At 42.9% G+C, this 121,212-nt stretch overlaps 4 protein-coding genes across 6 annotated transcripts; 2 read left to right on the forward strand and 2 right to left on the reverse strand.

Annotated features, from left to right (window-relative positions):
• Nucleotides 1–5,488: 5,488 nt before the first annotated feature.
• Nucleotides 5,489–17,717, forward strand: POGLUT2 (protein O-glucosyltransferase 2). Its single transcript, XM_084263497.1, has 10 exons — nucleotides 5,489–5,832; nucleotides 8,368–8,573; nucleotides 8,979–9,184; nucleotides 9,953–10,030; nucleotides 13,789–13,961; nucleotides 14,916–15,153; nucleotides 15,750–15,959; nucleotides 16,326–16,415; nucleotides 17,149–17,253; nucleotides 17,466–17,717. The coding sequence occupies exons 1-10, from the start codon at nucleotides 5,654–5,656 to the stop codon at nucleotides 17,481–17,483; spliced, it is 1,503 nt and encodes a 500-aa protein (XP_084119623.1). The 5' UTR covers nucleotides 5,489–5,653; the 3' UTR covers nucleotides 17,484–17,717.
• Nucleotides 17,718–19,354: 1,637 nt separating this feature from the next.
• TEX30 (testis expressed 30) lies at nucleotides 19,355–26,025 on the reverse strand. Its single transcript, XM_084277399.1, has 5 exons — nucleotides 25,955–26,025; nucleotides 24,066–24,296; nucleotides 22,596–22,647; nucleotides 21,042–21,250; nucleotides 19,355–19,722 (listed from the first exon to the last, which is right to left on the reverse strand). The coding sequence occupies exons 1-5, from the start codon at nucleotides 25,970–25,972 to the stop codon at nucleotides 19,549–19,551; spliced, it is 684 nt and encodes a 227-aa protein (XP_084133525.1). The 5' UTR covers nucleotides 25,973–26,025; the 3' UTR covers nucleotides 19,355–19,548.
• A 26,816-nt stretch (nucleotides 26,026–52,841) lies between these two features.
• Nucleotides 52,842–60,768, forward strand: METTL21C (methyltransferase 21C, AARS1 lysine). 2 transcript variants are annotated; one of them, XM_084262260.1, is made up of 6 exons: nucleotides 52,868–52,957; nucleotides 53,432–53,470; nucleotides 56,796–56,956; nucleotides 58,065–58,207; nucleotides 59,674–59,791; nucleotides 60,054–60,768. In XM_084262260.1, exons 3-6 carry the CDS (start codon nucleotides 56,806–56,808, stop codon nucleotides 60,446–60,448), a joined length of 807 nt encoding a protein of 268 aa, XP_084118386.1. In that variant the 5' UTR covers nucleotides 52,868–52,957; nucleotides 53,432–53,470; nucleotides 56,796–56,805; the 3' UTR covers nucleotides 60,449–60,768. The 2 variants fall into 2 exon arrangements, with proteins under 2 accessions (XP_084118385.1, XP_084118386.1); XM_084262259.1 differs by lacking the exon at nucleotides 53,432–53,470 and having other exon boundaries at nucleotides 52,842–52,957.
• Nucleotides 60,769–60,884: 116 nt separating this feature from the next.
• Nucleotides 60,885–113,271, reverse strand: TPP2 (tripeptidyl peptidase 2; the record flags this gene model as incomplete). Of its 2 annotated transcripts, XM_084262307.1 has the most annotated exons (30): nucleotides 60,885–61,744; nucleotides 62,447–62,566; nucleotides 70,747–70,954; nucleotides 72,309–72,439; nucleotides 73,353–73,449; nucleotides 73,540–73,691; nucleotides 80,413–80,451; nucleotides 82,319–82,397; nucleotides 82,621–82,865; nucleotides 84,546–84,683; nucleotides 84,823–84,919; nucleotides 86,882–86,982; nucleotides 88,722–88,838; nucleotides 89,942–90,096; nucleotides 90,869–90,975; nucleotides 91,848–91,924; nucleotides 93,180–93,337; nucleotides 95,170–95,338; nucleotides 96,836–96,951; nucleotides 97,086–97,234; nucleotides 98,520–98,619; nucleotides 100,572–100,699; nucleotides 101,165–101,241; nucleotides 102,089–102,243; nucleotides 103,731–103,894; nucleotides 104,578–104,702; nucleotides 105,373–105,477; nucleotides 105,879–105,974; nucleotides 107,069–107,197; nucleotides 113,110–113,271. In XM_084262307.1, 30 exons carry the CDS (start codon nucleotides 113,269–113,271, stop codon nucleotides 61,655–61,657), a joined length of 3,786 nt encoding a protein of 1,261 aa, XP_084118433.1. In that variant the 3' UTR covers nucleotides 60,885–61,654. The 2 variants fall into 2 exon arrangements, with proteins under 2 accessions (XP_084118433.1, XP_084118434.1); XM_084262308.1 differs by lacking the exon at nucleotides 80,413–80,451.
• Nucleotides 113,272–121,212: the final 7,941 nt, after the last annotated feature.

The raw sequence follows: 121,212 nt of genomic DNA on the forward strand, positions 1-121,212 counted from the left end.
GAGATGCTGCCCCGGCAGAGGGGAGCGGGCACACGCCCGGCTGTACCTGCCGGGTCCGCGCCGGCTCGGGGCGGCGGGCGCCCAGCGCGTTCGGAAAGGCGAGGCTGCGCTGACTGATGGACGCGCGGTTGCAGAAGGCCGGGAGCGAGAACTGCCCGCGGCACCGACGGCCCGCCAGGGCCGAGGGGTGCTGCCCAGCGCCGGAACAGCCGAACCTCGTACCTCGGCGGGCCCAGGATCTGGGGTCTCACCGCACCCCCTTCCTGTGCGGGCATTCCGGCGTGCCTGGGCCCTGTCTGCTTGCCTTCCCCGGACGGGCCTGTTCGGGCCCGGCAGCTCCCTGCCATTGGGCTGCGGGCCGTAGCGCACGGGAACGGGGCTGCGCGGCCCGGCACAGACGCTGCTGGCTGGTGGCAAGGCCAGAGGCTGCTCAGCCTGATGCTCCGAAGGCAGCAGGGTGTCCTGGTCACCCAGCCAGCACAGCACCTGTGAGGTTGAAATCATATAAGCATAGAGTGCATTAGCTTGGAAAAGGCCTTTAAAGCGTGTCTAGTCCAACGTCCCTGCAGTAAGCAGGGACACTTTTAACTAGATCGTGTCGCTCACAGCTTCATGAAGCCTCCAGGGATGGGGCCTTCACCACCTCTCTGGGAAGCCTGTGCCAATGTCTCACCACCCTCATAGTGAATAACTTATTCCTAATGTCTAATCTAAACCTGCCCTCCTCTAGTTCACAACCGTGGTCATCCATCTTAATTGCTACATGCCCTTACAAACAGCCCCTGTCCAGCATTCCTGTAGTCCCTTTAAGGTACTCCCTGCAGCCTTCTCTTCTCCAGGCTGAACAAGCCCAACTTCCTAAGGCTGTCTTAGCAGGAGAAGTGCTTCAGCCCTCTGATCACCTTTGTGGCGCTCCTTTGGACCCGCTCCAACAGGTCTGTGTCCTTGTGCTAAGAGCTCCAGATTTGGACACAGTACTCCAGCCAAGATATCACCAGAGCAGAGTAGAGGGGCAGAATCACCTCTTTCAATCTGCTGGCCACACTTATTTTGATGCAACCCAGGATGCAATTGGCCTTCTGGGCTGCAGATGCATGTTGTTGGTTCGTGTCCAACTTTTCATCCATCAGTACCCCAAGTCTTTTTCCACAGGGATGCTCTCTCCCCTGCCTGTATTCATAGTAAGGATTGTCCCAACCCACGTGCAGGACCTTGAACTTGGCCTTCCTTGCTTGATTTCTTACACCATTTCTTACACTTAGAGAGCTCTTGTGCTCTATGGAAAGCATCCTTAAAGGTCTGCCAGCTCTGCTCTGCTCCCTTGTCCCTGTGGACAGTTTCCCAGGGGGTCCTATTTACCAACTCCTTGAAGAGCTGGAAGTTTGCTTTCCTAATATTCAGGGACTATGCTTCTGGAGTGTTGTGTCCAGTTCTGGGCTCCCTGGTATAAAAAAGACAGGGATCTCCTAGAGAGAGTCCAGCAGAGGGCTACAAAGATGATTAAGGACCTAGAGCATCTCCCCTATGAGGAAAGGCCGAGTGAGCTGGGACTGTTCAGCCTGAGAAAAGAAGACTGAGGGGGGACCTTATTAATGTTTATAAATATCTTAAGCAGGGGATGCAGGGGGAATCAGCCATCCCCTTTTCAGTGGTCTGTGGGGATAGGACAAGGGGCAATGGCTGCAAGTTGGAGCACAGAAGTTCCACACCAACATGCGGAAGAACTTTTACACTGTGAGGGTGACAGAGCCCTGGCACAGGCTGCCCAGGGGGGTGGCGGAGTCTCCTTCTCTGGAGAGATTCAAGACCCGTCTGGACACCTATCTGAGTGATATGTCCTAGGGAGCTGCTTTGGCAGAGGGGTTGGACCCGATGATCTCTCAAGGTCCTTTCCAACCCCTATGATTCTATGATTCCTTGCCTGACCAGCAGGATAGGCTGGGCTAGGCTCACAGCCAGGCTTGCCTCAGGTTTGGTGTCACACATCTACCATGGCTACACCCTGGGGGAAGGTGTTGTAGGAGCATAAAAGCCAGTGTTGGGTTCCTCCTGTAATGAGGGACAAGTGTCAGGACTTTTTGTTTCCCTCTGCCCATGGTAAGAACGCTTGTAACAAAAATGCTTCTGGGAAACTGCAGAAAGGAACAGGAGATTATTTCAGGTAGCAGCGTCTGAACTGCTGACAAGATTTCCTGTCTCGTCTTCACTGCAGTCGGCGCATTTTTAACATGAGCAAACACAGTGACACTGAAGACGTGAGTGGAGCACTTCTGGTACTGCCACAATTATTAAATATTAAACACTAAATGATTGCTTTCATAACAAAGTAGTTAGAAAACCAAAACAGAGGCAGATCAAAAAGTTACGTGCCAGCAGAAGATTCAATGCCGGTGATTACAGCATGGTGCCCTCAGCAGTAGTTTCTGTGAGAGGTGCTGCACATACTGGAAAGAAGAGCCAAATCTCTCCTTCCAATGCTTTTGGTGGTTGTTGGGCAGAGCAAAGTTGCAATAAGCCCTCTAGCATTTCTGGGCAAGGCTAAGTTTGCATCAGGTTCAGAATTAGATGCGGCTTCATCCCGAGGCAACCTGCCTCTTGTAATGGAGAGCGTCCCTGATGTCTTTGCCAGCTGGAAGCCAGTTGAGCCTTTGTTGGCCAACAGCCTTTGAAATAATTAAACAATTCTGCCTCCAAAGTGTTTTTCTCTGAGCCAAATCATAGGCATTAGGATAGCAGCAATGTTGGCTTTGCCAGCCAGGACTAAAATTAGGTTGCATCATGTATTTTACAACTTGTTTGGGTGCTGACAAATAGTGCCAGATCTGTACTCAGATTCCCTGAGCTGTGCTCATGTGGGGGAAGCAAAAGCTGGAGGAGAGAATGGCAGGAGGTTAGAAGTGTGTCACCTTCACTTCATCACTGCTGTGCTTTTTTTTAACAAGCCAATGCCATCTCCCTAAGAAAAGGAAGGACTTTCTGTGAGTTCTGTAGTTACAAAGTGTCTTTGTAAATATAAAATAGGGCCTGCATGAATTTTTAGACTGTAAATCGCAAGTCTTCTAACTGCTGAGTGTCCTGAAAAATCATGTGAATGGGAACAGGGGTGGGTGAAAACTATGTCTTTGAAAGTTGGAGCTTGCTAAGTTTTTAAGGCATTTTATGATTAAGTTGCTTGTTGGAAAAGACTATGTCCATTTGACCCAAGCAGTCCTTTCCCAAGTGATTTTTTATGTGTGCTTTTCTATACACCTGTTTGTGGTATTTCAGAACAAAAAAAAAAAAAAAATTCAAGCTCTCTTTCAAATTCATGACTTCTCAATCATGAGGTTCAATTTTCCTGATCATCTGGCTGAACAAGAAGAAAGCAACAAAGAGTAAAGTTGGAAGTACCTTTTGGGATTGAAGTTCTCCCACGAAGAAGCCTTTATTGGTGAGGTTTCCGTAGCTGAGTGACAAGGAAAAGCATTTAGCTGTGTGTCACTGTTGAGGTGGACAAACGACACGTACAAGAAGTCTCCTTGTGCACAAGGAAAAAGAATGAACCCTATTTATTTCTGCATCCTCGTTTTTATACACTTCTACTACACGTGTGTCCTTTTGCTATTGGTTTCTCAGGTATACGCTAACATAAAATTGGTTGACATTTTTACCTTTGCTAACAAGGCTTATCTCTTGCCAGGTTCCTTTATCTGCAGTCAGCAAATTCCTTAAAATTGTTTTACTTTTCCAGATGTAAACACTACACTTTCTCTTTCTCATGGGTACGCTTTAATATCTTCAAGGCCTAGTTCTGTATTCTCAATCAAGGAGTCTACGGGCCTGCTGTAGTCCTCCACAGGTATGTATGTGTGTGTACATGTGTACTTAGGAACATCACAGAATCACAAGGTTGGAAAAGACCTTTAAGATCATCGAATCCAACTGCTCCCATCCTATGCTAAACCGTATCCCTAAGTACCTCATCTACCTGTCTTTTAAACACATACCATGGGCATTTCACACTTGCTTTCTATGCCTGCTCTTCCATGCCATGGAAGCTGCCCTGCTTTTCAGAGGCCAGTGCGACCGCTGATTAAGCGTGACCGCTTTCAAGTTTTCAGGGGTTTATGTACATACATAAAATTACTCAGAAAAGCAGAATATGTTAGTCACACTCTTTAAACCTTTTAGAAAAGCCCTGTTTAGGAAGGCACACGTGCATCGTAGCTGTTTGTCCCACTTCAACCCAACCACCCTTGGCCTGCCTGCTTCTTGATAACCTACACATTTTGGAGTTTGGGGCGGGAATGCTGAAATACAGAGATGCTGAATCTCAGTATTAACATAATTCAAAATGGTTCAAATGCTTCAATAAATGATTCAAAAATGCTTCAGTAATATATTGTGGCTTTTTTTGAAAGCTTTTTATCTGCTCATTAAACCTGAGGTTGGCCTGTAGCAAGACCAGTGTAGGGAGTAGGACTAAGGCAGTGATCATCCCCCTGTACTCAGCAGTGCTGATGAGGCCCCACCTTGAGTACTGCATTCAGTTTTGGGCTCCTCACTACAGAAAAGACATTGAGGTGCTGGAGTGTGTCCAGAGAAGGGCAATGAGGCTGGTGAGGGGGCTGGAAGACAGGTGTTATGAGGAGCAGCTGAAGGGAACTGTAGCTGTTTCGTCTGGAGAAGAGGAGGCTGAAGGGGCACCTAATTGCTCTCTACAACTGCCTGAAGAGAGATTGAGTTGGGGGCTGATGTCTTCTCGCTAGCAACAAGTGGTAAGACAAGAGGAAGTGGCCTCAAGTTGTGCCAGAATGGGATTGGGTTGGATGTCAGGAAAAATTTTTGTTGTTAGGCATTGGAATGGGCTGCCCAGGGAAGTGGTGGAGTCTCCATCCCTGGAGGTATTTAAATGATGGGTAGATGCGGTGCTGAGGGACATGGGTTAGTGGTGGTTTTGGCAGGTTAGGCTGATGGTTGGACTTGATCTGAAAGGTCCTTTCCAACCCAGCCAGTTCCATGATGCTGATTTGAAGGACAAAGGGCTGGTGAGGTGCCAGCAATCTAGAACAGTGAGCCCAGCATCCAGATGCCGCATTCCCGCTTCTGCTGCTCCTTTGGAAACCCTACTTTCCCGACGCTAACTCTTTTCCCACCCTGATGTTATGGAAACGGTGCAGGGCGCGGGGAGCGGACGCGACATGACACGACACGACACTGAGACGCCCAAACGCGTAAGTCAGAGACACGGGCAGGGCCGGCTTTCCTCAGTCCCGTCCTCTGAGGTAACCCCGGCGGTCGGTCCCAGCCAGGCCCCTGGAACTGCGGCGGCCGCTCCCGTGCTGAGGCTGCTCCCGGCTCACCCGCTGCTGACCGGAAAGCGCGGCCCCGCCGCTCCTGACTACACCAGCGCCGCGCAGCCCCCGCGGAAGCAGGCGGGTGTGGCGAGCGATCGTCCCGCCCCTCTCCCCGCAGCGCCGCGGGCACGGTGGACTGAGGAGAGGAGGCAGCGGCCCCACGGTCTCCTCCTCCCCCCTGACCCGGCAAGCCCTCGCTCCATGCCGCCGCGCCAAGGGCGGGACTCCCCGGTGCCGCGGTGAGGGAAAGAGGAAAGTCTCCGCTGCGCTCCCTCCCGCGCCCCGGCGGTGTTTCTCCGTCACGGGAAGCGCTGTAAATGCCCGGCCTGTGGCCGCTCTGCGTCGCCCTAGGAGCCGTAGCGGCCGGCGCCTCCGCGGGCGGGGGCGGCCGGCTGAGCGCCGAGCGGAGCGCGGTATGGGGGCCCGGGCTGCGGGCGGAGGCAGCCCTCCCCGCTCGCTATTTTTACGTGCAGGCCGTGGACGCCGAGGGGCAGAGGTAAGCGCGGCGGCGGCTGCTTTTCACGGGGACTTGGCTTGCGGACACACACACAGAACACTCCCCCCCCCCCCCCCCCAGGGAGATCGGGGGTCGTTCCTGGCCCACCCGTCCCCTTCTGGTCGGGAGGGGTGAAGCGAGCGAGGCGGGGAGCGGCAGAGCTTCCTACGCGCCCTTCCGCAGGCACCGCCGCGGGTGCGTGGCTGTCCCGCCGCGGGACCGACCCGGCCAAGCCGCGTCGCGACACAGCCGAGCTGTACGCGGGGCTGAGGGAAGCTGGTGGGGCTGCGGGCGCCCTGCCTCGCTTCTTGCCGTGCAGCCCTTGGAAAGACCCCGTTAGGCGGTGAATAGGGGGGCGAGATGGGGAAGGGGAAGAGGGTGAAAACGTTGGGCAGTGAGGCATGCCTGTTGCTCCTGTCACTGTTTTGTGAGTTCTTCTGCTTTGTCAAGCCCTTAACAGTAACTAATATATTTAATTCATGCCATACCCTGCTCGGGTGCTGGGCTTGTTTCCGCAGTTAGCAATGTCAGTGTTTCTCCTAAAGGCCTGGGCACAGGATCGGTACCATCACAGAATCAAAGGATGGTCTGGGTTGGAAGGGACCCCAAGGATCATAGAGCTCCAACCCCCTTGCCTTAGGCAGGGATACCAACCTACAGGCCTGGATCTACGCAAGGTTGCCCAGGGCCCCATCCAACCTGGCCTTGAACATCTCCAGGGATGGGGCATCCACCACCTCTCTGGGCAGCCCATTCCTGCACCTCACCACTCTCTGTAAAGAACTTCCCCCTAATATCTAATTTAAACCTTCCCTCCTTTAGCTTCTATCCATTCCCCTTGTCCTGCCATTATCTACCCTTTTAAAAAGTTGATTCCTGTTTGTATGCTCCCTTTGGATACTGGAAGGCTGCAATGAGGTCCCCCCTTGTTCAGCTTCTCCAGGCTGAACAAGCCCAGCTCCCTCAGTCTCTCTTTGTAGGGGAGGTGATCCAGCCCTCTAGTCATCTTCGTGGCTCCTCTGAACCCTCTCCAACAGTTCCACATCTTTCTTGTATTGGGGGCCCCAGACCTGGACACAGGACTCCAGATGGGGCCTCACAAGGGCAGAGTAGAGAGGGACAATCACCTCCCTGTCCCTGCTGGCCACCCCTCTTCTGATGGAGCCCAGGATACCATTGGCCTTCCGAGCTGCAAGAGCACACTGCTGGCTCATGTGAAGTTTCTCATCCCCCATGACACCCAGGTCCTTCTCAGCAGGGCGACATCAAGCATCATTTAGGGATGACTCTGTAGGCCATTAGGTAAACTTCAAACGGACAAAACACACAAACTGAGTTTTCGGAAAGCACTCAATGTCTTTCCGTTTCTACAGGAAAGAAACCCTGGCCTTCCAACCTAGGTAGGGGCTCAGAACACTCCACCCAGGTTGTCCGGATTAGATGCACAATGGCATGTGCAAGTCTGGAAGCAGCCAGTTCAGCACATCTTGGACAGATTTTATTAATTATTGAATTTAGTGGAACTGACAGATCTCTAGTATGCTTGGACAAGCTTCAGGAAAGGTGACTGGGATGCAGTACTTTGTTAATGCCTCTGTGCTACGTGACAACTTCATGTGTTCTGTTTGGTTTTGTAGAGATTTTTCTGTAATTGGTGTACGGTGAATTTTACCAAAATGTCCTAAGTACACATTGAGTTACATGATGATTTTTCTCTACCCAGATACTGGCATTCCAAGTTTATTCTTCACTTTCTTAAATAATATCTGGAAACTGAAGTAAGCTGGAAACATTTCGCTTCTGTATATAGAATAACAAACATTAAGCTGCTAAAGTGAAGCTTGTTCTAGCGTTATTTTTTTATATAGAATCACAGACTGGTTTGGGTTGGAAGGGATCTCAAAGCCTATCTAGTTCCAACCCTCTGCCATGGACAGGGACACCCTCCCCTAGACCAGGTTGCCAAAAGCCCCATCCAACCTGGCCTTGAACACTGCCAGAGAAGGAGCAGCCACAGCTTCTCTGTGCAACCTGTGCCAGGGCCTCACCTCCCTCACAGAGAAGAATCTAAACTTTCCCTCTTTCAGTATAAAAGCATTGTCCCTTCCCTACAGGATGGGACACCAAGATGTATCATCCAAGATCCATTTATCTGCATGTTCTGTACCTTTCCCATCATTTTACGCTTGAGATACCATGAATTAAGAGCTACACTAGGTTTTTTAAGGTGCTATCTTTCCAATGACTCTATTTCCAGCACTTCAACTTGTAGAGCACAAAGTAATTCTGGAGGTCTGTTCGTGACTATCTGAGTGGAACCTTCCTGATACCTAGTGCTTCTAACAGCACAAGACTTTCCAGGTAGCCTAACAAAATTCTCTTTGGAAAAACCATGCCTTGCTTGTGAATGTTAGGATGTGCTCATAAAGGCCTGGCGTGGCTCGGGGACGTCATTGGAAACTTGTGAGCTTGACAAGGAATGGATTGCACCAAGAAAGCTGTTGTGTGTTAAGCTCCCTCTTACTCCCTGGGTAGGTTCACTTCGTCACCAGGTGAAAAGGCATTCCAGGTGAAGATCACTGCTCCTGATGAACAGTTCACTCGTGTTGGTGTGCAAGTATTGGACAGGAAAGATGGTTCCTTCCTTGTGAGATACAGGATGTATGCAAGCTACAAAAGCCTGAAGATAGAAGTCAAAACTGGAGATAAACACGTCGCAGAGTCTCCGTATATTTTACAAGGTAAGAAGCAGCACTACACCCCATTTTCCTATCATGGCTTTTTCTCACAGACCGTGTCTGAGAATGTCTTCTGGGATTATCTTAGGATTCTGTGGGACCTCAGACTACCAAATGCTCTTGGAATTATGAATCCATTATAACTGTCCTGCATCCACTATTCCAAATAGTGAAAAGAATTAAATGCCATGAATCTGTTGCCTAGTGAATACCAATCGGGGCCTCACAGAAGCTGATGTAATGAGGCAGGATTCCACTGGACTCAAAAAATGTTTGGACATGTCCATTTAGAGTTGCTGAAGGTTTGGCCCCAAGGAATGAATGCTCAGTGCCTGACCCTCTTTTCTGGTCTCAACAGCTCAACAGTGTGACTTGCTGGAAATAAAATAATAATTGTGTCCCTGATAGGACCTGTTTACCATGAAAACTGTGACTGCCCTCAGGAGGAGAGCAGTACCTGGCTGGAGGAGATGAACTGCCCTCAAATCATTCCACAGATTCAAAGAGACCTAGCACATTTCCCCGTGGTTGACCCGGATAAGATTGCAAAAGAAATTCCACAGAGGTTCGGACAAAGACAGAGCCTGTGTCATTACACCATCAAAGACAACGAGGTGCGGACTGGGTTGCTGCGAGGTCTGTGTGGGGATGTGGTGGGAAGTCACACAGCTAGTTGCTTGGTGGTTCCCAGCTGAAAGGTTTCTCCTTGCCTGTTCTTTAACAAACTTCCTTTGCTTGCTCCTCTGTCCTTGAAGGCTTTGCAGCTTGTCCAGGAGCTCGGTGATACCTGTCCTACCTTGTGAATCACTTCTTGTCCATGTTGCAACCAAAGCACGCTGAAGTCTGATCACTTTCCAAGCAATCAGTATGAGTACTGGGCATGGACCCAATTACCCTAAATGCTAATCCAGTTTCCTCATCTCTGACCAGTGCCTCTGTGGAGCATCACGATCATCTAATTTGACATACACCAATAATTTAAGGTTGTGTGTAATTCTGAGGTAAAGAAATACCCCTTGCAGCTCCACTGAGGATCAGAGTTACATTTCTGTGTAACAAAACTCTTCTGACCACAATGGAGTTTCATGTGGAGATGAGAACAATGTAACACAACCACAACAGGCAAAGGGTTTCTGTTTCCATGAGACAGACCTAAAACTTCAGCAAGAGCAAGCAAAGCTTGTCCTTTTTTTTTTGTCATTTTCCTGTGATGAGTTAGAGAGAGATGAGATTTCTAAAGCTTCTCAGCTGGTTAATAAATCAATGCAGCCATACAAGCGGTCTGACCACTTAGTAAGTAAGTGATTAAAAGAGCTCTATATTGTGCCAGCCATTCTCTGAGATGAAAACACTGAACCAGTAAAATCTGTGTTTCTTTTCAGGTTTATATAAAGACGTATGGGGAACATGTTGGCTTTAGGATCTTCATGGATGCCATACTGCTTTCCTTGACAAGGAAGGTGAGTAGATCTGCACAGTCATTTATTCTAGATCTTCTACTTTATAGCAGCCTGGGCTTAACAAATACCCTCAATTGTATAATACACATGTTTCTTGCTATTTCTGTTTAAGAGCTTTTCTTGCTCCTAGATTAAAAATGGAGAGGTTAGATGGATTCTCCTTGTTTGAAGTTGACATGTTCCAGAATGTGATCTGATTAGTGCGTGGAGCATTGCAAAGGCTAATCAAATAGCAGGTTTTTATAGGAGACTTTGGGTAGATTTGGACAGGTAGTGGGGTTGGTTTGGTTTTGGTTTTTTACAGACAAAATAAATCATCCAGTAGCATCTAATAGAAAATCTGCTATTACGTTTTACAGGATGACTGAGGGGGTGAAAAAAAGAGAATATATCTGTCATTCTCCACTAAATACCATGAGTTCAAAACAGAATAGAAAGAGCTGAGAAAGAGCAGCAAAAGCTCAACAGATGGCATGTGGGAAAACTCCCTTGATGAACAACCAAAAAGCACCACACAGACTCTCTTCCCTAGGGAAACTTTGGGAAAAAAAACTGGCATTATGTACATAGTGGCAGAATAGAGTAGGGCTGCAGTTTCAGCACACACAAATCTGTGATTATCATGTAAGGAGAGTAGAAAGAGAAATGGAAAAATATCTGAGTTAATGTCTATTTTTGACTGTATAAAAGCAAAGCACTTTGGTTTTAAAAAGGAGAGAAGCAACAGAGGATCTACTAAACTATGGAGCTCTTAACTTTAAAAAGACTAATTACAAATCCAATAAAAAAAATAAACATGCTTTACAAGCAGCTGAAAGATTGGGTAATTGGTATGAGGCAACATGGATTTCTCACCAAAAAAAATCAAGGCATACCTATATCATTTCTTTCTAGGACAAAGTAATAATGGGATTCTGTGGGGATGTCAAGTATCTTAATTTTAGTTGAGCTTTTGAAGGTAGGTCTCACAAGTTTTTCATAAACCAGACAAAAAAACTTTGGAAGAAATGCTTGTAATCTGCTTGGAAAGCCTTACTTAAATAACAGTTGCCAATGTTTCCAGAGAGGTGAAAGGCATCACGTGTATTCTTCAAAGACTTGGCCTAGGTTCAGTCCCTGTTTAGTAACATAGTCATATTTTGACTTAATGATGGACTGGAGAACATGCTTACTGAATTCTCAGATAACAAAGAGGAAAGAACCTGCAAGCATCTTGTGGTACAGCATCAAAATTTTTAAAAAAATTCTTACAAGTAAGAGAAATTGTGTGGAAAAATGGGTAACAGGAAATTACATAAAGGCTGTATAAGTTATATAGTTGTGTCGCCTCTGTAAAATAGGGAGTGACTGTCTTCTGCAGAAAAGTGAAGGTTGCAGTAGCACAAATTTAGTGTGAGCCAGTGCAGGGGCATGCTGTGGTGAAAAGCTAAATGCATACATTGCTGCAATAAACATGTGAAAGTAATGTAAAGTAACCATTCCAGGATTAGCAATGGATTGGTTATGCTCCAGTGTCTGCTTCAAGAAGTGCCCCAGTGTAGGCTTCAAGAAAGTTTATTCAGTTACTGACAGCGCTCTGGAAAGTGATAAGAAAGGCCAGACATACAAATGGAGGTTTGTTTAGGTGGGAACTGCTTCATCTGACAGCGTCTAAGGGAAGGTGTGGGTGTAGCCCACGTGTGGGACTAAGCTGTTCCCGGTGTCAGTACTGTTGGACAATGAGTAATGGAATTAAGGTATTTAGGCTACATGTTGGAAAAGATTTGCTAACTCCCAACACAGGAACTGTGTCCAGACCCAGAAAATGTAATTTGTCTCATCCACATTAAGTACTGTAGGAATTTCTATTCAGACAGTGGCACTGACAGACAATAGATCTGTTGGGTTGGAGAAGATTCTCCTGCCATAGAACAGGAAGATAAATAGCTTTTTAATGTCCATTTTTCAATGTGTAGCTTTTTAATGTCCGTTATAACCATTAGATGGCACTACACTAATGAAGTTTAGTGCAGAAGATTAGAGCAGGTAGCCAAAACCCCCTTTGAAACAAAAGTACACATTCAAACCTTCAGTTGGTACACTGAAGACAGAAGGTCCTGCTTTGGGTGTCTGCCAGAGGTCTCCCTGTGTCATCAAATTATAGGAACATCATCTTCAGCCACTTAGGAGGGTGCTTAGTATTTGGCAAGTTATTAATTTCTATCTCTGTCTGTAAAGCCAAATTAAATTAGAAGCTTACTGAAACCTATTTGGACCACAGAAAGAGTCTCAAACGTTAGTCTGCAACCAGCTGTTCTGATCTGAAGAATGACGGGGTTTGAGAGGAGAAATGCTCCGATGCGTGTATGTAATGAGTCAGCAAACTGTTTCAGCTCTATTTTTACAGGTCTGTGTATATTTTGAGAATTTATTAATAGTCAGAATTATTTTTCTTCAGAGAAGGTCTTTTCTTCTGTAGGTATTAACATAGTTGATGGTAACATTTCAACAAAATGTTCTTAGTAACATGTATGCATACGGTCCTGATCTCTAAATTACCTGTCAGCAGTCAGGACAAAGATCATGGAGCTATTTTATTCTCTTAACAGTTTTCAAAAAATTCCAGTATAATGATCAGATGTTTGTAATAGTCAGATACCCAGTTAAGACTGAGGAGATAGGCAAAAAACAAAGAAAAGATTATGTCACACTATAAAACCTGTGACATGCCTCTTCCCGTGAAAACTGCAGCTCTTATTTTACATTCTCAAAAAGAATGGCACAGCAAGGCATGCAGCGACACATTATTTGGGGAGGAGTCTTTTGCTTTGAAAGAGGCAACTAAAGGGGATGCAGTAGAGATTTAATTTTTAAAAAAATCATGAAGAGATTAAGAACAGATACGGTATCAGTTCTGCACTGACATTATCCATGCCCTCAGGGTTGTGTAAAATTCAGCTCTATGTCACCTTCAGCCTTCTGCTCTCCCAGTTGACGTGTCCCACCGCTTTTAGTTTCTCCTCACAAGTCAGCTGGTGGTAGCAGCTGCCTTTCATTGTACCTCCCCTTGCTTCACTTGCAAGTACCACAACCACCCACAGCGCTCAAGATGAAGGTCCATCAAAGTTTCACATGGCAGAAAAACTCTGCCCCCTGTGCTGCTGCTGCAATGATTCTTGGCCACTAACAGTATTTCACTTGTTTTTTGGCTGCAATGGTGGTTTCAGATACAGTTCCATACTACCAACTGTTTTAAATAACTGACAGTGCTACCCTTAATAATTAATCCTGGCCCTGACTAAACATGGTCTTTCCATCATGGCTGTTCATGTCTGTTACTTCTGTTGGATCGAGCCATCGTGCAGACACAGGGCCAACCAGTTCATTCATGTGACAGAAAATTAATGTGCAACAGCAATTCTCCATAACCTTGGAACTTACACAATTGCTCACTGGCTTTCAGTGCTAGCCTGCTACAAAAATTGTGCAGCCAATCGTCTGTATATAACAAGAAACCACCCTCTAAACTGGGGTGTTCCTATTCCTTAAAAAAAAAAAAAAAGAGCACATTCATGTAATTTTGCATCTTTAAAAAAAAAATAAATCTTGCAGGCTTTACTCTGTGGCCTGAGTACTTCTAACGTGTTTCAGTTCCATGGAGTACATTAGAGACCTGGCTGGTTTTCCCCTTAGTGAGGCTGTTCTCAAAGTGCAGGATGCCAGCAGCAGAACATTGCTTTGTATTACAATGCATTTATACCCACTTTGCTTCTCTTCAGGTGAAAATGCCAGATGTCGAGTTTTTTGTTAACTTGGGGGACTGGCCTCTGGAGAAGAAGAAATCCACAGAGAACCTGCACCCCATCTTCTCGTGGTGTGGGTCCAGTGAGTCAAAAGACATTGTCATGCCAACGTATGACTTAACAGACTCAGTTTTGGAGACTATGGGACGGTAAGAACTTGCTTAAAATATTCACGAAATAAACAATGAATGGTCTTCCAAAAGACACTTGCATTAACTGCTTTGCTCTTCATTTATACACTGAGGCATTGGCACCCTCTAGGAAGGCAATAGCTCTGTAATCGGTATCTTAGCATTAACCAAGCTGTGCATTATATAATATAAATAACATTTATTGAAATACTTTGCTGCTTTATGTCAAAAATCAAAAGTAATGTAAACACAGTCAAGTCACTGAAAACAGCCCACAGAGGGAGTGTTCCCAGGGTAGGTATTTTGCTTGTTCGTTTCTGCCCCCATGTGCTTGCAGGCAACTGGTTTTGCCAACAACCTTGTTTCCTGATCTTCCTAGAACCTTTTGTTCTGTACCTGTTAAAGCCCAGTGTAGCCAACGCTCTCAACCTAGAGCCTACCAGCTCCCACTTTGGTTACTGATGATAGCTGTCGCTGTCTTGAAACACTGCAAAGCCAGCTTCTGTGACATAGATCTTTGTTACCCACTTTGAACCTGTTTTTCATTTCACGGCATTCAGTTCAGGTTCCTCGTCTTTATTGTCAAGGGTTTTCCTGAATTTGCTCTCCCCTGCCCCGTCCCCTCAATTTACATGTTTTAATTTAGCAAAGGAAGGGAAATACGTTGACTTAACTAGTTACATAAACACCTTGCTCTGGACTGGCAGGACTGCCACATCACCATTACCTGCTATTGCATGACCCCATATCACATCATCTGGCAACTACATCCCCTTCTGGGAACTTCTGGCACTCCTCACCTGTTCTTTTTTATGGCTGCAAAAATACAGATGCAATACACATACAGGTGCGCTCATGACTTACCTTCATCCTCGGTATTTGCCTATTGGTGCTGCAAACTCTTTCCAGTAATTGTACTTTAAGAAGTGTTTCTAGCAGGCTTCACTGTTAAACCACTTCTTTCTCCTCCAGAGTCAGCCTGGACATGATGTCAGTTCAAGCCAACACCGGCCCGTCATGGGAAGACAAGAACACCACAGCGTTCTGGAGAGGACGCGACAGCCGCAGGGAGCGGCTGGAACTTGTGAAACTGAGCAGGAAACACCCGGAGATCATCGATGCTGCTTTCACAAACTTTTTTTTCTTCAAACATGATGAAAGCCTCTACGGCCCCATCGTTAAGCACATCTCCTTTTTTGACTTTTTCAAGGTAAGCCACTAACCACTCTTCACAGAGCGAGGTTCTCGGAGCTTCCCATTACCAAATAGCTTTGGGTGTATGATCAGTAACAGCGTGATTCTCATTTTTCAGCGCAACACCCATAACAAGTACAAATAGACACCCCCCCTCCGGAGGGGTTAACTGCTATGTAGCTCTTACTCTGAGGCTAACAATGTTTGATTTGCATCTAAAGGTTCTGTGGAACCTCGTGTAATCTCTGTGTAACTCCACGTTCCTTTTTATCTCTTCTCCTCCCTGATTCAGCGATCGGGACTACTAACATAACTAACATAGCGGGGCAGTCAGTGGACGAAGCGGCACATCTACCCTCACAGCCCAGGATGAGCGTCCTAAGAATTCCCGGAGAGCTTAATAGGTGAAGAGGGGCATCATTCTGTACCCTGCACTCTGATGAATTCCAAACTAAATACTAAAAGCTACTTAAAGCATTGGTGCTTGCCTAGCCAATCCTGCATTTCTCAGTAGCAGCAAGTCGGTCACACCGGTGCCCTCAGAATAGCGCGACCTTGCCAAGCTACTCGGACCTCCTGTTTGTTAATAACTCACGGTCATTTTCTTTCCAGTATAAATATCAAATTAATATTGATGGCACAGTGGCAGCCTACAGATTGCCTTATCTACTAGCAGGAAACAGCGTGGTGCTAAAGCAAGACTCCATCTACTATGAGCATTTCTATAACGAGCTGCAGCCATGGAAACACTACATTCCATTTAAAAGCGACCTGAGTGATCTACTAGAAAAACTCCAGTGGGCCAAAGAGCATGATGAAGAGGTAAATACATGTTTAAAAGGATTCAGCAGTGTTTCTAGATAAAATAGAGGGAAAAGTGCCTTTCTTTAAAACAAAAACAAGTATGTTAGAAGGACTTAAAAACTAAGGTCATCGACTCTACAAATAACAAAAAACACTTTTTGAAAAAAAAAAATACATAATACTGCCCTTAATATGACATTAAATAGAACTTTGGAAAGGATCAAGAGTTTTGTCATAAGAATGCCTTACTTTTAAAATTAATAATGCTTAAATAACAATAAATCAGCTATCTTAAACTGTCAACACTGTACTTAACTCCAGAACCTACTACTATCTTTTGAGAATTAAAAAAAAACCCACCACCTTTTTTATTTCCCTTGGCAGGCAAAAAATATTGCAAAATCTGGACAAGAATTTGCAAGAAACAACCTCATGGGAGACCACATTTTTTGCTACTATTTCAAACTTTTCCAGGTGAGTATATTTATTTTTAACCACCACTATGGCAAAAATAGAAATCCCACAGGAAGAATTCAAGCCAACAGAGCTGCTGGCAATTAGCCAGCCCGGTACTTGAAGCCACAAAGGCAGCAGCAACAGTTGAGAACTTCAGTTCTGCAAGAATACGTTGCCCACCGTGATCAAAGAGTTCCACATCAGCCACACACCCTGTGAACCACAGCTGAAAATGTCTGTGCATTAGCACCGAGGTATCAAAACTCCAGCGAGGCACCCGGCAGGGCTCCTGTCTGCAGCTGGGTGTCTGCTTACCCAGCCTGACACAGCGTGGAGTCACAGATGAAACCAGGCTCTTCTCCATGATGGCCAGCAATAGGACAAGGGGCAACTGGTGCAGACTGGAGCATAGGAAGTTCCATGTGAATGTAAGGAGAAACTTTTTCACAGTGAGGGTGATGGAGCACTGGCACAGGCTGCCCAGAGAGGTTGTGGAGTCTCCTCTGGAGACATTCAAACCCTGCCTGGATGCGTTCCTGTGTGACCTAATCTAAGTGATCCTGCTCTGACAGTGGGTTGCACTAGGTGATCTTTTGCGGTCCCTTCCAACCTCTACCCTTCTGTGACTCTGTGATCGTGCAGCCCCAGAGTTTCCACAGAATTACTCAGCTGACCTGGTGCAGTATTCACAACCAGATGTATGATCTAACAAGTTTGTGAATGTTCCTTTTTTTACTTTCTTTCAAACTAGGAGTATGCCAGCTTGCAAGTGAGTGAGCCAAAAATCAGAGACGGGATGGAGAAGGTGCCGCAGCCCGATGATGACCTGTTTCCATGTACTTGCCACAGAAAAAAGGTACAATACACACAGCATTAAGCTGTAAAATGCTGGAGGTTTTCAGTTCTTGCTGGGCCAAATTGGAGCAGCCCCTGCTCCCTAGCCTATGGTACCAGCTACTGTTAATGCCTGTGGAGCTTAGAAACCTTCCTTAATGTAATTGCAGCACGAGACAGTTAAAAATTGAGGTTTTAACTAACTGAAAAATGTTTCTTCTTTCTTGACTACAGGCCAAAGATGAACTCTGACAGAAAGAAATTAAATAATGGTTTTCAATATTTACCTACATTCAGACTGTCGTCTTAAGGAAAGAAGAAAAACTTGGATTAAAATGCCAATGGATAATGTCAGTGGATATTATGAAGTTTACTGTATCATGCTCTACCCAAGCAACCCCTTTTTATCACGCTGTGGTTGCAGAGCTTTGTTCAAAAACATTTTTACATTTTTTTTTCTTTTTTAAATAAAAACCATGTTTGTATCAGTCATGTGGTAGAGTCCTGAGACACCTTGGAAATGCAGGTACTTTTTACTTGTTCTGCTGAGTCTTCATGAGTGTGCTCTGCAAAAAAGGGCAGATAAGAATTGTAAAGCTACCCAACAGTCCATGTAGCTGCCTAAAGCAATCTTTTCAGACCATAACTTTGTTCCTGGTGGGAGAAGCAGTATTCTCAAAGACAGTGACACAGGGTTTATGACGTGAAGGAAAAAACACAGTGCTGCTGGATGCCTTAGTAACACTAGATAAACTTTTTCAAGTTCCAGATTTTCTCAGACGCTTTGTTATGAAACTTACTCTCTGGGGCAATATGGAAAGAATGCAGTGGCACTGAGCAGTGATTGTTTTGACTGTTCCAACAGTCTAGTCTGGTTTTTAAATACACACTTTACCTGCATATTGAGTAACACAACTGTCACCTTTGATCTTAAAATGATCCACAGATATTTAAAGTCAATGCTGAATTCATCAATTTATAGCTTATTCTCACTGTAACAGAGCCAGTCTTTAAGTCCCTGTAGCTGTTGCCTTCACAGACGTTTAGGGGTGCTATGCTCACTGAACAATGTCACTGCTAGGAGAGCAACAGCCGTGAGGCACCTTGTGAGAAACAATGGCAGAGTGTTGTACCTAATTAACATTTTTAATTAGTATTTTTCCTACAGTAGAGCTTAAGGACTGGCTTGTTTGATCATGCAGTAAACGAGGCATGTTACAATGTAATTGTACTAACCTACAGCCCTGAATGCATTTTTTAATACAACACAGCACCCAAATGAAGGCAGCTGGCCAAAACACGATGGCAATCCTCTCAGCTCACCGGGCACACGTTTAAGCAGCTCTGCAGCATCACAGCAGCTGCTCTTACAAAGGACCTCCAGCTCAAGCTCCTTGTTCACCCTCAGCAGGTTTCACTGCAGCACCAAGCTGCAGAACAACCAGAGGAGGTTTTGGGAAGCTCTTGGCCATGGAGTTGAGGCCACCATTGCAGGAGATGATGCCAAGATGTTTTTCTCAGGACCAGCAGCCACTTCATGGTGGGGTCATCAGTCAGCGGCCACTTGCTGATGACTTGGCTGCAGGCAATTAATCCACCACTGTAACCTGTGGTGGCACCAGCAGCCTGCTCCTGGCCCACACCGGGGGAGGCTGCAGCTGCAACCACATCCACAGCTTTTCATCTGCTCTGAACACCCCAGTTCCGTCTGCTAAGGGTTAACAGCCCCTCAGCTACCTCTTCAGAGCCCTCCTGACAGCAGCCTTGTAAATGTAATTCTTTTGTCAGTTTTTAGTAGCCTTCTCTGCCCCTCTCTCCAAGGGGCCTCTGTGACCAGGCCTTACATGAGGGAACTTGCTGGAAGGTGACTTCAAAAGCCATGTTCTTTGTCTGCATTGTCTCCTCCTCCTCCTCCAGACCCAGAACTTGGCTCATTAAGGTAGCAAGATCATAAATTTCAAACACTTACAGCATAAGTAATCCACTGAGAAATTAAAACATCTAAAAGATTCGCCACCAAAACAGATTCTTTCCAGCATATTAGTTCAAGCATTTACTTGTTAATGCAGTGTAGGGTTATTTGCAGAGAAACACAGAAAACCATGCTGCCACAGCATTAAATATTCGGGAAGTTTTCTGTCCCTCCTTTACAAAATTCTTTATTGTTTTGCATATCTTTTTCTATTCAAAGAAACAAAAATGTTTTATTTGCATTTACACTTGAACCTCTGAAAACATCTGTTAAAAAAAATCCCACATCTCTCAGTTTGCTGCATTTAGGAAGAGCTAAATGACAATGTTGCTTAAACACTGCAGATCATTTGTGCTCCAGTTCAACATTCTTTCTAAGCCAAGAAAAAACTTGTGTGTTTATTTCTTCCATGACATCATCTGTTGTTCGTCCTTTGACAGCCATCCCATGGTTCGCTTTATCAATCCAATGGATTTTTTTAGGGGCTTTCATTTTGCTCACCACACCTTCCAGCAGTTGCTATGGAGAAAATAGGAATGGAAAAGTTAGGATAATCAGCTGTTACAACTGCAGAGCTCCTATAGGTCTCTCACTTGGCTTGTGCAACACAGAACGGGCAGCTCTTGGTGACAAGGTGGATCTGCCTGCTCACTAAAAACACGTGGATAGAAGAGATGCGATGATGCTGTGTTCAGCAGTGGAGTTTGCTCAGAGGCCAGCAGAAAGTAAAAATAACTGCAAAGGTTGTAATCCTGTGCATCTCCTTCCCCATGAAATGGTGAAGGAATCCTCTTTGACTGCCAGCCGGAAGGGCAGAGCTTCTTACATCAGGCTTATCTCAAGCGGCAGAGTAAAACTCCCTAGAGACTGGCTTAGGCTCTGTTCAATTTTCTCAGCAAAGAGATGTGAGAACCAGTTCAGAAAAATCTTCCAAGATTGCCCCATTAAGAGGGCACTACAAGGACCTGCATGTTGCTAGCCTGACTTATTTTGGTGACAATTCCTCCTCACAAAAGCATTATGAATCCTCAGGAACTGTACAAGCATGGAAAATGGAAACTGCACAGTGTCCCAGACTCAGGCTGAGCTGTTCAGGAGCAAGAGATACTGGAACAGGCTGCCCAGGGAGGTGGTTGAGTTACCATCCCTGGAGATGTTTAGAAGAAGAGTAGATGTTGTACTTGGTGATGTGGTCTAGTGTTGCACCTAGTAGGGCTGGGTGGATGGTTGGACTCAATCATCTTCAAGGTCTTTTGCAACCAAAACCATTCTATGATAAGAGATACCTATTCACAAGAAAGCAAGGCAAAACCCACTGCATCCTGGGCTCTCCCATCTCTACGAAAACAGCACTTTCTACCCCAGAAGTCTGACTTGGGGGTGGAGCTGCTTTCGTGGGAATTTGGCATGAGAACATCATGAGTGTGGACCAGCAGCACAGCACAGTGTGTGTGGTTTGCAACCTGAAGTGGCTAGAACAGAACAGCAAACAACACGCCCCTTCCAGAGGCTGCTCTTAATTTGTATGAGCTTATCCTAACAAAAATGACAGATTTTAAGTTAGCAAACTCCTCTTTGGGCCACTAAAATATTGCTGAAGTGGATCTCCAAATACAGGTGAAGTTTTAAGCAGCAAAATCAAGCACCCCCAGGTTGCCTTGTATCCAGTGATGCTTCCTGCCCAAGGCTTCCTTCAGAAGACACACATATATATAGAAAGAGAGAAGGCTGCAAATGGAAGTCACAGCTGCCCACACGGGTACAGATGTCACTCATGCTCGTTCCTGTCCCTCCACACTGCCCCCTCCCCCTGTAGCAGGATTTATAAGGATACTCACTTTTTCACACATCTCATCTGCTGATCCCGAGATAAACAGCACCGGACACCTGATAAATAATAAATCTTCATCCCGGAGCTTGGACTGAAGTTTTGGTCGATGCAGTGGGTAAGATAAACATACTAGACCTTGAATGAAGTCACCATCATCATCCTCCTGGCTAAGATGACGTATCACAGAGGCAGCAGCTCGTGAGCCCATGGAACGGCCTTTCTCCCATGGTAAAATAAAGGGGGGAAAAAAAGGGTATCTGCCATCACCTCACTACACTGTTTGAGTACACAGCTCCTAAAACCAATCTGACTGAGTGTATTTCAGCATACCAGTAGTACAAAATCCTAGGGATGGTTTTATTCATCTACTCCACGAAAAATATTAATCCCAAATTTCAACTAAAATTATCTGACTAGTTGCATTTCTATATCCCCATTTAAGAAAGAAGGGGGAAAACATAAACGAGAGAGATCCCCTGCAATATTGGAAGGAACAACAGCCCATCCTGGGGGCAGGAGCAAGAGAGGGACAAGACAGGCCCTTTGCTTCAGATCCTTCCAATTCCACAGAGCAATGCTATTATTCCATACCATGGGTTTTTTTTGATCATATCTTTAATTCTTCTCATGTAATCTTAATTTGCTCAAATTAGAAACACAGTTTTATGTGCCTTAGTCACAAAACAAATCCAGCAAGTGTTTATGCAACACCTCAAACTTCTGCCTAAAAAGCTGGGGGGAAGAGGGTTTAAATAAAGTGTCAACTTCCAGCATAAGGTCCATCAGTGTGACAGCACAAGGGTATCAAAATACCTCCTCGAAGAGGAGCTGACAATGCTCTGTAATTGAGTGTTAGAAGTGGCTGGTTCCAGTGGGATTATGTTACATCAACACAGATCTGGTTTCGCTTAGTCAGGAACCAGTCAGGGTTTCCCATACCAAGTTATTCCTAATCACACCACCCATCTACTTCCCTTTTTCACATAACAAAACTGATTTTCTAGCTGCCATGAAGTTTTATCTACCAAAACCTGCTTTGACAAAGTAGTTTTCCATTTACCAGGAACCAAAATCCTTCAAGACACAGAGTTAAAAAGCACACATGGATTATCAAGGAACTCGTGCCCTCATTAGAAGCAACAAGGTGGTTTTCTCCCAAAGTACCTGGAAAACATTGTCTATTGCTCTGTCCTCTGGAGCAGGACGTGTGGGATGGTGAGGAGGGTGACTAGATCTAGACAGCCACGCTCTCAGGAGAGCATAATGAAAGGATGGATGTTCCCATTTGGGACAGGAGCAGCAGTGCTGTGAGACAGGCAGCTGCACACCCATCCCACACAGCCACCAGCTACAGGGCTGGGAGCTTTCAGCACCAGGCTGAGAGTTCTGAATGCCAATCTGTGACCGGGCTCGGCACCTGCATTCTGGTCGCAGTCAGTGGGCTTCTCATCAATTAATGAAGAGCACTCAGCAATTTGTAAAGGAGGTCAGGGAGGACTTAAAAAGTGGCATAATTACAGATTGCAATCGTGAAAGAAGATTATAGACACTAAAACAATACCTGCAAGGAAGACACCTGAAAGTTTATATTCATCAGAAAGCTTTAAGTATTCCTAAAGAAATAAGATAAAGGGAAACATTACTAGTCAGAATTAAGACAGCGGAGAGGCCAGGGATTTTAGCTACTAAACACAAAATGAGCAGCTCTTTCAGCACTGCAAATTAAACAAAGAAGAGATGCACATAAGTTGCACTCTTGCTTTTTCACACAAGTAACTTCATGACATTTTGCAGCAACAATAAACATAAGCAACTTCACATCAGCTCTCAACAGGTCTAAAATATCAGATGCCTTACAAAGCTACCAAAATACAAATGATTATTGTGTATCAACTTAGTTACAGTGGTAGACCTCATGCACCTTCAGCCCATCCAAGGGCAAAATAAATTAGCAAAAAACGCCCTGTGCTGAGGTCATGCATTTCTAACTACAAGCTTAAGGGACAATCAGTTGTGTCTGACAGAAAAGATAAACTTCAGCAAAAAATTTTTTTCAGTTTTTAGACAATGAACTAATCAGATGCTACCTTGGCAGAGGCCTATAAAGTACCTTCACACACCAGCATGTTAATATAAACTCACTAACAACATTAGACTTCTTCATAACACAGATTTACAATAAAGCTAGGAATGTTTAACTTCAAATTACTATACATATAATCACAATACCTTCATACAAATTAATTCCTTAAGAACTGAACTTGATTCCCCTATAAAAATGTCTGATGCTCAATGCAGATCACTCAAACCATCCTCCCACACCCAGCTGAAGTAGTTAATCAGGAGAATATTTCTCAGAGTGGAAAGATACTCCAGGATGATCCTGGAGGTTGCTCATTTTAACAAAACCTAGGTACATAAAAACACCTTAAATAACGTAGTAGCAGGAGAAAGAGATACACAGGCATATGTCAGTTTAAACTCATTTTGAAATCAATACTATTTAGGTTCTAGGGCACTCATATGCTACTCCCAATCTCTTGCTTCAACCCTTCCTGTGACTCCGAGTCCCTTACTCTTTCCCCAAAGTTTTTTCTTCCCAGCTGCCAACTCAGAAAGACCCAGCACAATTCCGAGGTCACCTTCTTTCCTTTCAAAACTGCTCCCAAAGCTGTATCCCTTAATCCCACTTCTCCCACCAAGCCCTCCCAGAACACCCACCTCTCGTTTCCATCTTAAACGCTTTCATTTCTTTCAAGCTCGAAGTTTTGTGGGAGAAGGAACACCCTTCCCTTCTTTACATCCTCTCCTCAAGCTTTTCTTTCTCTCCCTGAACTCAAACCCATGTACTTGCTGCAGCTGTTCCAGCTGTTGTCCATGTAAAACCTGCTCCTGCTGTCTCAGTTTACAGACAGCGCTCCATTTAGCTAACTATCACTTCTCATTTCACTGATCTCTGGTCACACTTTTAAGAACCCCAGAGAGTGACACCCACTGACCTAAGCTTTGGCAGAATTTGGTAACTCCTTACCACAACTGTTTTGAAGGCCTTGGCCCTATAAACAATGTTGAGGCCTTTGCAAGTAAACCGCAGGCACAGAACTCCCTGGGATGCCAAATAGGATGCCAAGGACACCAAGTGAGGGAAATTCATATCTCCTCCAGCTCCATGGGTAAGAATCACCCCATAGGTTGATTTCTTCTCCGGGACAGAAAAGATAGCATCAATGTGTTTGTTTCCAAAAGGTATCTTCACTTTAACCTAGAAATGAAAGAAAACCCAATATATTTTTTTTTTTAAAAAAGCATATTTCCAATCTACACATTATTATGGAGAAAAATAAAGAAGGAAACCAAAATTGCAAGTCCAGTTTTACTCATTCTGTCTAGGAGTACTACATTAGTAACTCTACCTCTGTGCAATAATGGGCAAGTTACCTTATCACTCAACACCTTATTTTCTTCATTAGAAAGAATGTTTCAAAGGATGTTTTGAGGCATAAACTGAAATACCTTCTCTATATACTGGTATCTAGCTATTCAAGAGCTAACTGCCATGATTAACTTGAATATTAAGTCTTCCACAATAAGAAAAAAACCCAGTTCTTCCATAAGACTCAGAAATAAAGTGGAAACATGAGCTGTTCTATAATTACAGTTCACAGAATCATTGAGGTTGGAAAAGACCTCTAATATCATCTAGTCCAACCATTGCTCTAACACCTAAAATACTAACTAAACCATGTCTCTAAGTACCTCATCCAGCTTTTCCTTCAACAATCTGAGGGGCGGTGATTCCACCTCCCCTGGGCAACCCGTTCCAATAGTGGAAAAAGTATTTTTCTCTCCCTTCTCTCACAGACATTATTAAATAAAAGAATTACAGAAGCCCCTAAACATTTATTACAACCACATTACTTTAGATCTGTAGAGCCATACGGAGTACATAGGATTAAAAGAACTCCATGCTGGCAGCAACTATCTAACCCTGTAGCATTTACATACAAGCTTCATCACACAGGGAAAACACCAAAGTAGAGGATTATGAAAAATGGATTTCAATACACTAGCTTCAGGCATTACACCCAGCTACAAGAAAAAACCCACAGCAATTACTTTTTTTCATTAATTTTCATTTTTCAATAGTAACAGGTGGCAGGCGTCACGAGACAATACACATTCCAGGTACTTGCATACATCATATCCTCGGGCAGGCACGGCACTTACTCTCTGGCACCCTAAACTCCAAAAACCTGACACAAGGCACAGCCCGGCACAGGTTTCTAGGTAAGCCAGCAGCAGGCACCGGGAGGAGCGGCTGCCTGAACGCTGCCCAGGACCCAGCTTTCCTTTCCCCTAAGCCAGGAGTCAGGCAGCACAGGTTCAGACGAAGCCAGCCCAGGCTGGCAGCGTGCCCCCAGCCCTGGCTGACGCCAGGAAGAGCCCGGCTGGTGCTGAGCTGAATGAAAGGGGGCTGGGACGGCACTGGTGCCCCTGGGCGCCCCGCAGCTTCTGCAAGCCGGGTTTAAGCGGCCAGCAGCCGCGCTTACACCCGTTCCCGGGGCGGCAGCGCAGCCACCCCCCTTCCCCCAGGCCCGCAGGCGCCTCGGAGGGGAACGGCGGCGGCCGCAGGACCCCACGTACGCGAAGGTGAACCCAGCGCACGGAGCCCCGCAAGCGGCTGCTCCGCCGCCAGCCGCGGCCCACACAAGGGGCTGGCCGCGGGTACCGGTAACCCCGCGGAGCTCCCCGAAGGGCTCGGGGCCTCGCCAGGCTGCGGCCCAGGAGGGCAGCGCTCCTCTCGACCCGGGAGGCACCCTTAACCGCCGGCCTTTCCCCGGGTGAAGGGGCAGCCGATTCTGGCTCCCCCCAGGGCGGCCGCCGCGCCAAGGAGAACGAGGGCGACGGCGGCGGCCATACCTCCACCGGCCCGCTCATACCGCTCCCGGCCTCACGCCCGTGACGTCACGCGAACGGCAGCACGCCCCTCCCCGCCGCCTGAGAAAGGTTCCCCAGGGCCGCAGGGGAGGCGCGGGGGGGGGGGGGGGCGTGTAGTTTGTGTATGTGCCTGACGCGGCGCTTGATTGGCTGGCCGCTGTGCCAGGCCCCGCCCAAAAGGGCTAGAGGCGGGGCCAGGCAGCCAGACGCGGCGGGGCGAGGGGGTGTGGGGTGAGCGGGGTGCGCTGGTGCCGCCACAGGTACGGGCTGCGAGTGGGCCCTGCGCTGCAGGCCACGGGGATGGTGTTGAGGCGCCCGGCCAGGGCTCCCCTGGACTAGGCCCCCAGGGAAATGGAGTTCTTGGGGTGCGGCTGGCAGGGCTTGGTGCCGCCAGGGGTGGGTTGGTGGGGACTGAGGCGCCTGGTGATGTGGTCGAGCCCAGGTCAGGGAGAATCATAGAATCGTAGGGTTTGGAAGGGACCTCGAGAGGTCATCGGGTCCAACCCCCCTGCCAAAGCAGCTCCCTAGGACATATCACTCAGACAGGCGTCCAGACGGGTCTTGAATATCTCCAGAGAAGGAGACTCCACCACCTCCCTGGGCAGCCTGTCCCAGGGCTCTGTCACCCTCACTGGGAAAAAGTTCTTCCACATGTTGGTGCGGAACTTCCTGTGCTCCAACTTGAGGCCATTGCCCCTTGTCCTGTCCCCACAGACCACTGAAAAGGGGCTGGCTGATTCCCCCTGCATCCCCTGCTTCAGATAATTATAAACTTTAATTAGGTCCCCCCTTAGTCTTCTCTTCTCAAGGCTGAACAGTCCCAACTCACTCAGCCTTTCCTCACAGGGGAGATGTTCCAGGCCCTTAATCATCTTCATAGCCCTTCTCTGGACTCTCTCCAGGAGATCCCTGTCCTTTTTATACCGAGGAGCCCAGAACTGGGCACAATACTCCAGAAGGGGCCTGACCAAGGCAGAGGGGGAGGATCACCTCCTTTGACCTGCTGGCTACACTCCTCCGGATGCACCCCAGGATCCCACTGGCTCTCTTGGCCACCAGTGCACACTGCTGGCTCATGGCCAACCTGTCATCTACCAGGACCCCCAAGTCCTTCTCCACAGAGCTCTTCTTCAGCAGGTCATCCCCCAGCCTGTACTGATACAAACGGTTATTCCTTCCCAGGTACAAGACTCTACACTTGCTTTTGTTGAACTTCAAAAGAGTGGTGGGTGTTGCCTGCCTTGCCTTCAGCAAGGCTTTTGACACTGTTTTCCATGGCATCCTTGCAGGTGTGCTTGGGAAAGGTGAGTTGGGTGGCCGTGCTGTGCAGTGGGTTGAGAACTGGCTGAACAGCAGAGCTCAGGGGGTTGATGGATGCAGCATGAAGTCTAGTTGGAGGCCTGAGGCCAGTGGTGTGCCCCAAGGGTCACTGCTGGGTCTGGTCTCGTTCAACACATTTATAATCACTTCGATGGGGGGTCGTAGCGTACCCTTGGCAAATCTGCTGATGGTGCAAAATGGGGAGGAGTGGCTGGGACATCTTGAGGCTGTGCTGCTGTTCAGCCAGATCTGGACAGGCTGGAGAGTTGGGCAGAGAGGAACCAAATGAGATTCAATAAGGGCAAGTATAGGGTCCTGCACCTCGGGAGGAACAATCCCTGGCACCAGTACAGGTGAAGTGGCTCTGCAGAAAAGGACTTGGGAGTCCTGGTGGACAGCAAGCTCTCCATGAAGCAGCAGCGTGCCCTCATGGCCAAGAAGGCCATGGGCATCCTGGGGTGCATTAAGAGGGGCACGGACAGTGGATCAAGGGAGTTTATTCACCCCCTCTGCTCTGCCCTGGGGAGGACATATGTGGGGCACTGTGTCCAGTTCTCGACTACCCAGTTCAAGAAGGAGATCTACTGGAGAGTCCAGTAGAAGGCTACAGGGATGATACGGGGACTGGAGCATCTCTAATGTGGGAAAAGGCTGAGAGAGCTGTGTCTGTTTAGTCTGCAGAGGAGACTGAGAGGGAATCTCATCAATGCTTATAAATATCTAAATTGCAGGTATCTAGAGGATGGGGACAGGCTCTTCTCAGTAGTGCCCAGTGACAGGACAAGGAAGAACAGGTACAAACTTGAACAGGGGAAGTTCCATGTCAGTATGAGGAAAAACTTTACTGTGAGGGTGGCAGAGCCCTGGCACAGGCTGCCCAGAGAGGCTGGGGAGTCTCCTCCAGAGACATTCAAAACCCACCTGGATTCATTTCTGTGCAGACTGCTGTGGGGGATCCTGTTCTGACAGGAGGGTTGGACTAGATTATCTCCAGAAGTCCCTTCCAATCCCTATATTCTCTGATTCTGTGATTCTGTGGGTGTCAGGCACTAGTAGCTGTATTTTTAAAAAATTGTTGGTCTATAAAGAAGAAACGTTTTAATAATTCCAGTAACTAGAGAGGAAAATTTAAAAATGGTGGTTATTTAAATGCTGGATTAATTAGGTCAGAGTTACAATGTTTGGAGAGTCCACGCTGCTCCCCATAAATAGTTTTAATTCATCCACAAGTGGAAACATAAAGACTGCTAGTGATAATTTAGAAGAATTCAAGACAATTGCTTAGAAATGGCTTGGAAAATAAGATTCACGCTGACTTCAAGGAGTATGGATATCATCTTTGCTGTGAGTTGGGTGTCCGGCGTGACATCAGGAGATTTTTCTGGCAGCTGCACACTGGATCTACACAGTGCTCACAAACAGGAGAGGCAGACTACATGGCCAGCATTTTAGGTACCAGCATGCAGCTTCCCCCTGGGCTGGGCTTTATTGAGCAACAAGAATACTGGTGTGTTCGACGCTGTGCTTGACGTGCAGCTTAAAACTGCCAGAAGACAGCATCAGTATTCTACAGCAATGCTTGCAGTATTTATCTACTGGGTATGTCTCAGATATGTGAAGGCAAGGCATGTGGTCAGAGAACATGTCATAAACTCATATAAGTTAGGATTTTATATTACTTAGCTGGCTGAAGATTCCATCACCGAGTGGAACTTTCCTTTTCATGTGTTCACCTGCTGGAAAATAAGCGTGCTCTGGCTTGTGCTCCAAATTTCTTGCTGTCACTCAGCTGGCTGGATGTTGACAAATGCTGGGATCCAAATATTCTCTGAGAAGAGAATGCAGCAGAGCAGCTCAGAGGTAACCACTGTCAGTGACCACCCCTGACGTCCGATGACTGCCAAGCCAACCTCACAAGCAATTTCCTGGCCCCGGCATTATTATAATAAAATGTCAGTGTTAAGGGCAAAAGTGGAGAAGTTCAGCTGTCATCAAGCTGAAAAGGCAGCTTTATTTGCCTAAATTTCTACCTTGCTTAAAGCATGTCAGTTTCATGCGAGGTGCAGAAGCTGAATGAGAGGCACCAGCACTCCCAGTGTGGGTTGCACACCTTTCACTGGGAGCTGAGCTGCAGATGCTGTTGAGGTAGCAGCTCCTTGCGCCACAGGTCACGTGTGGGGACTCCAGCAGACCAGGGGGGAAGAAAAATGCTTTGGAGCAATGCCACATTAATTTATCTTGGATGGAGATAACCCTATTCCAGTTATCACTTGACACCAATTAAGCCTTCAGTAAAAGGGGACTGGGAAGATTTGTTAATCCCAAAGCAGTTATGGTTTCAAACTCAGCTTCATCCTTAATTCAGAACAAAAGAATGCAAGAAGGAAGAGAGAGAGTTAAGAAAATCTTCATTTTCTGTGGGTTTTTTTTTCTTCATTACTTTTTTTTTCATACTTAGTGGATGCTTATGTGCTCTGGTACAGCTCATATTTATGGTGTCATTTTGCTTCTTTCTTGGTCTGATTTTTGCATTCTCCCTATCTTTTCCTTCCTTTTCAGTCCACCTGCTTTTGGTTATTCATGTGCTGTTTCCAGTGCAGGCCTTGTGGAAGATGTATCCTATTAAATCTATGAGGGTGTAGCCCCTTTCCCCTGGAAAACTTTTCTGTTAATGCTTTCTGCATACCACAAGCTGCTACTGGTTTACTTACTGTTTTCTCTGTTTGTTTTCTTAGCCCCAATCTCCTTTCAGTACTTAAAACCCTTCTCTGCACAAGCACAGCATTTGAGGTAGGTTAGCTAATACCTAGTAGAGTCCTGAGCAGTGCAAATCAACATGAGTGCACAGAGGAAGGGGAGACTGTCCTTATTTAATCCTCTGATCCATAGGAATAGGGTCAGACTGGTCTTTTTTTGCTGCACTGTTTCTGCAGTAGCTTTCCTTCAGAAAGATCAGGGTCCTTTATAGTGGCCCAAATATTGCTGGTAAGTTGAAGGCTGTGAAATTTAGTTATATAGATTAGATTTCAACTAATGAGTATATATTTTATGGTGGATAAATTCTGGGTTTTATGAATTTCTGCACATGTAATCAAATCTGTTCATTTAAATGGGAAGGAATTGCTTTTTAATTCTGAAACATAAGGCAACTCTTTAGCTACTTGGAATTAGGTTTCTGTGCTTTAAGGGGGACATATAAGTAGATTCTGGTTGATTTTCAAATGTGATGAAAAACTTCTGAAATCCAGAAGTATTTGCTGCCAGCAGTCATTGAAAATCAAAACACTTTACTTGCTTAAACATGAATTGAGAGTGTAAATTTAATCTCCCACCTTTGAAAATACCAATTATAAGCCCTTTCTGAGCTTCTGAATTAATGGTTTTAATTAAACATCTATGAAAGCATCGTTTCTTAGATGAATGACATCATTTCGTAACTTTAATCTGACATCACTCCTGGAAATAGAAGTTTATTTTAAAAACAATAAACAGTGCATAATGATCTAAATTTGTCACCAGATGTGACAGCTATGAAAGGTATGTGATTTGACATGTCTCAATGTGAATATATGCTGTGTGTTATAATAACCTATACACCACTGAGAGCACTTCTGACAGATTTGATATGCCAAAGGCAGCTGGGTTTGAAGAAACCATGGCTGTTTATCAAAGAATGACATTATCCCCAATCTAAACTTGGGACCTGTTAACTTTCAGTAGCACATCAGACAATCCCTGTTCTTTTCCTTGGATTATAAATATGCCTTTACATGCCAGACACTTAGATTTATACGTAATAGGAACAACAGAGCTGACCTTTCCCACTAATCTTGTGTCAGAATAGTTTTGCTTGGAAAAAAAAATGTATTAAAATCATTGCAGAAGTATAAAATAATATGGATTTTATATATTTTTAGTTCAGTGCAAAACTACTAAAGGCTGAAAGACATGTGGGGATCAGAAACAGATTTTTTTTAGTGTATATTCTCAAACTTCTTAGTAAAGGACCACCAACATTTTTTGTTTTGTTTTAGGCTAGAGAGGTGCACCTTTATTTTGTTTTTATTTAAAAAGTCCAGCTCACTCTCAATGAGAAACTTGACTGCTGTCCAGCATCCTTCAAATTTTGTTTTCCTGTAGGTGTGGTTACACATGCTGTGCACACAGGTTTCAAAAGCACCTTTGCTGATTTTCTCAAAGCAATCAGCCAACTGTTGTTTAATAAACCAGTAGAGTTCCCTGAGTTAAAAAGGAGCGATACCCATAATGCTGACTGATTTCAGCTACTGTATCGTAATTCTTGAGGCTCTGAAAAGACTTGGAGGTCCCCTGCGAAGGAGGAAATGATGAACAACAAGCAGAATCACTATGATTCTGTGATTCTGTGATTCTGTGATATGTGGAAAAATACTGGATGTAAGTGTGACATACTTAAGTCCCTGTGTCTTTACAATGAACTGGAGAACTCACAGAATCACAGAATTATAGGGGTTGGAAGGGACCTTGAGAGATCACTGGGTCCAAGCCCCCTGCCAAAGCTGGCTCCCTAGCTCATATTGCACAGACAGGCATCCAGATGAGTCTTGAATATCTCCAGAGAAGGAGACTCCACAACCCCCTGGGCAGCCTGTCCCAGGGCTCTGTCACCCTCACTGTGCAAAAGTTCTTCCGCATGTTGGTGCAGAACTTCCTGTGCTCCAACTTGCAGCCATTGTCCCTTGTCCTATCCTCACAGACCACTGAAAAGGGGCTGGCCATTTCCCCCTGCATCCCATACTTCAGATATTTATAAACATTAATAAGGTCCCCCCTTACTCTTCTTTTCTCAAGGCTGAACAGCCCCAGCTCACTCAGCCTTTCCTCATAGGGGAGATGCTCCAGGCCCTTAATCATCTTCGTAGCCCTTCTCTGGACTCTCTCCAGGAGATCCCTGTCTTTTTCATACCAGGGAGCCCAGAACTGGACACAATACTCCAGATGGGGCCTGACCAGGGCAGAGTAGAGTGGGAGGATCACCTCCTTCGTCCTGTTGGCCACACGCCTCTTGATGCACCCCAGGATCCTATTGGCCCTCTTAGCCACCAGGGCACACTGCTGGCTCATGGCCAACCTGTCATCTACCAGGACCCCCAGGTCCTTCTCGGCAGAGCTCCTCTCCAGCAGGTCATCCCCCAGCCTGTACTGATTCAAGCGATTATTCCTTCCCAGGTGCAAGACTCTCTACACTTGCTTTTGTGGAACCATATTTAGTTTCTTAAATGAACCACATTTGGTGCAAACTCGGCTGTTTGCACTCGGCAGCTTTCTCTGGGAGGGGTGGAAGTGCAACGTCTTCTGCAGACATGGACGTTGCCCACCAGTGAGGTTGGAAACTGTCTTGGCTGTAGATTCCCTTGGGGCCTTACGCTAGTCAGACAGTCAATTACCCAAACCAAACAGAAACCGTTTATATAGTGGTTATTCAGTACATCAATGTAATTATTAGGCAATTGGTTCATTTGACATTGGTAACAATATAATGGTTTTATTATTCTAGGTTTTTTCTGTGATCTTAGCTTTCTTGTAGAGTCCATCCACACTTACTGTAACATTTCTATGTCAGATACTGATTTTATGAAACTACGACATGGGTCATTGTGACTGACATAATGCTGCAAAACTCTGGGAGCATGGATAATGTCAGGTAACAAATATGCATTGCATAAAAACTTTCCCTTTTGAACTGCACGAGGCTCTTTGGGAACATTTCTTTCTTCAACTGGGGTGCTAAATGGAAGGTCCTTACTTTAATTAGAGGAAGGTGTCATCATAACGCGTGCTTCTGGATGGCAACATTCGGATGCTATACATTTCTCAGGGTCTTTGTTAGGGATTCTGTATCCCTTCATCGTTCTTGATAAATGCAGACCCTTTGTTTTGCAGTGGCAGCTGTTACAATTCCTTCGTGTGCTGGGACTGCGCTGGGGACTGCTGGCAGGAGGTCGCCCTGGCTATTGTCTCCCCTTGGCTAACAGTGAACTGACCTGGCCAGGAGCCAGTGGAACAAACCTTTCTGCTCCCACTGCCACAAGGGAAGGATTAATAGCTTTGGCATGTTCATACAGTCTTTGAATGCTGAACTCAATTCCTTGTATGTTTGCACTCTGAAGTTCCACTCTGTTTCTGTCTGCTGCTTCTTTAGAAGATGAGTGTGGTTAGGGATGGCAGAGAACATTATTGTCACTGTTAGCTTTACCTTTGTTGTGAACACTGTGTTAAGGTCTCAGACTCCTTAGCATTCGATTCTCAGTCCAAAAACTCTGTGGTCATGCCATCAGTCATCCATGTGAGTTACTTATCTGGATAATATTGCTATTTATAATTATAAACACCTTGTTATGGCCCCATAATACAGGAACTTGGTATATTTTGCATCTTGTTGCAAGCTCCTAGGCCATTTCCACTTCCATTAGTAAACTGATTCATTCTAAGATGCAGCAAATGACACTGCACCTCTCTACCTTTAACATACATATTCATATGAATTAGGAAGTGAAGCCCTTTGTTCACACACGAATTGTCAGAGCATGGGCAACTGCAGAGTAACCCTGAGGCTTTGCAGATGTCTGTTGTACCTTCCTCAGTATCATTGCTGCAGGTTGTTTCTTCCATTTATGAAGATATTTTCCTCCTAGTCCCCTTCCTCCGAAGCATTCCAACAGTCCCCCTCAGCCTCACGTTACCTGTACGTTTAAGAAGTACGTCATCTACTCTGTAATCCCAAATATTTCTAAACACAGTGAGCTTCAGAGAGGAGTGCAAGGAAGCCTCCTTGATTTGTTCTGTTTCAGTGGACTATGGCTGGCACTGGTGAGAAGTGCATTCTGGCTTTACACAGGTGCTGTTGGAAGTTGAATGCCACGGCTCCCTGATAGAAAGAGGCAGTGGAGAGACGTTCACTAAAGTCAACATCTGCTGCTCACAAAATCTGCTACACTGAGGAAGGATAGTTTGGTTTGACACAGATTAGCAAATCCACTCTGGATACTGTTTGTCTTTAAGAAGATTTAAGTGTACACAGGTTGTATCTGTTTTAATAGTGCCCAGGAGCTGGAGCTGGAGCTGAACTGAAAGGTCTATGATTACTGGCTTCTCCTGATTTTCTTCTTTTAACTTGCACGTTGTCATACATTGCCACATGTAACAGGATCTGGTTTCCTTCCAACTGTATGCTTTGGAATATAAACACCCATACCCATACACACACACCCATACACACACACACAAAGTGTTAGCAATCAAGGAAACACATAAATACCTGAAAACTGATTGATGGATGTAGCTGTGGATGGCCCATACCAAAGTCCTGGTACTGGTCAAAGATGTCTTCTAGCTCACAGTGTGCCCAGAGGCATCACCTAACTGTGCTCAAGGAGTCTGAGGTGGGGGAACACTTACATGGCTCGTGGCTATTGCTGCCTACTTTGAGTCCTTCTGGTGTCATGCAAAGTGACAGTTGAGGCTCAGCAACCTGCCAATACCATCTCAGTGCGGGTGGCCCGTGCATCAGTGCTGTCAGGAGTTAGCATCTTGCTGCACTTGGTAATTCAAATAGGTGTGTATTCTTGAATTCTTGCGTTTAGTGCCATATCTAAAACCAACCTGAGCATATCTGGAGAGATGGTATTTGTCAGGGAATCAAGTATTTCTGGCACGAATCTCTTTCTTTACAAGACCTGCTCTTCTGAGCACGGGAAAAATTAATTGTAGAGAGATAATATCCTTCCTTATAGCCTTCCTGAGTTCCCAGCCAAATCACTAGCTGAAAAGTCTTCCCCATGCCCTTTCCTTGGGTCCATGTATCCATACTCTCTCAACTGAGCAGAAGCTCCCCACTTTGTTTCTGTATACGATACTTTTTTCACCTCAGCTGTCTGTCCTGGATCTGGCCAGGCCAGAGTTACTCTCCCCAAGCAGCCAGCCCAGATGAGCTGAGTTAGCCCAGGCTGTTTCCATACCACCTGACATCACCCCCCTATAAAAGGGGCTGGTTGGAGAGGGGTGGTTTGGCACAGCTCTGGGACAACAGCAGTTCTCCTTTTTGTGCTAAACTCACAGTTTAAACCCACAACCCTAGGATTAAGAGTTCCATGCTCTACTGCTACCTAAACACTTCAAGCCCTCCCCCCCCCCCAAACTTCAAGACCACCTGTCTCTGACAAGATAGGCGTGTTTTTGTTACTTCTGAGTGGTGCTTACACAGAGCCAAGGCTTTTTCTGCTCCTCACAACACTCCAACAAGAAGTAGGCTGGAGGTGAGGGGGCACAAGACATTGGGAGGGGACATAGGTGGGACATCTGACACCAACTGGCCAAAGGGATTGTCCATACCATATGGCATCATGCTTGGCATGTAAATCTGGGGGAAGAAGAAGGAAGGAGCGGGGACATATTTGGAGTGATGATGTTTGTCTTCCCAAGTGTCCATTAGGCGTGATGGAGCCCTGCTTTCCTGGAGATGGCCAAACTCCTGCCTGCCCATGGGCAGTGGGGAATGGATTCCTTGTCTTGCTTTGCTCATGTGTGTGACCTATTTCTTTTCTGAGCTTCTTGCTATGTGAAGTTAACCATGTCAGGTATCCTGACCTCCAATTGAAGTTATGGGTTCCACGTCACAAAGTCTGCCTCCCTTTTACGACCGAGTCCTTGGTTAGTGCCAAGTGGAAAATATTCCACAAGTTGCTACAGGAGCAACAGATTACTGGAGCCCACATGGCAGCTTTTAGCCCCAGATGTGTTTGGCACTACTTCTTCTCAACACTCATAAATCAATAGATTATATGACACGAATAAGTTCAAAAGAAAGATGAAGCACAGGATTTCATCCACAGTGAGTGCTTAAAGGATCCTGTAACATCACACGACCTTTATTTACGTGGGACTGGTCATCCCAGATTTAACCTTTGAATTCTGGGACTTGCCTTGATCACCTGGTTATTTCAACAAGCAAAGCCCAATCGTTGCAGCTCTCTCACATGTCTGTTCTGCAATTAATCCCATTAGCTGAAAAACAACAAGAAAAAAAAAGCTCATTGCACTTTAGCTTTCTGGGAAAACTCTAAGGATAGTAACATTATACTCAGAAGTTGGAGGACTTGTTTCCATGGGGAATTTGTAGGTCTTTGCCAATGGCAGCAAACCAGGCCTAGGATGTCTGAGCAGTGACATCAGGCACAGCGTCCCTGGAGTCAAGAGGTGAGTTGGTGATAAAGTCAGAAGGAGGCAGGCTTGGCAAACTGCGTTGTGCCTATGCCAGCTCGCCCTGCAGCACACGGCCAGGTTTTGGCCTTGAGCTTTATAGCGTGATGGACAGGGGCAGACCTAATGAAAGGGGTGGTGAAAAGGGGACCTAAGGAAAGATCATCTGCAGGATGGATTTTATGGTGCTATTTGGTTTGTGTTTTAATTGCTGCTTTCAGTCCTCCAATCTTAGACACTCCAAAGGGAATATTTGCTCCCTCTGGGATTTATTTTGTTGTTGTTGTTGGCTTGGTTTTGTATGTTGGCTGGTTGGTGGGTTTTTTGTTTGATTTTGTTGTTATTGTGGGTTTGGGGGTTTGTTTGTTTGTTTGGGTTTTTCCCCCCAGACAGAATATCTGAAGGGTTTCTGGGCAGTGAGTTTACAAAATTAATCACTTCCAGATTAATGGAGATCTATGAGCCCTCAGACTGTCAAGATCAGATTTAGCATAGTGTTGTACAGTGGCCAAATCAGTCTTAGGTAGCCAAATGTGTTTATCTTGTCATCCTCTTGGATGCTCAGTTTGCTTTGAGCCTTGTCTAAATGCTGGGCTGAGGTTATAGGCCCTCCTGTGGTCTGTACCCTCTTTAAATCAGAAGTCAGTCATGAATTAGTATTAGCAAAGAAGGAGGTCAGTTCAGTTGATTGGTGTGATGGTCAGTTGACTTGTCAAATAAGACTTGGAAGAAAATAATGGGTTTGCATCAATTTTGCATGAATGCATCAATCTATTAAAATTGTTAAAATCTTTATTTTAATAAATATTAGAGGGATCCCATGGAAGGAAGCATAGAATCATAGAATTGTTTTGATTGGAATAAACCTCTGAGATCATCAAGTCCAACTGTAAACCTAACACTGCCAAGTCCAACCACTGTCCCTAGATACCACATATTTTAAATACCTCCAGGGATGGTGACTCAGATGCTTCCCTGGGCAGCCTGTTCCACTGCTTGACAGCCCTGTTGGTGAAGAAATTTTTCCTGATATCCAATCTAAACCTCCCCTGGCACAACCTGAGGCCACTTCTTCTTGTGAAGGGCTCCATTGCCCTTCTTTGACTTGCTCCAGCATGTTAACATCGTTCTTGCAGTGAAGGCCCAAAACTAAATGCAGCCCTTGAAGTGTGTCCTCACCAGCACTGAGTACAGGGGGATGATCACCAGCCTCCTCCTGCTGGCCACACTATTCCTGATACAAGCCAGAATGCTGTTGGCCTTCTTGGCCACGTAGGCACACTGCTATATCATGTTCTGCCGGTTGTTGACCAACACCCCCAGGTCCTTTTGTGCTGGACAGCTTTCCAGCCACTCTTCCCCATGGCCTGTAGAACTGCTGTTGTGGCCAAAGTGCAGGACCTGATACTTGGCCTTGTTGAAACTCCTACAATTGGCTTTGGCCCACTGATCATGCCTGTCTAGGTCCCTCTGCAGAGCCTCCCTACCCTCAAGCAGATCTACACCTCTACCCACCTTAGTGTCATCTGCAGACTTACTAAGGGTACACTCTATTCCCTCATCCAGATCATCAATAAAGAGTGTAAAAAAGAGCAGATTTCAGCACCAAGTGCTGGGGGACTCCACTTGTGACTGCCTGCCAGCTGGATTCAGCTCCATTTAACACAACTCTTTGGACTGGGCCATCCAACCAGGGGTCCCTGATAACACTTTTTGTCCAGTGTACTGTAGGTACAGATGGAGACTCTGTACATTCTCAGTCCTAGAGCTTCCCGTTCTTCTTCAGTGCAAATATTGTGCTTACTGCAGATAGTAAAATATAGCAGACCCACCCCACACTGCCCCAGCTCTTATATGTTTATATTTATACCAATTAATCTTTGGCCAGAAACGTCATGGGGCACATTTTTCAAATACCAGCCCATGGGAATACCCACAAAAATATGCAGACATTCCTAAGTCCATTTAACACAGCACTTCTGCTTTTTTACACGTATACCAGAGTTGCTTCCAAGTTTATAGAATATTAGGCCTTCCCTTTGGAAGGTCTAGCATGGAGTCAGCATTTAAGCCTCGTTAAAGCCCTATTTTGAGAGCCTAAATAGTATTAAATGTTGCAGGAGCCTCGTGCCACGTCTCTGCCAGGGGAGTGGGTAGAGTTCGTTTACTGTGAAGTAATGCTTGTGGTAATAGTTACAGGTAGGGAGACTGGGAATCCATGCCTGGAAAACCTGTGATCTTGCTGATTTCGGTGCCCTCTCTGGCATCCTGTGAAAAATCTCACATGACAGCCTTGAGGGCGGCTGGATCCCTTGCCGGTCAGCTGCTCCCTTGAGAGAATTCTTCCCCAGATATTCCCTGGATGGCAGAAATCCCCATCAAAACACACATCAGAAGGGAAAGAGCAGCAGTGCTGTGAGAACATCCTGAGCTATGTCTGGAGTGCCCTCATTTCAGATAAGCCCATCAAAACCACTCGTAGTTGAGTAGCATCACTGAACTGATATGAGGCCGTGTCTGAGGCCATATTTGAGACAGGAGTGTCTGGGTGTAGCACAGAGCTCTTCTCAGGGCTCTCTCCCCTAACTGCTTGCAATGTCTAGCTCTAGAGGAGCCTCCCACCCTACTGTCACTGTAACCCAAAGAGTAATTTCAGGCTGCCTGACCTAGCAGAACAGCAGGCTTTGAAATGATGTTAGGATGTGATCAGTAAATTGCCAGCTGTCTGCAGGAAGGGCACAGAAATCAGCACTGCAAGTGGTTGTGGAGGAGATTGCCAAAAGCATGAGGTGACCTACATGATGGCTGTGCCTGACCGTGTCCCCTGGGCAGCAGAGAGGAACCTGCAAAAGCCCAAGTGGATCATGCCCCATAGCTCCTGTTCCCTGGATGGACTCTCCTTTTCTGGGCAAGTGAGCACCACCCTCTTGTCCTCATCAGGCCAAAGTGCCATTACCAGTCAGTCAGGAGAGGCGACAAATTTCTTGGTGGCAGGAGACAGCCCTGCTGTGTCTAGAGGCTTCCAGGATGGGCTGTGGGTGAAGAGGTGATGGGTGGTTGTGTCTTTGTTTCTGTCACTGGAGAGGGAGGATGCTCTGCCTGTATCATCCTGGGGATGGGGCAGCAAGTTCACAAGGGGCTCTGAGCGGGGCTGGAGTCCCACTGGTGATGCAAGTCTTCAAAGGTTCTTCTTTCTGGTTTCTTCTGACTGCCAGAAGTCACAAGCATGTGTTTCAGCCCCTGCTATGAGACAAGATGTCCATGTCCCATCAGAGGGGGGACATGCTAGGTTATAGTCCCTTCAACTTCGCTCCTTCTGTCAGCATCTGTCTGGCCCTCCTCCTGCTCTCTCCCATATTCGCCTTCACTTTCCTGTCCTCCTGTAGGAAGTCTGGCTGCATTCAAGGAACTTTAGGCTCTCAAAAACTTAAGGAAAATTATTCCCAGATTTGGCCCTAACTAAACGGAGTTGTTTGCCTGTGGGGCGACAGGAGCAGGATGGAGTGGTGGCAGCAGGCTGGCCCTGCAGCTGGCACTTCTCTGTAGTTGCAAAAGGACAGCACAGCCTCCATCACCTTTGGGTGGCACAGGGGAGCACCTCTCGAGACAGAGCATCTCCCCCTTCCTCCTGGGGCGAGAGAAGGAGCTGCAGCTCATCAAGGCAGAGACACCCCAAACCTGTGTGAGAGGGTGAAGAGAGCGGCTCTGCCTGTGGGCATGCATGGCAGACATCCTTTCATCGCTGCTTATTATGGGCAGTTGGGAAGTGGACTGTCCCCAGGGTATTTTAGACCACGAAGGCCTTGTCGCTGCCAGTAACCTAATCCCTGCAGAGGCAGGGAGATCCCGAATGCTGATGTGCAGAGGGTCATGTCTGGTGCTGGTCTTTGCATCAGCCTTTTTAGCTCACACAACAGCTCGCCACAGACACTGAAAACCCCAGGTGTAAAAAAAAAACCCATGCCAATGGACACAGAAAGCGAGTGGGGGAAAAATGGAGGAAAGCAAATCGTGTTTCTGAAACCCGGTGAGGTCTCAGGTGTTGGACAAGATAACTTTAGGGTTTGCTAGTGCTAGACGGTTTAATTTCCCCATTCTCATGTGTTAGCAAAATCTGTCTGTGTACAATGTCCCCTGTACTTTGGAAAAATGTCTACACTTTGAAAGAGCCCCTTTTTTTTTCCAATTTAATGGAAGCACATCCCACGGTAATATGTCATACCTGACAAAAAAAACACTTAACCCCTCCCAAACAGCAACAACAAACATCTCCCAGACAATGGAAAGGCAGAGCCAGTTTTTCCCTCAGTTTCAGAGCTCATTTTTCCCTGCAGTTGTGTGTTAACACCTCTGTGACAGATACCAGAGGCGACGCTCTCGCACCATCCCGTCGGGTCAGTACTTGAAGCAACGGCAGGGCTGCAACGTGCACTTCTGACTTCAGGTTTCACTTTCCCAGGGAAGGACCATGCCAGGGTATTTCCTCTTTCCTTGGAGGTGTGGGGAACAGCATCAGGGGAGCGCTGGCCTGATGGTGCCTGGCCATGCCAGCTGTCCCGCTTCAGCATCTTCCCCTGAGCCACGTGGATCCAGATGCAGAGTTAAAGATCCAGATGTGTTGGGAGCGGGGGCATGTTTGCTTGAAGTGAGACGTGTGCACCTGGGTTGAGAAAGCCCACCCTGTGTTTTTAAATAGGTGGATGTCAAAGGCTTTGTCTGATCTTCTTTAAAAAGAAATGTATGTGTGCATGTATGTGTGTGAAGTCCCTGTAGACACATATGGATGCACACAGCTTTCAACCTAAATTTAGTTTCTCTTAGGTATATCTATAGTCAGGAGCACTGAATGTGATAGCAGGGCTATTCCAGGAGGGCTATACATCTGATATGCACTGAGATGAGGGAACAGATTATTCCAAGCACTTTCAGGATCTTTCTATGGAGTAATGTCAAGGGATTTTAGGAAAAGTTGCTGAGAGAGGCTGGGAAGCTCAAAGAATAGTTACTTGTGAAGAGTTGCACCCTCTGATAGAAATAAACACTCACAGGCTCTTTTAAAATAAGTAATATGAAAATAAGAAGAATAAATATGAATAATAAAAATAAATATGATCACCTCTTAATGTAACTTAAGAAACAGCTGCTTTCCAGACCATATTTCACCAAAGCTGGGATTACTTAGAACTACATCACACCCACATCAGATCCAGCAGACTTTGCTGCTGGGGCCAAGGCCAAGCATAAGCTCCTAAGCGCATCCGTAACTTGAGTGTGCCATACATTACTTGATGCTTGGAGCCACCCATGCCCAAGTGACAGGCCACATCTGTGCCACTCTGAACTTGGCTGAATTTGAATTTGGGGTGCTGGCTTAGCAAAATGAAATCGTTGAATTAGGAGCCCTGGTTCCTGTAATGAGCTTTACTCTAATGGGACTGGGCTTCCATTCCAGCACAAACACACCCCATTGTGCTAGGTGGCTTTGAACCAGAGATATTACAGAGCATGATTATTAAAGCCTGTAATTCAGAGATTCATGGCCTCCCTCTTCTCCTTCCCTGTGTCTGAAGGTGGAGGTGAAATCCCTGTCCAGATAGCACATCCACAACTGCAAGGGACAAAAAAGAAAAGCCCAGCCGGGGCAAGATCATAAGGCTGAGCGCTTTACAGACAAACAGACACAGAACCCACGCTGGAAAATGCTACTTGAGTCAGTAAGAGAAAGCAACTGACAGTAGAAAGGTGAAAATTAGTACTGCAATTGTTTAGGTACCTGGCTTGGAAGGACCCGGGTCCCTGGTCTGCTGAGGCCATGCTGCATTGGTGATGCAGTAAGCAGTGCAAGTGTGTTTAAGCTGTGTTTTGACTAGTATTTGGTCATGGCTTTCAATCAGGGAAGCACAGTTCCCTTTCCATAAGGAATCCATTGGCCTAGTGCCTGAGAGAGGTGATATGCAAAAACAGCCCGAGTTATTCACTGTCCTCTTGAACTAGAAATGCTGCAATAGCCACAACTGGTGACACACCTGGTCAGAGGCCTAAATGTGTTTTAAATGTCTTTAAAGCAGGGAGAGGACAAGATTAGAAAAGCTCCTATTTCTGTGACAGGAGTCTCTGCTTATGTGAAACTGTGCCAGTGGACTTCTCCAGCCAAGAGGTGAGGAGAGTTTCCTGGAAACACAGCAGGGAGGGAGGAGGAGGAGGGGGGGAAACAGGCAAGAGGGGTGGCTTCTCAGTATCTGCATTGCTGTCCATGTACTATGTGAATGCATTGGATCCAGGTACTCCTGAATCTGCCTGGGGAAGGGGCAGCTGCAGCATGCCTGCGGAGGAAGAGCACTAAAATCCCACAGGCTTCCCTCCCAGGGCACGAGCGCCCTATTGAATTGATTTAAACGAGTCAGCTGCGGGACTCCTGGCAGGGTGGGAGCCCCCGAGCTTGCAATGGTGGGTATCTGCCATCCGTCTGCATCGGGGTAACTGGTTCTTGATGTGGGGGTGGGTGAGCAGGTGGGTGCTGTGCTGCCAAGCTCCCTGTAAGTCCTGCCTTGCTGGTGGCCCCCCTTCCTGGAGAGCCCATCGATCTGCTGGGAACCGGCTCAGGTGCCCATGAAGGCTGTTCCCTTAGAGTGTTGAGTTGGTCAGACCTAGGATTGGCATCATGATGCTTCACTCAGGAGGGTCTCATGGCTTATTTGAAATTAAGCCTGAGCTAATAAGACCTTGAAGACAGCAAGTCAGAAATATCCTGTCTGGCTCTGGGTGGCATGGCGGGTGACCAGGGCCAGGAAAGCTGACCTCTCCCCGTTATGTGCTTGTACAGCTCCTCACCTGGCACACCTCACCATATTTGTGTTAGCTGGCTCAAACCCCATCCAGGTGTCCCCCTGCCCAACCCAATCTTCTCTGCCAAGGTGTGATGGAAGAGAGTTTTTCTAAATGCTTTTTTCCTGATCGATTTTGTCTCTGCCAAAAGGCCTCTTGCTTTGCATTTGGTTCCCATCACTGTTCTTTTAATTAATAACCAGAGCAGGTTCTACCTGCATGTGCTGGCCACTGTTTGGGTTAATCCCATGTACTCTGCCAAGGTCAGCTCTGGCAGCAGGGTCATAGCCTTGTCTTTCATATGGCTAACAGGGATGCAAGGTGAGACAGGTCACAGATTCACAGAATCGTAGGGGTTGGAAGAGTCCTCCAGAGATCATCGGGTCCAACCCCCCTGCCAAAACAGGTTCCCTAGGACAGGTCGCACAGGGAGGTGTCCAGATGGGTCTTGAATATCTCCAGAGAAGGAGACTCCACAACCCCCTGGGCAGCCTGTGCCAGGGCTCTGTCACCCTCACTGTGAAAAAGTTCTTCTGCATGTTGGTGCGGAACTTCCTGTGCTCCAACTTGAGGCCATTGCCCCTTGTCCTGTCCCCACAGACCATTGAAAAGAGGCTGGCCATTTCCCCCTGTGTCTCACACCAGATGTTTATAAACATTGATCAGATCCTCTCTCAGTCTTCTTTTCTCAAGGCTGAACAGTCCCAGCTCATTCAGCCTTTCTTAGGCTGTCCTTTGCTTCTCTTCCATCCCACCTTTCAGGAGTGCTGTAGAGCCCAAGATATATAAAGGGACCTTTCTGGAGGCAGGGGATGCCAGTCATTTAAAAGTTTCTGACTGATGGGTAAGAACGTGCACATGCGATGGAAAAAAATGAATGTCACACGTATTCAGAGACTGGAGCAATCGAACAAGCACAGGAGCTCTCAGTCATCAGCCCAGTGTTATAATTAGTATTATATACGTTATATAAAGCATTATATGTGTAGAATACATATATATTACATATATACAAATATAATATACAACATTATTTCCCTCTTAACAGCTAGTTTCTGATTTTTCATCCTCTGGATGAGGCAGGCTGTTGCTATCATGCTGTCTCTGTGATTTCTAACTTGGCTTCTGCAATGAAACAAAAAACCAGCCCTCACTTTGCAAACATGTGGTCATGCTTCTTAAATGAAACGGTGCAATGCTCCGAGTCCCGAGGCTGTAATTCAAGTTGCTGACCACAAACTGCCAAAGTCATTTTTCTTTCAGGATATTGCCTTGCACTGAACCTGAAGATTGCCTTACAATTTGCTGGACCATGTGGGGTATCTGTTACTGTTAGGAAGAGTGGTTAGTAGACACTGTGAAGGCATTCCCCTCAGTGGTAGGTCACTGTTACTCGCTGGTGACTTTGCATGAAAAAGGTAAGTGTTCCACACAACAAACTTAGCTGTGTACATGGTTTTTTCCTCTGTTGCTTATTACATATGTTTGATATTACATTTATTACATATGTTTTGTGAGCTGCTATTTAAAATCAGCAAAGCAAAGATCCTTATTGAAAGCTTCAGAGGACAGAAGCAGGTCTTGCCCCATTCAGAGCAGCATCTCCAGGTCTCGAATTAGAAGTGCTGAAGTAAACCTATAAAACATTGTAAACTAAGTAGTACATTGGACAGGCTGCCCAGGGGAGTTGTGGAGTCTCCTTCTCTGGAGATATTCAAGACCCATCTGGACACCTACCTGTGCCACCTGTCCTAGGGAACCTGCTTTGGCAGGGGGGTTGGACTTGATGGTCTCTGAAGGTCCCTTCCAACCCCTACGGTCCTGTGATACGTGATTTGCAGACATTGTCTCCTTCAACTGAGGCCATATTTGCTTTATCAATCATTTAAAAATAAACAAAAACTAAAACAAAGGGCTATTTTTTAAGGGATTTTTATGTTGCTTTGGCTACTTCCAGTTGAGTCTGGTGGCTTTGGCTACTGCTGTCCCAGTTACGGATAGCAGCTGACTGAAAAGAGCTTTGCTGCAACACTTGGGAATAGCCACACCAGCATTGCTTTTAGAGGGCTTACTTTATCAGCAAGAACTAAGGCAGTGACTAACTGGTCCCAAATTCTCCTATCAGCTGAGCAGCAGAGAAATGTTTCTCAGCAGACAACACACAAACCAGAGATAATGCTTTTTCTACAGAAGACGAGTGGCAGATGCCACAGAAAATGCTCTTAGACGATGAGTCTTCTTGCATTTGCACTTGCACACACGAGCCCCATTGGATGGCAGCCTTCAGAACAGAGCTCTTAGCAGTTCAGTGTTGAAGGGGAGGGCTTGGCCTGAGGGAAGGGGTTGAGCGTGCAAGAGGGAGCTGACAAGGGGGAGTGGAGGCAACCTTACCCTCATTAGCAACATCTTAAACCGCAGAGAGAGAATGTCCTTTCTCATGTTTCCTGCACAGATGCTGGAGATAATTCTGAGTCTATAAAACTTTGCTGGATATAGCTCCATTTGCAGGATCTCATTCCAGGTTTGAGGAGTGAGGACATTCTTGTCCGGTCTTCAGACTGGTGCAGCTTGGAAAAAAAAAAACCCTAAAACAAAACAACCCCCCCCCAAACAAACATGCCAAAGAAAGTTTCCATCCATGAGGTCCTCTGTCAGCAAAGATGTCTGCACCAGTGGGTGAAATACGTGCTTTTTGGTTGAGAAATAGTCTTGAAATGTAGCGGGGGGCAAGGCTGGATCTGTCTACCCCATGCTATTTGTCCTGTTTAAATGAGAGTTTTCCCTGTAATCTCGCCAAGAAGCACAGTTTAACTCGGGACACTCAGGACTTACTGTTCCCTGTGAAACATTTTGGCTTACAAGGGGTTGGAGCAACTTCTTGCTGTGTAAGGCTCAGTCTAGCAAGGCTCCAAGCGACATGGTAAAGGTGGCAAGGAATCCCAGCTCACGCTCAAACACATTTGCAGCTGTCATTTAGCAAAGTGCTTACATAGATTTTTCAGTTGAATCTTATTAGAGTTAATGGGTTTTGGAATGTCCTTAATAACTGCACTACAGCTGAGTGATCTTCTGACTTGGAGCTTCAACCAGAGGCTGTATGAAAACAAACTGTGCAAGCCTGCTCTTCCCCCTTGCACCTGCCAATCTGCAGCTCATCACAGACTTCAGTATATATAAATATATATAAATAAAGACTGGTGGTCTTGAAGAGCAAACAAACATCTGACAGGAATGATTTAGGTACAGTCACTCCTGTCTTGGGCTGGAAGAATGGCTTTCTACAAGCAATTGCAACTCAATTTCCTGAGCCACCTTCGGGAGTTACACTACATGGAGGGCAAGTACAGCTACTAGTTAGTAGTCAAAATTAAAACCCATGATATTCATTATGCAGATTTTCCTGTAGCTCTTAAACCTCTTTATCTAGATATCTTCCCCAAGAAGAGGAGACTGACTGGAGAAAAGAGAATGTTTTCCTGTGGGGAAGAGAATCCTTTGCAACTCACTGGTTGAGAGAACACATATTCCATCCCATTTTACCTGTTGCTTCTCCCAAAGGTTGACATGACCCAAAAAAGTCTAAATCCAAATCAGCAGTCATGAGCCCTACTCAGGCAGCTAAAATCAACACGTGTATCCTGTGAATTCCATCCTGTTGCTTGGCTCTGGTAAAATCTACCCTGTAGCTCTGTTTCTGTGCTAAAATCTGTCTTGTTGGCTCCTGGCTACGGTTTCGATCAAACCCAAATGCTGTTGTTCAAACATGAGACCGGGTGGACTTCCCAAAGGGATGCTTTGCTTTCCCTTCTATTTCACCTTGCAGGTGGAAAATCTAAGTTCAAGTCCCGCCCAGCACCTAACATCATACTTTGCTGCCAGCTGTGGGGTTGAAGGTGGGCAATGGTACCCTTCTGTGGGTAAGAGGGGCTGCTTAACCCCCTTCACACCGCAGGGAGGTACAGTTACAACAGGAGGTACTGTGAACAACTGACTTAAAAGCTACCGTCAACCTGTAAGCTGGACCCCTGTTCTGGGAGGTAAGACACAGGTGTACCCATAAATCATGCAGCTGCAGATAAAAAGGGGCTTTCAGTGTCTCAACTCTTGTGATTTTTATCAGTAAGACAGCTTTATTTTAGGGAGCTCAGCTTTTAACTTCTCCTAAAATTTAGTGTCTCAGCAACAACTACAACCATCAGAGGTCTGGTTGATGCAGTCAAGGGAGCCTGGAGGATGATTCAGATGCGCTGCCACAAAGGGTGGTCTTCAGCTCCCTTGACATTGGCTCCTTGAGCCATGAGATACTCCATGGCAGATGAGACACCAGCATGGGGCTGGCAGACAGGACGGCAGGCAGGGGAAGCCCATGTTCTTTCAGTCTTTCCCAACCTAGTCGTTCTGTGGTATGACTGACCGGAGTCTCTGAAGTGTTAAGACCACATCTGTGGGCTAAAGCAAACCTGTTATTGTAAACAAGTCTGATACCACAAAGCTCGTTTCTTAAATTTGCTTTTGAGGGTCTTCATAGCTGGCAGTTGTTGCAGGGTTTGGCTTACATTACTGCTGCCTTTAACCACACTCTTTAAAGAGCTGCATTGCAGAACAGGTGATAATTGAAACTAAAATAGGATTATTATTCTTCATGGATAACTGCATAGGAAAGCATTTACTATACAGCACCCACGATAAGTCTTTCCACAGGGAACAGCTGCAGAGAGTTCGTGTGGGGATGTGTGAACAGTAATTAATTCCCCTGCAGAGAGGGGTCACTCAGAGCAGGTCACCGCCATTCACACCCGCACGGGCATCACTCCCCGCCACCCAAGCACGTGTGGGTGGAAAGGCAGGGTGCCTGCCAGCGACAAGGAGCTCGTGGACAGGCAGGAGGGAGCAGAGGAGGGGGATGAGTAAGTGACACAAACCCGGGTCTGTCACACCCGATGTAATTGCCCGGGATTGCTGCTGCGGTAGCGCTGGATTAGCCCGGGCGCTGTGGCTGGATACTGATACTCCTGACACACATTTCACTTGGTGATCATTTCCTGAGGAGCTCCACCGCCTCTGCGCTTTGGTCTGTGCTGAAATGCTGCAACCACGGCCCATAAGCAGCTGATAAAAAACCTATTATATATTTTTTCTTTCTCCTGTGTAGGCTCCAACGCTGAGACACCCCCAGCTCTCAGCCTGGGACCGCGTCCTCGGAGGGAAGCAGCCAAGAGATGATTCACGGCGCACATCGCTGGCTCAAGACGCACCAAGCAGCCCCTTGCCTTTTCAGGGGTGCTGGCAGGAAAGAGTTTTAACCGTGCTGTAATGGGCATCCCAAAATATCTTTTCTGAGCAGCCTTGCAAAAGCTGCCAGGCAAATCTTTTGTGGCTGAAAGCATTACCGGTACTTTCCAGATAACGTAATTCTGCTTTCTCTGGGCCGTTCCTGACATATTACACACACGCTGCGTGACGGCCAGGGCAGCAGGGCAACAGAAGGCTTGACAAGCCCCACTAACCCCCCTGGAGCTGAGCTCCTGGGGCTTCTCGTCTCTCACCTCTGCAGAACATGCTGAGGCACTAAGGGAAGCTGAGGAGATGTGCCAGGATCCAAGCATCCCCCTGATGAAAAATAAATAAATAAATGATTGCAGAATCCTCTCACCTCCAAACAGTCAGACTTCGTCTACACACGCCCACACCCACACACCTCCACACCCACACATTCCCCTCCTCCCCAAAAAAAGGCAGCGAAGTCCAGTTTGTGCTTCTGCAGACCAAAACCCAGTAACCAGCTTCGATGTTCTACAGAAATCACCACAGACCTCAACGATGACTTCCAATTGTTGCAGGAGGAAGGCTGCTTCTTAATTACCACAAGCCCTCTGGGTGTTCACAGGGCAAAGCCAGCAGCTTTATTCCTGTGTGAAAGAGTGAGGAGAGAGCCGGCACAGGTCTGCCTGGGAAGCAGGGATGGAGCAGCTGGACATTTGGGACAGAATTCCCAGCCATTGCAGAGACAGAACAAGAGATGTCAGAGCTGAATTTTTAAATAAGTATTAGTAGTGACTCGGGATGGAATTCTGCAGTTCTGGACGAGCTTTCAAACATGTTGCTCAGGGGAGGGGAGAAGGAGGTGGGGGAAAGGAGGAGGGAAAGATACAATGCAAAATGCACAAGAGCCCTCTTGCAGCTGTGCCGGTTTCCCCGTGCTGCTCTCAGACCAAGGAAAAACCCCACCGACTTCGATGACAGCAAAGTGTACCCTGCTGAAACCATAGTTAGACTGGCAGGTTGTGACTACAACGTCATGAAGTCTGGGGAGCGATTCAGGTACAGAGCTGCCTGGACTTGCGTTAGGCTGTTGACCCACACACACACGAGTTAGGGAGACAGGCGTTCCCCAGCCCTCTGCATCCCCACAGCTACTCCCACAGGCAGCCAGGTTGGCTACATAAAGTTGTGTTAAGGTCACCGGCGAGTCCACAAGTATCTTTTGTACAATGCTTTTTAATAAGGTCAAATTACTTCTAATAATAGATGGCAAAGGCTAATTTCTAAATAATTCCCGTTGTAAAATGTGGGAAGTGGAAGAGCGGCCCTGGAAAGGAGACACAGTTGTGCTTCTTGGAGGGGAGCCGTGGAAGCACAAGAAAAAGCAGGTGGAGGGTCTTGTAGAGATGTAAATTTGTGTGTTGTTCAGCAGGGAGGTGGCATGATGTGCTTTGTAATGTTAAGGGAGGTGCAGACAAACAGACAGATGCCTCCACTGTCCTGCATTGCCTCCATTGTCCTGCAGATGCCTGCACTGCGGGAGGTAAGGCAACACCCGTGGCAGGGCAGCGGGCCCCTTGGTGGAGAGGTGAAATCTTTCTTCCCAAGCTTTGAGAGAGTTCAGATGGAAGTTCAGCCGCCTTAACAGAGCCTTTCCCCAGGGAGCAGTGGATCTCCAGAGAGGTGGGACAAGAAAGAAGATAGCACCAAGGGAAAATGATGTTACTGTTACAAACAGCACTGTTCAAATACAGAAGAGAACTGAAATTAATGAGGAAATTCAAACCAGAACAATCCCTCTAAGGCAAACAGTTTCAGAGTTAGAAAAATGAACTATGGAAGGCTTGAAGACATCCCCAAAGCTCATTGCTGAAGTGTGCAGCTTTGTAACAAAACCAGGAGTCAAATCAGCTATGAAAATACCTACGTGTGTGTTGTATCACCTCTGCTGCTAATATGTGAATATGAGGGCAAAGGACCAGTTTCACCCATGACTTGGAAGACTGTGATGTTTTACCTTCCACAAACGGTCTAGATGGCAAAATTCCCATGAGCCTCTACAGAAAATCCAACCAAGGAATTCAGAGCATCATGGTTTAACCCCAACAGGCAGATTCTGCCCCACGCAGCCGCTTGCTCGCTTCCCCCCCCACCCCCCCCCCCTCGGTGGGATGGGGGAGAGAATCAGGAGAGTAAAAGTGAGAAAACTCACAGGCTGAGGTAAAGGCAGTTTAATGGGTAAAGCAAAAGTCAGCAAAACAAGACAAGTTATTCATTCCCCACTGCCCATGGGCAGGCAGGAGTTTGGTCATCCCCAGGAAAGCGGGGCTCCCTCATGCCTATCCGTGACCTGGGAAGGCAAACACCATCACTCCAAATGTTTCCCCCCCCTTCCTTCTTCCCCCAGCATTACGTGCTGAGCATGATGTCATACGGTATGGAATATCCCTTTGGCCAGTTGGTGTCAGGTGTCCCTGCTCTTTCCCCTCCCAACTCCTTGTGCACACCCCAGCCATCCTGCTGGTGGGGTGGGGTGCGAAGCAGCAAAGACCTTGGCTCTGTGCAAGGGCTGCTCAGCACTAACAAAAACATCCCTGTTATCAGCACTGCTTGCATCACAAATCCAAACCAGGGCCCCATACTAGCTACTGTGAAGACCACTGACCCCATCCCAGATAGAAGCAGCAGACACAGCTTATGAAATCAGATGTTAATAACTGCAAATCGCCCTTTTACCCGTAGAGCTGGGGTGCTGCCCTCCCCTCAGCTCGCCTACTCACAGACAGCTAGAGAAATTTTCATTCCAAGGGGCTGCACCTCCAGACTCATTTTGCATTCATTCTGCATGTTAAACAAGGAGTGCTGGGAGACAGGCTGTAGCACAGGAAGCATTTCTAGAAATTGTATAGTAAATATGTCAGCAACAGCTACATTTCAGGGTACTGGTTTGGATTTCTGTATTGATTATAAAGAAGCAGCTGTATACCTACGGGACTTGTAACGCTGTCCCTCCAGCTGCCATCCTTTTTAGCTGCTTACTCAGTACAGAGCAAACCATCTCCTCTGATTTGATCTAAACCTCAAACCAATTTATTCTCAGCATCAGTCCTGCTGCCAAAACTCAAGACAGAGCTTCAGGAGCACGACCAGTCCGAGCTACGCTCACCCCCGGTGACAGCTGCAGTTAAGCACGACAGCAGGAACGTGCCTGCTAAAAAGACCACGTCTTAAAAAAAGTTGTGGTGCCCATTCCAAGAGCAGAGCATCTGCCTTTGTGGTGCCCATTCCAAGAGCAGAGCATCTGCCTTTTCCTTTCTAGTAACAGCACCCGACCGAGCTCGGCACTGCTCGCTTGTGGGACTCAGCCCGGCAGGCAATGCTCCTGGATAGCAACCGAATTGGTCCCCCCAAAATTACGACAGCAATAATGGTAATTAATAAAAAAAAGTGTCTCTGAAACGACTGGACTTCTCAGAACTGAGCAGCCAAGCGTGTCCCAGCCCTGGTGCGACTCCCGGAGCCACGCAGCGGCAGGCACCCGAAGCGCACAGCTGCCAGGGCAGGGGAAACAAACCGCTCCTTTTCTTCAGCAAAGCTTTACTTGAATCCAAACGCTGACCCTCTTAAAGATGCAAATGCCATCACCCCTCTCTCCCCCCCCATTACTGCCATCCTTCAGTTGATCTTAAATTAGCTGGGGGTTGTCTTCTAGCTTTAGGAATTTCAAAGTTCTTTTAACTTTTTTTCTGCCCTCAAAGCCGAGTTTCTTTCCACAGCATCTCTCCCGAGGAGGACGGCAGAAGGGCAAAGTGGTAAACGCATGTAAACTCAAGTTCTTGAAGCCTTACATACTTGGTTTATCCACAGCATCTATATGATCACTTTCCAAACAAGCAACTGAAGGGTTTGCTGGTTGCAGGTGTCATTCTCAGGCTTGCCCTCTCCCTTTCCACAGCAGGTATTGTATTTCCTGGGGTTACTCCCTGCGCTAAAGACGTCGGGAAAGCTGTCATTTCCTCAGGGCTATCAGTTCCCCTGAGCTCTGGGTGACTCAGAGCGGGGGCGGGGGGGGGGGCTGAGGGGGGGGGGGGGGGGGAGGGTGGTACCCAGAGCTCACCAGCCAGATGCTCAGCGGTGCAAGGCGGACCTGACCTTTTCCGAACTTCTCCCTGTGCTTGGGCTGCTGCCAAACGGCCCCACACGTTATTTACGCGCTGGTTTTGCCCACGGGTACGCTGCTCGTTTGGGCAAGCACCGCAGCTCTTCTCGGGAACGCAGGGAACACCCGGGCTGCAGGAACAGAGCAAGAGCTTGGAGGAAGCCGGGATTTTATTTCTGAAGGTTGGTAACGCTTGGGAATTAAAAAGTCTAAGTTTGTACTAAGGAAACGTGGAAGAGTTTAGTGTAACATAGTAAGTTCTTTGAGCGCTGGGCGGTAATGCTACTCTAACTACCCGGCAACGCGACTGGTCAGAGCAGAGAGCTACTCCTTCCAGCTGTATGCCTGCATAAAGACCTCTGGAGCACGCATCTGCCCGCAGGAAACCTCCAGCAGCCCTGTCCCGGCAGGTACCTGTGCAGCGGCCCAGCTAACCCCCTTCTTCTCTGCCTAACAATACATTTGCCTGGGTAGTTGAGGTCAGCCACCTAACTCCAGCTTACCTAACCCTGCCTGCTTCCCGAGGAGGGACCAGCTGTGCTGGCTTTCTGTCTTTGGATGCACCTGCCGCAGGGTTTTTAATTCAGTGATGCTCCCAACGCCGGCATTTGCACCGTTTCCTAGCGCTTATACCCACCTTTTTATAGTACTTCTAGTGCATGAGAGCGTGAGAAAAAACTGCAGGAAACATGGATGTGAGTGTATGGGGCGAGCGTACGGCGTGAGCCTGGTCTCACAAAGAGCACGGGGCAGCCGCACCTCCCACGTGAGCAAAGGGAACCAGCTTTTGCCCAAACCACTCAGGCTAAACCAGACTCTGCTGTGCAACTCTGTGCAGGGGTGGGGGAAGCCCAGTTCAGCAGAGCAGTTCAGCAGCTGAAGACCCAGTAGCGCAGCACTGCTTGCTAAACCCTTTTTCTTTCCTTTCCTTTTTGGTGGGGGGCACACCACCTAGCTAGATTTGGAAAGCTCTTTCCAAGCAATAGGTTTGGGATGTGAGGAGGCACAAAGTTTATCCTTACAGGGGGCAAACTGTTAAACCTTAAGGTTTATCATAGTGATCATGTAATTCATTCTTCAGGGTTTAATTACCGTGCTAATTTGATGTGGCATTGTCAAATAGATAAAACTTAGCGAGTTACTCTTTCTTCCTTAGGTTTTGAAGAAATCAATGAGATTTTCAAAGTTGTTTTGTTCTCAAAAGTTTAAGACTACTGATGAAGTCAAACTTCAGTTTAGTTTAAGACTATTGATGGAGTCAACCATAAAATCCTGTGCTTTCCAAGGCTTATTTCCCTTCAGGATCATTTTGCAAAGAAATCAAACTCTAACACTCAGGAGGAGACAACATTTTATAAGGGAACAAGTTGTGATATTATTGCATTAAATCAAAATGCTTTTATAGATATATATATATATATATGCCATTTTCATTGAAACAGGGATCAGAAAAAGGTCAAAATACTAAGAAATAGCAGGATGGACAATTCCAGAAGCCACCTGACCATTCTGTACCTGGGGTATGTAATAATGCAAACATCCCCTATTTGCAAATAGCTGACTGGATACTCACTCGTGTCTGTGGGCTTCAGGTACAGACTGTCATTTAAAATGATAAAATAAAGCTGTGTGCCATTGAGGTGTAGCTGCTAGTGTACTTAAATTATTGAAACTGTAAGACTACATCTGTCCTGTAGTTTGCAGCTAAAGGAAAGTCTTGCTTTTTACTCCAGTTTATGAAATGTGTCATTAATAGTTAGGGCAGCAGGATACATATATAAAAAAACACCCCCAAAAACAACACCCCCTTTCCGTTTTGCAAAAGCTCTGCCTATGCAAAGATGCATCCCTACAGCACCTAGGAGAGTCCCCGTGTGCTAAACTAGAGCCCAGCGCGTTAGGCAAGAGGCAAACGCAGAGCACATGACGTTTACCCGCCTCAGTTTACCGCCCAAGAACCGAGGCAGCTGATGGACTTGGGGACCACAGCAGTCTCACCGCAGTACCGGTGCAGCCGCTAGGTGTCCTCTAGGTATCCCCATCATTTTAAGGAGGAATTTAATGAAAGCAGCAAAGCATCTCCAAACGCTTAGGCAGACTCCTCTACAGGGGGAGCTCAAAGAACAAAGCACGAGAAAGCACTGAGATTTTTATTTTGAAAATTTAATGTACCATATCTAATTTAACTTACAATTCAGTCTGCACCGAATGAGGGATAACAGGGCACATGTGCATACCGTGATCAGACACACAGTTGTAGTTACAAGTACTTAACAGTGCAGCTGGGGGGTTGGACTCGATCTCTTGAGGTCCCTTCCAACCCCTACAAATCTGTGATTCTGTGATCAACAAATACATATTTACTAAGATTGTTTCCCAGCTACTTTGAGGTATGCACTGCTATGCAGAGCCAACTGAAATGCTGACCCACTGCAGAAAGAACTTAGATAAGCATAGGAAAAAGACCAAACAAACAAAACAATGGACAAGTTAAACCGTTTGCTTGTTAAATGAGGTTTTCTGGATTTACATATAAGGGTACTAGACAACGCAGTTTCTCTGCTTTGCAATTTCAGGATTGGTCTCTCACTTAAATAGTATGGATTTCATGCTACAAGAGCCTTACCAACTGAACACCCCCTCCCTGCCCCAATCCACAGCTAAAGATGACCCAAACCCAACCCTGACTCACAGGTCAGGGAATGCTGCAACTGCAGCATCACCTTCAGTCTCTTACCTACCATATCTTAAACTATATGCAAGAGGCACATAGCCAGAACTTGCTACTAACTAGATGGAGGAAAATAAATTAAAAATAAAAAACTGCAGAAATCAGTTTACTTTAAAGCACTCTCTTTTCTGACAGAGTACAAAATCACTGCCAGGACTGAAGCAGCACAGTGCAAGAGGAGTTACAACGCAAATGCCGTCCTGGTGAATAAACAGAGTAGCAGCAAGGAATAGATCAGGTTTCAGTAAAACTGCAACGGTGTCAATCTCATGTGTGCAAATAAACCTCCCACACAAGTCAGCAGTCACTCTGCTCCTTAAAAAACTACCTGCAGGCGTTGCTGACCCACCCCGGCTGCTGCCAAACCTCTCCCCCTTCTGGATGAGGAACAGCTGCCTGCAGTATGCCGAGACCCAAATTGCTGGGCACTGCCTGCAGCACTGGCGGCTGGAGGGAGCCAAACCGTGTGTGCACACACACACACACACACACCACACACACACACACAGAGGTATACACTGGTGCTATTGCTGAAGAAGACTCCAGTGAAACCTTGTTTTACAGGTATGTTTCTCCACGGGCACATTTAGATCCAGTCCTACTCCTGCTCTTACAGCTCGTTAGGTGGCCTCAAGCAGCTCCAGTACACCGCAGATGCAGCCATTCATACAGAGGTCTCCAGGAAAGCTTACCGACCCAAACTTGCCACTGCAATTGTTTCCTGACTGCAATCTGCTTACTCTGCCATTCATTAGATTTCAGGCTAATTCAGTGAGCTGTTCTGCAGGAAAAGGCAAGAGAAGAGAAGGCAACTGCGCTCCAGGAGACAAAAATCAAGAGCGCTGGCTGCAGCAAATTAAGCAGTTTTACTGCAGGAATGCCAAGTCCCAGATTCTTTGGGAAATGGTAACTTACACAGATTAAAAAGTCATAGCTCATCTTTCTCTGACATTGCTTTAACTGACCAGAGTACCACGCAAGCAGCTTCCCTTTCATGCTGATTAGTAGGGACATAATGCTAAGATTTTGCATGCATGATAAATATCATGAAATGACAAACAGTAAAATAAGAACTCTGACAGTATTGCTGCATCACCAGGAGGTGCCTGCTGCAGTTTCCAGTGTAGTGGGGATGTCACCTCACACCGTGGCTTCCCATCCCTTCAACGTGTCATTGAAAAATCCCAAACCCAAAGCCCACCCCAGCTGCTCACTGCCTTCCTCCAATCCTACCTTGCACAAAGTGTGTGCCCCCAAGCTTCGTCACTGTTTTCCCTCTTCCATTTCAGCTCTTTTGCCATGATCTCTGCACAGCAGCCTCCCTTCCCCAGCAAAATTCAAAGTGCAATGAACTGCCAGACCGAGGAAGAAACCTGTGAAGACCAGTACGACCCTGAAAACTGCACGTGCAGCTCTAAGCGCACGTCATCAACGGCAGAACCCAACTCAGGTTTAATCCAATCGGAATACTGCAATTGCCATGGCATGCTACCATTTCATGCTCTTCTCAGGCTTCACGTAGTAGATGTCACTGTGTCACTTCTCCTTTTGATCCCTTATTTCCCCCATCCCCACCACTTCCCCTTACATTTCTATTTATTATTAGATGAAAGGTACAAGAAGGACCAGCTCCATCATTGGGATGTATGTTCAAACATCCCTTGGGGTTTTACTTAGCCAGCTAACAATTACTTCTCAATTCCATTCATCGATACAACATACATTAATTGGGCTGGCACTGTTGAAGCTGTTGTATGACGAATTTCACCAGTCCAAAACTGTTGCAACACCAGCCAAGGACTTCAGACAGGCATCAATTAAAATCCATACAGGCCAGAGAAATCCTTTTTTTCTTTGCAGTCAAAAATAATTTTGTATTGTCTACACACCTCCTGCTAACAGGCTTCCAACAACAGCACAGTCATTCAGAACAGTGTCCTTATTTTCAGTGATATCAGATGGAGCAGTTCAGCAGAGCTCTCCTGGAAGATCTAACCTACAAGCCTACTCGCACAACCGTAGTGCTGGCACTTGCCAAACAGCACTGTACTATGCCAACACAAAGAGTATTTTGCACCCTTCCTTTTGTGGAAGAATGGTTTAAAAATAACCATTGAAAGAGCTAGGTTTTCTTCAGTGTAAAAAGGTAAATCCCAAATCCTTCCTTCCTTCCTATAAAGCAGCTTAATGTTCTAGATCTGTTGGCCCCACAAGAGAAAACAGCACAAACACCTACAAGGCATAACCTGTGCCATACCTCAAAACGTAAGCTGGAGGTCTTCTAGCTGTCATCAGCAGAGTTGCACATCCAAATGAGTAGATTTTCCTAAGAGGCTCATTGCTACCTGTAAATTGCCCTGCAAACACTGCAAAGGGCAGGACATGGCCACTGCTCCTTCCTCTCCCTGCCCAGCAGCCAGTCTCAAGGCCAATGGCCTCTGACAGCTTCTCCAGTCCACGCGCCTACACGCTCTTTTCACAAAATACTTTTTACCCTCCAATAAGTTGCTTATCAACAGCTGCACATAAGAATACAAACCCTGTCTTTTACCTCACAGATCCGCCAGAAATCCTTAAAATCCTGCAGAACTGGGTTCCTAGAGTTTCCCCCTATTTCGATAAAGAGCACTACACGTACGTGGGCCGCCAGATCGTCATCCAGGAGTCCATAGAACACTTCGGCGCCGTGGTATGGCCAGGGGTAAGTACGTGACACAGCACCCAGAGAGCTGATGTGACAAGAGGAGTGCACCATGACAGCAGCACAGAAACACCAGGGAAGCTCTCTGGCACGATGCTTCTGAGAGGGGAGGTTTCCCTGTGAGGAATGAAGCTGTGAAGTAGCTTGGCAGAATCTGCCAGTTCACACCAGAAGAACTGTGGCACTGAAGCATTTGTAGACTGCATGCAGAAATTGAAAAAAATAACTTAAGAAAGGGAACTTGGGAAGAAGTGTTCAGCTTCTTCCATGTTTCCAGTCGCTGTTGGGAAGCAGTTAAAAAACGAGACCAAAAAAGTGATTAAATAAATGACTTTAAAACAATTAAATATACGACTTCTAAAGAACAGGCTGGAACAGTTTCACGGCAGTAAGGAAAGCTGTACTTGCAACAGTCCTTCAATCTTTGCTTCTCCTGCTCTTAGGAACAGAATTTGATGTGGACTGTGGAAACTGCCTTTAAGGGAAGAGAAGGTCAACTGATAAAGACATAAAAAAATAGGATTTCCAAATTTTTCAGATCCACATTTATTGAAAAAGCTCACAGAAAACGGCAGACAATTTCAAAACAATAGAGAGAAAGAAAACGTCTAGGTGGGTGAAGCAGGATCTTGTTTTGAGGTGTCAGATCATCAGTTCTCACATTAATCACGTGTCAGAAAGCCGATGGTAAGATTTTCCAAGAAAATCAAGAGGTTGCACAAATTGGACTGGTGACTTATTAGCTGTTGGCTTTCCCACAGCAGGTAGCCAGTATTACATTATGAAGAGCACAAGAGTTAAAACAGTAACACAACTCTAAAGAAGAGAAGCAGAAGGGGAAGTTAATTTCTTTGGCATTGGTTTATGTTGTTTATGAACAGCTCATTCATGTTCTATTGAGAAGATCTTTACAAAGGTCTGATAAGCAATACTTAAATACAGTGCAGGGTTTTTTTTGTTTTAAAGTTTATATTATCATCAATAGACAAGTGATGACTTGGTAGAAAACAATCTTTTAATATTTCATTTGTAAAAAAAAAATCATTAAAACAAATCAGTTAAAAAAAAAACCCCTCTGCTGAAGCCTGAAGCTACTTTATGATCGTGATACTAAACTGTAACATTTATGATAATAAACCAGAACATTATGTTTCACATACTGTTACACCTTGTTTGCTGTTCTGACTGTATGGGTCACATCTAAACACTGCCTATCAGAGGACTCGCAGTTCCTAGGAGCAGGTAGCAAATCCATATGCCATAAGCCTAAAATTAAAATAAGCTGAGTTTTTTTAAATATATATATAAAAAGAACATGTGATAATTCTTTCCACATTACATTTTTATGTTACAGCCTTGAGTATTTTTCCTTGTATAAACACCCCTCCCCCCTGTATAAAAACATCTAATGAATTCTTGTGCAACTTACCTGTTACCCTCTTATGGATATGTGTTAACTGTTTTAGGCACTGGCTTTATCTCAATATCTGGAATCAAATCAAGAACAATTCAACCTCAAAGACAAAAAAGTTTTGGAAATTGGTGCTGGAACAGGCTTGGTTTCCATTGTGGCCTGTATCTTAGGTTAGTAAGTTCGTATTTCCTTTTGGATTTCTTGTGAAAGGCGATTTAGATCTGCCACTGTCACTTTAAGGCAATGAAGCAACAGTTGAAGTAAAGTTTGTTTGTCACTGCTTTTTAAAACGTGAAAATTACTGTTAAATATTGTTTTGTTACTGAAGTCACTACCCTAGCAATTGGCAAGGGGGGGGGGAAGCTGGGGGAGTTACATAGATTATGTTCAACTACATATTTATGAACTGAAGCAAATGAATGTTTTCTTTAGGCGCTTACGTCACCGCTACCGATTTGCCTGAAGTTCTTGAAAATCTCTCATACAATATCTCAAGAAATACACAGAAAATGAATGTGCACAAACCTGAAGTGAGAAAACTGGTATGGGGAGAAGGCCTCAGTGAAGACTTCCCTGTGTCATCTTACCACTATGATTTCATACTGGCAACTGATGTTGTGTACCATCACACAGCTCTGGAGCCCCTGCTAGCAACGATGGTGTATTTCTGTAAGCCAGGAACAGTGTTGCTATGGGCAAACAAGTTCAGATTCAGCACAGACTATGAGTTTTTGGAAAAAGTTTGCAGTATATTTAACACAACCATTCTAGCAGAATTTCCAGAATCAAATGTCAAGCTGCTTAAAGCCACAGTCAGAGAGAATTAAGGAGAAGACAATTACCAATTGTGATTTAATGGCAGCACCTTACAGTCTGGAATGTTTTGCAGCATTACGGTGCACCTCCTGTGCATTTGTGGTTGCAGATTTGCAGTTGCATCTGAGTTTTGCATAACAAGTTCCAAAACAGCTGGCAAGACAAACGAGACAGCAATTTGTTTCTGGTTGCTACATGCGACCTGTTCAAAACAGACCAATTTCTCTCCACTGAAGGAACAATCTTGGTAGCAATAATGAACAAAAAGGCTTTAGCAGAAAGCATTGATCTCCTGGGCTGCACGGAGCTGCTCTTGTTTGTAAGGTGTGTTCTTTCAGCAGGTTTCGCTTACATACCCTTTCAGAAACCAATACGATTTTCAGCTTCATTACTGGTTTTTATTAGTTATAAAATAGTCTTTTTAAAGTATCAGAGTGCACATGGTGGTTTTTTGATCTTCAACTTTGCACATTTATTCTGTTGTGGTTTACATTTTTAACACTATTAAACATGTATGTATGTATGTATGTATAGCTTTACAATACCTGATCAAGATTGAACTGTCTGGCACTTTTTATACATGTATCAGTCTGTCCTGATACTCTGCTCCAACGTGGATTTTTGAGTTTGCCTGAAATTACCCCAAAACAAAGATTTACAAGAGCACCTATGCATCAGCAATTTTGAGTTACACGTTGTAACAGTTTGAGAGGTTGAATTTTTCTTAAAAAAATTAAATGTAAACTCTTGCAAACAATACAGGTAATGATGTTCTGTTACTTCAATCAAATAAATAAGATTTTTAGCTACTCTTGAAGTAGCTTTTAAGGCCTTCATACAATTGAAATTAAGATCAAACATGTTAAAATTCAGTTTACTGTAAAAAATACAGAGATTTTACAGGTTTGCAGTTAAAAATAACAGTTAAGAACCTAACATGCATGCAGTAAGCCTTTCCAGCCTAATTCCAAATCCTCGGTGTTGGCAGTTCTGGCACATCCATTGCCAGCAATGGGATGCACAATAAGGACACTCCCCGATGACAGGAGCCCAGTTAACAGGTATTAAGCTGTACCCAGGTGCCTTTACTGATAAATACACACAATTGAATAATCAGCATTCAGTAATGAAAACATGCGTTCCAATAAAAAGTCAAACTTATCTTCCCCGTATCCTGCCTCGTATAAAATCACTGTAAGTTTACAGCTGTTGGCTTCCTAGAACACACAATAGTCAGGTGGATACATGACAGGAAGCCAATTCTCAGTGAAAGTTGCACAATGAGTCCATCCAAGCAACTTCATTAGCTGAAGAAAAAAAAAACACAAAGCAAGCATTAAGAACACAGCTCTAGGGTCTTGCTGGTTTTAAAATCTAAATCCTTCCAACAAACACTGCATCGATATCACCACCTCACTGAAGAGGTCTGTTATCAGACAGACAACAGAGCAGAGAACTGTTCTCTGCACTGATCTTTGCATGACTTAATCCTGAAAGGGGAAAAAGAAAACTATTCTACATCATCTATAGCCTTTCAGTTCAAGGAAACTGAATTGACAGAACCTCAAGTTCTGTCAGATCGACAAAATTTGTGTCCTAGGAGTTACAGTAATTCCCACTATAATCTCTGTATTTTACTAGCAAAGTCTGTGATTGAAAACAGTAGCAGTAGTTAAACAGCAACACAATGGGATTTGAAATATGCAGATGACCTTTGGCTAAGTTGTCTCTACTTTCTTTATACCCCACAACAAGTTCCAGGAAGTAAAGTTGCTACTCACAAACTAGCTATTTTGGAAATATAAAGAGAAAAAAAATATGAAAATCACTATTAAAAAATGGAGACCAAACCACAAAAACCTGGATAAAGTTACCTTGTTTTAGTTTAGTGAGTTCTACAATGGTATCAAAAATTCACAAAGGCTTATCTTACTAAAATCACAAAAAGCTTACTTTTAAAAGCTGACTCAGCATGAACACAGCCTACTACTTTACCAAGCACGCCTTACCTGAATGCAGTTTTTCAAGTTGTCCTTTGTTGGCTTCTCTTCTGCAAGTTTTGTGGCAAACTTGAGACCTCTCCCATACATTTTGTTTACCAATGCATGCTTATAGGCAAAAGTCAAGACCTACAAGGGGAAAACAGAAACAAATTAAGACATTTTATTCTTACAAGGTTTAGTAAATAACATCAGATTCTGTTCAGCAGCAGGAGATTTACACAAAGTAAAGCATTTATACAAAGGTAACTTGCATTTTTCATGGCAGTGAAACAGATGATTCACAGTAGTAGTCATAACACATGAATTTCCTAGAGACTATTTCTGACTTCATGAACATATTTGACTTCAGAACATCTTATGTAACACAAATGTCACTAATATGTTACTCATCACATTTCTAGCTTCTTTGGATTTTCATTCTCTAGAGGCAACTGTATGGTACAAAAGAACAAATTTTAAAAATAAACCATGAACCAGGCAGCTCTATATGCAGGTGTCACGTTGAGCCAAAGAGACAAAGACCAGCTTGAGAGTTTTGATTCCTAGGCAGTCACACACTTGCTGCAGGAACAAGCATGACCACACATAGTGAATGATACACAGATATAAACACACAGAGAGAAATGCATGTAATTATAAACAAGCAATGAAGACAGGTAAGCATGAAGACAAGCCTCAGGCTTGGGGTTAGCTCCTCACTACTGACAATTTATTAAGAAGAGATTATTAAAGAAAGCTTCCTCTTGAAGATGCTAATTCTAAAGAGGCAGCCTACAGTACTTGTTAGTGCTCTAACATGCACGTTCAAGGCCAGGTTGGATGGGGTTTGGGGCAACCTGGTCTAGTGGAGAGTGTTCCTGCCCACAGCCAGGGGTTGGAACTAGATGGATGGGCTTTGGAGTACCTTCCAGCCCAAACCAGTCTGTGATGCTATGAAATGAATGTGTCTAAGAGCTAATGTAAAAACAAAAACAAACAAGCAAAAAAAGTATCTCAGGTTCTTCACACCCATCACTGGCAATGTTCAGGGTGTTGCAAGACAGTTCATACTATTTCACCAGTTACAGCACTAAGCATTAGGGCAATTATACATTCCCTTTGGAACACACGTAGTAGTGTGTTTTGGGTTTTTTTTTTTAAACAGAAAAGTAACACAGCAAAGTTGGTGAATATGGTGGTGTTTCTGTTGTTGGCAAAATTACACAGTCTCATATTTGAGTTTGCTATTCATTTCCTCTTGCTCATTACAGTATTTTCTTTCCTCTGACTCCTCCAACAAGTTACATTTTCCAAATGTCTAGTTAAAATATCTCATGAAGAAAAGCTAAAAAAACCCCAAACCCAATCATTTCAAGGATGTTCAGAAAAACAACCAAACAAAAAATCTTAAGTATTCATTAAGAATATAATCATTAAGGAATCTGAGATCCTAATCCTGGACGGGCTGAAGAACCTGCCTAATTTAAGCTGCCTGGACACTTCCATTGGATGTTAATCACATGCACACATCATTGCAGAGTCAATATTTAAAACAGAGCTAAAAGACCCCAAGCATAATTATCTACAGTATATGCCAAGCACTCAAAGTTGATGATTCTTCTGTCTTCAAGTATTTATTTTGTTGTGTTGAAGTATTAGCTTAAGCTGCTGCAGCTTGAAAGACACACATATGCAACAATGAGCATACAGCACCATTCACATATAGATTTTCCAAGTATTGCTACTGGAAAAATACTTTGCATGCTGCATTCTCAATCCAATTACTTTGGATATTTTCCTAAAGCAAAACACATTAGCAAACACCTCTGAATAACTGCTCAGTGCCATCAGCAGATTTAGTTGGTTAAACCAGACTTAAAAAAAAATAAATAATCCCTTTGGTAAAAGATGATAGAACCACAAAAGAAAACCAAAACAAAAAGAAAATCAAAATAAAAATGTGTTGGAGCTCTCAGCAAATATAACATATTGGAGGCTAACCAGAAATAATGTCACTGCTCTATTAAAAAAGTTCTTACCTGACCCTGTAAGTTTTGAATGGTTACTGAACATCAGTGATAAAGGCAGGAGGAAAGCCACTTGACAGCATTTCTTTCGTAACAGGGCTTCCTAGAGTTTTTGTGGCAAGAAAACAAAGCATTTTACGAAACACCCTTGCTCTGGCCAAATGAAAGTGTGGGTATTTCTAAATGAGAAAAAGAGTTCTCTGCTGGACCAAAAGGTTGAAAACAATGCTCCAAGAGCTTTTGATAAAAGACAATAATTTATGTTTTAGTGTTTGGAAAAAAAACTCCATCAAATGTATACACAATTAAAGTAAAACTAATAAATGTTCATTAGCACTTCAGAAGTTGAGAATAATGCACACGATGCTTTAAAATCAGAATACGTTTACAAACAAAGATGTTAGATAAGAAATACTACTTTATAACTCCTACACACATAGGTCAAATTAAGCCTTAAAATTAAATATGGAAAGCTCTACAAGATCACAGACGTGAAGACTCTGATTCCTTGGTAAGTGTAAACAAAATGCAAACTGAAGCGCTATTAACATGTAACAGGGAAAACAGCTGCTACCTGAATGTGTAATGACAGCAAACAAATCCATCTATAGAATCTAAAAGCAGTTGCTAGATGAAAGCATGGGAATTCCAACTATTTGGTATTATACATATGGTTAAAGCTAGCTTCTACAGAACAAGTTATATGGCCCAGAAATTAGTCAAAAGAGCAATAAACAAAGGGTAATAAGAAAAGGCAATGTGTACTTGTAGGATGCTGGGGCGGGGGTGGGGGTGGGGCCTGGGCAGAAATCACTATTAGATACTTTATTTTCCATGCTAATAGCCTGTAATACCAAGTATGCCAAGAGCCAGACCCATCAAAGTGGCTGGATGTTCATCTCCTACTTAGCTGTCTAACTTGCCATTGGGTACGTAAAGATGCCTATTTAGGACAGTGAAATACTGCAACAAGCTCTCCAAAGACATCTGCAGGGCTGAAGTATTTAAAAGCCTGAAAACAGTCTTTAGAAAAGAACAATTATTAGGTAATTTAGTGTTGCTGGAGTAAAAAAAAATTCTAGTATTCTAATACTGTCACCTATGAAAAGGAAAATAGACTTGTACAATCAGTTCCTTCATTATTTAAACAGTTGATTAAAATGTACCTACATTTACAGTTACAATACTAGAGTTTGTGATACAATCTAGATAACACACTCCAACTACTTGCAAGAACACTGATGTCATAGTGTTTGTAATTGCCAGCACGTGAGATTTTTCAGGTTCATACACATGTAAACTACGTTTGGCAACTCCTTTCTGCTCTATCAATTGGCCTATTACAAACAAAAAATCAGCATTTACATAAAAAAAACTGACTCATATTTTCAAGAGAGGGAGGGATATCAAGGGAGTCACATATCCAGCAACAAGTTTTTGGCAGTGACTGAATACTACCAGCTGGAAGAGACAGGTGCCTCTGACAGTAAAGACAGTAAGAAGAAAAACAACCCAGCCTAATGATGTTTAAAGACAAGATGGAAAGGTCTGGGCCTTTCATTTGTTCTTATTTTTAAATGTGACTTCTTTTTTTTTGCTTACACCCACCAATTAATTTAAAGGTTACAGGGCATTAAATTCTACAGGTGAGTCACTCCTAGTAACAGGCAACATCTTTCTACTCTCCTGTAGCAGCTTTGTTTAAAACTGGAGATTTTGATCTACAGATTTTAAAGCTGTGCTTTGGATAAAAGGAAAATCACATGACTTGCCTTCCACTACTAAAACCCCTAAAGCACTATCACAAATGTGTTAAGATAATCAAACAAATACTTGCTGCACAGAGCTGTCTCAACAACAGTTTATTTGAAATGCTTTTGGGTACAGAGGGGACAAATATTTTCCTTCATCTTTTTCTAAAAAAAACAACCTTCAGAGACAAGTGATCTAACTAGAACAGCTGAAAATGCAAACAAATGCACTTACTGGTGAGCACCAGCTTCCCTACAGACTTGCTACACTATGGGGACAAGCACAACACTTCAATGGAAAATTGGCAATTCAAAGGAACTGATGAATGTCTTGTGGCAAGACAGGTGCTACACCTGCAGAGGGGAGGTGAAACAAGTGACCTGGCTTAACAGAGGCAAGGAAAGTGACAATGATCCTGTTTCAACTTAAAAAAAACACAGAGAAGAAAACATGGCCTCTCAGACTAAGTAAATTTTTCAAGACTTAATTACAGAATCACATGGAAAAGACCTTTAAGATCATCATGTCCAACTGTTCCCATCCTATGCTAAACCATATCCCTAGAGTACCTCACCTACCCATCTTTTAAACACATCCAGGGAAGGTGACTCAACCCCCTCCCTGGGCAGCCTGTTCCAGGCCCTGACAACTCTACTGACATCTGGATGAACTTTGTCTTACAAGAAACAAAACACACCTAGAGCAATGTTACTACCTAAAGCCATACACATACTTGAACAATCAGTGCAGTACTCAATCACCTTATTCCCATTCTCTCTCACCCAGCTGTTCCATTGCTTGAGTGCCAACGCCACACAGCCACGTCCACACACAGGAAGAGCTCCACATTTTTTTCCAACACAGCTCTTTAAAATGACATTCACACAGGGCCTATCCCTGAGATACATCACTACTCCACTCTACCCTTCCTCCTTCCAAACCTCTTCTATTTCCCAAAAGGCAAGTGAGTCATGCAAGGTTAGGTGGTACAGCCAAGTCACAACACTTCGTTTTATCCATCTTGTCTAAGTCAATCCAGAGTAGTGTCCCAGAAATGCCCTTAAAGCCATAATTTCTTCTTTTCTATCAAGGCAAATTTTGCCAAGCACAACTCAACTGGTCTGAAGAATATAACCAATGCTTCTGCCCTTTACCTAGCAAAACCACTTATTTGTTAGCCAAAATCTGTTTTGAAGCCTTAAACACTACAAAAGTTAAGTCCTCAATATTGGTCCTAAACTTCCATTTCTAAGGAAGAAAGCAACACAAACACGGTATGGTTCCCCTTAAACATTCCAAACACCCTGTAAAATCAAAATATTTGCATTAAGCTACTCAATTTTGTTTTAAAACAGCAAAATATTCCAGAAGAACAGCAGCATATTGCATGCAACACTAAGGTGGAGATTTATACATCTGTTCCTTCCAAATAGACATTCTAGTCTTCCTTCTGTAGAGCAGAAGACACTTTTATTCAAGTAAGATGAGAGAGTTTCTAGCACAATCCCACTTAAAAACTTGTCACCCATGATAAATAAAAATGAATGCATGCTGATCATACGCTTGAACATAAGGGCAGTTTGGCAGAGGTGGGTGGACTGAAGGAACTGTAAAGTTAATTCTTGAAGAAATGTTACATCCCATGGTGCAAGAGTGCAGCTATTGTCTCAGTTTACAACAGAGTGGGAATACAACTGCAAAATTTTTTTCTTCTGCTTTTTTGTGTCCAGCCATATGATAATGATGTAATCTTAATCATTAATATTGACTCTTAAGAAAGCTAAATAAAGCATAATTGGATCCTCATCCGATGTTGTATTGGGTTTGCGTGGCAAGGTTTTGTTTGAGGGGTATAGGGATGGCTTCTGACGGAAGCTGCTAGAAAGCTTTCCTCAGGTCTGACAGAGCCCATACCAGCCAGCTCCAAGACAGACCTGCCACTGGCCAAGGCCAAGCCCATCAGCAACCATGGTGGTGACAGGATCCCTTTTAAGAAGGTAAAAAAACCAAAAAACCTACAGAATTGAAACTGCAGCCAGAGAAAGGAGTGAGAATCTGTGAGAGGAACAACTTTGCAGACTCCAAGGTCAGTGAAGAAGGGAGGAGGTGCTCCAGACACTGGAGCAGATTCCCCTGTAGCTCATGGAGATGACAGTGGTGAGGCAGGCTATTCCCCTGCAGCCCACAGAGGTTGATGATGGATTAGATATCCAACTACAGCCCATGGAAGACTCCAAACTGGAGCAGGTGGATGTGTTCTAAAGGAAGCTGCAGCCCATGGGAAGTCCATGCAGCAGCAGGTTCCTGGGAGGACCTGGGAGCCCACACCAGAGAAGGTTTGCTGGCAGAACTTGTGATCCTGTCGGGGGGACCCATGCCGGTGCAGTTTGAACCTCAAGATCTGTACCCTGTGGAAGGGACCCACGCAGAAGCAGTTTGGGAAGAACAGCAGCCTGTGGGGAGCACTCAATTTTGTGGAGGGCTGTCTCCTGTGAGAAGGACCCTGTGCTGGAGAAGGGAAAGAGTGTGAGGAGTCCTCCCACTGTGAGGATGAAGGAGTAGCAGAGACAATGTGTGATGAACTGACCGCAATCCCCATTCCCTGTCCCACTGTGCTGCTGGAAGGGATGAGGGAGAAATCAGGAGTGAAGTTAAGCCTGGGAAGAAGCAATAAAGAAAAAAAAAAAAAAAAAAGATTCTCTCAACTGCAAATAACTCCCTTCACCCCAGCTCTGAGAAGGCAGGGGGCAACCAAGAAGCTGGGAGGGGACACAGCCTGAGCAGCTGACCCAAACTGGCTAAATGGATGCCCATACCACACATCATGTTCTGTATATAACTGGGGCAGGGGGTAGCCAGGAGGCAGGGCAGCCTGGGGTCTTGTGGAACATCAACTGAGGGTAGTGAGCATTTATGCTGATAATTATCTGTTTTGTATATAGTTTTCTTCCTTTTCTGTCCTATTCAACTCTATCTCAACCCACAATTTTTCTCCCTTCCACCCTTCCAATTCTCTTCCTATCCCACTGTGGGGGAGTAGCACGTGGCTGCACAGGGCTCATGACAGTCACTCAGTTTAGATTTCGATTTGACAAGTAAAACCAAGCAGACAAACATACTGCATAACCAGGATGGAAATTACTTCCCTATGAAATGCTAGAAAAATCTAAAAATTGTTCTTTACCTTTGAGTACCAATTAAGCCACACAGAAGGATCAGTTTGCAGAGCAAAATCTGATTATGTGCTTTGACAACTGGTCAAGACAATCAAAGGTACAGACTCAATTCCTAATCTGTGTGATTCAAATCAGAGTTACTCATTCCAGGCCCAGAGCTCAAGGGTGTGATGAATCTGTTTTGGAAAAAACCCTCTAACAGAGCGATAAAGTCCCAACAAAATATCTATAATGGAAGTTTTTCCAGTATTATTCCCATAGAAAAAAAAAAAAGGTAGTAAACCAAGGGTCACTATACTGGAACACAGTACTGTATTTGCGAAGAGACAGTAAGAATATCATGTGCCAAACGATATGATGAAAGCACAAAGTACGCTACCACAAGATATTGTAAACAACTAAAGATTAAAAGATGAATGCTGAGAAGATGCAGGTGTACAAGAATACATACATTAAAAGAAATGAGGGTAACTACCATGAACCTTCTTGGTTCAGGCCTCCAGCTAAAGCAGTTTTTACTGGGAAGATTATTTACTGTCAAGGAAATCAAGCTTTTTTTAAAAAAAAAAAATCCAAGTTTTTCTTTTGTAACTATCTGAAGTGCTTTGGCAATTAAACTGAATTATGAACAAATGCATTGGTCACTTTATCTTCCACTGAATCACAGCCATATGCAAGAGTTAAGTATAGCAACTCATTAATACTCAATAACTCAACAGCTAGACATACAAAGTCATACAATCTGTAAATGAAAAGCTACATAACTATTCAGCTATAGTGGCTTTTTTTTTTTTTCCTTCTGGAATAACTGTCTTGAATGATCCAGATAAAAGCCTCAGGATTAGGAACCTTGAAGTGGCAGGGAAATCTGTGCTAATAAATATGTAAGCATAATTATTTCTGAGGATTTACTCCTTTACTTTTACAGACATTACTGACAACAAAACATAATACTTCTCTTGTCCATGCTGTAGAAGAGTCTACAGAATACCGGACTGCAGAGAGCAGGGATGCTGCACATCTCTGTGTGTGTACAACTAGAACAGTACAGGGCTTAAAAGTATTCCCTGAAAGGTACAGAAAGAAGCAATTCAATAAAGCAAGCAGCTTTTCCATGGAAACCTGGTACTGTTCTATATCCTTCCCTTAACCTCTACATTTACATGCACAGAGAATGGGCTTACCGTGGATTTGACAGGCTTGGCAAAACCTCTGTGGAAAAAGATCATTAAGGAAGCACAACATATGGAGACAGATGAGAAAGTAGGAGGGAGGAATGCATAAGGCTGTGCACACAAAGGAGGTGCATAATTCTAGGAAAAACCATCAAAGATCCCAACATGCAGAAGACAAATCCGCTCTGCTCCCTTACCTTGCTGTCAAAAAGGTCGGTCCATTTTGTTGTTTCCCAGAATGTCTCTGTCAAAGCTTCCGAGCAGCTCTCATGATCCTCATCTTTGACCTCCGCGTCACTGGAAGCAGCCCCTTCTTGGGCTTGCAGATGAAGAAGTTGGTCAGCCAGTGCACTTCCTTTTCGGCAGAGGGCGTCCACTAAAGTGGTCTTCTGCTTCTCCATTTCACTAGGAAACACAGCATGAAAAGCATTAAGGGCTTTTTGCAGATACTTCACTAAGAACAGAATTGGCCCCTGCACCGAGTTTAAGCCACTAAGTTCACAGCAGTTCGTAGATGCAAAATGAAGATAAGAACAAAGATAACTTAAGCATGGCTATTTACTGTAATTCAAACTAACTGCAAAAAAAAAAACCAAAACAAACCCAAACAACCAAGACACACTATGTATTACACAAGCTCAATCATTCCAAGTTTGAAATACCTTTGAGATCTGAAGAAAAGGGCAACTCAGGATTCTAAACCTGAGTAAGCCAGCATTTAGAAATACAGCTTTGTAGTTCTTGGCATTATAAACAAAGTCAAATCCACCACTAACATAAGCAGATACAATTCTGCTGACTTCAAAGGAACTGAACCCATTTAAAGCACCATTGAATTCGGTGTTTGATTTCAGATGTTAGATTCAACCATATGACCTAATGGGTCAGCTTACCAAGAAGCATTTAGAATTAAGTTTATTGCATGTCATAACTTAGCTTTAATACTAGTAATTCTAGTAATTAGTAATTCTAGAATGATACACTAGAATTGTTCTAGGGTAGCTAGAACAGACATAGGGTTTTTTTTAATCTGTGATTTTATCTGAAACAATCAACAAATATACAACTCCCGTTTTTAAGAGCCTGATCTTCAAAACTACGGCTCTATTTATGATTAGAACAGCAGCACAACACACACTGAGAAATCCACCAGTTATTCTATAGGCCTGAACACCCAACCTCAAAATACTGTCTTTGTAAGTATATATACTGGTAATTCAGAAGAACAATCTAAAGCTAAAGGAAAAAAAACAGATCTCAAAATACTCTGCAGCGTAAGTATGGTCTCCATGATTTTCACAAATGAAATCTTGCAAGCAGTTACTTCTTAGACTGCTGTCACTTTTGTCTTCAAACACAGATCCAGAAGGTTGCAAAGTATTATGAAAAGGCAGGTAGCAGCTAGCAGCCAAAACATGTCTCTATAACAATATTCTGGTGGGGGTGCCTGATCCAAGTTTAAGGTTGATACAAAACCTTAATACCTCATTTTTCTGACATATTTGAAACCTGAAGGCACTCTTGTTTATTTTATTTAATATTTTCAATTAAAGACTTGATTATTTCAGCATTCCTGCATTCTGGATATAGTGAGAGAACAAAATAATTTTGCAGTCAAGCTTGGCATTACTTGTGCCCACCCCCCACCCCCTCAGGTGACAAATTACTCGCGTTATAGTCATTATAATTCTTATAGGTAGAGACAAAGCACATAGATTACAGAAATAGGATGCAAGAAAATTATTTACTGGGTAGGTACTTTTTTATAGTAGTTGCATCAGGCCTGGGATCAGTCTTCATGGCAAAATATACTGCTAACGCTGTCTGATCAATATGAGAGATGACAGTATTGGCAGCTTCGACAATTTCATCAAGTCTTTTCATTCGCTCCTGAAAGTAGAATAGAAAAAGGTGTTTGGCACTATGGAATCACACTATTTGATTGCTGATTCTCCTAACACTGTGGTCATTGCAGAGGTATGCAGAAATGACATTAGATGATACAACATCTTTTCTCCATTTTCTAAAACTGATTCACAACAACTGATACATCTGCATTGTCTAGATTTCCCAGATACACAGTCCACTTCACTGAAGTGTAAAATTTGAGGTGGGTACATGCAAAACGCAGAGTTTAAAGAAAGAAAAACAAATGAATCCTCCTAAATAATGGTAGCATATATCCATTTCAGAAAGAAACAAAACCAGAATCAAATAAACAGAGAAATATTTGAGCTACTGCCACATATGCAAAGCTGTTTATCTTGAAGATAAACAAAAACATTAAGTAAACTTCTCTGTTCATGCTTCTCACGTTTGAGGACAATGACTGATGGTGGATTTAAGGGTTTCATTTGTCGTGGCTGCTGTTCTCAGTTGTCTGAGTTAATTTGCTAGAAGAAGTTACCAACCCAGCAGAGGGACAGAATAGGATGGGTGCTTGTCTCATTAACCACCTTTTAGAATAATAACGTAGCTTAAACCAGCTTGGCAGGGGGGTTGGACCTGATGATCTCTTAAGGTCCCTTCCAACCCCTACAATTGTGTGATTCTGTGAAATTTACAAAGTGTTTAACTGAACAGGGAACAAACGATAAGCACACATACAACAGGTGTTCTGGTGTGGGATTAAGTAAATCAGTGTCAGTTAGGGAGGCAGTTGTCAATCTAATTAGGAATTCCTGCTTTACAGTACTGAGTACCACTATGGATTCACTTCAAGTCCAAATGTGACCAATGAAGATTCAGCTACATGGATGTATTGAGACAGAGTCTTTAAATAAACTCTTAAACTTTAAATAACCTTTTCAGAATCCAGCTGGTGAAGCCTTGCAACATACAATGGAAGATGATTAGGAAACGCTTCTTTCAACTCATTATACATGTCAGTTGTATCCAGCCTAGAAAAGATGAGGAGATAGCATGAAAGTACAGATTCAGGACTTTTTTTTTTTGTCCAGCTGCTTGTGTAGTCATGACAGCAGACATACTTGGTCATCCATTGTATTTTTAGATCTCTTAAAGCTTCAGCAAATTCTTCTTTTACATCTTTTTCTTTTTCCTGTTCTCTTTCTTTGTCTTTGCTGCCATTTTTACTCTTTGAAGGTGATGGTATCAGATGATAGTGAACAGTAAGGACATCCTGGAGGTGGGAAAAAAAAGACACATACTGAGAGGGATACAGTACACATTTTTTCTGGTGCTTTTACATGAAAGCTAAGTCATAGCAAGCTACTACTCTGAGCTACACATACACTGAGTAAGGATTCTGAGAGCAAAGGTATTAGCCATTAAGAACTCAGGAACTGCTTTAACTTTTTATTTTAAGCAACACAAGGATGTAAATATTAAAACAGCACACTTGGGTATAAGACAAGAAAGCTTTATATTCAACAAGCTTGACATTTTTGTATTCGTATAATTTTACATATTAGGGAATCAGAAGGGTGGGTTTTTTTCCGTTTTACTTATAAAAAAGAAAATAACTTCATTAAAAGACAAAGGAAAGAACCAAAACAGTTAAGAGCTCTTATCCTAACAAATAGATAAAGATGACCAAATTCTAGAAAAATACCACCACGGCAGCATAAACATGAATCATGCCATAGGAGACACAACTTTATTCCTCCTGGGACAATATTTCTTCCGTGTGACTACTGAATTAGCTGATGTATCCACTGATAGCTTGCTGCTACAGACTTTCCAGTTTCATCTGCATCTGTGCTTAAACTAAGTAGACATAGCAGCAAGATTTTCTTAAACCAAATACACTAGCACAGAAGTAACACTACAGTTTGAGTTCATGCTACACTAGCCAACCATTACCATGAGAAAAAGCTACAGATACTTAAAAGAAAATCCTAACTCATCTCAGACCATGCTCTGAAGTCACTTTCCTGAGATGATTTAAGTATAAACCTACAAACAAGCCAGCCTTCGGTTAGTCACTGCTTCTAAAACATTGCCAGTGCTGGGGCAATGCCCTTTGTTGGCTTTGGTTTTAAGTTGCAGTTTTTAAAAGAGCCTTTTCCCAAACAGTGAGGGCACAGGTCACATCACTTTACAAGCGATCCTCTCTGTGAAAAACCTTCAGCTTAAATCCTATCTGTTGCAACACTGTGCATACTCAACTGCTATGGCAGTATCAGTATTCTGACTCAGTTACCAGGTCAGCACTGCATATTGAAAGGGAAGGAAGTCTTTGTGCACAAGATGAAGTCACTTCAGGTTACTTAAATAACATCTAAAAAGGTGATTGCTTAAAAACTGCTATGCATAACCTAAAAATCATGGACTTCCAACACTACACTTCTGAAACTATTCAAGCACATTGATGCAGAATGATTCCATTTGAACTGATAGTTCAAACAGACCAGCAGCTTTCTCTGGGTTACTGGAAACAATATCAGTAAGAGGAAGTGACATCAATATTTCCTTAAAGCTTAATAGGTAATCACAGATGAACCATAAAATTGATATTTATTTTTCTTTTTTAAGCCTAGTTTGTATCACTAAGCTACTGTGTAGCTTTCACAGAACTGTCCTACAGGTGCACTTCAAGTGTGAAGGCACAAGTGGGCAGTACACCTAAGTTAAGACTTCAGCAAGGCCGAGGCCACAGCATGGCAAAACAGGTCTGGAAAGCAAGCACAGGTAGGGGAGGATACCTGCTGTGAGGCTGGTGGAGGTAAAGAGTACATAGTAACAGTGTAGATCACTAAAGTGAATCAAACGTTTTCAGGTGCCTAAGAAGTTAGATTGGTACAAAAGTCTCAATCAGTAGTTTAGTGATTTTTAAAAGACATCCTCTGTTGAGACTAACGCTTTCCTAAGAAACCTATTGTCTTAGAAATATTGTAATATTTCAGGATTTCCTTCCTGAAAGTCCTTTTCAATCTCACTTGGCAACATATGTTTGCGATTATGTATCTAAATAGCCTTTTCATTCTCAAGCCAGGTCTAGATGAAAAGACTACTACTCTGGTTACAGTTTCAAGTCAAGCATAATTAGATTCACAATTCCCCAGTTATCTGGATGAAGCCTTTGATTTAAGGGACTATGTAGCTAAACCATCAATAGTAAAATGCCATTTCACCATTTTCTCAGCTAGGTAGCTTTGGTCTCATGAGATTACAAGCTATGACCACTGAAAACAGCCAACTGCAGGCCTAGGCACCTTGCTTTTACAGAAGAGCTTCCAGAAAAAGAGGTGCACTCTTTTCTACAGACAAACTTATTTCATGGGATAAATAAGATTTAGCTGCTTATCACGTTTAACTAAACTACCACAAGACCATAAGATGGACTGAAGGCTTCTTCCTCTTCTTAAGTCTGTGTGTAAACACCAGCAGAATTTGTAAAGCTCGGCAACCCCCAGATTCCACAAGATCCCAGAATGACACTGTCATTGTCATTACAGAAACATTCATCGTTAGGGGCTAAGGATAAGAAACACAATGCTTCACAACTGAGTTCTTTACTCCGCTTACTCAAATTTAACCATTAACTGTTCCACAGATTTTATTTTATATGTAACTATAAAAAGATATAGAGCTACAGACAGTGAAAGGCAGCATGCATATTACCATTGAAGAAAAGCTACTTTAAGGAAACTTTCAAATGAATGGGAAAGCTGTCCTTTGTTTATCCTCTAAAAGAAGAAAAATATTAAAAACTTTGGAAGCATACAGGGTACATGCACTTTGATCACTGAACTCTGTACTCAGTGGGCTTATTTTCAACTACAACTCTGAACTGCATACATCAACAAGCACAATGCTCTCAAACCAGTTACCTCTTAAAAGAGCTTAATTAACAGTTGACTTAAGTTTTAAAATTAAATTCAGATTTTTTTGTCCGATGATTCAACATCTGGTGATACATAAACTACTGTTATTTGTACTTTAAAGTATTCCACAGCAAACCTAACCACAGGGAAAAAAAGCTCCTTGAAGGAACACATCCCTGGTCTCGTTTTCTGTTTAATGAATAACAAGCACATCTGCATATACACACACAGTTGAATGTGCATAAGGAAGACACATACAACATGTGCAACACTGCTTATTTTCATGGTAATACTCTTATTTAATTGAAAATAAATTATTCTCCTTGAAGTCACCAGCCAGGCTTACACAAAACTGCATCAGATGTGGACTTCATCCTATTTCTAAAGGCCTCCTGATTAAACAGGGATAGCATTTTAATGCTCAAAGGAAGTCACCCTTATACTGCTGTTCAAAGGTGCATTATGTAAAACAACAACAAAAGCGCTTCTTACAGACAAGAAAGAATGAGAAGAGATCATAGACTCTAAATGTGTTTAGGACAAAGCTTGGAGGCAAAGGAGAAAAAGCATCAGATTGTAACTGCATTACAAAGGTGAAGTTGTGAAAGAAGAAAGGCACACAGAAGCAACTTTTCACATGGTTGTTTAGCACAGAGAGATCAAGGGCACTTTTTAAGGGTACATCAGCTTCCCAAGCCATGGCAGTAGGGCACTCTATATCAGTGGGGACCAGTTCAAAGGCAAAACATGTTAAAAAAAACCCAAACAAAAACAAGTTTAAAATTCAGTGATATTACAGATTCAGTAGTGAGAGAGGGCTTTTTTGGTGGGGTTTTTTTTTCATTTTCTTGGGGCTTTTTTGGGTTTTTTCAAAGTCTAGACACACTAAGGAAGGGAAGATACTAAGTAAAAATCCATGCCAAGGGCTATTTTGGGCTCTGGGGTTTTTTTTGTAAAAGATAAATTCCCCAGAATAGCTCTTTGAGCACAAAATTATGGATTAGGCAGATGATTCTGTTGTGTCTAGTAAAACAAAGACACCTGTTTATTCTGTGGAAAGAACCCACTGACATTTTTATCCAGGCATTAGAGAATTAACTATCTTCTCTGGGAAATAAGGATGCGATTTCCTGGCACAACATCAAACTGATTTCATGCAAAACAGAGAAGCTGTTTAAGGATGGGCTGGATGAGCTGTTGCGTGGAGTGCAACCTTCTGAATGGCCAGGCACAGAGGATGCTGGTCAGCAGCACACAATTAGGGGCCAGGAACTAGTGGTGTACTCCAGGGATCAATACCAGATCCAGCCCTGTTCCACACCTGCATTAATGATCTGGATGATGGGGCAGAGAGCACCCTCAGCAAGTCTGCAGATTCCACCAGACTGGAAGGAGTACCTGATACAGCAGAGGGTCAAGGTTACACCCAGAAGGACCTTATTAGTATGGAAAAATGGGATGACAGGAACATCACAAAACTGAACAAGGAAAACTGCAAAATCTTGTACCAGGACACCAACCACCTCTGGCACCAGTACATGCTGGGGGTCATCCAGCTGGAAAACAGCTTGGCAGGAAAGCACCTGGGGGCCCTAGTAGACAGCACTTGAATACACAGCAGCAACATACCCCTGTGGCAGATGGCTAACAGTGGCCTCAGCTGCATTAGACATACTACCAGCAGACCAAGGGAGGGTATCCTTCTCCTTTACACTGCACTGGTGAGACCACACCTAGAGTACTGTGTCCACTTCTGGGCTCCACACTACAGGAGAGAGGGAGACATACTGGAGAGTCCAGTGAAGGCCCACAAAGATGATGGACCAGAGCACCTCTCCTATGAGGACAGGTTGAGAAAGCTGGGTCTGTTCAGCTTAGAGAAGGCATCTGGGGCATGGAGAGGGAGCAAGACTCTCACAAATTTGCAAACCTATATAGTGAGGGTGTGAAGAGAAATCTAGACTCTCTTCAGTTGTGCACAGTGACAGGACATGAGGCAATGGCTACAAACAGTAACACAGGAGGTTCCCTCTGGACATCTTTGTCACAGTGGGGGTGACAGAACACTGGGCACCGGTTGCCCAGAGACACTGTGCTGTCCCCACCTTTGGAGATACTCAAAAAACTGTTTAGGCATGGTCTTGGGCAACTAGCTCTAGGAGGTCCTGCTCAAGAAGGAAGGCTAGAGCAGATGATGTCTAGAGGTTCCTTTCAACCTCAGCCATTCTGGTATGCTGTGAAAACAAGAGTATTTTTAAAGAACAAGAAATGCCTTCCCTGAATTTCTGGTAGCCTCATGCACATATATGAAAGTTAACAAGTTCCCTCTCCCATCAACTGAAAAAAACCAAAGCCAAACAAATCACCCAAAACTAAACAAAACTAAGCACCATCCTTCCCACCCCCCAACAAAAAAACAAACCCTTTCCACAGACCAGTCACTGGTGTTAGAGCAAAAAGTGTACCTAAAATAAAAATTATCAGTCCTTAATCCTACCAAAGAACCTGGACTTGCCTGTGAAAAATATGAAAATAGTCTATAAATACCTTTTTGACTAATGGGTCACAGAAGACAGACAAACACATTTTCCATGCTGGAAAGCATATTAACAGCACCTAAACTTACGACATGGCAGAGTAAATATTAAAAATTTGCAAACTAGGAAGCCCTCAGAGCTGCATTCTCTGAAAACTATATTAGTTAACAGAGCTGTGTTTTATTTATTTGCTGCTAGCGTGCTGATGCCTCTCACAGTGGAACTACCAAGAACAGTTTTTATTTTGGCTTGGAGGGTATAGTACTCATCTTAACACAAAACTGTTCTAACAAGAAGAGAAAAAACTGAACATGCTACCCCTTGGATCTGTTTAATAGGTTTTGTTATGCAAATTTAATTATGATTAGAGTTTAACTCCCTTATTAGAGATTCACTTAGTGAAGATTTTACACTCATTCATTAGGGAAGACACGCATTCACATGGGATTTAAATCATCTAAGTGTGATCTACATAATTTTCAGATGCAGCATGAAAAGCAAATTGCAGCAAGGCACATTAAAATCCTTCTGGTAAAGCCTAATCGCATTCCCACGCAGTTATTACACTAAGGACAGAGTACATGAACAGGCTCAGTTACCAAGCTCCTGTTATCAAACTATCAGGTTACGGCAATGAATAGTGTTATTCACAATTCTCGTGTCTTATTTCTAACAAGAATCCTGACTGATTCACATGTCACTCCAAAACATATTACCTTGAAAACAGAAGAATGTAAATAGCCTTACAGCTTAAGAACACAAGGAGGAAAATAAAACCACCCCAGTAGCTTTATAAAATAGTCCTTTGTTTTTGTAATGACTGTTTTAGTCTCTGACTGCTGGCGGAATATTTTATTACCTCATCTAAAAATATGAGAAGGCACAATATTAAGTACTACATTAAAAGTCACTCACTCACTACTCAAAATGAAGATCTTACATGTGCTCCAAAATTCTTTCTGTAAATTCTACCTGCTACATCACTGTATAAACTCTAGCCTATAATGAGTTATATTTGAATAGAATCACGTACTGAGATTTTTTCCATCAAGTCCATCCCTTCTAAGAAAAAAATCCTGCTTGCTACAGCATGTTTGTTGTGACCATAATGAAGGCAGCTCTCAATTGGTACACAGTTAACATACTCAATTCTACACCAATGTTAGGCTTGTATTTGGTTCTCAATTTGCAGACAAAACAGAACAGGCAGAAACACTTGCCACTGAAAATATTGACCACAAACACTGAAGATTCCTGAGTACTTCATAAAAAGAAGTTACAGGCTGCTAGCCACCACATGCAATTTTACAGCACTTGTTGCAGAAGTATCCAGATGCTCACATGCCTCTCAGCTTTGCATTACAGTAGTGTTTTGCCATTCTACCAGTAGGCATATTTGTGGTGCTAAAGTAAATAACTCAGGACTAAGGAGGTAGATGAGGGAAACAAATTAAAAACCAATACTGGTAGACAAAATTCTTTAAGTCATATGCAAAAAGACTTAAGTATATCTTTTTCAAAAACTAACATTCAGTACCTTTTTAAATTTTCCTTGTCGCTTTGCTGCAGACTGCCCCTGGGAGTTAGAATAACATACTGTAAGAAAACATGCACACACCACACAGGATGGAGACACCTTCGCTGCACAGTTATGTTTATACTGTCAACCTACAGATTTTTAAACTTTTAGAAGTCACATCTGTGATCAAAAATGCTCTTAAAGCATGCTCTTTCCAGTTTTTAAAGCTAAACAATGCATTATTGTGTACACAGTCAGTTATTCCTGTAAGACAAGCAAGTGTTGTTAACCACTTAGCTTAAATCAATGTTACAGAAATTCAACCTCAGAAGTGTAGATTTTAGATTTTGACTGTTCAGTGGCATTGTTCTAATTCATAATAAACAAACAGAAATTAGATACACTTTCCCTCACATTGCATCACTGTCTCACTTAGAGACAACTTTGCCACCCAGTCCTCCTTTTTTGTCTCCCAGTACATACTGAGGCTCACTAAGGGCTGCATAAACTATCTGATGCTATTTGATACCATCCTTTTTCCAGTGAAATATGATCATAATAGTAATACCTTCAACTATGACATGAGACACACCTTGGCTACAATTTCTCTCCATGAAAGCTCTTAAGTTTCTTCATCACATGCAATTTGACAGGCAATACCTATCTGCCTCCTACTTCCCATCACAGAAATCACTGTATACCGACACATAATCAGGTTTCAAAATAAGACAGATGAGAATTGCAACCAATAGTTCAAAGTGCAGAGCTCAAGTTAAGGAAACTATACTACACTAGTGTAATGGATTCACCCTGGATTTCATAAAAAGTATACTTGCAACATTGCAGAAATCCCAAAGAAATATAAAACTGAGTATTTTAGAGTTCCTACTCTCTGGGGTTTTCATCACTGATCATAAGTTCTTCTAACAGACATTATCTAACTGCAGCTATATGCAATCTGCCCCAGATGTACTACTTACAACCCAATCAGATTGCATGAACTAAATTGCTCTACTCAACAAATTCTACAGGTATGTGCCCATCTACTCACAGATACTTATTTTCTAAGAAAGCATAGGCTAGTTCTATACATGTTGTTCAGCCACATCTAGTGGTACATGGACACAGATGAGCTACCTCTAAACACTAACATTCACCAGGATTTATTCAAATTCATTCTCGGCTTTGCCACCTATTTAAAAATAGTTAAGGGAATCTTCTTAGCACCAGATACACACAAAAGTGATCTGGGTACTATGGTTGCACTACAGATTTACACAAGTTAGAAAGCATTTTTTACAGGATGTTGCATTATGAGCAAAAACACCCTACAGCTTTTTTCTACCATCACATACAAAAATCTTACATCATCCTGTTGGAGCACACAGCTTCATTAGTGGTTGACAACATCAGTGTGCAGCAGGTAAGAATATCTGCTTAGGCATTTCAGTGAGCAAAATTCCTACTACTTTGTAAGAGTAACACATAGGTGTTAAGAAAGCACATTTTTGCTGAAATTTGTATGCATGCAAGGAAGGGTATACTGTTTATTAAAGAACCAACATGCACAACACTATATGCACATATTTTTCATTCAAGAATTATACTAAGCTAGGCAATTAAACAAAACCACTTTTAAAGGCTGCCACACCAGCAAAAAAAGCAGTTGTTTCTAGAAATACAAAGACTCAGATTGAAAGAATTACAATTCAACACTCAGAAAAGGAAATAAAATTTAAAATTCTAAAATGAAAATAAAACCAGAACTACTTAGAAGTTACTCTGACTTTTTAACACAACAATTGTGTCTAAAGTGTGTTGTACTAAGCCTAATGCTCTTCAAACTACTAAAACTTCCTAGCATGCCACTTGCTTGCTTTAAAAGTTTCAGAAAAGAAAGCCATCATCCATTTCAAATACTCACAGCTTTCTTTCCAAGTTCTGTTTTAGACAGTGTAAGGGCTCCTGCAAGGTAACATCCTGGTCCTGCTCCTTTAGGTATTCTATTCAGAGAAAGAAAGTTCAGCATTAAAACCAGGTTCATTCATGTTCCAATGGAAATACAACAAAGAATACAAACAGTGAATGAGCAACACAGGAAGAGTTACCAAGCCTAAGCAGGTAGACACTTATCAAAGTCTAAGTGCCTACCTGCACTTATCAAAGTTAGGTGCAGAGGCAGCTGGTTAGATGTAGATGTGAAAAAAACAGACTTGAGTAACTTACTTGTCATCAGGCAGAGATGTAACAAAGAATGGTTGACTGTGTTTTGGTGGTAATGTCAAACTGTTGGATTTCTTCTTTCCTAAGAGAGCAAGGCTATGGTTTTCATAAATATCTAAGCTCAAGGTACTAGACAACCTATGAGACACAATAAATGGAAGGTCTTTGATGCGATCCAGCTCACTGTTCTGTTCGTGACGAATCTGTAACCGAATAGTGTAATCTCCTTTTTCCAGTTTCACAGAATACTGAAAGAAAGAAATTCTCATGTCAAGATTTAATACTTCACCATTCATAAAGAAACCCAAAAATAAGACTGTCATGTTCTTCTTGAACTGTAAGTTCAAGCCATTTAAAATAAGCCAGATTGCTTAGTTTTGGGACCTCCCGCACACAGACTGCTTTCAAGATTTGACAGCAGCCAAAACACACTTTGACTGAAAAAAGTTTTCAGGCCACAAAGTAAGATGGCATCACTTGTTCCTATTCTACCACAGTATTAACTTCTCAAATAATAATCAGAACTATTGATAAGCTTTCAGTAGGTTTGCCCTGATATACTCTGAGTTTACCATAACTGTGGTTTAGATCACAAGACATCATGTACTGTCTCCAACACTCTCCCAGCCTTCACCCCGACAGGCACAGTACTCCTGGGAGTTTTAAGGCTGCAGCTTAAAGAGCTGGCAGACTCTTTGCCCCAAGCTGTTTAAATATTCAGATAGGAATATGTAGGTAACATCATCTCCAGTTATTAAAAAAACACAAACAACTCCACCTCTCCCAAAACATACCCCCCCACCCACACCTCCCCAAACATCCAGACTCATAAAGTTCTGGTTTTGAAAACATTCTTTCATCTCTAACAATCTAAAAGGGCACTATGTGGATGTTTAAGCAGGAGGACAGCAAGTTTCCTTGCTGCTATGAAATACAAAAAGCAACCCTAAGTAGGACATGAATTCAGAACTACCCTGCTCCCAAAATCTCCCTGTCCTGGGTTAGGAAGTCATGCTTCTTGTTGTTATTTCTTCCTGCAGCCTTAAAACCATGTTCCATGATGCACAACACCAGAAATTTACAGAGTGGTGCTATAAAATCTAGAAATCACCACTTTAAAAATGCAGATTAAGGAACAGAAGTTTAAATAATGGATTTTATGTAATTCATTTTAAAGATTCAAAAGCTATACATTGAAGGTAATCTTTTGTACACTTCCACAATGATCAGTGTATCAAAATAAACATTACACTGACAAAATTAAACTGATTTTTTATTGGTAAAATACAGTTTCAAAAGCAAAACATGTGGAATAAGTTTTGTTTGGTTGGGGTGTGGGGTTTTTTTTTGTTTTGTTTCCTCCCCAGCTGCTCCCTGCATGTGATCCAGATGTATGGTCTGTTCCAGCAGAAAAATATTCCCACAGAGGGCAAAGTATCTACAGGTCTTGTGCAAAAAACCCTCTCTCTGAAAGACAGTAACAGAAAGTGAACCACCCTATAGCATTTAGAAGGCTGTTTGAAGCATGAACACATAGAAGACAGCCTTCATTGATACCGAAGTGTCTGCTCTATCAGCAGACAAGACTACAGAAAAAAATAATGGATCCTTTCCACTTTAAATAGAAAATTTCAAGTTATCATCACTGTAAAGAATCCCAATGCAAAGACAAGAACAACTTCAATTTACTTCCTGAGAAGCACCAGCCAATAGTTCACAGCTTTCTGTGGAAAACAAAACACACCATAACTCAGGAAAAAACTCAATGTTCTATTACACAGAAACAAACCTGTCCATCACTACTACTTTTCACAAATATGCTGATAGTAGAATGTTATCACTATGCATCAGGCCTAGGAGGGGAAAAAGAATTAAAGTTTTCATACTGTGCAGAAAACAGAAGGTAAAATAAATACATTATTCTGTACCTGGTGTGGATAGGCATCTCCTGAACCCATTTGTCTTTTGTTCTGGTCAAAAATAATCCATAGCTGACTATCAAATTCGGATTCATACAACAATTCACAAAGAAGCGGACAGCTCGGAGTCACTTCCCCACTCTTAGGCTATTAAAAGAAAGGTCAAAACATTTAATCCATTGTCTAATCCTTGTTTCTGATAGAAAGCTCAAATTAAAAATCTGGTTTTAGAAAACATGTTGTATTTATTAATGACTTAAGAATCCCAACCACACATAACCATTACCTGATGGAAGTTATAGGTCAAAATCATCTCATACAATTGACGATTATTTGGTAAAATATCTCTGGAGCCCAAAGGTTTTATTTTTGCACTCACTGGTCTGCAATTAAATGACAAAAAAACCCCAGAAGTTACTATTAACATGTATCCTCTACCAAAATATGTCTTGGTTAAGTAGAAGCATATTCTGAAGTACAACAGAATTCAGGACATGCAACATCATCCTTAAAATATTTTAAGTATCCAAGCAGCACAAATTCCTCAGTTAAAGCAAGTATCAGTTAAAAACAAGGTTTAGAGATGTTAGACACTGACAAAGTAAGAAGCCAACAGAACTTAGCAAGAATGTCTAAGTGCTTGAAATGAAACACCTTAAAAAGGCGGGAGGAGGAGAGGGAGAAATCAGACTTCTAGCTTAAGAAAAAAAAACAATCATGTTCTTTACATCTCTAGCATCCATGCTATAATCAGCACTTTTATTCATAGAATGAATTAGACAGAATAAATAATTGATAATTGTTTGTCATAGAACATTGCCTCAGAAGATAACTAAAAAGAGGTTGTACAGAGATTGGAGCAGTAGCACAGAAGACTGACGTTAACGTATGCTACCTGCATTAACTCAGATACAACTAGGACAAGATAATGGTCAGAGCAGCACACTCTAGAGTTTAAGCATCAAAGAATACAGGGCAAATAATACAGAAAAATCAGAGATTCAGAAATAAAAGGTAGCAGAATGAGGGTGGCCTAGCATCATTTAAGTTTACACTTCATTCATGCTGACAACCTTCAATTACATGATCAAAATTTTTCTGTAAGAACTTGTCAGCTCTTTCATTGCCAAGAACACAGACTAGTTACCCAGCAAAATCTCTGTGCTGGGTCAGACCACAGGTGCATTTAACCCTGGTTTCTCAGCCTGGCAGACATCAGATGGACTGCTGACAGAAGACTTAAGAGCAGAGTAATACCAGACATGACATCTCCCTAACACAAACCCTGCCTCCAAGCATTCTGAGTTTCAAAGAGACTGAATGAGAAGCCATTCAGTACTTTCTCCACCCTCCCACCCCATGTTATGACTCATTACTTCATTCAAAAGACACTACTCACGTCTTAATTCAAATACATAAATATTTCTCACTCAACTGCAGTTTGTTTACTGTCAAATGAATGCCTCAAATATTACAAGGAGGCAACAGCAACTCTATTTTCCAAACCAAGAATGAAGAAAAGATGCATTTGGGGACTGTTTTATCTCCTCACTTAAAGCTTATCACATTAGGTATTTCTGAATCTAATATTAGGTGCCACATTCATTCAACATCAAACTCTTAGCAACCTCAATTCAATTTACAAGTATCAAAAGTCTTAGAGCCTGAGGTCTCCACTGAGAGGCCCAAATAATGGAAGATTTTTGGCCAGACAATTTCAGTGGTCAGTAATCCAAGTCTCAAAAGTACTGCTCGGAATTTTCCAACAATGCTTTTCTTCCAAATCAGCACATGTAAAACCAATACAACACACTCAACTTTCCACAAAAAATTCTGCACCCCTCCTACAAAAAACCCTGCTTCCAACCAAGCACAAAAGAGAAGACGGTCAAAACTGTGTGGGATCTGAAGAAGCTGCTATAAAAACCCCAACCCACCCACCCAAAAAGAACAACAAGCCAAAGAGCCACACAAACCCACCCCACAACAGTGGCACCAAATAACTATAATTTGTTTCTTTAGGTATTAAAGTACCTTTTACCTCTGTCTCATTTGGAAGCAAAGGAATACTTCTGTAATTTTTTTTTTTAAATTAGTTTAAGGAAAATAATTTGTATGGAAAACATCACCCAAAAATTATGGAAAACATAATTCCCAAATTCTGTTGAAGTTAAAATGACCCAAAAAGGAGAATACTGAAAAGCGTTATCAACTGATGCACACAAACCCACTCAAAATTTCACAGGAATATTGTTGTTACCCTAAATTTCACTCCTAACCTGTTTGGTTTAATTATACACTACCCCTGTTCCCACTGCCCCAGTACAGAACCACAGAAACTCTACCTGAGCGTCTGAACCCAGCTCTTCAGGTTTATGCAGGGAGCGATATCTTCGTACTTCAACAGGGACTGGACGTCAAACCGTACGATGCCTTCTGAGGCGTGCTAAGGAAAGAGTAACAGTTAGGCTTCTCTGCACTCACAACGTCAGATGAGGAGCTCTGGTATCTCCCTTAACACACACAAGCTGTATTTAGGATTAAGCAGTAATACTACACGATTCTGAAAGCATCACAAGCGTATCTGTTTTACAACAGCAGATGCACTGGGACTTGCAGCACTTTAGCAATGGGGGCTTAAGTCTTATTTCTGCTTTTTACCCCCTTAAGTACTTTGTACAGAAGTCACACCGCAGGCAGGGCTGGGTTTTGTTCCTGCATTTGTGACAATTTGCTTTCAATAAATGCAAGTATTGTAAGAAATTCTTCCCTGTGAGGGCAGTGAGGCCCTGGCACAGGCTGCCCAGAGAAGCTGTGGCTGCCCCCTCCCTGTCAGTGTTCAAGGCCAGGTTGGATGGGATTTTGGGCAGCCTGGGCTAGGGGAGGGTGTCCCTACCCATGGCAGGGGGGTGGATCTAGATGATCTCTGGGGTCCCTTCCAACCCAGACTAGTCTATGACTCTGTGATCACTCATCTTGAATCTTAGTATTTTGTGGTACTTCTGCTTAGGATTATTATTACAGAATAGTTTAACTTTGAGAAAAAGGAACAATACTACATACACAGGCTAGTGATGGGCAAAGTAATTTGAGAACTTTTCCTAGAAGTACCCTACAACAAAGCCACTATTAAAATGTATTTAATGAAAGTTACAGGTAATCAAGAAGGAAAGGCAAAGCTGCATTCTCTCATCTTTAATTCTCCATTATTCAGTTGATGTAATCCTACTGGGGTAGGAGGAGCTGCTCTGCACAGCACAAGCTTTTTCTTTTCCTGCTTTATCAGGTTAAAGACCTGGTACCCTTAGCACAACATCCCCACTTTTTTCCTCCAATTTATTCAGCTCTCAGAGCCTGAATACATCCCAATTCACCTGTGAGGCAGCTATAATTTGCTCTGACCCTTAGATGGAGGTAAAAAAAAAAAAAAAACCAAAACAAAAAGGAGTTGCCAGGATAAATTAACATGGTATTGCTTCATGTAGATGTTGCCACCTCAGCTTTCAAAGAGGGCTCACTCCTGAAGGAGGCAGTCAAGCCAAGACAGCTTGCACAGTGCAGCAAAGAACACTGTAACAAGACAAGTAAATACTTGTCTAGTTTCTAGACCAGATTCTTTAGAAACTTTGAATCCTTTGGTATCGCAGAGCCTTTGGAATCATGACACTGCCCATCCACTGCGCCTTCGATTGCCCTAAATGATGAACCTAAAGCCAAGTGGCACATCTCAAAACACTGAACAGAAAATAAATGGTAACGACATTTTATTCTGCAAATAGTATGCAGAGTACTGTCTTTTAGCAATGGCAGTTTAGATATTCAAGCCTAACATCTGTGGTATCAGCAAAGTTTATTTACAGAAACACTTGCTATTCTAAGTGTAGTTACAGATTCAGCCTTTTAGAATGTCCTTTCTATTGGTGTTGGTTAGTTCGTTTGGTTTTTCTCAGTATCCCACTCCCCCATTGATTTATGATAAAAGACATGGGGAAAAAAATAATGGTAACAGACATTTCTGTGGGACTGAATTCCTATTTACTTATTTTTAAGAGAAAATATGAACATTTAATGTATAAAGATACTTTTAGTCTTCCTAAGTATAGGCAAAAATGAAAACACGCTTTTTTATTCAGAGATACCATGGGACTTCAGGCTAATTCAAAATAAACACTGTGGGCAACTTACCATGTTTAGCTGAGGAGTAGCACAAAGTACGCCATGGAAAGAAATCGTGTAATTAATGCTAACATCACTTAGGCTTGCCCACCACCGAGCAACGCAGAACTCAATCGTTTTTCCAGCCTGGAGAAGAAAAGCACAAAGTTAGGCTCAAGCTCTCATCTTACCCCTTCTATTCACCTCAGCCTCCCTCACCCCAAACTAAAAAAAAAATAAAATAATATTGGAGTATAGCTCAAACCTGACCCTTTTATGTCCAGTTTACTCCAGTTGCATAGGTTTGTACAGTACCAAAAGACAACACTATACTTGGTCCAGAAAACACAAGACAGAGCACACAAAACAGGATGACTGATGACTGCAAAGAGTGGAGGAATATATCCTACAGAGAAACGTACAGCTTTAAATGCTACATCTTTCTTTCCAATACTTTGGACTAGGGAGTTCAGCTCACAGATGAGTTTAGTATGTGTGCCCCAGAAAAAGTTATCAGAAAATGAGATCCTATTCTCTGCCTAAAGACGACATGAAGCTTGGGATGTTTGGGAGGGTGGCTGTTTCTTGTCTAGCTAACACGATAAAATTCACAATGTGTCAAGTGGGACAAACCTAGCTTAGGGTCCCCCACCTGACATTTTCAGAGAGGGTAAGGGACTGAACACCACAGAAATCAGAACCACTCCTAGGCTTTAAAGCCATGCAACTGAAGTAAGACAGGGGACAAACTTGAGAAGTGGACATCCACACCCCTGAACAGTTACCTCACTGTCAGTCCCATGTTGGACTAGTGAGGTAGCATTATTCAAGCTAAGCCTGCTGTTTCTAAGCAGTGTGAATGTAAACCAGTCAGTTATCACCTGGCTTCAACATCAAGGAGATATCCCAGATTACTACATTAAGCATTACAGGCAAAATATGCTAAACTACTTCTACACAAGAAGTCCCTAACAGCCCCTATTTCAAAGAGAAATGACCCGGTTTAGATAACAAGTACCAACAAATTGAAGAGATCAACACACATTATAAGGGCACTACTGAATAATTAAGAAACACTATAAGCTACTAGAGATATCATCAAAACTGAAAACTAGATGCAGTACTACTGTTACAAATGTATGCTTTCTTGGGTTTGGGTTTTTTTTCCTGGAAAAGAAATCTAGACTGAATTATGTTACACTGGACTGATGTGTTACTTTTTCCCCCCACAACACCCTAGGGTGACTTACTAAGACAGGAAATGCTTCAGTCACTGATCCTTTTTCTGGCAGGGATGAAAACTTGTAGAATTCGTGACTTCTATATGCTTTTTGTTTCACCAGTTGAACAGCATGAAGCACAAACTTGGCTGTCACATCAGCTGAACATGAACACACTGTCACTTCTAGATTAAGGAAAGAAAATTAAGTTTAGTTTCAAGAGCCGAGAACTTCAGAGGAAAAGCACAGATTCACCAGAAAAACACTAGTTTCATGAATAATTTTAAATTTAAGTAAATTTCAGTACCCCAAGTGGCTCCACAGATGAATAATGCTTATATATTTACAAAGACTCTTTCAGATTAAAGAAATGTAACAAAGTTCAGAAATCAGTTAAGAGAAACATGACTCAATTAAATGATGACAATCAGACAGCACAGGTGTATGATCTGTACACAACAGACAGCTGCTGAATTCCAAATTAAGTCTTATCACTAACTTGAGTCTTTAATTTGAACTCTTGAAAGGATTATTTAGTCATCTTGCACAGAATATACAAGGAAAAAGCCTTTTTTTTCCTCCTCCTTGAAGAATAAGGAGTTATTTGCCCATTGTGAAAATCATATTTTCTTCAGTTGAGACATCTTTCAAAGTTACATCTATGCACCTTAAGAACAAGGCAAACCTCAGACATGTTTTACATAAACCTGGGGTATTCCATCAAGCAAATCACTTCAGATGGTATTTGGTGGTTTCTAGATGACCGAGACAGCAGGATTCTACCATACCAGAAACAAGGAGGCAACTCAAATCACTCCAAGAGCTTAAAGGCAAATAAATATTTGTGGGTCAAATCCTTCAGTTCTTATTCAGGCAGAAATCAAAATTATTTCAAAACAACTTGTGAAGTTTGACAGATGTGATTTTCTATTTAATTAATCTGCTTATTATCTTTACCAGCCCATGTAGCTCCCTGTGGAACATCAATGAAGTGCCTTCGGATTTGTCCAGGTTTAAAATGAACATCTGTATATGTCAGGTCATAGCTCGATGATTCATCTACTCTATATGTCAAAAAGAAAACAAAACCAGTGATCAAACAACCTGTGAAGCCTTTATTAAAAAGAAGTATTTTAAAATTCAAAAATACTCTAAAAAACATACTTAGTCCTCAGCACCAATTACTTTGATCCACTGTAGTAAAGAAACTGACAGCACAATATATTTAAACAATTTAAAACATCAGCTCTACAAAATTATGCAGACACCCTCCTCACCTCCCTGAAATTACTGTACTGAAGCATAAATATCAAAGTTTTCAGTGGATCTGCTTTTGCTGGCTGAGTGACCTTTCACTAAAGTAAGGTAAGTTACATAAGGAGTAACATCACTATGAGTTAGAGAAAAGTTACCTCGCTTCCCTCAGGGCAGATTGTCCAGAGTAGGATTAGTAAAACACTCTCCTTCCTTATTAACATCACTCAACTCATATTTAAGCCAATGATGGGCACAACACTAAGTCTCTAAATTTGCTGTGTTACAGTAACAACGGAAACTTAACCCAATGTTCATCTGGCAAATAATGCCCCCCACTTTCATGTGCTCTAGCCCACCAGTCAGAAATGAAAAAACAATCTCCACTATATCTATGAGTATGTTGATTTATACTCTGGTCAACAAGCCAAAAGCCATCTGTATTCTGATAGACAGGAAGCTGCTGCACCAGCAGAACATGCTGCTTTCTGGCTGCCAGGACCAAAGCTACTAAAAAGCCACTGCTGTGTAAGTCAGTCTGCTGCAAGAATCTCTTCAGATCTCTGCTCCCTTATCAAAGCAGTAAGTTGAACAACTCCCAGAAAGAGGTGGTGATGAAATGAGTGACAAGTGGGTGCAGAAAACTAAACTAAAAAAGCAAGTAACACCTGGGTTTACTGACCTTGTTGGTATAACAACAGTTATTGGAACTCTGAACAGGGGGCCTGCATTAGGCATTGCTATATCATATCCACACACCTAAAAAAAATAAAGTACAGCCACGTAAAATCTTTGGTCAAAATGAAATCAGAGGAGACAATATTAAACTAGTTAAGAGTACTTCGAATATTTGTAGTTATCACTGAGGAAAAAAAATTAAAGAAAATCTTCATTTAGCTACTGTCACCCTGAAAATTGTAAAACATTCAACAAGAATTAAAACAGTAGTTTTCACACTTATGCTCATTTCAGTCTTTCCTCAGAAGTTCTGAAGCTTTCAACACACATTTGATAGTTCCTATATCAGAATATCAAGCCTAGTTTCAACTCACAATTTGTTCCAAACAGTCTTATTTTTATCAGCTATTTTTGTTGTTGCATTAGAAATATTTTAATCCTCCGTTTCCAGGATTATATTTGATAAAATACAGTTTGGTTTACCATGCATCCTATGGTGAAGCTTTAAATGCTATCTCTAAAAATTTATTCCATCATCACTTCACTAAAATGTTCAGTGGTACCAGTGAAGCCTTACAACTAACCATCTAGAGCAAATGACTTCCAAAAGCAAGCTGTTACAGGTTTCATTGTGATCAACTACAATGCAATGGAATAAAGTTTGGGATGAAGATGGAGAGGACTGGAAAATAGGTTTTATTGGTGGGTTTCTTTTGCAGGAGTAAAAGAGGATGGCTGAGAGAGAAAATAAGGAGTCTGATGGCTTCTATATTAAATTTGTTGAAATCTAAGTGTAGTCCCTCAAAGACAGCAAAATGCTTCTTGCTGTACACAGCCATTACCACACGTTTGTCTCCTTCACCTTTGAAAATGAAATTGAGGAAACAACAAAATAGGTTGCACCACTCTGCACAAGCATCTCTTCAATGCAAAGCAAAATCTTAGGTTTATATAAGATGGCATGGCAACACCACACTAGCTATGCCAGTCCTTCAGCCACCACAGAAAGACAAAAATATTTAAGACTTCATCAAAACACAACCCTCTGTCCTCAACAGCAATACAGGTCTAAGCCAGACAGTCAAAGGTAATTTTTTTTTATGTTTTTAAAAGTTTTTATTTTTTAAACACTTTACATTGACATGTGCTATTGTATAGCATAACTATTGCTGAACCCTGGATTCAGTCTGTATAGTAAAATGGAGCACGGCTCTGTTTTCTGGTCTGTATACCACGTAGCTTTTATTTCTTTAAAAATTACTTCTACAAAAAGTTGAGAGACCTCATGAAAAGGAAAGGGCACACAACTTTGCTTAGAACAGCAATACTTCAATACCTCTGTATAATGTAGTCCTTCTCTCAGGCCACGTGGATCCACACGAATGTTTATGTGTCGACACTGGTTCATAAGCTCTAAATGACTAGGACACTGGACCCACGGTGCATTTGAAGTTAAAGCTAAATGAAGCTGGAGAGATATTCTTTCAGTGTTTTCTATCAAGAAAAAAATTTTAAAAAACAATTAAACAACATAAATATGTTCTCAAATTTTACAGTAACACAGTATTTGCCATTAAGATGTCCACATTAATAAAATGTAATAGGAACAATTCCTTAAGGTCCCTGCAAATCAAATTCTCTACTTTGGACAGTATGAAAAATATTATAGCAGTAGCATTCAGTAAAATAAAGCTCATAACCCAACTTTGAAATTTCCTGCCCTGAAACTGGCAAGCTGTTTCAAATCAAAGTTAGCATAGAAAGCAATGCTTCAGTCACCCACAGCATAGTCTGGAAGCAGGTATACGACTTTCCTCTATAGGTACAAAGTCTTGCCTAATGTAGAGAAACACAATAAAAAACAATTGCACTGATTCTGAGGGTTCCTCCACCAAACTACATTATGGAGCAACCTAATCAAGAGGTGAAGTCTGGGAAAAAAATTACTATGACTTTGCGAGCAGTCAATTAAGCCAACTTCACAAGTTAGCCTGCATGTCCGAAAAGCTATGGGTTGAAGCACAGCTTCCAGAAAAGCTTCCAACCCTAGCTGCAATGTTTTACTGGTTAAGAATCAGCTCTCTGCTGCTCTAATGATTAATGATACTTTGAAAAAACCCCCATATTTTCTAGTCTTAATTAACCTTAGTTTAATTTTCAGGCACTCCATTGTATCTGTAAGAGCACTCTATTATCAGATGTAATTCCCTCACAGGTACATGAGAGGCCATAAAAGCTCAGAGAGCTTCGGTACACAGACTGAGCAGGTCAGACTCACTTAACCTCTTACTGAAGTTTCTCAAGCTCAGTCTCCTTGCAGACACCAGACAGAGCACAGAAACAACAACTGTACAGGCAGTAGGGAAACAGCATCCTGCTACGAGCCAGTCAACCATTACAAAGCTCTATGTTCTCAGATTGTGTACGTCCTGCAGAGGAGTCTATTGTATAGTTATTTTATTTCTCAGTCTCATATGGTTAAATTTAAAAAGCATCAATTCCACTCTACACTGTGCAATAACTAAGTTACTTTGAGTCAATATCTGTCCTAATTCCTGATTCATACCCTTTCTTCCCCTAAGTAACTCACCCTTTTGTCACATGTCAACCTTATTGAGGATCACTGGTTTTAGGAAAGGAATTACTCTCAGCAACAAGCTCTTCAGTGGATCATTTTTTGGATACAATGTAATATATTCGCTCAGCCATTTCCAATTTGTATTTAATAAAGCAGGGCAAAATAGTTTACAGAGAAAAGATGTCAAACCTTGTTTTGATTTGCACAAGTTACTTTTACCCTGTTACTAAGTAACTAAAATCTATGTCAATTCCATATTGCCTTTAGGTATGTTTATGTTTATCCATTATGCACAATTGAATTTAAGTCTAACTTGTTAAACCACGTTTTTTCTTGCATTGCAGGAAAATCTAGAATTTACAGTTTTTAAATAACTGAGAAAACTAATTCCTAGGTAAGTACTTTCATGTTTAGAACAGTAATCATTCTTTGTCAAGAGTTATCTACAACAAACCCTCAAGTTCTACAGTTCCACAAAACATTAGGGATATTTGATTATTTTTCCATATTATTCCCCTAGACCCACAACCTTGCTCTAAATGTCTTTGGAACAAAGAGATACTTTATTTCACTGAGATGAAGCATGAATCAGACTCCCTCAAAAATATGGAAGTGGTGAAGTGTTAGAGTACAGAAATTTAGAGTTGCGCTTACTGCTTGTACAGTACAGATTCCTATAACTGCTCCTTATCACAGCTTCTGTGTTTATAGTTTACACTTTCCCCCCCAAAAAAAAAAGCTTTCCTACCTGTGTTCTCAGGAAAGACGGGTTCTATGCCAACCCCGTGGTCAGAAGGTGCAGCTATCTGGGCAGGATCTCTGAGGTAGATTCCACGGTTGCTGCCGACAGTAACCGTAAAGCCTATGTTACTTGTGAATGATGAATTCTGAATGAGGTAGTCATAGGCTTTATCAACCTGTTAGAAAGAACATATTCTAAATTTTAAAATTTCAATTTCATAGTAATTTATGCATATTACCTTCAACATGAAGTGTTCAGCAGGCACAGCATGAAGTGAAGTAGCTCAGCTTGTACTTTACATGACAGTATAGAAAATGAGGCAGTGTTTTCAGTCTGCAACAGCCACACATAGTGAAGAACATTAAGAAAAAGAAAGCCAAATCTCCTTCACCACAAATCCATCAAAAGAAGCATAACAGAAGTTTTCAGAGATGACTTCAAAGAGCCAGACCTATTACACTAACTTATGTGCCTTCCTTGTACAGGGAGCAACACAATGTACTTAAGCTGAACAGTTCAAGAGAGACACACGCAATATGGGGTGCCCATATAAGTTGTTTAAATTTATATGAATTAAGAGAAACAGGTCAGGAAATCCAGCCCTGGATTTAAGTAAATGAGCTGTCACAGTAAAGGCAGATGACCTTTCTATCTCACTTGCTATTCTACCAACTCAAAAAATCTTACCTTTCCTTCTACTCCACAGTAAGCTCCCTTCACCAGTGGGGGTCAGGACACTCTCCTTTGAGACAAGGGGACACACAAGACCCTTGGTCTCACAGATGAGTTTTATCCATGTTTTAACACACGCTTTAATCAGGCTACTGAACCATAAGAGATGACTGGCTCATCTCCTTTTTCACTGGCAATTTTATTTGATACGGCTACCACCACTGCTGCCTTCTGTAACAAACTCAGTATTGCAGATGTGCTTAGTGGGCATTACCTACTGGGTTCTAGCATCTCCAGAACATGAGTTTAGGGCTAAGCATTTAATATCTAACATTTCTAAGGAGGAAAGCAAAATCTCAGTACCTCTACTTAGCTAGGATAGGAACAGCTGTAGGCAAAAACCAGCATCAACTCTTTAAGTACCTGAGCTTATCCATAGGGAGACTGTCACCGACTAAGCCTTCAGCATACAAAGGATCACATCACTGATATCCAAGCTACTTAGAAGTCCACAGGATACAATGAACACTCAGAATTTTCAGTGCAGGCCCAGAGCAAAGTCATCACACTACTGCCACTGTAGTGCTTTGTGGACCAGCATGGATATCCCTGTATTTTTACTGCCTGGAACTTAAAGTTCCAGCATTTTTCTGCTCAGAACAAGTCCAGCTCTGACAATAGCATAAAAACATTCTTGGACAAAATTTAGGCATCCAAACCCACATGAGTGAAACATCCCACTTTTATGTCTACGTTCCATTTTGATCAGTCTAAGAATGTATCTAGTTAACATTTATTCTACAGTAACTGCTGAAACTGAAAGAACTGTTTCATTCCTCCTCCCCTCCCACTACATTCTCTTCTCCTCCCTCCATCAGATCTGAGAATCAAATATCATGGGAGCAAACTGAATGAGCTTGCCTGGAAGCTGCTTTCTTTTGTGGGTTAGTTTTCCACTGGAAGTTATTTATATTATGTTGGGTTTTTTGTAAGCAAGTACCTGAATAATACCGTGTCCTTGTGCAAATACTTCTATGTTTTCAGCTTTCACTGCAGTATTTTCTAAAGCTCTTCTGACAGAATGAACAGTGTAATGAATATCATTAGCTTTGAGTCCTGAAATTAAAAATAAGGATATTATCTGATACAACAAAAATTTTGAAAGTTAAATACTTTTTCCTCTTTAAAAAAAAACAAACTCTTAATCTGTTTTAGACTATACCTCTATGTTTAACATTGTAGCATGTTACCTGACAATACTAATGCAATGCCTCCACATGCATTGGGAGAAGACATGGATGTGCCATTCATGAGTTGTGTTCCTCGCAGAGTCCAGTTGGGAACAGAGGCAATAGCACCTCCTGGGGCACTGATACTCACTCCAAGGGCTCCATCAGTGCTAGTGTTAAAACAGAATGATTAAAACCAAGTATTTTTTTCCTGCACACTTAAGATTAAGTTATCCACGCACTTAAAAAAATAATGTTAGCTTTAGGGAGAAAATTTATTCACTAAACCCACTAACCCATTAAACATGATAAAAAGCATGGTGCTAAGTTGCAGTTTAAAAAGTCACATGAATCAGCTATGTTTGTTTTACAGTGAAAGTTTTCTAAACTTTGACTCCTTCAATACTCTTCACCAGGTTTCAGTTTAGCCACCAGAGTATCTTCTGGAATTTGAATTAGAAAAATGCAAACAAACCTATTAAACCCTTCAATGCATAAATTAGTATTCTGTATAGCCTATTTAATACTTATTTAAGAAAAAAAAAAGGGAGAGGAAGACTAGAAAAGATCCAAAATACAGATCTCTAATTTTGCATGTTGCCACTTCAACTCCAGGTCGAATTCTGAATTATAATACAGAACCTGTGACAAGGAGAGAGCAGGGAGAAAAGAGCATGTCAAGAGGTGGATCAGAATCAGCTGGGCCTGAGCCACCTTTCTTTCTTGCCCAAGCTTATTTAAGAATGGGGACAGTATCTATGGCTCAGTTAAAGCAGCATCTAGTTTTCAACTGTATGAGCCAGATACACACTATCATCCTTGCTCTGTGCAGACTCAGGAAGATATATTACTCTATTTTTTCTATCAAAAACTTCTGAAGCACAATACAAAATTCAAGTTTTCATTGCTCCCGAGTTTTATTTTACAGATCTTTGAGGTAATTCTCTACAACATGAAGTAGAAAAGCATTTTTTTCTGCCTACTCACACCTCTACTGGACTGAAACAAAACCCTCAAGTACGCTGTGCCATCACAGCAATGTCACTGAAGCCAAAAGTAACACTACTGCAAATTGTATTTCATTTAATCTTCAACACTAAGAGAACAGGTAACTTTACCACACTAACTTAATGAAATAAATGCTACAGAAAAAAAGTCCTCTGAAAAAGAAAATTTCAGAAAAAACCCAAATTTCCAAGAAGTTTTATCACTTCTGAGTAGGTTTGCACTCCAATACACTTTCCTAAAAGATACAGATTATGCTGAGCAGCTCAGTGGCCTCCCCCAGGAGTTCTAAAGCTCAACACACACAGGCCTTCCAAGAACAGCAGGCTACCTGTGCTCTTCCCATAGGAAACAAGTACTTCTATTCTAGTACTAATGACCAATTTTTAGCTTTTAAATTACATATTCTGAACCCCAAAATAATGAATTTGTTCTTTTAGTATAACCTACCTAGGCCCTCTGGATGACCAAGTATATTGATTTGCTGGTAGTTTCTCTCTTAAAGAGTATTCGGCAACCATCATGTCAGGTGATACATAGGCACCAACACCTGAAATAAACAACCAACATTCAAGCATTTTAGATATACAATTAATTTTTATTATGAAGCAAAAATAAGCTATTTCTGTGTTTTAAATTCATTATGAGAAGAATTGGCATTTAAGAATGGAAACACACATTTTTCCATCTCATTAAATCCAAGTAGTTTTGTAAAGCAAGTGTAAAGCAACATGCTCTGCAATAACAACGCTGATGGTCATGCAGCGTAACATTAAAATATAAACACAGCACAATAGTAGGCACAATCACTAAGTTTACAGACAATCAGTAAGTTGTGTGGGAGTGTACATCTGCTTCAAAGTTTTGGTTTTTATTTAACTAGAATAGAACCTGTTCACATGCTACACGTCTTTCACAACAAATCACTTTTACATGTCTCCACGCCCTGCCACACCCCTCTGGCTATGTTTACACTGTCACACTACACCAACCCTGACTCAAAGCAATCTATGTGAATTGGTTCAGGTTCCCATGGCTCACAGCTACACCACCTGGAGCAACAGCCACATCCACACAGCTCAAATGCAGAGATGAGATAACCATTGCTTCCCAGTGTATCAGTTCAAAGTGCCTGGAGCATGTAAATGACTACATCAAAGCCTGCTGATGATGGACTTGTAGAACACAATGTCAAGGATGCACAGTGCCTCCCTGCTGTGCGCCTGTTCTAAAGTCTTCTGGTTTCTTTATGGCTCTAGTACACCAGGATGGCAAAACACTACCATACCAAGCTGACAGACAGACTTAGAAAGGCCCATGTCCATACTGTCTGCCTCAACTAAACCAGACTGTCAGCGGTATTTTGCTTTACCTTCAAAAAACGAAAACCCCTATCTGGTTCACTCCAGATGGAGGACAAGGTACAAGCTACTTCACATGCAGAGTGAATGATTGCCTCATCTCTAGAGTGATACGAGTACACTGAACTGACAGACCAGTTGCACTATACAAGCAAAGCCAATGCAGACCTGAAAAGGAGCCTGTTAGTTCCAGCTCCAACCCCCAACCTCAGCAGTAGAGCAATTGCAGATTAAGTTTTAGAAAGTAATCAGTGTTAATTCTACTAGCTCTAGTGAAACGGTGTGTCTCAAACTTTCAAGTCTACATGCTAGTGTTTTTGCATGAAAAATCTGTGATTTATTGAGCATCTTTTCTAGCACAGCAATGTGGCATCAGAGATTTTATGTAAAAACTAAAACTCGGGAAGTCAGCCCACAGTGTTAGATGTTTTATGAAGTCACATACCTTAAACTTTCTATGAAATATGAAAGACATATACTAGCCCATCAGAAAAGTCAACTTTTATGCCAGTAATACTTGCACAGAAGTGGCACTACACCCAAAAGAATCCTTGCCCCGAGAAGGACTTGTCTAGTGCACCTTATGAGATTATTTTATATCCAAATTAAAAAAGCTGAGTTTCACTACAAGTGGAAATCACACTGACAAAGACAGAACATCTAAAACTATGGTTCTGACAATTCAGAATGGATTACAAGACTTTCTAAAAAATTAATTAAAACCCAACTTGCTTTTATTTTTTACAAGTTGCATTTACCAGCATCTCGTGGTCTGATTGCAGTTGGTATGCTCAAACAGTTGCAGTTAAAAAAATAACCTTGGAAACTTTGAACAGGTCAGACCACAAAGATTTACTTTGCAAATTTTACACAAAGCCACATCAAATCAAGACCATCTGCCTCCTAACCTCTGTTTTCTACAGAAGTACGGTCTTGAGTAAGAAGATAATCTAAATTCTTATACCTAAGATAGAGCAAGTGCGTCCCTCAAAATTAATTCTGTAGTGCAGCAGTCTTGGATGGTTTTTCAGATTTAGTACAGCCCATCAACCGATGATCTCAAACACGTAACACAAGCTTAAAGCTTGAAAAGACAGAAGCTGAATATTATCAACATTTGTTCCCAAAAGAAATTATTTACCTATTACACTAGATGTAGTTCCACCAGGACATCCTACTGTAGAAAGGCAGGGGCCATTATTTCCTGCACTTGAAACATAGATTACATTGTGTTTCCACACTGCTTCATTAATTACTTCACAAATTCTCCTGGTGTGAGAAGGAAAAAAAAAAAAAAAAAGCAATTTAATCAACAATATGCTTTCTTCCCACTGGACAAAACTCCCATTTCTAATAGAACCTCTGTGACCAGTCACAGAACAAGGAATACTATCCAGACTGCTTCCCACAGCTAGCAGAGGCAGTTCCAGTAAGGAAGCTGACCACAAAGTACCTTTTAAAAAGGATTAACAGTTATAGAACAATATTAGGTCTTTAAAAAAAGCCCCAGATTAAGTGGCGTTCCAACTACAAAAGCCGTTTATTATTCTAAAATATTCTTTGTATTATAAATCAATAGCACCTTCCATATGTTTAAAGTGCAACACTTTAATGTATATAAATCATTTGGGCCTTCACAATTCATTCTTACTGACGGTTCATATACACAAAGATCAAATGTAATTCTACTTTTGTGGTATCAAAATACTCTGTATTAGTCACAACAGCACTCACCCAGAATTTGGCCAATGTGTTGCCTCTCCGTAACTATAGTTGACAAGATCACATTTGTATTTTATTGCTTCTATCATCTGATAAAGTAAAAATAAAAGAAAGTACATACTAGTCATAGAATAAGTCATTTTGGGAATGGCAAAAGACATCTGCTTACACTGATCTGCCACAGATTTAAGAAAAACGGATAAATTTCTTCTGACTACAGAAAAAAAAAATTATTTTACTTCCTTCAGTTACTTAAGTGGTATTTTCCCAGTGCAGAGAATTAAAAAAAAAAAAATCCCTTAACAGTCGTAATTCTTGCAGTGTTCCAAGCTATGAATGGAGACATTACCCTACGAGAACACTCCAGACATCATTAGTATTGTCTCAAATGTCTGTCCTCAGCAACATAAACTTCTCTTTTCCCATACAGTTTGGTTAAATTCCAATATTATTGCACATCTTCATATTGCTATTGCAAGATATTCTTCAGGCCACAAATACAATTTTCTATTTTTAATTCCATGGGTCTTTCATCATTAAAAAAGAGTGATTTTTTTTTTCTTTACTCAACTTTTGCATGCAAGTAATTCAGTCCATGTATCAAGCTAGCCAGACACACAGCACCTCTGTCAGTCTGAAAGACCTTGCAAGTGCTCTATGCAACAGAATCTTGTTTTATATAAAAACATTATTCTCAAGATATGTTTTAAAATATATTCTGGTTAGTTTTGTATCGTGGTTTTTTGGGGGGGGTATTTTTGGTAGGTATTTTGGGGGCGTTTTTTTGTTTGGATTAGGAGGTAGTTTTTTTATCTAGTCAGAAATATTCTAGAACCATGAATGTGTTGTATAAGGAAACAGAACAGAAAGTGTTCCACAATATTCTGCAATTAAGTAACACTGTATTATTAATCATTTGTTCAATAAAATACCCACAGCTCTTATTAGACCAGTCCCAGTTTCCATTGTGCTCAGTCTCGTATCGCCAATCTTGATCGCAAGAATCTGAGCTCCAGGAGCCACACCATTCCGCTCTGGTTCTTCTGGAAAGTATCCAGCTGCAATACTAGCCACATGTGTTCCATGTGCTCCTAAGTAAATGAGAAGCTGTATCATTGTGGGTTTAGTGAACTTCATTTATAGTAATTTCATACACTACAGATAAATTAATTTTCACTTACTGAGCTATAAATATACAAAAACAGCCAATGGCCTGTCACAAGTGGTGTTGCCCAGGTCTTTGTACTGGGGCTAGTTCTCTTTAAGGTCAATGATCTGGATGAAGGGATTGAGTGTGCCCTCAGTAAGTTTGCAGAAGACACCAAACTGGGCAGGAGTGTTATTTGTTTGAGGGTAGGAAGGCTCTACAGAGGGATCTGGACAGGGTGGATGGATGGCGTGAGGCCAACTGTATGACCTTCAACAGGGCAAAGTGCCAGGTCCTACACCTGGGACATAACAATCCCAAGCAGTGCTACAAACTTGGGGAAGAGTGTTTGGAAAGTTGTCCAGCACTGCTGAGGCTGCATCTCGAGTGCTGTGCTCAGTTTTGGGCCCCTCACTACAATGACACATTGAAGTGCTGGAGCACATCCAAAGAAGGGCAGTGAAGCTGGTAAAGGGTCTAGAGAACAAGTATCATGAGGAGCTGCTGAGGGAACTGGGGATGTTCAGTCTGGAGGAGACCTTATCACTCTGTACAACTAGCTGAAAGGAAGTAACAGTCAGGTGGGTGTTGGGCACTTCTCCCAAGTAACAAGTGATAGCACAAGAGGAAAGGGCCTCAGGTTGTGCCAGGGCAGGAAAGTTATACCTGAGATGACTCAGTGGAGATTAAAAAAAAAATTGGAAATAAAAAAATACACACAGAAGTATAAAAAGAAGTCTCTCAAAAAAATTACCACTGATTCAGAAACAAGAACTACTTCTGTAGTTCTACTGAGATGGAACAGTTTCACAAGAAATAAAGAGTATTCTTCAAATCAAATACATCCATACCAACTTAATCAGGATGCTTCCAAAACAAATCATGACTACATAAAGAATACACAAATATGGGCATAGAGTGATTTGAGCTACAGTGACACTTGATATCACAACAAAGTTTGGCAAAACCAAAACAAAGATTGATACCCCTTTTGCTCTTCTGTTCTAGTTTGAGATTGTTATATGAACCCAAGTAACAGCAATTAAAAAAATTTTACAAAAAATTACATCACCCACCACCCTATACGTAACAAACAAAAAAAGGTACTCTGAAGAAGGTTCTCTCTTTTAAGCTTTAAGACACAAGAACGTCTCAAAAAGTACTTAAGTATATACTGTGTATACATGCATTTGAACACAAAGCTGACAGTATTTCAGCCAAAAATGCAAGCAAGTTTGATGATAACCTGTCATAACTGGTTTGGTTCAGGAAATCTCAATATTGATCTTGATTATTATAGTAACGAACACTGCTGTAAGACAGCTGCCTTGAGCCATCCCAACTGTCCTGTAGAATCAGGACTCAATACAGATTGCTGCTTCTCATGATACCTACTCAGGAGCAAAAATTTTCTTAAGATGACTCATTTACCTCCACTTGTCACAACAGAAAGAAGGTTTCCATCATCATATATATTAACAGAATAATTTAACATCTCAGATGTTCCGAAAGATCCATATTCCTGAGCCTCTTTGTAGGTTCTCAGCACCGTACAGCTTGTTAAGTCACCACTCTCGCTTGTATCTATGCAGGCTCTGTTGACAAAAAAAACGACAATTTTCCAGCTGCTGTAAACTTCTGGTTATTCCCCCAGCAAAGAGTACCACAAAGACTTCACAAAGCTTGTTTCTGTGTTTAAAGTATCTTAAGTCAGTATTTTTAATAAACCTCTCTGTACACCTAGATTCAGAATCCACAAAGATTTCTAAACAAGCTGATATTCACGTGCTATTGCATTCAAATAAAGCTGTCTCTGAAAAGCAAGCATGTGGAAATTCAGGCAATTTCTTCAAGGAAGACATTTTACAAAAGCTAGCTCTTCAGTGCTGGTACACAAACATCTGAAGTCTTACTATCTTGTACAATGCATGTTATCAGTCAAGAACAGTGACATATTACATCCTGAAGTCTGTGCAAATACTTCTGTTTTGGTTTTTCCTATCACCAATGGATACACAAATCAATTCTACCCTAAGAGGAAAATCCTACAAGCTTACACTTTACATAATGCTGTCTTAAATAAGACTTCATTCTATCCCATCTTCATTTGGGATCAGAACATTGTCATGAAACTTAAGTGGCACAGCAAGATTATTTTAAAGCAAGTAACATTTCAGACCTCTATAAAGAGGGCAAATTTCAAAGTTAGCACAGTCATCAACGCAAGCTGTTGTTTTATGTGTAGAACAGGATGTTTTAGAAAAGTTTCAGAATTTACCTCCAGGTCTCACCATCATTCCATACTAGACAGTCATATACTGGGCCAGGATCACTATATTTTTTCTCAAAAGAATTCAACAGTTCCACTTGGTTTTGAAGTTCTTCCTTAATTAGCTTATTTACCTAATATGGCAACAAAAATAAAGTGAAAATTATTTCTAAAATTCTTACAAGATAAATCTTTTTAAAATTTTTTTCCATTACTTCACCAAGCATTTAAGTCTATCCTAGGAGTCACAAATATCTAGAAGTTCAAAAGTCTTCAACAGTCAACTAATTTTCTTTTAGCCTTTTATGTATGACTATTTTGAATTTCTGCAATCCTGACATTTCAAGCCCTCATTTATTTTTACGGAGTGTTAAATGATACAGAAGTGACCTCAGGTATTTCTGGTACTTCACTGAAATACTACCTAGTTTAGAAAAGAAAGGATATGATTAGAAGAATTCAATTTTAAGTACAGCGATGAGGAGAGCCTCAAAAAAGAGCACAGAATCACAGAATTACAAGGTTGGAAAAGACTTTTAAGATCATCAAGTCCATATTAAATTAAAAATAAAACATATCATGAAATTTAAAAATATACTACGAAGTATTTGAAGTAACACGCTTTTCCTATTTGATGACAAGTTTAAAGGTGAACAATATCAAGGAAATCAACCAAACATCCACATACAGACTTTTAAAATTAATCAGAAGATAAACTTCCTTTACTCACCTAACCATTCCTCTCGACCATCAACAAATCCTTGCAAACAGCAAGTTTATCATTTTTTTCAGATTTATACATACCTGTGAGGGAGAGCTATGAGCAGCATCAAATTCTTCTTGTTTCCTACAGGCCTCTGCTAGAGCCAGTCTGTGAACAGGATCCCAGAGCTTTTCCTTGCGTTCTTTCTGTAACACAAACCCAGCATCCTCAATATATTGACAAAAACATAGGTCAAAGTATGAAGGCCACAAAAATCGTACAAAAAAAAACGGATTTGAGAGAGAATGGCTAAAAAGCTCAATACAATAATATAAACAAACAACAACTGCAACACAGAAAAAAAGAAACAGATATGAGTACTTTGTAGACTTTCTGATCACTGTCAGGATGACCACCATGCCACCTCCTGCTGTTCTGAAAACTCACAGGAGATCATGTCAAAACCAAACAAAAATCACTGAGAAGAGCTCACAAGCTCTGGGTAGCAGCCTTCGTGTGTCCGCAAATCATGTAGGTTGTTCTAGGAAACTACAATAAGAATCAGAACAATGAAACATGACACCAGAACCAAAATTTAATACCTTACCTGAATCCTCTCCTTAAGAGCTTTAGGATAGATATCATAGCCATTTTTTATGCCAATGTGATATTTGCCTGAAGGATTTACCCAGTTCGCTGGAATCTACAGAAAACACATTCAGAAATAGATTAATTTTTTTCTAATAAATCAACACTGCCTGAGGGAGCTTAGCAGAACAGACCTGCAAATATCACAGAACAGCCTGGGTTGTAAGGGACTTCAAAGATCATTTATCTCCAACTCCCCTGCCACAGGGAGGGACGCCCTGCAGAAGATGCAGTTGCCCAAAGCCCCGTCCAACCTGTCCTTCTGCACTGCCATTTGAACATCTGTAAATACAATTGCCCTGATTCTCTACTCTTAAAAAATACAGTGAATTTATTAGGTAGAGGTCCCAGGAAACAACAGCACTGTAAACAAACAGGCATTACGGTAAGTGTTCATGACAAACATCCAAATGCCTAATTCCTTATCTTCCTGTATTTTAGACTCTCAATATATCAGACCCCCTTTTCCTAGTAAAAACAGCAAAAGAATGAACAGATTCACCCTTACAATCACACTTTGTTCAAAACTCAGAAGAAAGCTGGTAACATGGAGATCCAAATATTTGGTGTCCCCGTATCACCTCATCAATCTAACCAGCCAATAAAGAACAAGTCAGTAACATCAGCACTTCTATGTAGCCAAGACCTCTTAATAGATTTCACTGTACCATTTCTGAAAACCCTACATAATTTCTGTTCCGAAGCAGTGAGCCTACAACTACATCCTTGCAGATTTTTCAGTCTCCAGAACTACTCAGCATGCATTTAACACGATTCCTCCTGTAGTTAATAGAAACATAGAAAATACTAGCACTTTTAAAGACAGAACAGCATCTAATATTTTTAAGTTTGTCAGTATATTTTCTTCAGCTAACTTCCAAAATTATATCATACTTATTCGAACAAAGAATAATTAAATTACTATCAGCCCCCCATCAAACTCTGTACACAGCCTCATTCAGACACATGAAAGGTAAAAGAAATGCCAAGCAGTTTGTACGAAGCCCATCAAATACCGTATAGTTTGGGATAAGATGTGGTTGAAAGGAAGCAAGCTCTCCAGAAACCAAAATAGGTGCTAAATGTGTTGTTAAACAAGAAAGAAAGAAAATGATGCCTCATGGTGTCTCTGTACCACCAAACACTCACCTTTAAAGTTCTTCCAGAAAGGCCAGTGATTTCCCCGTCTTTAGGTTCTACAATGGTACAGGTAGTAACATCACCACTGCCTGTTGTATCAATTATATCAATTATCTTGGGTTTCCCGTCAGTTGTAATCTGAGATTAGGAACACAGAAAAACTGAAGATGTAGATGATTAACCTTTAGCATACAAACTGGGATGTTTTCATTGTTGTCAATAAAAATAGCAGCTAAATTTCTTAAGCACCCAGGCTCTACTGAAGTACAACTTGAAATCAATTAAACTTTCATATAACTAAGGGCAACATGTCTATCTTTCTAGTTTATACAAACTCAGCAACTGATTTTTAAACAAGATTTATAAGACAAGCAAGTAAAAACACTGTATCAATAAAGCACAGGTGCTTCAATCTAAAACCAAGCCTAAATTCACAAGCCATTTGCAAAAACCTATTTGTGTTCCCATGAGTAGCTGCAGTGCTTCCAGCCCACCACTGAGGCCAAATTAGACAGCAATGAGTGCAGTGCTCTAACAAATGAAAGGCACTGAAGTACACGGAGTCACAACCCGGCGTCTCCTTACCAGAGCTTAAACCCTAAAGGAACACAAGTTACCATCATCTTGTTTTTCTTGTTTCAGAGATTCTGCTTCATGTTTTAACCAGTTTGAATTGCTAGAAGCTATAGCTGTATGCTGTATAAGGAGTATATAATACTGTACAAGGATCAGTCTACAATATATATAATATTGTATAAGGAATATTTTTACCAGGGTGATGAGAAAGAGAGATGACCAGCTAGTAAGATTTAGCAAGCATAGATTTAAATCCTCTAAAAAAACTAGCCCTGATGGACTTTACAGTGGTTGCAGGAACCTAAACAACAACAACAAAAAGAAACTACTAGCCTACCTAAAGTTCCTTTCACCTAGAGGAAACTTCTACATAATTACCAAGAGTATGATTAAGACTTTTTTTTCTAAACATTTCACAAAAATATTCAATATTATCTTCTTGTAATAACATGCTTCATCTAGTAGGCATTGTATGAGTTTATTCAGCAAATAAACAGTGCTCCATGTGCAGTGTTATCTGCTTGAAGAGCAAGAGGAATTCAGAGTGCTGGAGCACCTCTGCTATGAAGACAGGCCGAGAAAGTTGGGCTTGTTCAGCCTGGAGAAGAGAAGGCTCTGGGAAGATCTTATAGTGGCCTTCCAGTACTTGAAGGGGACATCTAGAGAGCCATTTTAGTAGGGCCTGTTGCCATAGGACCAGGGCTAATGGTTTTAGAGTAAAAGAAGTTAGATCCAGACTAGATATAAGGATGAAATTTTATATGATGAAGTGCAAGTAACACTGGAACAGGTTGCCCAGAGTGGTAGTAGATGTCCCATCCACGGTAACAGTCAAGGTCAGGTTGGACAGGGCTCTCAGCAACCTGATCTAGTTGAAGATGTCCCTCCCTGCTCACTGCAGAGGGGTTGGACTAGATGACCTTTAAAGGTTAGTTCCAACCCAAACCATTCCGTGATTCTATGAACTGGCTATATGGACCTATTTTTACAACTCTACATTAAAGACTCATTTTAAAAAAAAAAAAATCAATGATCTTCCCAACTCCTATACACTAACTACACTGAAAGTGATAAAAGCTTCTTGTTTAGAAAAGCAGCAACGCTTGCTGGTTTACTACCATTTAAATATTTGGTATTGTTGCCTTTTTTCCTCTATCAATAATTTTTATGCTAGACATAACATATATGGGAGGTAGTCTTGCTTAAATCATGCTCTGGAATTGTATCCTCTTAACAATATGACCAAGCTGTTTCGTATAAGCCACTCTCTGTTGATGCCAAAGACAGGAAGGGTCATGCTTTTATCACACATTAACAAATACGGATAAATATTTCCAAGGTCTCAAATTCTCATGGCTTATTTTAAAACAAAAAATGAAACCAAACCACACATGCAACAACAACAAAAAAGAACCAAACCAGAAAAGTGACAGGGAACATGCACCCTCCCCAACCTCCTAATAAAGTCAGGTTTAAACAACTAAAATAAACAACCCCTAAAACAAATCCAAACATCCCAGACCCATAGCAACCAAAAAAAAGGACACTCATTTAATTTCTCTCTTGAAAAAGCTTGCTAAGGACCAACTTCCACTACAGAGCCAACACTGTTCATAGAAATTCACATTCAGTTAAGAAAATTGCTAAAGCATGTAACCTGGTCAAACATCTACTGAACAACAGTTAAACAGTAGTGAAAATTTACTTGGAAACATGGTGTGTAGGCACTCAAACCATCTAATTTTCCAGTGTTTGTAATTAATGCCTTCGAATGCCAGTTTCCACTCACAGAAAAGTCAAGAGCTGCTCCAGTAATAAAGCAACTGCAAGCCAAACCTGAGATTATTAGAATCGGACATTTTTCAATATGCCTCTAATCAAAGTGAATTGCTCAGTGATTGAAACACAAGAAAACAAGAATGAAAACGTAATCCAAGGTGACCTATCTGAAATAAACAAGTTATACAACAACAGGTGGCCAGAACACAGATTTATGCCATTGCAAGCCTGGGTTGTTTTAAAAGTCATTTCCTAGCCAGGAAGGCAACGCACAACTCCTACGCCAAGCAGCTCTTTGCCTCCTAGCCCAAAATCAGGTCCACGCACACACACACAGGCTTGTACATTTAGAAGGAACAAATCAGAGCCTTTCAGTCAGACATAAGAAACTCAGAGTTTCAGGTGCAAGGTTCAGTTCCTAACGGCAGCGATCCAAACAGGTTCACGGTCACTTTGTGCAAGTAACCGATATGGCGGCTTCTGCTGACATGAAGTGCGCTGTCTGGCACGCTGCCGACCGGGTGGAACGCTGCAGTGAAATTCAGAGTTCAACTGGGTTTCCCTTTACAAGTCTTGCCATTCTGAAGGGAAAACAAAAATCATAATAAAACAATCAAGTGAACTCGATTAATTATCCTGAACTAATGAGTTTATTGCAGATAGAAGGTACGTTTCTTTTAAAATTTAGAAAATAAAGGCGTTTTTACAGAATTAAATATATGCATTTGTAACAAAGTCTCTAATCTCACCTTTAACATCATGTTTTGCCTACAGCCATTTGAAAAAAAAAGTCTAGTAGTTTGCAAGCCAAATTGATTTTGTTTATATATTTTAGTTTGAAAAAACATACTTTTGTGTTAGCTCTTTGTAAAGCAAATAAATTCACGCATTAAACGAGCGCATTAGAAATAATCTAACTGCATGGTTCTGGCAGCTGATCAGTACAACAGAAGTGGAGGAGCACCAGTAACTGTGACAATCCCAAATTAAAAGGCAAAGCCAGATGCCTATTTTTGCCAGACCATACAATGTTACCAATTCCAACTGACAGCTATTGCAGCAACAAGAGATGAGTAAGTTCTTCAGCACTTCGGTCACAGGACAGCTGATCGACATCACAAAATAATTATCAAGTAATTTTTATTTATTTATTTTTTTTAAAACTCAGTGCTGAAAAACAAGTCTAACAGAACTCACTGCTACTGCTAAAAGGTCATCTCATGAAAGTACAAGCTAATATTAGTAATCAATAATTCCAACAGGCACATCATAAAATAAGCGAAATTGCAAGAAGCAGACTTACCTGTTGTGAAACACAGCAAGGAGTGACAACAGCAACAGGGAAAGGACAGGGTGGGGTTGAACAAAGACTATATACACACAACCACAATGCTCCATTAAACAAACCTTATCTGCCCACCTAAAATTTCATCAGTTGCTGTGCCTGAATGAGGAATCACAATCCATGACTAAGCAGATAATAGGAAACAAATTATACCAAGAAGGAGGAAATGGGATACTAGCATGAAAGAAGCAGACAAACTGAACTTTACAGTTGGCATCAACAGGTGGAATGTGTAAAGCCACGGAAGACAAAATGAAAAGCATTCCCTAGAGGGCACTGGCTACGAAAGATTCAGAAAGAGAACTGAAGTACAAGTTAGGTTAACATTCAGTGTAGCCAAGCAAGTCAACCAATATAAAACTGAAATCTACGTGGGGAGGTCTGTTCAGCAGTTGCTATTCTCTCTGTAACTGCAAGTGTCCAGGGAAGACTATAAACTTAATGGCAATTCACTCATACTTTTGTCCCCGAATCTTCTTGTCTGTCATCAAGTGATCATATGCCATATGCTTGTGGTGTCAGTGCTTGCAAACCAAATTGTAACATCAATGATCAAAGGAACCCTACCCAGAAGTAAGACATTTGAGAGCAGCAAAACATGAACTGCTTTGTGTTGACTAAAAACACTCCACTACATTCAAAATAGGGTGGCTCATTTTGGCGTCTAATTGTTACCGACGTTACCTTGAACCCAAACCTGTAGCACCTACTAACCTTGCTACATGTAATGCCTTCTCTTCCCTTTAAGTTACTGAATCAATTCTCAATATTCTAACTCCATGCCAGGCCAAGAACTGACAAGTCTGACAGTAAGAAAAAGCAGCAGCAGGGAAGACAAGTGCAATACAAAAAATAAATTCTCCTGAGGTTAGAAACTATCTGTCACAATACAGCTACAACACTACAACACTAAGATCACGGGCGCTCATATGTAACCCAAGGCTCATAAGGCATAGTAAGGGACACTTTGCTCAGAACAAAGTTTCCCTCTAGTGCCTATAAACTCTTTTTTTTTTTTCTTTTTGTTGCTGACCACTCCTCGTTTATAACCTCTGGAGATTTAGGTTTTTTGCTCTGTCATATGAAAATGCACATCCCATTTATATTCACCTCTTCCCAGGAGTCTCTTAATAATTTCTGGTCTGCCCATGGTTTTCTCTTACTTGCATTTTGGCTAGCTTTCTTTAAGGTTCCTTGTTACTATTCCACTTACCCGCAACCTTTTGCCAAAGCATCAGTTTAATTCCATCTTAGATCAATTGAAATTACAGCTGTCCAGTCCCTCCCTCCCACCCTATCTGTCCTCTTCTTTCACCCTTTCACCCCCCTGAACCCCATAAGGGGTCATTTCAGAACACTGAACTAAAGGTCTGCCAGGGTCTGAATAAAATCTGTGCCCAAAGAAGGGGCAGTAACCAGCCCACGTCTCGCTCAGTTAAAAAATGAAGGATGCGCTACTAAAGCGAGTTACATACAAGCCTCCCTGAACGGTTTCTTGAGGCTTCCTTTGTCACATCTCAGAGAAGACACGTTGACAAGAAATTGGAAGCAGCAGGGACATAAAAAGCCACACACAAACTTAAGAGAACAAAGAAGCCTTAAGAGAGAAACAAGAGTTAAGAGAAAGTGATGAGAAACGCCAAAATTAAAATCACACGGAAATTTAAAAAACTGAGATTGAAATGATAATGGCAATCACTGTGCAGCCTGAGCTGCAAAGCCAGCAGATCCCAAAACAAAGCTGGCAGAACCTGATTTGACACAGACTGTTGTGGCACTACGACACAAGGAAAACACACTGAAAGACAAAACCGCAGCCTTCACGTAAAGGACCCAAGCGCTGCCTGTAGCCTCTAGCTACCTACTGCTGCAATAAAGCCAAGGGTTAACAGATTACACCAAGTATTGCTCTATGGTGAGCTCTAGGTGAAAGAAGACAACCGAAGAGATTCGGAGCGCCCGCGAAGGGCCTAAGAGGAGGATCCTTACACAAACACCCGAAGCGGCCGGTGCGGAGCCCTTGTCCAACAGGATTCCCCCCGCCCTTCCCGCGCTCACGGGTACTTAACGGGAACTGTAAGCCAACACACAAACACCGGCAAGTCCCCAGGGCAGCCCTGCAGCGGCCACCCCGGCTCTCGCCGACGCCTCGGGCCGCCCGCAGGCCACGGCCGCTCCCAAACGAACGTCCCCGGCCCCACACTGGCGCCCGTCCCCCCACTCCCGGGAGCGCGGCCGCCGCCCGCCACAACGGCAGCCCGGCAGGGCCCGGGTGCTCCCATCGCCTCCGCTCCCCGCGGCCGTGACTCAGGGCCGCAGCGCGGGCCGGCTCCTCCCCACCGCCCCTCACCTGCATGCCCGGCGCCCCCGGGTCCACGCCGGTATCCAGCACAGCCAGCAGCACCCCCCGCCCATCGAAGTCGGGGAAGCGGGCGAGGAAGGCGGCGGCGCCGGTCTCCTTCTTGGGCAACAGGCCGTGGAAGGGGAACGGCTCTTCCGCGGCGGCCGCCATGGCTGAAAGGGGGGGACGGGGCCGCGCGACACCCGGCGCGGCCGGCTACGGCGGGCGAGGAAGGGGCGGGGGGGGGAAGATGGGCGAGGCCAAAAGAGGGCGCGCATGCGCGCTGCTGCCCCACCAATCCGCGGGGAGGCACACCCTCTCGCGGCACCCGGCGGCGCGAGAGCGCCGGCACTGAACCGGCCAACGCGACCGCGCGGCGAAGTGACATTCGCGCTGGGGTCGGTGGGGCTCGCGGCGGAGGCAGCCAATCAGAGGAGCGGCGTGCTCCGCGCGCCGGAACCCGGGGCGGAAGGCAGCGCCCGAGGGGCGGCCGCGGGGGGGTGTGCGGGGCCGCGGGCGGCCACGTACCGCGGTGGCGGGGTGGCTGCTCGGGAGGGGCCGGAGCAGCTTCTCGGAGCTGCCGCCCCAGGCCGGCGGTACGTTCTGAGTCCCGCTTGCCCGGGGCCGTAATGGCTGCGGCCTCTTCTGGGCGGTTGGTGCCGCCTCAGGGCCCCTGCCTGCCCGCGGCCTGCGGCAGTGGCGGCGGGAGGCCTCCCTCAGGCACCGCTGCGGCGCGGAATCCTCCGGAGCGGGAACAGAACCCGTGTACCAAGACTTCTGCTTGTTGTTCCTCCCCACACACACCTTTTCTTTTTTCTTTCTTTTTTTCTTTTTTTTTTTTAACTGATTCGTTCGTTGTCAGGAGTAAAACCACGTTACGCGGTTGCAGTGCCTGCGGCAGCGCTGTCCCTTCGGCTCTGCAGGCAGACGCAGCTTCTGCAATCTGTTGCGCCCCAGTTCGGTGCGTGTGCAGCCCTTTAGCAAAAAGAAACAACAAACCCCAAGCAAAACCAAACACCCGAATCACCAAATCCAAACAAACAAACAAACAAAAATATCAAAAAACCCCACCCACAACTACCCCAAGGCTCTGGTGAGCTCCAAACAAATTTTTTGGTGAAGTAGTTCAGGGAAAAACCTAATCTTTGAAGAGAGGCTCTAGTTTCTAGCCTTTGAAGTCACATACAACTTGCAAAGAAAGCTGAACTGTCAAGTACCTGGACCTCAGTGCATGGAGAATGTATTTTAGAAGATGTCTTATTTACAGTGCCTGACACATGGCTTTTTAGCCATTTTTAACTCGGTAATGGTACAAACTGGTTGATAACTTGAGTATTGCTGTTTTCTCCATGCAAGTTTCTGTTCAGTGTTACACTGGGGGGAAGAAGGTGAAGTTTGGCTGCGTTAACATGTTCACTGTAAAGCAAAAGGAATTTTGGCTTCTGAGAATTTTTCTTCTTTTGCTGTTTGTTTTTGTGTGTGTGTGTGTCTCATGGGTCTGATGAGATTATTACTAAATGTTTGCCACACATTAATCTTCATTGAACTAAATCTGGCATTTGCTCATTCTTAGCAGAAAGTAAAGTACCAAAATAAATCTGAAGAGCACTGCCTTAAAAATACATATTAGAAAGAAAAAAAAAAAAGGTAAAGCTGTACCATATGTGCTTACTGTGTAACTCAATCTGCTTCCCTCTGGCTTTCAATCATCAGACAAAATTTTACATTTTGATGTCTAGATACCATGTGCTTGACTTTCTTAGAATACTGCTGGTGTCTCACAGTCATGTTCAGATTTATTTATATAAATTTTTCAGAATTACATAAAACCTTGACTGATTTTACTTCAGGGGAGAGAATTACTCTGACGAGGTGGTTATTCACTTATATTTAATGTCTATTTCACTGCTCATCTGAGTTTAGTTTTCCTTCTGTGTGCCACTGCTAATGCATCTCGATGGGAGATGCTTGTATTTCTGGCAGCACATTCCGATCAATAGAAGGCTAATATATCCTTCTACTACTATATTTTAAGACATTGAACTACATCACGTTCCCAAAAAGCTTCATGTCACATTCAGTAAACAAGTCATATGTTGCAACTTGGGGACATTTATTATTAACCCTGATAATTTGTGCTCTGTTCTTTTGCTTTGGTCACAGAGTTATACCACAGCTCGTCTAATTGGCAGGTACATTAATTGTACAGATACATGCGACTCAGTGATGTGCACTGCCAAGCAGCAGGGCAGGTTCTGCAGGAAAAATCAAGGTGCAAGGAAGGTGTGCCAAACAATCTTTTAACCCACTTTGCAGCAGTACCATGAGAGAAGAAAGAAAACCTTGTTTTGGCTACAGTCTTTAAAACACAACAATATAGTTTTAATTGTGTGTGTACCATTGCTTTGTTAGGACATGGGGTTAAGGTTGTGCACCTTACTGAGCCTTTGAAGATCTGAGATTTTCTGAATTCTATATCTAATTCTGAACTTCTCTGGTTTCTGATGTTTTGTTTGCTTACAGAGCTTGTTAGAGCAATTCTGCAACGTGTTTGTTGTTGTAATGGCAATACACACACTCACCACTCATTCCCCTTGCTCTGTCTACTGCAATAAGCAGGGCTTTGTTTTGTTCTGAGTAACACCAGTGCTGTTCCACAAAGTAAAGGCAAAAGTAGAGCTGCCGTGCTGAAAACCCAGAAGTAGGAGTTTGCCACAAAATGTTTTGAGGTAATATGGTTTGGTGATTGCAGAGATGAGGTGGCCTCTCTCAGGATCTCCATTTGCACAGCAGTTCATCTGGGTTTGCTGCATTAAATAGATTCCTATCTCCACATTTGGACCCATTTCAGCTTTTTGTATCCGAATCTGGGGACTGAGCCAAAGGGAAGGAGTAAGCGTCCGCTGCCACGTGCCAGTACGCTGATTTTCAAAGGTGCACAGCAGTTGCAGATCCCCTTGAAAGCAGTGGAAATGAGGGCTGCTCGTTTTCCCTGACCATCATTACTGTGGAACAGGCCTGGCAGCATGTAAATGTCTACAGGTGGCGAGATTTCCATGGGCATTTGATGCTCCATCTGGATTCAGCTTGGAATACTCCCAATATGGATGTGCTCCCAGGTCTGCTTATGAGAGAACCAGCAAGGCTGCTTCAGTGTTGACAGCACCACGCGATTTCCCCACCTTGCTCGTGTTTTAGGCCTGTCAGGGCCAATGATCCCCTTTGATGTCACGTGCAGCCCCAATGAGCTTCAGTTAAGAAGGTTGAGGATGCTTTGCTGTGCCTTCTGCCCAACGTTACGCCCCGAAGTCGGATGCTGGGATTCAAATGTGTTTTCTGTCTGAGCTTGCACCTTTCCTCAAACTAAAGGCACTAACTGCTGCAGGGTTCTCTCTGAGTCAGATGGTTCTGTTTTCCATGGAAGCGTCCCCAGGTGAACAGGAGACAGCATGACCTAATCTCTCACTAGTGCAGGCATTGACATGGATGGAGGAGTAGTGAGGTTATCATTTTTTAATTAACTCTGAATTACTCTATGCAAATTATCAGTTGGAGTAGAGCACAAGAACTCTTTAAATTTCAATTGCAAGCAATTACCTTAGTCACCAGGTTACAGATTTCACCCACTCATGTTTTCTTTCCACCCTGCCTCAGTTACAACACGTTGAGAGGAGAAATGAGCCTACCAGTTAGACAGGGAGAGGAGGTGTTTGATCAAACCATGTTAGGCAAAAAAGGAGGCACTTCAGTATTCTGAGTGAGTTCACTGACTACCAAGGCGTTCATCAGAGACTCCTCCTCAGTCCCACTTTATGAGAAAGGGTTAGCTTCAGTATTTATCTTTTAGGTTATAATGGGGATAGACGGTCCTTGAATAAGGAGATGCCAAGATGTACCGAATTCCTGCTCTTGCCTTTTGTCTCCTCATCACACTGGCTCCTCTTATTCCCACTTAAGTGTAAATCAGCACGAGTCCTCCAGAAGGAAGTTTCCCTTCCAGCCTGATCCTTGGCCATTTGCTCTCATTCATCTGCTTCTCCAGTCAGATGTGCTGGTGTGGCTTTGTGGTGGAGCAGATAAAGGAATAAATCTGACTGAAAATTACCCCACAAAAAATGGTGGGAGCATTTACCTGGGATAGGTTCTTGAGCCACCTCTGTCATGCCGGTGCAGAGTGGAGTTGATCCCTCATGGCACAGCACTCCTCAATGAAACTGGCCACGGGACTATGGCACGGCATGGGGAGCCCTGGCCACTGCATGTGTTCTGCAGCATGCTCTGGCAGGGAAGCTGGGTTTTCAGGATTTGGACTTTTTTTACCAGGCCTTGTACTGAGAGTTCCACAAAGTGGCTGGGTAACTCTAAGTTCTTTTGGTGCATCCATTTCATACAGATTTTCAGAGAAGTTTCAATCCCAGTACTTTTTGGTTAGTACAGAACAGTTCAGCATAGTCAAAGGTATCAGACTTTGGCAGTGAGCACTTTGACATTCTTTCTTCATAGTCAGAAAAACACATACCCAACTTTTGGTTTTGATAACAGATCTTCTTCCTGAAGAATGTATCCTCAGCTTTGACTTCATGAAAGCTACTCTCCTTGTTGGTTCCATCTTCCATGTTCATCCCTTGATAAATAGAACATCATTATTTACATATAAAAGAAGAAATCCTTGGTCAACAACAACTGGCTGCTACTCTCCAACATAATTGTGCTTGTCGGAGTTAGCAGAAATGAAAATTAATGAATCTTTATTGTTCTGTTGCAGACTTTTGAGGCCCAGATGATGGTTTTAGGCTGAAATGATATCCATATGGAGAGCTGTTCATATATTGCTTTAAACACTTCCTCAACAATGCTGCTTAAAAGAACTGAACAGTCCTAAAAATGTAAAAAGGGTTCATTTAACAAGACACGGACTTCAGTGAGAAGCTGCAACTGAAGTTCAGTACCAGCTGAATCTCAAACATCCAGTGGTCTTCTGTGACAACATTCTTAGTAGGGTTGTTTTTTAAAAAAGGTATTTCCTTGCGAATAGGGGCACAAAACCAAATGGCAAACTCACCTTTTATTTTCAGTGTAAAGAATGGCTCTTTTCCAAGTTCACTTTTTTTTGGTATAAAAAGAAGAAGAGAATCGTACACTCTGACAAGAAATGCCTACAATGAAAGAAGGCTGAGAAGAGATGGGCAAGAGTCATGAGCTCAGGGAAGAATCTAAGGAATGGCCACCAATTGTTGTAAGGAAAGCTGAACGTAGCACAAAGGGTGTTGAGGATGATCTTTGTTTTAGATTTCCAGCTGTACCAGTGGGCTTGAGTTGTGTAAACAGCTTTGCCTGTGATAATTAGGGGAGAGGAACAACATGGGTGGAGAAGTGTGGAGGCGACTCGGCCCATCCTTAATGTATAAGAGCTGAATGACCAAAAAAGTCAACCTGGAAGAGAGCAACTGAGTGGAGCAGGGTTCAACCTGCTTATTCCTCCCTGCAGACTGGGATGCCCAGCGTTGTAACCATGAGCGTACAGGGATTGGTAGCGGCAGTCGCGCTTGTATTGTCATCTGGCTGTGTAGGGCAACTACTATATTGCACTTGGGATTTTAGGACATTATCACTCTGCTAAAACTAAACCTTGTGTAACATCTGATATCTACAAATACGGAAATTTGGGAATATGCATGAGGCCCTCCTCATGCGGAATATGTCAAAGAACCTGCTCAGAGGGTACTGGGCTCTGGCACATGCCCAGTCGTAAAGGCCTTGAGGGCCACCACAGGAGGAAGCATTCTTCTCTGAATTCCCAATTCAGAATCACCCAAATGGTTGGAGGTTGTGTTTCGGTTGCAGAGTGACTTTCTAGAAACTTAGCTTCCCTAAGAAAGTAAGACATGCATTTTTTTTGCCCCACATTGGGGCAATTAGACAAGACATTTAAAGGAATGAGAGAATGGGATTGTCTAACTTACAGCTGTGGTTTGCAATGACCTAACACACAATGGTGAGTGAGGATCCAGCAAAAGTGGCCTCCATGATCCCGTTTTTTAGCTGGAGAGCATTCAAAGCCAAGGTAATATGTTCTGTTTAAGAACATGGGTGGAACTGAGACAGCCGTGCCTTCAGCACCAGAGCAGAGGTGCCAGGAGGCCTGTAAGGTTCTTTAACTATGCTGCAGAATGAGCAAAGAAATTGCTGAACACAAATATGTTCATGCTATTTCTAAAGCTGAGCGTGCAGATTAATTTTCTAGGTTTCTCTGAAGCCTGAAACAGTTTTAAGCCTTTTCCCTGTACTTGGCCTTGCAGAACATACAAAGACTTATAATAGAAGCTCAACGAATAGTGGAATGAATTATGGATTGAAATGTACGTATGTAAAAGCACTGGAAGAAACAGTACGAGGCAGAGGTTGAATAGCACCACATGCTGATAACCAAGGACGTGGTTAACATCAGTTAAAGGGGTGAACACCAGTGTTTTTTCCAGCAATACCAGAAGGCTTGAGCTCCAATGGGGCCACAGTGTGGTGATGCCTAAGCAGGACTTGATATGGCAGCAAGGCTGTAGCCACGAAGATGCCCAGATGAGGATACACGGGCCACAGGTGGCAACCTTCCCAAAAGTTTATGAAGGAGGAATCTTTTAAGCAAGATTCTGAGGCAAAAAATCACACTATAGTAAGTAACTTAAAAAGTGAGTAAAACCTATGTCTGAAACCCGTTGTCTACAAGAGGAATCCGGAAGGTTTTGTTAGGGGTTGATAGCTGATGTCCTTTGTTCCCAGTGTCACATATAAATGAAATTGGCCAGACCACTGGGACAAACACACATTGTGAACAGTCTATGACATAATGAATGAAAATGACCGAAACTGGTTTTGTGTAGCATAGGTGTAATTTTCTCCCCCGTGTGTCTTCACACTGATTTTTGCTGTAGTAAAGTTCTACAGTCACATGAGGACTGTGTTAACAGGGTGATTGCCAAAGCAGTTGGCATTGCAACAGAGCTTATTCTGGTACATGAAAGTCACTTGGGGGTTTTAGGCTTTAATTAGTCAAATTTTGTAAGACAACGCAGCTTCTTTCTTTTCAAATTTATGAAGGTAAATACTCTTGTGCAAGTTACACTATGTCATGTTTTAACCTCAGCTGACACCTAAGCACCACACAGCCACTTGCTCACTCCCCCGCAATGCGATGGAGGAGGGAATCAGAAGGAGATGAGATAAAAGCAGTTTAATAGGTAAAGCAAAAGCATAGCACCTGAGCAAACAAGACAAGGCATTGATTCACCACTGCCCATGGGCAGGCAGGAGTTCAGCCATCTCCAGGGAAGCAGGGCTCCATCACAGCTAATGGTGACTTGGGATGGCAAACACCATCACTCCAAATGTCCGCCTCTTCCTTCTTCTTCCCCCAGCTTTACATGCCAAGCATGATACCATGTGACATGGGATATCTCTTTGGTCAGTTGAGGTCAGATGTCCCTCTGGTGTTCCTTCCCAATTCCTTGTGCAACCCCCAGGCTACTCGCTGGTGGGGTGGGGTCTGGAGCAGCAAAGGCCTTGGCTCTGTGTAAGCGCTGCTCAGCAGTGATGAAAACATTTCTGAATTAACATGGTTTCCAGCATAAATCCAAAACATAGCCCCTCTATTCCAGCCAAAACCAGCACACACTTAAAAATTTAAGAACAGCAATTCAGGCTTATTTATGATGCAATGTAAGTTGTATGTCCTTACAAGCCATTTCTGGAGATTTTCTGTACCTGCTCAAACTCTAAAGCTCCATCTTGGAAAGGTAAAAAAATATCTATCTGCATGCATACATATATTCATATATTCATATTCCCTACTATGGAAATCAGGAGCTTTAACTTTTATCTGAGAAATAACTAGTTCACTTAGAAGTAAATATGCGAGGCATTTGAAGCTATATTTTCTTAGCCAGGAACTAGGCAATAAACCAACAGAGAATATTCACAGATTTTCCTGTAACCACTTTTGCAACATCATTTGGCAATGCTTTTTATTATAGATGAGCCTGAAATAAAATGGAGGCAGCATGTGTGAGCCCCAAAGTTCTAGCTTCTGTCTCTGTAAAGGACAAATCTGAATGCCAA

The sequence above is a fragment of the Gallinula chloropus genome (assembly GCF_964237585.1).
Source record: "Gallinula chloropus genome assembly, chromosome: 1".
In the NCBI taxonomy this organism is placed as follows: domain Eukaryota; kingdom Metazoa; phylum Chordata; class Aves; order Gruiformes; family Rallidae; genus Gallinula; species Gallinula chloropus.

Excerpts from the sequence above, each read along its gene's own strand:
- POGLUT2 (XM_084263497.1), top strand. The coding sequence starts at position 5,654 with ATGCCCGGCCTGTGGCCGCTCTGCGTCGCCCTAGGAGCCGTAGCGGCC. Across the intron at positions 9,185-9,952 it reads ACACCATCAAAGACAACGAG|GTTTATATAAAGACGTATGG; the intron begins GTGCGGACTGGG and ends GTTTCTTTTCAG. Across the intron at positions 15,154-15,749 it reads CCTTTTTTGACTTTTTCAAG|TATAAATATCAAATTAATAT; the intron begins GTAAGCCACTAA and ends TTTTCTTTCCAG.
- TEX30 (XM_084277399.1), bottom strand. Across the intron at positions 22,648-24,065 it reads AGGCCTTCAAAACAGTTGTG|GAATACTTAAAGCTTTCTGA; the intron begins GTAAGGAGTTAC and ends TTATTTCTTTAG. Across the intron at positions 19,723-21,041 it reads CAGATGAGATGTGTGAAAAA|CAACTGCTGGAAGGTGTGGT; the intron begins GTGAGTATCCTT and ends TTTTCTCCATAG.
- METTL21C (XM_084262259.1), top strand. The coding sequence starts at position 56,806 with ATGATCTCTGCACAGCAGCCTCCCTTCCCCAGCAAAATTCAAAGTGCA. Across the intron at positions 58,208-59,673 it reads GCGCCGTGGTATGGCCAGGG|GCACTGGCTTTATCTCAATA; the intron begins GTAAGTACGTGA and ends TAACTGTTTTAG. Across the intron at positions 59,792-60,053 it reads CATTGTGGCCTGTATCTTAG|GCGCTTACGTCACCGCTACC; the intron begins GTTAGTAAGTTC and ends TGTTTTCTTTAG.